This window comes from Mus caroli, unplaced genomic scaffold (assembly GCF_978045245.1).
Source record: "Mus caroli unplaced genomic scaffold, Mus_caroli_1 scaffold_4, whole genome shotgun sequence".
NCBI lineage: Eukaryota > Metazoa > Chordata > Mammalia > Rodentia > Muridae > Mus > Mus caroli.
Window position 1 is genome coordinate 54935329 of NW_028227259.1, and position 144179 is coordinate 55079507.

General features: G+C 45.7%; 1 protein-coding gene across 2 annotated transcripts; it reads right to left on the reverse strand.

The window, feature by feature from the left end:
- Positions 1-4309: 4309 nt before the first annotated feature.
- Ccdc149 (coiled-coil domain containing 149) lies at positions 4310-107300 on the reverse strand. Of its 2 annotated transcripts, XM_029477845.2 has the most exons (13): positions 106892-107300; positions 69088-69249; positions 64325-64363; positions 48961-49068; positions 34176-34292; positions 33227-33399; positions 32448-32520; positions 31040-31124; positions 28663-28807; positions 21720-21796; positions 20172-20204; positions 14828-14944; positions 4310-6365 (listed from the first exon to the last, which is right to left on the reverse strand). In XM_029477845.2, exons 1-13 carry the CDS (start codon positions 106937-106939, stop codon positions 5935-5937), a joined length of 1608 nt encoding a protein of 535 aa, XP_029333705.1. In that variant the 5' UTR covers positions 106940-107300; the 3' UTR covers positions 4310-5934. The 2 variants fall into 2 exon arrangements, with proteins under 2 accessions (XP_029333705.1, XP_021018766.1); XM_021163107.3 differs by lacking the exon at positions 20172-20204 and having other exon boundaries at positions 106892-107299.
- Between the last annotated feature and the right edge of the window lie 36879 nt (positions 107301-144179).

Below are 144179 nucleotides of genomic sequence, written 5' to 3' on the forward strand. Positions count from 1 at the left end.
CAGGAAGATCTGATTGAACCCCAGCTCTGCCACTTGCTTCCAAACTGTATGACCTGAACGACTCACAGAACCTATGTAGAGTATAGCCATTCCGCAGGGTTTTTTTTTTTTTTTTTTTTTTGAGGCCTAAATTGGGTGTTGTTTGTGAGAGCTGCTTAGCAGAACAGGCATATTTAATACAAATCCAATTAGTCTAATAATAACTACAGCTAAAGTCAGACGACGAGTCTGACTATCCCTAACAGTGGCTCTGGACACCTTGTAAGTTAGTGAGCGTCATGCAACTAGAGGGGATTCAACCAAGGAGAGCTTGCCACAGAGAGACCAAATTTCTCTGGGTAGCCCTGGCTGTGCTAGAACTTGCTCTGTACACCAGGCTGGCATCAAACTCAAAGATCTGCCTGCCTCTGCCTCCCAAGTGCTGGGATTGGCAATAGGAACCACCACCACCTGGCTTTCACTCCGAGGTTTCTAAGAAGCATTTCTACAGTCAACCAACCAGAGTCCATAGGAGACAACTCTGTCTTTGCAGCTTGGGAGGTGGCGAGAGGCAGAAAGAGAAGAGAAGTTTGGGAGCTATAAGGCGGACATCTGGTTCTTGGCACAAAACCTTAGGTGCCACCAAGACCGCCCACTGGACTCCACTTGATCCCTGGCTTCTATTTTTACTTCCCTCATCTTATAGATCTGGCTTGTGGATCTCTTTATATTTGCTGTTTTGACTTCCTGGCCTGCTTGCTAATCAGTTTGCCGGTTTGACTCACAGGGTTTGCGTTCATTGCTGGGACTTAAACCCACACTTGTTTTGATTTCTTCCTGTAAAATTAGAAGCATTTGATGTAATGGCTGCACCTTCCCACAGCTGGTAAAGCAAGAATAATGCTCGATCCCGTGTAGCTTACACACAATGTAGACAATAATTAGGGATGCTATCTTTAGATGTTAGGATAAGCTGTTTCTCAGAATGGCAGGGATGTTTTTAATTTTTTTTTCCTGAGTGGGGCTTATTAGTGCACATACACAAAAAAAAAAATACTAAAAAACTTAAGAAAATCGAGCAAACCAGTGAGTGCTTTGGCCAACTTAAAAGCCTGCAGGAAATGAGCCGACGGAGTTTAGATTCGCTGTTTGGACAAAATGCATGCAAGCTTTACATCCTCCATAGTTTTCACTATTGCCATATGACCAGAGAATTTCAGGTGACACATGGCAAAGGAATGAGTTGCTACCATAGGCTGGAGTAACGCCCAGCCTGGGCTTGATCTTGGTGAAGGTTGGGGGAGGGGTGGCATAGATAATGTAGACTGTTAATCCCCTAGTCACGAAACTTAACACTTAAAAAAAATCATTTTGTGTATGTGAATGATGTGGGGGTGGGATGGGAGCATGTAGTTGCCATGGTACACGTGTGGAGGTCAGAGAAGAACTTGTGGACTCCCTTACACAGGTTCTGGGCACTGAACTCAAGTTGCTAGCTTTGTGCAGCAAATGCCTTTATTCACTGAATAATAGAGCCTGCCCTCTTTTCCTTCTTCTCCTTCTATACCTCCTCCTTCTCTTCCTCCATCTCCTTCTTTTGTATGAGCGTCTCTTTCTCTCTCTCTCTGTGTGTGTGTGTGTGTGTGTGTGTGTGTTGTATGTTTTGTGTGTACATGGGCACACTCCTTCATGATCTCATGTTTGTTTTCAAGCAAGCGTGTGCATGCATGTACACATGGACCCAAGTTCATTGGCAGGTGACTTGTTTGACCCCTCTCCATTTTTACATATTGAAGCAAGGTCTTTTGCTAACTTTGGAGTTGTCTTGGCTAGTCTAGATCTCTAACTCCCGAAGGCTTGTGTTATAGGAAGGCTGTCACAAGGACCAAGATTTTCCATGGATGCTGGGATCTGAATTCCACTCCTCAGCCTGCACAGCCAGCTCTTTACACGCTAAGCCCTCTCCCCGGCCTCCAGGCCTTTCTATCTGAGGTCACAATGGCCCGAGATTTGGTTATGCATGATGCATGACAATGAAGGAACCAGTACTCTATGTACAAACGGGGAAAAGTTATCATCATCATCATTTTTAGAGATGCTACAATGTACTTAAGGTGATTTAATGTTGCATGTGTACAGTGTCTACCCATGTGTGTGTGGATGTCAGAGGACAATTGGAGGTTGTCAATTATGTAGAGGCACAGTCCATTACTTTTGTTCTTTTGAGATAGGGTCTCTCATTGGCCTGAAACTTACCAAATAACTAACCTGGTTGTCCAGTGAGCTCCAGGGACCCGCCCATCCATTTTGTCTCCACACACTGGGATTACAAGTGTGTGCCACCACACCTGGATTTTTGTGTCATTTCCCCCTCCCCAACCCCCAACCCCTGCCAGATCCCCACTTCCATTCTGGAGCACAAACCCAACTCCTGTTTAGCAGGCAACCCAGTATCAAAGGGGTGTCTTGAGCTCAGTTCCTTCCTCACCCCATGCATTCCGGGCCTCACACAGATTTGCCAAAGTGAAACTTCTCAGTGTTGTGTGGACTTGCCCTACACAGCCAAAGAGAACATTGTCATTTAGTGAGAGGTGTAAATTGCTGCCATGCTGAGTCATGGTGTTTTGTTTTTGTGTACGTACTCCAGAGAGACCAAGAGTTCTTACTTTCCTTGCTTTTCCCTCTAATTAGAGCCTCTCCTGAACTCCTGCCTTCTGCTCTGATCTTACTCAGCTCTCTGTTTAGTCGCCTAGGGGAAAGGACTGCATTAAAGTGTGATCTTATGGCCACCCTTCTGCTTTTAGAAAGCCTACCTGCTGCCTCCTGAGGGAGTACTCAGAATCAGGAAAGTTGCTTCCAAACACATCTTCCAGAATATTCCAGCAGAGACTTCTAAAGAGGAGGTTGGAACCCAGGCATTCTTAGGCCTACACAATGATGGCAGAAAAGCACCTGGATTTGAGTGTGTGTGTGTGTGTGTGTGTGTGTGTATTGGGGGGGGGGTATAGAAAATCCAAGAAGGACAAAAACAAATTGTCATTGTTAAGTGACAGGGAAGAATCATATTAATGAGCAAGTAAAATGACCTTGTCATGCCAGATAGTGACACAGGTGCGGGTTCTCTCGGGGCAGGAGTGTAGTATGAATCCACTATGTGGAATGCCACCACCAGGGCCCTTTCTAGAACCTGGCATTGTGATGGATGATGCAAGTGTGTTAGGAAGCCATGCAGGAGCCTAAACTAATTCAGTTGATTCCAGTTAGCTGAGGGAAGGAGGGTCTACCAGAGACCTTCTGGCCAGTAGGGCTCAAAGGAATGATGAAGATGGTGGCAGAGGAGGACAACAGGACTTGGGAAGGGAGAGAGCAAGGGTGAGAAAAGAAAGGCTGGTTTCTCAAGCACCAATCCATTTCCACAAACACCCTGTGGACCATTCCTACCCAGGGTTCACAGCCACAGAAAATGTAAAATGCAGATGTCAAACAAGCTTTCTTCTTTAAGGACTATCAACTTATCTCTGTAGACTATTATCTGCATTCTGCTGGCCAACTACCTACCTAACCTACTAACCAGCTAACTAAGTAAGGTAGAAAACTAACAGGACACCTATGGGGGAAGCAAGGGTGGGAGGAAAGAAAGCTAGGAAACGGAGCAGACAATGATCAGGGAGGAGGGAGAGGACATGGCCTTTCCCTAGCCAACAACAGTTGCTTTCCAGACCCATCGGCAACATAATATTCTATACTATTAAGCAAGAACAGAAAAGATATGTAAGGGTCAAGTCTACATAATTGCTCATTCTGCTGCCTGAGACATGATTTTGTTTTGTCCGTGTCTCTTTTAGTGTCTTCTGTCCAGGAATAACCCAGAGAGTATACCTTGATGAACTTATACCCAGCACAACAATATCACTTCCTACCTAGGCATTTAGGCATAGGTGTGTAATAAACTGTGACTAGCAAAGTATGGCAGAAGCCCTTTTTTTCTTCCCCTTTGCCTCTTAAAAGATATGTATACATATGTGTGGGGAGACACTCTCGTGCTTTCAAATATATGTGATAATAGGGTGATGTCTGGAGGTGTTACAGCTAGGAACTCAACTAACCCCCAAACAAGCAAAGATGAGAAATGGATACCCAGATCCCTGGAAATTTTCCTGAAGTAGCTCCAAGATGCTCCACTTCAGACATTCTGGTCACACAACAGAATTCATGACCCTACTGTTTATATTTCCCTAAGTATGAGCGGTTGCTGGGAATACCAGGATAGATGCAGGTTATATGGCAGAACCTAGGAAAGGATACTGCAGCCAACTATTTAAAAAAGACCCAGGGAAACCATAAGTAGTGACTGGACTCTCTTTAATGTCTACAGAGTAGAAGAACCATGTTGGGTAGACACAGCAGAAGTGGGGATATTGTTGTCATAGTTACATATATATAACAACATCAGCTTAATAGCTCACTCCATCTGGATGTATACATTGAGCCCAAGCAACGGACCCCTATTATCCTGTCTCCCTAAAGCACAGACCCTGGGGCTCACTGCAGTTTCTTGCCCTACTAGACTGTGCTAGAGTTTACTACAAACCCCCTTTACCCGGAAGTGATGAATGGCCACAAAGAAGTGTACCTGTTGAACGTGTGTCCAAACCAGAGCTTCTGGGAGGTGAGTGTTTATTTTCTTTTTTTCTGAGTCACATCTGGCTGGGTTTCCCTTACCATTCTGATGTCCTATGCAGCAATACTGACCACAGGCACCTAAAAACTAGCTGTGGCTCCCATCCATCGAAAAAAGGCACCTTCGGGACTACTAGCCTGTGTAAACTTGCAGCCTCAGGGCCTCCTTCCCCAAAGGGCTGGCCTTCAGGGGCAGGGAACAGACTGAAATAGGGATAAATGGGACACTGGGGCTCCCATCACGTTTGTCCTTGTCCCGGAGAGTCTCAGGGCACAGACAGGGTTTACGATGAATGGGAATGCATTTCTCCTCTGCATTCTTTCTAGCTGGAGTTTCTGAAATCAATTCTGGCCCCTGGGGGCCTACCTAGATGCAAAATTCTGTTGGTGGAGTGAATGCTTTCTACTTCTTCAGTGCTGTAAGGAACTGGGGCAATATTAAGCTTTTCCCAAACCTCAGATAACCACACCATCCTATCCGCAGCTTTGGCTGGATAAAGATGGCTAGTATTTCTATCATCTAAGAAGCAAAAATGCAAAAATCAAAGTACCACTAAAAAGTCCCCTGCTCCTGGCAGTTGCTTGTTACCCATCCCTCCAGACCTAGGCTAGAACACTCAGATCTGTACTCAGTTAGCAAACAGCCTCTCCTACCTGTAGCTTACCTTTCCCAGCCTGCTCTCGTTTCTCCTGCCTGCCACTGTGAAACACTGAGTGCCAAGCCTTTCCATTGCTGGGGGATCCTCCGAGACCACTACATGACAAAGTGCACCCATGGCCTCATGAACACATTTCATTCAATTACATCATTCCTTCCAGCCACCTAGCTATTCCCAAGACTGAGACCCAGGGGAAAAAAAAAAACAAAAACTCTTGCTTTCCTAGCTTGTCCCATCATCTTGATGGACAACATTAAATGCTAATAGAAAAACATCTTCTCTCTAATAAAACAAATGCTGACAGGAGGAGGGATGCAGAAAGGCAGCCATATGGCAACCATGATTCCCGTGCCCGGCCATGTTCACAGCAGCATGTCTTCAGCAGACAGAGGTGACATCGAGAAGCTCACAGGCCAGCTTTAATAAATCAGACAGAACTGGCACCATTGGGTGTTCCCAGCTCATAGCAGGATCAGAGCATTCTCTCGTTTGCAGACAGGAATGGTAGGTGTTTAGTGGAAAGGGGCTTGGATGTGACTGTTCTGAGGCCTCAGCCTTTCCTTTCCTCGCTCTCCCTGGTGCCATCAGTGTGTCACCCTGTCAGTCTCTCTGCCCCTCATGTATGCACAGTGCTCCTTGTGTCTTCGCCCTCTGAGATGCCTCTGTTGCCTCCCACACTGGATGCTTTGACCTCTGGCTGGGTGGAAGGCAAGTGGTCCTGGAGAGTTGTGGTGCATTCCTCCTGGGAGGCCAGGCTAGATGGGGGCAGCCCCGGCTCACACCTCTGTTCCTCCATGGGAGCCTCCCTTGGGACCTCCTCCAGGTCTGCAGCCTGCTGCCCATCAGTCAGTTGACTGCTCTCCCTCCCCACCGTGTTTACTTCTTCTGAAGGTGGCTGGGGTACGGGAGGATGATGAAAGTCCAAGTGCTGCTGGTTCACGTTGCTCAGCGGGGCTGCGGAGCTGACAGCAGGCTTTCCAGCATCCTCAGGCTCTGTCAGTGCCTCAGCAGCTGCGTAGCTTTCATCTTCCTGCTTCTGAATCTCCCCTGAAAAAAGGCAGGGACAGCATTAAACCTGGGGCAGCATATTGGTCTCACCTTCCTCTCCTGATAACTCCCACCTAGTCACCTGCCCAAGGCCTTTAAGAACCAATGACTTAGTGCTAATAGGCCTCCTGTGACCCTGGAAGACTAAATCTGAGGACCAAGGTTGTCCTTTGGAAGCTGAGGGTCTTTATGGATGGACAGAGTTCTGGCTGCCTTCAGAGAAGGAGGATAGCTTAGGGAGGTTTAGTGTCACCCCATCTCTCAATCTCCATCAGCACCTTACTCTCTGAGGGGATCCCTGATGTTTGCCTAGCTTCAGATATAAGGCTATGTGCAAACAGCTTCGAGCTCCCTCCCGAGGCACCAGACTCTTGGCCTTAAACCCCTCTATCAATGAGAAATTCTAGATGTACAAGAAGCAGGAGTCAGAAGACAAGGGACAGGTCCCGGGAGCTGGCCCCTTGTGCCCATTTCCCCACTCACTTGTTCTGTGATCACAGCTCATCTGGCCTCAGTTTCTCAGGTAAGTAAAAGAGAGGACTCTGATGTCCCTCTCTGACCTAATAAGTCATAGTGGGAAATATGACTAGGGAAGAACAAACAGCTCTGAATACTAGGACATGTGCGTTCAGTACTAGGCTGTGAATTTCCCACAAGACAGTGTGTTCTGAGACCCCAGGAGCAACTATGAGGAAGGATATGGAAGATGCACATCTGGGTGAGTTTAGCCTGAGCAAAGGTCTTGGTTCAAACACCAAAGGTCCTGGGAATACTTCCTGGTACTCCTTACTAGAACCACAGTAGACCAACAGTACAGTCAGGCCTGCCATGGGACATGTAGAGGGAGGTTCTCAGGCTGACAGATGGCTAGTGGGGCCAGACTGTGGAAGATTGGCAGAAGGTGGGACGCATGTTCCTGTCAGTTTCCCACATCACACCTGTGGAGGGAGCCTCACTGATTCCATATTAGCTTTGGCACCGTTCACTTTCTTTGGAAGGTCCTACTGGTCCACTCGGGATGACCTGCAGCCTGTTTCCAAGGTTGAATATACACATAGATACAAGGATACTTATATATATCCTTCCAGCCAACTAACATACCTGTGATAGGTTTACAGTCAACTTGTCTGGCTGAAGAGATATCTAGGACTTGTGGGAGAGTGATTGGAAAGGGAAGACCTGGCTAGAATGTGGGCTGGCAGCTCCAATAAGAACAGAGGCAGAGGAAGGCGGCATGGTGGAGGGCTGATATCAGCTAATATCAGACACCAGCCTCTTTTGCTTTCAAGAGTAGAAACTCTTGAAACTCCAGCAACTCTCTGAAAAGTCTCTCTGAGGCATTTCAGCTCCAGCCAGGAACAGCTGAGGAAGCATCCTGCCTTCTGTCCCAAGGACCTGGTCCTCTGCCTGTCTGCTGTTGGACTACCAGTTCCTATGGTGAAGCCACACTGATGAGCCCTTTATCGCTTATGTATGGACCTTTTCTGAGTTCAGCTCCTCTAGAAAGCAGGGCCTGACATAAGACCCCTTAGGTCTCTGCATGAACTTGTTTCCTCCAGCTCTAGAGTGCTTTGGGCCAGCTAGGCCTTAACGGCATGACCCTCTCTGCTAGGAGCTGCTCTGCACGTGTGACATGTTTTATCTTATTGTCCAACTTAGGTTGCTGAGGTTGGAAGCCTCAGCTGATGTGATTGATATCATCTGAACATTTAAGACCACTTTAAAAATAGAATTTTACTTTTTTTTTTTTTTTTGAGTAGAAATATAACAAAGGTGGGGAGAACTGGAGAGACCTGACATTATGGTAACAAAATGGAGATAGTCAACATGGAAAAAGAAAAAGGCATCGTGTGTGTGTGTGTGTGTGTGTGTTGGGGGTGTTAGTGGGAATTGAGCCTAGGGCCTTGTACAAGCTAGACAATCTCTCTACCACTGAGCTCCATCCCTAGCTCTTAGATTTTGGCTTACAGTTGTAGGGGTGCTAGCCCATAATAAGCTCTTTTGTTTGGCCTATTGCTATGGACTGTAAGGCCTAGGCTTATGTTTATGTGTTTTTGGTGTGCAAACCTTGGCCCTTGACTTAAAACTATTGGTTTAAATAAAATTGGCTACAGCCAGTTACTGGGAGGATTAGAGGTAGGTGGGTTTGGAGTGATCTGGTTAGAGGAGGAGAAGTGGGGGCAGTATGAGAGAGAGAGAGAGAGAGAGAGACAGAGACAGAGACAGAGACAGAGACAGAGAGAGACAGACAGAGAGAGAGAGAGACAGAGAGAGACAGAGGAAGCTGCCATGAGGGAAAAGGAGCCATAAGCACACGGGCAGGAGAAACAGCAAGTACCTGGGGCACACTGCACAGCACACGGCTGGGGAGGTAGCCAGGCCTGCAGTTAGAACACTAGATTAGGGGTGACCCCTCCCCAGCAATTGTCAAAGCCAAATAAAATAACCATAGTCCGAGTCTCACTTATTTGTAAACTAGTCAGGATAAGCCCAAATTGGTTCTACTCCACTCCCTGTTGCTTTGTGCTGGGCGGCATGTTATGCGGGAAGCAAAAGGGAAACTGAGCAAGTCCACCTGGGACAGGGAAGGATGAGGAAAACAGAGGGGAATGGGGCCCCGCTAGCCTCTTTGAGAGTGTGCCCCAGCACCTGACGACCTTGCTCTGACCCTCGTTGTAATTGTTCCACCACTTTCCTTTCTTAATTTTGATTAATGACTTGGGTCTGTGTCCAGCCCCTCCCTTGTGAGGTCTGTAGCATCAGATCCATATCCTCCGCTCAGTCCCTCTGTCCCCTCTGTGCCTCATGTTTCCACCAGCCACTGCCTCCTCCCTCTCTGGCTGTCTGTGGTTTCTGCATCAGCACAGTTTTCTTGTTTCAAGTCGACTACTGGGTGCCCACAGGCTGATGTTTGGGGGCTTGTAACAGATGACCATCAACTTAGCACACACACATCTGTTTTCTTATAGCTCTGGAACCCAGAAGTCCTAAGTAGGTCTCCCTGGGCAGAATGGGAGCACAGTCCCCAGATGGCACAGTCCCTAGATAACTAAGGGTACGATCCATTCCTCATTTCTCCCAGGTTTTGGTGGCTTCTTGGCTTGTGGCAGGATTCTTCTAGTGCCCATCACCATAGCTATATCACCCTGGCTTATCTACGGAGGCCACGTCCTCCCTTGCCTCCATCTTGTAAGACGATCCAGACCGGACTGTATAATCTAGGATCATCTTCTCACCTCAAGACCCATAGATGAATCCAATCTGCAAAGGGCTTTCATCCTGGGAGATGTGATTAATCGGTTCCATTGGAGAACTCGGTTTAGATCTCCATATACGCATGCCCCTCCTCATTTCCTCTGATGATGATCTGATGTCTGCTCCTTGTGGGTCACACAGTGTGGGCACCGTGGGTGGTAAACACACCAGAGCCACTGGAAGGAGTCAACGGGCTTCACCTGGGAAAAGCAAGTCTTGCCTCTTGTCGACAAACCTCTTCCATCTAGTTTTCCTGATTCGAATGTATTTGTTTTTGTTTTTGTTTTCTCCGCACTTAAAAGGAGCCATTTCATTTTTCTCAGCCTTTTGGATAACCACAGAAGAACCCCGGGGACAGACTTTTGACCAGTTTTTCTCCTCTCATTTTCAAGTCTGTATTCAGTTATGAATACCATGTGTCACTGTTCCCTACATCCTGGAAGCTGATCTTGGTACTTACTCCTTACAATGAAATACATGAATACATATATGATACAAGCAATCCTTGAACGCATAGATAGATGATAGATAGATAGATAGATAGATAGATGATAACCAGAATCTGCTGTGATTTGTTCAGCCAAGATAACAATGTGTACAGTTCCCAATAGGGTCATGCTCCAAGCCAAGCAAGGGCCTCCCCACAACTTTGCCATTCTGATCCGGTCTATGGACTTGCTTAGAGCAGCAGAGTGTCAGGCCCCACCCCTCATCTACTGGTCTCAGAATGTTCACTTTCATAAGGTCCCAGGGGATGGGGGTTCCCACTGTAGTGTGGGAAGCACTGTGACCTTAAAGCACACATCTCAGCACATCTTCCTCCATGGAGAAAACCTTCAAAGGCTGCAGATTCTGGGGAACAGAGCTCGAGCCTGTTCCTGCCTCCACACCCATCTCTCTCTGTATCCCACATCCCAGCTCCTCTCCTTGCATCCCTCCATCCAGCTACTTTAGCCAGTCCCTCATGGTACCGCACCTCTTCTGGGGCCTTTGTTGATTCCCCTTCTCCCAGGAGTGCTCTTTATCTTGTCCATTCTAAAGGGAACCTTTGAGTTGCAGCCCAGCCCCCACCTCCTCCATGAAGATTAGATCTGGCCAAAAGCCCTATTCCTAGGGGCAGGCTTCCCACAGGGGAAGTCCGGACCTCCTGGAACTTACCACCCCACCTCCACCCCTCTCTCTTACCTCAAATTGTTACTTATAACTAACTACCTTAAGTACAAAGTCTTGCCTGAATAATTTTTTAACTTCACCAGTGTTCTATGGCAAAGACTCAATAAATATCTTACTAAGTGCTTGAATATATGGGCTTATACATGTATTCATGAAAAAGTGAATCTATTAGCATACATCCTAAATATCATGCATCACTTTATGAAAGCAACTTAAATTTATAGTATTCATTTTAAGGCATATTCAGGTAACTACCCTAAAACTTCTCAAAATGGTACTTTCTGAAAGGAGATGTCTAACTCCTACAAACGCTTAGCTGCCGACATCCAAGGCGGCTCAGGGAAGCAAATGCATCAATTCCCAACTAGCAGATGAAAATCTCATCGAGGCTATAGAGGAGCCCGAGAACCCCTGAGTCAGAACCATCCTGCTCCCAGCAGAGTGGGGAGCGTGATTCAAAAGGAGCGAGTTCTGGGGTTTCCTGTGGCTGCACCTCTCACCCGTGCGAGATGAATAAACTCCTTCTGGAAATTACTCTCATGAAATTACTTCTCCTGAGACAGTTAATAGTATATTCTGGCGCCCCTGAAAAATTAATTAACCTTCCTCAGTACAGCCTCACCCCTAAACCATTGGCAGTGTGTTTTTACTGTGGCTCAGGTGAGACCTCTGCCACCCTCATTTACATCTAAGGGAAGCTGGGATGAATTATGCCGGGGCCTTTTGGTTGCTGCTGCTTCGCCCCATGCTATTTCCTTCTCTGATATTCCAATCCTGTCTAGATGTGTGAATCTTGCCACCACTATCTCCTCTCCCTCCCTTCTCCCCCTCCTCTTTCTTCTCCCTCTCTTCCCCCCTCCTTTGAGGTTACCTGGGAAACATTTTTATTTTAAACGTTTGTTCATGGAATGAGGAAGATAGTCCCACTGTTATCATCATAGGCTAGACACAACCACAGGAAGGGGATGCTGGGTGTCTAAGGGTTGATGGACACCAGGACAGATGGTAGAGTCCTGAAGGGATGGTGGACACTGCCTGTGATTCTGTTGTCTGCTCCCATTTGCTTTGCTGTTCCTGAGAGAGGCTGGATAGCACGTCTTGGGACTAGAACAATACAGGCTAGGAAATTGGAATTATGGGTACAGCAAAGTTCACCACCCTCCTTTTCCCTGTGCTTATCTAGAAGGCAGCAAAAAACAGCATACTTAAGTCAATTATTAATACACACAGAAAGTTCTTAAACACGAGACAGCCGTCATGCCTTCACTAAGACCTCTGCTGCTTTGCTGTGGGAACCAGCTCTCTTTGAATGCTAAGATTCTGGGGTGTTAACTCTTAAGCCAGCCGTGGGAAGCCTTACTTTTGCTTTAATTACAGACTCATAACATTGACGTTTCCATAAAAGACTTATGAATGAGCCCGAAGTTGGAAAATATTACTGCAAATAATAGTAATTATTCTGGGCTGCTGTCACAAACAGAATTAATATCATTAATACTTATTAGTCACAAAACACACATCAATAAGGATGAGGCAAATGCTTCATGACAGAGTGGAAAAAAATATTGTTTTTTTCTCTCTAAAAGATGAAGAAGAAATAGTGTTGAGAGTGTTAGTCCCCTAAATATGTGCCCCCCCCCCCCAGCTCATAGGCCTGTAGGAGACATTTGTCATCTTTTGTTGGCTGTCTGTCTTGGGCTTTGTTTGTCTTCCTGCATGTGGCAGTTTTCAGTTGGAATTAATCAGGCCACAGCAGTGAGGAGGCCATTGGGACACTGACAGCCTCTCAGAGAACGCATCCTCGTTTCCACCAAGAGCTGGCTCAGGACAGGCGAGAACAATGCACATTGATGATGGGACCCTGGAAGCTATCATTTGAATCACTCGTGCTGTTCTTGTGAAGATAGAGACAGCCAGAGTCCATTTCCATGCCACAGACCTAGGCTACCCAGAGGCTCAGCAGAGAGAGGCTTTGGCATTCCATGAGGCCATAGGCTGCCAGCATGCCATGACCACCAGCCACAATACAAGACCACACATGGTGGACCAGAGGCCAGTATTACAAGCAGCCCAGGCTGCAGGCTCCAAAGACCCAGTTTTGCTTTCTGGTCAGTGCTGATTCACCAGGGTAAGGATCTGTATCCAGGGATTCTTCCATGGGTTCCTGAGAATGTTTCTGTTGAAAAGCTAGAAATGTCTTCTACGTTTACCATTCTGGCACTGTGTTGAGTGATCTGAACAGTCAGAAGAGACTGGGTGAACCTTGCTGGCCCCAAATCTGGTGTATATCCAAATGAGTCCTATATCTTCCCGCTGATGCTCCAAGCTCTAAGCTATATGTGAGTTGGTTCATTTCACAGTACGAGTTAAATGAAAGAGCTGGTCAGTCCATCTCGCTAAAAGGTCATCCAGTCATCAGGGGAGGAGGGCAGACCAGATAAGTCTGACAAGCTGAGGATTCTAAGATGTGACAGCTAAGGGTAACTTGGAAACTCTAAGCAGGGTGAAACAGGATGGCAAGGTATTTCCATGGGTTGAGTGTACAGCTGAAGGATGAAACTGGGAACAGAACAAGGATTGGTTGGAACTGGGGAATCCAGGAGTGGAGTCTCTGATGACACAACCAGACTGAACCACCCAGTGGAAGGTCCAAGAAACCCCACAGAAAGACTTTGGTTACAGGCCAGATGTGAAGGGGGAAGAGATACTGACAGGCGTTGAGGACTATAAGGTTCCAAGTCTGAGGAACCAAGAAGCTGAAGAAAAAAAAAAAAAAAGGAAGCAGGAAGAGTTGGAGAGCTGATGATGTCATACTGAAAAATGACCCAGGCTGCTGGGGAAGTTCAGACCCTAAGCATTAGGAGATTGTAACAGCAGTGTGCGCATGCATGTGTGTGTGTGTGTGTGGGGGGGGGGGGCAATGGGCTATGCACAGACAGCTTGGTCTCCAGTAGAGCTTAGGTCTTGAACCCCGGTGGGACCCGGTGGGTGGCAATTTCCACCTACATGGGGTGGAAGGCGTCTGATCATGTCTCCTGGACCCCTGGCCCCTGTCGAAGTTACTGCCCCCACAGGAGAGGTCTGTGGCTACCAGTCACGCAGACAATGTCCCAAACTTCTGGCATTCTGGCTAGACTCCACTTCCATAGTTACCTGACTATCAGCAGGTATGCTCCTCCCCATAGTTACCTGGCAACAGCAAGATAACCCAGCCCACTATAAGAGGGGCTGCTTGGCCCCTTCTTGCTCTCTTTAGCCCTCACCTCTCTTACTCTCTAGCCCTCCTTCTCTTTCTCCCTTCCTCCCTCTTTCCACATGGCCACGGCCAGCCTCTCCCTCTCTCTTTCTCCCTTCTCTCCTTTCTCCCTGCCTTTCTACAATAAAGCTCTAAAACCATAGACTGTCTCTGATCATGAAGGCCCTCCGTGCTTGAACAATGGGATAGGCTTTCTCCTAACGAGCTGCGTCTAACATCCCGCCAGAATGCCACCCTGTGCTCCAGCCACGGACCTGACCAAGGACTCTTGCCCACATGGGAAACATCCAGCGCAGCTTCTCCCCCCGCCCTTTCCCCCTTTCATCCCAGGGCCCAGTGCCGCCCTGGGGCCAAGTACCACCCTGGAGCCCCTATTCTGTTCTCAGCTCCTCCACCATATCCAGCATGGGATGCCAGAGGCTGAGAACCTGGTACCTGGGGCTGCCCCTTGTACACCACCCACCGTGTGGGGTCAGTGGCTTAACACAGCCAGATGCCCACCCGGGGCACGTGGAAAGTCCTCTCATGTTTGCCCACCCAGAACACCGGAATTCTAGTGGGACATAGGTTCTCTCCCACTTCCCTCTTTCCCCCATACCCATGGCCCCGTGTGTGTGTGTGTGTGTGTGTGTGTGTGTGTGTGTGTGTGTGTAGGTATGGAGTGAGGATGTTGTCATGGAGTCTCACAGTAGCTGTAGGATAAGGTCCTGCTGGCACTGACATATGCTCTGTAGAGATCACAGACCAGGAAGAGGCAATAAACCTGAGATACACTTACCATCTCTGGCACTCTCCTTGTTGTCAGTGGACTGTTCCACAAACTTCAACAGGGGGGACTTTGACCTCTGTATGGTGGAGAGAGTCTGGTCACTGAGCAGTATGGTGTCCTTGCCCCCTATGAGGAAGATGAGAAGGTTGGCTTGTCATGTCACTGGTTTAGCTGGGTGACATTACAACCTGTAAGACTTAGTTTGAATTGTCAACTTGACAGACTGTAGAATCACCTGGGAAGAAGGGCTGCCTAGATCAGGTTGGACTCTCAGGTATTATTTAACAATACTGATTGAGGTGGAAAGACCAGCCCACTGTGGGTGGCACCATTCCCTAGGCAGGTGATTTGGACTGTATAAAAGTAAAGAAAATTAGCCGAGGACAAGCATGCACATAGTCTCTCTCTGCCCTTAATTGGAAATGTGACTAGATGCTTCAAGTTCCTGCCACCTTGGCTTCCTTGCGATCTAGAATTGTAAGTTAAACACACCCTTTCTCTCCAAAGTTGCTTTGGTCAGAGTATTTTTTTTTTTTTTTTGTCACAGCATCAGAAACAAAACTAAGACACTCCCATACAATGAGCTAGCTATTCGGTTGGGAAATCCCTTCGGCTGTGGTCAGTATGAGTAATGTAGTCAGCGGGTCAGTAGTGTGAGGATGGAGCAGGGCTATATCCATGCCCATTCCCCTTGACTCATTTCACCTCCTCAGGAGCAGCTGCCCACGGGTGCCTCCAATAAAGGGCAGGTTGTCCGGCTGAGAGGAACTGAGCATCTGGGTGGGCCAGCAGCAGCAGAAGCAGCAGCAGGGAGCTGGGGAGGGACATTAGCTGTGGTCTGGACAGAGTCATCTGCTAACTGGATGACAGCAAGAGTGTCAATTTCCCTCTCTACGCCTCAGCTTTCTCATTATGGGTGGTTGTGAAGACAAAATGAACTGGTCAGGAGGAGATCTTGAGGTTTAAGCAATCATTCCACAAATATCAACCCCCTGCCCCCTCCGCTGACATCATCGGCAAGGACTCCCACACACCTGATACTGTCCTGATTGCATCTGGTCATGTCAACTAGGCATCTCTGTCACAAGGCCTCTACCTTATCCCAGCTGTATTCCCACTAGGAACATACACTCAGCATAACCTTGCTGCCTGTTGGTGTGAACGCCCCAAGGAGGGTGAAGGTTGTGAGGGAACCAGAGAGCAGGGGGAAATGCAGTTCTTCTATTATGGAGGGCAGAGCAGGCCACACAGTTGGACAGCAGGGAAGAACAACTTCGAAGATGGGAATGACAAACAGACGCATTGGCACCAAATGTATGGACAAACAGCAATGCCACCTACAAGGTCAGGAGAGCCCATAGGCATGGTATACTGCCAACTGTTGGCTTGGAAGGCTATAGGATTTTCTGGGTGGAAACCAATGGGCCCAAAATAAGAGCTCCAGCTTGGGCTCCAGTCTGGCTTAGAGTAAAATTTTTCCAGAAGCTCTACGATTTTATTTGTTTTCCCATTCATCAGAGCCCAGAAGGCCACTAGGGTAAAAACAGATGTCTACACCTCCTTTGGAAAATCAGAAACCAACTCCATTTCCTCCCTGTGTTCCTTGGTTCCTCCTGCTTTTTAGAAACTTGAGTTAGAAAGTTCTCCACACAGTAGGCACTTACTAAATGCCTGATAATGTCTGTGTCGCTGACTGAAGAGTCTAATTGGTCCTAGCATCTGGCATGCTTGGTACTTGCTGCTGTCTTGGGCAAATGGCAACAGCCTTTGGGTTCTGAGGAGAAGCTACTTGGAGCTGACCCTGAAGTTCTGACAGGCACTTCCACTGTCTTTGATGGAATAAATCTAGAAACTTCAGAGCTACCATCTGGAAAGGTTTCCCAAAGCGCACTATAGATTTATGGTTCAGGGTGACATGGGAAGTCCCCAGAATGACATTCACTCCTAGAGCACAAAGACACCATCTAGAAATGCCTTCATGGGTTCTTGGTGACTGGCTGCAGGGACCATAACAGGCAACAGGTGCCTCATGGCAGATTCTCCATCACAGCAACACAGTATGTCCACAAGTCAAGGTCAGGACGGTACTTCATGGCCATATGACTATGACAGCTTGCCAGCCTCCTAGGGAGGCTCCATCCTCTCTGTACCAAAAGAGTGTTCAACCCTCTTCTGCCCTGGTGGCCAAAGCAGAGACAGGAGTGGGAACTGGCAGGGGTCAGGATAGCCTGGGGGCTCCTCTTATGGGAATTCTTTAGGGTAGAATGTCTGCTTGACCCCACAAATCCCAGGACATCTTCCACCCTAGGAAGCCAGTTTGTGAGTGGCTCCTCACAAGCACGAGACACTTAGGGAAAACTTGAGCAGAGGGCATGTAGGGAAGGCAAACAAACCAGCCTTTGTCTACGGCAGCCACAGTGGGGTGAGAAGACAAGCCTCCCCAGACTTGTGCCTGGAGATGGTACCCCCACATCTGCACCATGCCTGGATCTGGTCACTCTTGCCATGTTTGAAAAACCCAAAGCCTTTCTTAGGAGGCTCTCGGTTCCACTCTCTCTCCAAAGGTGTGGAGGCAGCTGTGGCCACTGAACTGTGCTCTCATTGGATAACCTGGCCGTGTAAACTCTCATCTGCTTTTTCCACTTAAAGGAGAGGGTACTGGGGCTTCTCACTGAGCTGGGGTTTGAGTGGCTGGGAGCTCTGCTGACTCCATATGGCACCAAAGCTCTCGTCCCTGCCTCTAAAAATGAACCAAGTACTTTCAACCCCCACATTTTCCTCCTCAGCCTGATGCCTGGAGAGAAAGAGAGAATGAAAATGAAAATCCCCAAAAGCCAGACTATCGCCTCTAGCCAGATTGTTCCCCTGGCTTTTGGTATTTCTGTGGATTGTTTCTGTGCCCTCCACCCAGTGTGTGTGTGTGTGTTGGGGCGTGGGGAGAATGTGTCAAAGAGAGAGGAGAAGGATGGGGGGGGGTGAGGGAGAGGGGGAGGGAGTGTGTCCTAGCCCTTACATGGGAGTTAGAGGACAATCTTAGATGTTGGTCCTTGCCTCCCACCTTGTTTTGAGACTGGGTGGCTTTGGCCATAGATGCACTGTGATTTCAGAATTATGCTAACATGCTAGCTTTGTATGGATTCTGGAGATGCACACTCAAGTCTCATGCTTATGCAGCAATGTTTACCCAAGAGCCGTCTCCCAGGTCCCAGTGCTGTTGCATGTGAACACACCCAGTACAACACTCCTCACAGCTACTGATCTAGGTTTGAGAATACCTGAGGGAAGGATCCCAGGAGGTGGGAGCAAAGGGATGGACCCTGGCTAGGGAGCACGGCCTACAACTCCTACCAAGTGACCCCCAAGTCTAGCAAACACCATCAAGAACTCTGTGAAGAGGCTGGGGAATATAACTTATTAGTAGCGCGATTGTCTAGCAAGCCTGTGTCCCTGGGTTCAGTTCGCAGCACTGATGAACAGGGAGTGATAGTGGGTGCCTATGAGGTCAATAGATGAGGATCAGAAGTTCAAGCCTATCCGTAGCTACCGTAGCAAGTTCAAAGCTAGACTGGGATCCATGAGGCTGTCTCATAAAACAAAACAAAACTTGATGGTGTTGGTCAGAAGTGAAGGGGGGGGCAGGAAGCAGAGACACAAGAAGGCTTCTGCCCTGCAGACTCTTAGACAGCCCACTACAGTGTGGAAGAGGTTTTTCCACCCCCAGGACCCCTCCTCTCTGGTCTGGCATCCAGTCTCCACTTATATCATTTGCCTGTGTATCTTGGCTCAGAACTTCAGTCGTCCGGCACCCATAGAAGATATCTTGTGAAACTTAAAACGTATGACCTTATGTGTCATCTAACTCCCTCCCTGTTTCCTGTGCTAAAATAAGCATATCAGATTAGATTAGGAAAAATGAAAGTGTTCTTCCACATCAGCTCTGACTAGAAGCTGGCCAATATGGAAGACTGATGCCGCATCAGTTGGGGACAATGCTGTGATAGATTATTGTGGTGGTTTGCATATGCTTGGCCCAGGAAGTGACACTATTTGGAGGTGTGACCTTGTTGGGGTAGGTGTGGTTTTGTTAGAAAAAAAAAATGTGTCCCTGTGGGTGTGGGCTTTAAGACCCTCATCCTAGCTGCCTGAAAGCAGTCTTCTCCTCCTTGCCTTCGGAACAAGCTGTTGGGCTCTCAGTTCCTCCTGTGCCATGCCTGCCTGGATGTTGTCATGCTCCCACCTTGATGATAAAGGACTGAACCTCCAAACCTGTAAGCCAGCCCCAATTAAATGTTGTCCTTGTTAAGATTTGCCTGGGTCATGGTGTCTGTTCACAGCAGTAAAGCCCTAACTAAAACAATTAGCCATGTCTGTCATGGGTGTGAGAATGGTTGTACCTAATGCACACCAAGTATTTGTCACCCTGAATCTTCTTGCCTTTAACTGCTCTTCACAGAGGAGCATCAGGTGACTCTTCACATCATCTCACTAGTCTTTCTATTTTGGGCACTCAGCCAACACTAAGCGTGGAATCCTTTCTGTTTTCCTCATCACTGCTTGATGGAGATTCATCTTGCTTCTTTGGAGAGACTAGAGATTGAGGGGAACAGGGGCCAGGTTGCCTGGCATGGCACTGTATGCATAGAGCTGAAACTCAATCTGGATGCCAGCCCATGGATTGCCCAGTCCATGGATGGGCTGACTTTCTGGAGAGGACACTTCCCTTTGAGATGCTTGTAAATAAGACAGTTCTCCCAAACTCCTGGGACTCAGAAACTTCGACTGTGATTCAGCTGCTGCTTGGGGAGTCGATGAGAAAGAAGAGACGGGAGAGGCAGAGGAGGTGTGGGGAGGAGAGAACACGTTGCTTTTCGCTCTGCCCTCCAGTACGGAGACACACAAAAGCAGGAGTCAGGCAGCCAAAATGTGATTCACACAGGAAGAAATACCCCACTCCCTGTCCTTACTCTCCAGGACCGCAGACTCTCTAACAAGGCTACCTCCACACATCCTTCATGTGTGCTCCAAAGTGAGGCTGTATCCAAGGGGCAAAGTACTTCTCCCTCCTTCTCCCTCTTCCTCTTCTGTGCCCTCTTTGTATCTGTGTGGTAGCCAGAGACTGGAACCCCTATGCCTATAGCCTAAAACCCGCTGAGGCTGGTCCTTCAAGCTAACTGTACTCACAAATGGTTGCTTTGCACTAATTGAATCCCCTATTTCAATAAGTTATTCTATCTAGAATATTCACCAAAAGGTGGATAACAAATTTCTACCTTCTACCATTTATACACATGGAGGACAGCATGCAACCCCATATTAGCTACAAGAAACCGTGAATATTTCAAAATGAACATACTCCCGAATCCGACTGAAACATTGTAGCTCAGGCCTTCCGCAGCAAAAAGAAGGGAAAAAGAGTCATTATTGTAGAACAGCCATTGAAGTCCCACCTGAACAAACAAACACCAGACACAGGAAATTCCCAGCATTGATTCACGCATTCAACATCCATCTTTTTACATAAATCACACAAACGAAACAGTGAGAAAATTCACCAAGTCATTTTGAGAGGGGTGAAAAAAAAAATCAAAGCTTTGGTACATGTACAAAAACAGCAATTTGACTGCACAAATAAATGACAAATTTGTCTGTCTGTGTTGAAATTCAATGCAGTAAAAGAAAGGCCTTCACAGAAGATGCAGTTTGAACATCATCAAAAGCACCAGGTACAAAGTGGACCATTCAAACCCCCAGGACGGCACTCGCCACTAATTAGTTCTGTGAGGTCTTTTGACATCCAGTTCAAGAAATCGCTGCAAAAAAATTCCAATTTATGAAACACACTTGCAGGCAACCTAAGGCAGCTATTCAGATTTCCACTGAGGAAAACGTCATGTTGTCCACCTCCTCTCCTGTGGCAATTTTCATTTCTCATCCCTCGTACAGGAACGCAGCCCACGGGAGCCGCGTGGAGAGGAGACCGCTTTGCGCTGAAAGGGTAAGACACTAAAAATACCCGGACAATGTTCCTTCCAGGGAACCAGGAGGCGGCAGAAAATGATAAATATAAGTTTCCAAACAGCGTAAAGAGGAAAGTGAAGAACTGACGGGGTCTCCTGAGAGGGGTATTTTACTGGGATAAACGGGATAAGTATAGCTCATTAGAGAGAAGCACTACGGCTCCTCACACATTGGACAAATGTGGGGAGAAAAATCTCAAGAAATTTTTGTTTTCAAGCTCCATAAAACTGTTGGGAGGGGCTAGGCAGGGGAAGGAGGCTATGAAGTACATCCGGATTGGAGAAACGGTTGGCTCTTCATTTTTAGTACTGGTGATTAAACTGAACAAATCTTTGTGCGGTTTTACATTCCACTTTAGGACTGATGATTAAATTGCACAAATCTTTGTAAGATCTTATATTCGTTTTTAGGGCCGGTGATTAAATTGAACAAATCTTTGTATATTCTCCCATTCGTTTTAGGAGGGAAGGTTACATGGAACAAATCTTTATAAGATGACTACTGATAAGAAATGAAACAACTCACGGGCATTCCAAAGGTTAACACAGAGACACAGAGACACAAAGACATACACACACACACACACACACACACACACACACACACGCTAACAGTTTGAGAAGTTAGGCTACCTGAACTTCAGTGCCCCACTGATGAGAATTTGAAAATACATTGTATATTTCTGACTTTGTCCCTTTCTTGGTCTTGCCATGGGATGGGTTTCTCACTTGGAAACACTTGTGAGCTGTTTCTCAGCAGCCTCCAATTCAAAGGGCCTCAAACAGGCAGAATTTTCTTGGCAAGTTATACAAGAAAGTTCTTTTAAAAGGAGAACAAAACCCTAAACTAGACAAAAAGCCACTGCTCAGAAGTTTCTGCTTACCTGGAAGACTCCACAAGCCAGAAACTTCCAGAGTTCTCAGTTTCTTCTCCAGCTCTGCCACTCGATTCCCTAGGATCCTAGAAAAGGTACGAAAATAATAAGAGGAGATGAGGTCACTTGTCAGTGCTTGCACCAAGGTGGTGGGTAATAGGAAAGTCAATAGACTTAGGATCTAAAAAGAGCACGCAGGTACACATGTGCACACACCACACACTTCATGGGAAGTCCATGTGGGAATAAAAAGTACCACAAAGCGCGCACACACACATTATTCAGTTGCGTTCTGTTCTGCAAGGCAATTCCCTGGAGGGTAAACAATTACTCCAACACTGCCCAAAACATCATAAGGAACTTCCATTCGAGAAGTGCTCACTGCCAAAGATGCCAATTGATTCTGAATGCCCTTAGGAGCATCAGATCATCTTTGAGAGAATGTTTGATTTTTGGAACCAATAGGTAAGATAATGATGGACACACTTGGAAATGTTTCTTCTGAGGCAGTGAAATAATAAGATCAGCTTTCGCAGCCCCACACTAGGTCTTACTGATGTGCATGCCCTGGATATCAAGAACAATGCCTGGCACAGTGTAGGTGACCAATAAGTGTGTGTACTTAAACATGTGCTTTTTCTTTCTTCATAATCTGTAATCATCTATGGAAAAGGTAAAGAATAAGAATTTCACAAGAGTTTTCTCCCCCCCCCCACATAATGTTTTCGTTAATTATTTGGGAATTTCGTACAGTGCACGTCATTACACATGCTTTTCATGTGCTCCCAGTGGGACTGTGTCACGGTTCTGCAGGCGAAGGCATTTGATGGCAAGCTCAGCAATCCGAGTTCGATTCTTAGCACCCACGTGGTGGAAGGAGAGAACTGACTCTGGCAAGTCTTCTCTGACCTCCATACACCACTCTGACTCGCTGAGATATCGAAGTTCTGAAATGCGCACTGGAAAAGATCAGACTGTGTGCGTGGAAGGCAGGCTTTGTACACACGCATAGGTAAACATCTGCTCCTTTGCTCCAGACTTTAAACATAGCCAAGAAGTGATTGACAGCCATCCAAAACTTTGCTTTCCAGTGGTCTGCAAATGGAAACCAGCATTTATTTTTATTTGGGAGATTTTCTTGGCACTGCTGTGCTGAAAGAGACATGAAAATCTCCTTAATAGCAAATTCTCCATTCCTTTCAGTGGGATAAATTAGAGCAGCAGAATTATTCTCCTACGTCTCTTTCTATTCCAGAGATAGCTGCGCACACCCACATATATTCAGGGCCATGAATATGCATATATAGACACACATATATACAGTTCAGTTCATCCTGATTTTACCTGAATCGACCTGCAGTATCTTAATCATCCCTTGGAGTTCACAGGGAAACTCTGCTGTTGCTCCCCATGGTTTGGTTCATCTAGTTACGAGAGCTCATCTTTTCCTCATTTCCATAGGTCTCACAGTCTGCAGGGTGCTCACTAACTACTTCAGATCTCGCTCCATCTGTTGGGTCTGTTTTGCTTTCACTCCCGTGACCCTTCCATAGACACCACTGTTAACCAGCCTTTCAGTATTTTGCCCAGGCCTTCTGATGCCAGCTCCCCTCCTCACAGCTGATGGGTCTGACGTGCAGTCACCACAGGGCTCACGCTCATGAGGTCAGATCACATGTCTGCAGCTGCCTCTTAGGACCACCTCCCACATTCTACTTGCAAGGATCCTGTTTGAGTTCATCTGTAGAAGCTCTGTTCATTGCTCTGATACCAGCACCTGAGGCAGGGCTGGAGGTAATAAAGGGATCCAGAAGTTGCAGGTGTGGCAAGAGCAGTGACAGAACCATCAATAATAGTGACTGGACTGTGGTGGACACAAATGACAACTGATTTTCCCTGAGTCCTCAGTATGAGGCACCAGAGATGCTAAACAGTCACCCAATACAGAAGTTAGTTAGCTTGGCCAAAACTACATACAGGGTTCAGTGATGAGTGTGGATCTGATCCCAAGCCTGTCTTGGCCTCTGAACTTCATGTTCTTAACACACACACCCCCCTTGGTGGCACTTTAAAATAACCCTCTTTACATTCTTTCTCATATGTACAATAAGTGCCCCTTAAAAACTGTGCTCATCGAAATACGGATATAGGCATAGGTGATATCAAAAATACAACCCAAGATGCTTTTCCCAGAATCGTAACATATACCCCCTTAGTGGCACTTTAAGACAAACCCTCTTAGATCTTTTTTTCATGAGCATAACAAGTACAGGATCCTTAAAACTGTGCTCATAGAAATATCGATATAGCCATAGGTGATGTAAAATTCAACCCAAGTTGCTTTGCATGACTGGAAGGGATTTCCTGCCTGCCTCACGCAGAGTCTTGGGCAGGGGTTATGTGAGCTGGTGTAAGAGGCTGTGACAGTCACTGTGGCTGGCAGCTCTCAGGATGTAGAGAGAGAGAAGAACAAATCTAGCTCAAGAAGTTTGAGCAAGTCTCACCCAGTTCCTGGGACCCACCTCTGTGCTACAGGTTGAAGGGGAAATTAAAAGGACAAACCCCTTTCCCTATTCCTAGAGAACAATAGTCTACTGGTGGACACACAAGCATCATATGATAGGAAAGCCAAGGACAGCTGATATGTATCCAGCGTTTGTCCCAAGCCAGGTGTTATGCCCCTGAACAACACATACGGTGTCTGGCATTTTGTTTTGCTTTTTTTGTGTGTGTGTGTGTGTGTTTTTTTTTTTTTCTTTTCAGCACCTGACTAGGCAGTCCTTGATTTGTAGATGAGGAACTTGAAGCTCACAGAGGGCAATGCCTCACTCAGGCTCACACAGCTGGCAATCAGGCAAAAACTAAGCCTAAAAACACCTAAGTCTAATAAAAGCTGAGAGCAAAATTGACAAGCAACGAGAAATGCATAACCAGAGAGGCTGGTGGGCCCTCTGATGAAGACGGAGCTTGTGGCCAAGCTGAGAACACTCTGACTTTTAATCACAGGTTCTGGGGAGCTATTGAGGTGTTTATTGAGGTGAGAGAAGTTTAAGAAGTGGTCTTCATATGAAGTTGAGGATGGACAAGAACGGGGAGTAGAGGCAGAAAAACTACTTAATGGGCAGTCCTCCAGGAAGATGAAAATGTGCCCAACAGTCCAGTTGGGGATGCAGGGAAGCCAAAGAAACAGGACCACAAGGAGGAAATGGAGGAGCTGAGGCTGCATGAGAGACATGTGGACACAGGGCAACTCAAGGAAGAGATGAGCATCTAAGCAGGGATAAAGGACATCTACTCACCAGCAGAGTGAGGTAAGAAAGGGCTGGGATGAGGAAAGGAGCAGGGACAAGATAGAGCCTGGGAGGCACAGGGAGAGAAGTGCTGATGGGAAGGGTCCACATCTTCCAGGAAGTGGTCATAGACAGAAGTGCATGGGAGGTGTGACCTACCCCGGGTGGGGGTGTCAGAGGATAAAGGGAACCCCAGTTCCCAAGGGAGAAGCTAAGGCACATTAGCATGTAGGAAGGGAGATGGGTCTGCAGGGAAGACAGCCAGTACGGAGGGCAGCAGCTGCAGGCACACCTAGGCTTGGAGAGGAGGCCCTTTTGGTTGGGTAGGATGGTGGATTTCATTTGTTTGTTTGCATGGCTGTTTGTTGTTGGCTTGTATGTAAGGTAATTACAGGTTGTTTTAGAATAGTAGAGATTTCAGTACGTGTCCTCCCTTCATGTGCCCCTTAGTCAAAGAAAATCCTCCAGATGTCCGGCCTCCTTACTGACTTTACATCAAGGCTTCTAATGACATTACTTGGTCTGAGGTTAGAAATCAGCAAAAGATGGCCAGTCTGGTGAGATTTCTGAGGGAGGGAACAAATAAAGGCCTGAAGGGGAAGCCGCACCTGTCATGAAGTATCCAGAGCCCTTGGAAACTCTACTGTGAAACTCACTGTTACAGGAGACTTAGAAGACTCCCCAGCTCAGTTGCCATCAGCTAGGGAAGTAGGAAAGGTCTGTGGTTGAATTAGCCACCACCTCACTACTGGCAAGGGCATATAGCACTTAGCAATCATATCTTCATGCTTGTGGCATTAGTTTGTTAGATAAGGGAGCCATCTCCCTTTAGTGAACACCAGGTAATGGCTAATGTGTCAGCAAGAGGCACAGCAAATGAATGGCCATTGAGCAACACTCAAACATAAATCCCATGATACTTTAGCAGTCATCAAGATGGTTTCCCCACAGGAGGCCCAGCCTGAAGGAGGCCATTATCAAACAGTAGAAAGCTAGTAGGCAGACCATGAGCTTCCAGAAGGGAAGGTCTGAAGTTCTGAGGCACTACCCCACCCTAACAAAGTTTGTTTTTCCTCCCTTGGTTCTAAGGCTAAATTATGAGGGCCACCAGTGAGCTGACCAAATTCTCATTCTCTTGTCAGCCCCTTTACTTATAGTACAGTTAACTTCTTCATACACCCCCAGGAAGTATGAAACAGAAGGCCTCCAAGGTACCAAAAGGGCACACTCGACACTTGCTGTACCTCCACAATCTATTGCTACAGGGCCAGAAAGCAAGCAAGAACAAAGGAACAAAGGGTGCCCCTCCCTTCTCTGTGATAATGAAGAGCTGCTTTTTTTGTTATTTAAAAAATCCATAAGTATATGGATACTTGGGTATGGTTTTATACACTATGCTTTTGTTTGTATGACTCGAAGGACCCATGAAGACAAGAAATGGTGACTTCTCCCAAGAAGGGGTTTGGGACAGGTGAGATATGTGGTAACCCACAGTTCCACAACCATGGCTCAAAGAACTGTTTGAACATGGCTAAATATGCAAAGGTATGCTCAAATAAAAATAACATGGTGAATGGAAATGCCAGCCTCTATACAGGGAGAAAGTGGTTTGCATCTGGGCCTGTTGCTGTGGATATGGTAAGGTTCAAAGGAGCCCAGAGTCCCTGGCCAGGGGTTGCTCAGGAATGAGAAGCATCCTCACTGCCTGCTTCAGGAGACCCTCGGGGACAGGCCCCTCCCCAGCCAGATTCCCACCCCTGCTTCCTGAGAGTGGCTGCAGTTGGGCATGGCTGTTTCATTTTGCAAGGCTGTTGCAAACTTCTCCTGTCAATAAATTACCCTGTCATCCGGGGAGATTGCCGGCCTCCCTTTGATGCTCTCGCTTTCTCCCACATACATCTTCATCTCTGGTGCGGTCCTCTCTTCACTCCATCATTTCCCTTTTCTCTTTTGTTTTTATAACACTTTCAATCATCTTCCAGTGGCCTCCTTCCGTGGGTGTCCCTGCCTTTTGCAGCCCCAATTCTCAGGTCACTCCCCTCTAAGCCTAACATCTGTTCTTGAGCAAATCTTCAGCAATGTCATTGTGGCTCTGAATGTGGGTCTTGGGAGCAGGGTTCTGTGCAAGATAAAAATGTGAGCCCCATCCACCCCACCCCTACCCCTGTGAGAAGATGGTGGTAGCAGTATCTGTCCAAATGCCAAATCCTTCTAGGTGTAGACTGCACACCACAAAGCTGGCCCTGCCCTGTTAGAAGCTACATATTCAAACTCATAGGTCAGTGCTAGTCACCGTTGGGGGTGTTAGAGTGAGGCAGTGTCAGGAAGGTGAGGCCCCCAGCATGGCATCTCTGGGGTCCAGAGTTAGCACGCTTGCTATGTTTGAACACATGGAATCTGGGTCATGTTCAGATGTGGCATGGATAGCATCACGAGACACAGTAGTGTGCTTTTGAAGCCAGCCCCCTGGAGTGTGAGAAGTGAACTTCTTGCTTTAAAAAAAAAATCTTCATAAATTCCCTAGACTGGTTTCTAGGAACAGAAAATGGACTGATGTATGCAGTACAGGTACTGCTTTAATTACTGTTCTTAGCTTTTATTCTCAGGATATTTTCAACTCCGTTCTGACCACTGTTTCAACCTGCCTGGGTCAGTTAGGGTTTTACTGCTGTGAACAGACATCATGACCAAAGCAACTCTTAGAAGGACAACATTTAATTCGGGCTGACTTACAGGTTCAGAAATCTAGTCTATTACCATCAAGGTGGGAACATGGCAGAGTCCAGGCAGGCATGGTGCAGGGAGAGCTGAGAATCCTACATCTTCACCTGAAGGCTGCTAGCAGGATACAGACCCCCAGACAGCTAAGACAAGGATATTAAAACCCACACCTACCAGGTGTGGTGGCGCACGCCTTTAATCCCAGCACTCGGGAGGCAGAGGCAGGCGGATTTCTGAGTTCAAGGCCAGCCTGGTCTACAAAGTGAGTTCCAGGACAACCATGGCTACACAAAGAAACCCTGTCTCCGGAAAAATCAAACAAACAAACAAACAAACAAAAAATAACCACACCTACAGGGCTACACCTACCTCAACAAGGCTATATCTCTCAACAGTGCCACTCCCTGGACCAAGCATATACAAACCATCACACTACCGTAACTTGCTCAGTTTGATACAATGTAACCAAACACTCATTACAAAGCAAACAGGATACTTAGTTACTTTGCCTTTTCTTGATTATGAGAACGCATGCCAGGAGGCTCTCTCACACCCACAACAGCCCATAAAAAGTTGATGATTGTTTTCCTGGTCATCAGAGACCCTCAGAGTCAAGTTGAGGGGCTGAGGGGCAAAGAAGATCTAAGAAAGAGGCAAAGCAGTAGCACTGTCCTATGGGAGCCACCATGAAACTGGTGTTGCCTAGAGCAGAGCTCATAGGACAGGCTCTCTAAGAAATCAGGATTCCTGCTTCATTGACTCTGATGGATAAGCAGGATGCCAAAGCAATGTAGAAGCATGGTTCTGGTTTCATGCTTGTTGTTCCCACCCCCCCAACCCACACCCACCCCTGCCCCCAGATGTCAGGGATGTTACCTTCTTTCCAGAAGGCTTGTGGTTTATTTCTGGAAGCCCACTCTCTTCCCACCCAGACGACCCACCTGTTGGTTTGCCTCTGATGCTGAATGACCATATTTTTCTCATGGATCGTCTCCAGCAGGGCAGTGGCCAGAGACTTCAGGTCAGCGATGGACTGAGGAGTAGCTGGGAGGCTGCAGCCATGGTCTTCAGAGAGCAGATCCTGAACTAGGGAAGATATAGCTGACAGCTCAGTTGTGGACTCAGAAACATGAGACGGCAAACCCATGTTGGTTAGTCCCAGATAATGGGAGTCCCAAGCTCTGACGGGACACTTGTGTTTTACTGAGGGCCTTCCTCAACTACCACAAGAAAAACAATAGAAAACCCAGTGTGAGAATTAAGTGGAGAAGCCTTAGAGAGGTTTGACGCTCCCCACCCCCGTTCTTATTTTCTTGTTTTTATCAAACTGGGATAGAATCCAGCAGGGCTCACGTCCAGCCACTTGCAAGCTGGTCAGAGACTAATAGTATTCTCACTTGCCCGTGGGTGAAGACTTTTTTATGCTAACTCACTGAGATTTTGAACTAGAAAAAAAAATAACCTAGCAAGTATTATTTATTTCCATTCTGTAAATAATAAAGCAAGCCTCAGATGGGTTAAAAAAAAAAAAAAGCACTCATTCAAGGTCACACTACCCTGCAGATGACAATCCTTAATCTTCAGGCTCTCTGATTATTGCAAAAGTAATATAGCACGTTAAAGGGGTAAATCAGTGGAGAGAAAAAAACACAAGTTACAGTCACCCTGGTACTTCTTCTGACTATGACAAAACACTGTGACTTTCTCGACTATCATTTCCTATGTGACTATGTGTATGTATACAGATTCGTTCAATATTCTTCTATAATGGGGGAAACACTACCTCTTTACTTAACAACATTCCAATCTCATTTACATCCCCTACATCATAAAGGTGAATGCCTACTTCAATAGCCCATCTAGATTTGTAACTACTAATTTAGCTATGTATTTATGCCATTTCCAGCTGAAATACAGAATGTATGAGGAGATTTCTTACAGTTAAAAGTTCATATGTGTCTAACCTATTTCTTGCTAGTTCTTGTTAATGGATCTGGTTAGGTTTGTCATAATGGGTTGCTATGTTCACACATTTTTATTACCTCTCCAGTAGTCCATGGTAATAAGGTTTTCCCATAGGTTTTTCTAGAAGCCTTGGGTCAGGGCATATCTCTGTATGGTCTTTGAGTATGGCTGGTACTTGTGACATAAGAATCAGTACAAGGGTGCATACTCTAAGATGGTAGCTAGGTATGGTATCCAGGGCTAACCATGTTCATGCATGTGTACATGTTCGTGTGTGTAAATGCATGCGTGGGTATATGTAGAAGAAACAGGTTGGCATCAGTCCTTTCCTTACTCTCTCTCTCCACTTTTTACTATTGAGTCAAGATCTCACTCTACAGCCCTGGCTAGCCTAGAGCTTGACAGGTAGACCAGATGGCCTCAGACTCCACTACAACAAAAATTTTACATAGGCATTAGTGATCTGAACTCAGGGCGATATGTTTACACAGCAGACACTTTACTGATGAGCCACAAAGATGGGATTTTCCACACTTTTATAGAGTTATAGCTGCCCATTCAGGAATAATTCTAGGATGTTCTCTTCTAGATCAGTGGGAAAAAGAAGCTGCTTGAAAAAGAACCTGGATGCTTTGGTCCACTGAAGATGCTATGATTTTTAAAGCCAGTTCTGATTAAGACTGGGCCATGATAGCTGCTGGTCCGTACTGTCAACACCTGAGGAGCAGGCCTGTGCATCCTAGGTTTACGCCGAGAACTGACTGCAGAATATGAAATACTGGACTCAAGCTTCCTTCTATTTATTCCCTACTGGACTACTCCCAGAAGAACATGATTTCTCATTGGAATCGACAGGAAGGAGGAACAAAGCTGCAATCAATAAAAGCTCCTTGGAAAACGGTACACATTCCCATGACCCGTGGTGCCCTGACCTGTGCCATGGCTGTGAAGCAGTAAGAGCTTTTCCATCCTGCCTGCAGAGGCCCGGAGAAACACACTCAGGGAAGCTGAGCCTCTAGAGGCTCTCAGGTGGTGATGGGAAAGGGAAACATCCTCAGGAGGACACAGATCCCATCACTGGTGAAGCTGGAAGATGGTGATTCTTAAACTGGGGTCTCCCACTGCAGCACCCTGTCCTGGCAACCCTGCAGGCATGGAAATTCTCAGGCCCCTGTCCTCAAGTCCTGTCAAATCAGGATCCTAGGTAGGGGTTTGTCTGGGTTGGAAGGACTCAGGCAATCCTGAGGCAAGTGACAGTTAGAAGCCGCAGTTTTCTGTCTCAGAGGCTTGGGTGAGACATAAGACTACAGCTCTGTGCTCAGAAGTTGGTCCCATCTGGATATTAACGCCTACCTTGCTTTGCAGACAAGACCCCAGTCAGAGCACTACTGCTGGATTTGCCTTGGCTCTTGGAGTTTTTCCGTCTCTCGAGAGCATTCTGCAGCAGCAATGGAAGAAACAAAAGCCTTTGTCAGAAATGGCAGGGACAGAAAATTTCCTTGTTAAGGATACAGCCTGTGTACTCATAAGAACCCTGGCAGACTCCAAATGCAGCTTAAAACATAGGAATTTCGGTCCTTGGAGTTTTAAAAGGCTCCATATAAAGGGTTGGTTTGGCTTTTAAGTTACTGCAAAGGAGAAAGGCAGTAATTGTAGTCCCTTGTATTCAAAGGTATTTAATTCACATTCTTTGAATCAAATCTGAGGCAAGAACCCAGTCTAACATGTGGACAGACTTGCTATGGAAATCATTTTAGAATAGCCATGAGATGAACACTACATTTGCTTTTATGTACCAGAGGTAGTATCTGGAAAGATATGATGGTTGGATTGGAAAGGGATCATGGTCAATTAGTGATGTCTGCCTTGGACACAGCATTGAGTGGCCATGCTGCTGTGGCCACTCTTAGAATGGCATTCACACCAATATGCAGTAGTAAGCCAGGGTTTGGAACATGAGCAGGGTACATAATACATGAAAGGATAGATATGGCTGTAAATTTAAATACTAAAAAGCACAGACTTCCTTGGCTCCTGTTTATCTATACATTGATATAAATGGAAGTGTGGCTCCCACCAAATGGAAAGCCATGGTGATCTCCGAGAACAAAAGCCAATGTCAACAACCAGGAGAATGTGCCAGCTCTTCCTAGCACTCAGTTGGCTGTGAAACATTACCCTCAGGAAGAGACGTCAATCTGTTTTCAAAGCAGAGAGACCCAGGAGAGTCTTCCAATTATAACACTACAACTAACATCTGCAGAAATAGATATTATCAAACCAATGCAGCTGGGGTTAGACTAAAGAACAGTGCAGCAAATTCTAACATTCTGTCCTTTCAGGGTGCCTCCAACCTTAGTGCTTGGGTTGTGGTGTTCGTCTTTGTTTCTTCTCCCACAGAAACCATTTTCTTGGGGATAATTATGAGACAGATAGCATCTGACAACTGCAACATTTCATAGAGGAAGTGAAGAGGACCCCTGAGTTCACAGGGCTGAGGCTCCAAGGTGGAAGCACACAAGTTTTGGCGGTCTCAGAGTACCTTGTCCAGACTATAGACATAGATGTAGATGCCAGGGGAAAATGATGTTGGGAGTCCATTGGTTTGTGGCTGGTTTTCCTGGCTACTCCAATTAGGGGTCCTATTGGGTTCCGTTTGGGAGGACAGGAGAGTGATGAAACGTCTTTGAAGTATTAAAGAGAGTCATAATAGGCTGACACTCAGATGCTGAGTGGAAAATCACAGACTTGGTTAGGTTACCTTGTACTTGGCAATGTTCGATTTCAGAAGGCTGACCTCCTCGTGGAGTTGCTTCAGTCTCTCCTGGAGATACCTAGAAACAAAACAAAACAAGCACATACCCATAACCGGAACGGGCATGGGGGCAAAATGAAGCCCACTGAATGACATGAGCGAAACCTGAAGGCCCACCGTCATTTGTATGTAACGACTTCTTTCTCATCCTGGAGAGGAGGAGGCAGGAAAATGTGACCTTTTATTAAATAGATGTGATCAAGGTCAGACATGCCCAAATCACAGACACCCCATTTTAAAACAGCCCTCTTGGAGATGCCCTAAGGGACGACAGCATCATTTTCACATAATTCTCATTAAGATGATTCCACAGGGGAACAAACCAAGAAGAGAAGACGGCAGCCATAACACGAGTCAGACACATCTACACGCTGAAATGTGCCTGGGGGCAAAGACGCAGCCAAGGGAATTTCTCAATTTATTTTCTTATTCTTTCCCCTCTCCTTGACAGCAGTCACAAACAACTTTCCCTGGCTCTTCACCCCTGTGGCCCAATCAGAGAAGGTAAACGGAGAGTGAGGGAGGCTAGAGGTGTGGGTATCTCCCCCTTCTTTTCTTATTTTTATAACCAGTACATGCCAGTGTTTGCATTTTGGGGTTGTGACATGCTTTTTATCCCAAATGCAAATATTCCAATTGTAGGCAGGGTTTCAGGGATACCCCCCCCCCCACACACACACACACATACATACACATACAGTCTCCCTGGGATGCTTGGCACTTGCCTGTTCTCCATGCACAGTGCATCCACATCGATAATTCGGTTCTCATGACCACCCAGGATGTGGTTGAGCTCCTGGTTCAGTCTGTCCACTTTGTCCTGGTAGGAAGCCCGCTCTTCCTTAACATCCTGGAGTTCATCCACTGAGGCCTGTAGGTCATGCTCTAACGACTCTATCTGAAATCCAAGGAATGTCACAGAGCTTCTCAGACGTAGGCTTTTGGACTAGGGATGCAACTTCCACATGATTGGCCGGCTTGGAGGCTTATGGGTACTATTCAAGTGCTAACGTATATTGCACACCACACTACATTGTATTGCAGGCTAGGTAAGGGTGGAACGAGGGGACACTTTCCAGCCAGACACTTATCATGGATGGGTGGAAGAGCCTGGCCTCTAACCCTTGCACATTGCCCTTGTTCACAGGCATGGAAAGGGCAAGCTGATCCTAGAGTCTTACAAATTCACATAGTTCCAAGCCACTCCAACCTGGGCATCCGGTGGCCAGTTAGCAAGAGAAAAGAAAGGAAGTCTCTATTCTTATAGCTGCTCTCCAGGCAGGGGGCGGGGGGGGGGGTCTGCCCTCTCTGAAATCCTGCCTAAAAGCATCACTCAGCATCTTAGTGGAAACTCATAAGTGAAAGGCCAGTTTGTCACATTCCCTCTCTGCTGTCAGTGTGACTGAATGGTTAGCATGTCTCTTGGTGGGCTCAGAATAACAACAGTCACTACTGGATACCACCCAGCTAGGGGTCAGTCACTCATCACGAACCTAGGAAGAACTGAGGAAGTCAAGCCCTCTCTTGTGCCCCTCTGGCCTCCTTTTGGACAAGGACACAGTAGCACATGTGCCCTACCTCCTGCTATGAAGGGCTACAGGAACATGTGTCCCCTGCTTCCTGTTGTGAGACCACATGCAGGCATCCCTATCTAAAACAGAGCTCAGCAGTCACCTGTTCCTTAGCCCGCTCCAGCTGCTCAACCAAGTCTTCCCGCTCGTGGGCTGCAAAGTGCCTCATGCCGATTTCTTCATCTCCAAGCCTTTGTTTGGCAATCGTCATCCTCAACAGCTGCGGTTTCCATTATCAGAAAAAGGCAAAGGAAGAGAGAAAGAATATGAATGAGTACATTCCCCCCATATCTCAAGGTCCTGTTTCTAGAAAGAAATTTCTGGAAGAACTCTTGCAAGAACTACTTGAAAGTACAGGACAAGCTACCTGCCAACATCATGAAGTTTGAAGGAAGAGCAACTTTTATTATAACTTGTGCATGGTGACACGTACGTGCACACATTCCGTGTAAGGGGTACCCGGGCTTGATCCTGGAAGTTGGATGTGCTATAGGGCACTACAACAGTGAGGACTTAGCAAAGATCCTAAATGATCCCCTAGTACTGATAAGGATCTGCCAAAATAGGCATATCCCACACTAAACCACTAGGCAATACTATCGGGAACCTTAAAAATTCTGTTCAATGTCCAGTAAGTATTCCTGTCTGTCTGTGAATGGCCCCCGATGTGGGGGAGCTTCTTGAGAAACAGATAAGTAGATTGCACTGGATAGCACCAGTCTTGTATGCACTGTGATAAAGTGTGTACCAAAAACTTATGCATGAGACAATAAGTGACCAATTACATGAAGTACTCAAACATGTGTGGGGATGACAACACCACACACACACCAAGCTCCAATCTCCCAGGTAAGACCACAGCAGGAAATATAGGAGAGATCCCAGGATGAACCCACGGTCTCCAAATGTCCATGCTGGCCCATCACAATATGCTTATCCTAAAAAGGTTCACCCACTTCTCCTGATGGATGCACGTGGATGGGCTCGCATGCACATGAAGCCCTGGGGGCAGCTTGTCCCTCTCATGTGGGTTAAGACACTCCAGCACAGCTCACTATGAGCATGTTCTTTCTTGCTCTTGCATGACCCTTAGGAGAATAGTGACCAGTAGAGACAAGAAGTTTAAAGTTCAGCACTTCTGACAGATTTGAGTTAGGTGAGAGATAGAAACTTTATTTAAGCTAAGGCAGAATTACCTCATTGAAATTATGATGGCAATGAACTGGAAAGAAGTGGTAACTGCAGAAAAGCAGAGAGCATGAAACGACCCTTCACTGCTCTGGTGAATCCCAGGAGGCTTACTGAGTGTCCCAGGTCAAGACCTGCCAAATGGGGGAGGATCCTCATATGCAAAACTGACTCAATGGAATCTGCTAAGTTCATCCCCAGGGTTCACAGCTTGTGTATTTATGGATGTTTCTACTCAGTGCAACTTATTTTCACCCCAAATCCATCTTCGAGGTCTTCTAGTGTCATGGCTGGAGGTTCGGCTCAGATGAGGTCAACAATGCCAACTTCAGCCTCTCTGCTTCAGCCTCACGCAGTGGATGGTCTGCTTAGGGCCGGCTTAGTGTCATTATTCTTTGATGGTTTTATAGAATTCCTATATGGGTGGGACTCGATGTGGTATTTCTACGCATATATGTACACTGTATGGTGGTCACAGTAGGGTAATTAATATACAATAAATACACACTTCACCTTCCACACTGATCATTTATCATGAAAATCTTTGAAATCTAATTGTTCTGGAATGCACAATGCATGGTGCTAGCCATAGTCACCTACTATGCAGAAAGCATGGAGCTTAATCCTGCCCTCTGGCTGAAACTCTGTGCAGGATGATAATTCCTATCTTTTTATGCCCCCCACCCCCCCAGTCCCAGACAAGCACCATTCTGTTTCCTATTTCTGTCCTAGTTTGCTTTTCTGTTTCTCTGATAAAACTCTAGCCAAAAGCAACTTGGGGAGGAAAGAGTTTGTTTTGGTTTACACTCCCAGGTCACAGCCCATCATTGAGGGAAATCAGGACAGAAACTCAAGCAAGGCCTGAAGAAAGGCCTCTGATTGACTCACTCCTGGACCAGGCTGAGCTAGCTATTTTATGCAGCACAGACCCACATGCCCAGGGATGGTGCCCTCTTCTGCCTCCACCACAGTGGGTTGACCCTTCTCGCATCAGTCAAGGCAGTCTCTCACAGACATGGCCACTGGCCAATCTGATCAAGGCAATTCTCCAGGTGAGCTTCCCTCTTTCCAGGTGATTTATGGATGTGTCAAGGTGACAAAAAAAAAAAAAACAAAACAAAAAAAAAAAAAAACTAGCCAGTACAACATATCTGTGAAAACCCTTTTTAAGATTCTGGATATAAATGTCATGATGTAGTGATTGTCTTCTTGCGCTTTTTGTTTTGTTTTGCTAACATAACATCTTCTAGATTTCATCCATTATGAAGGCAGAGTGGTATCCCATGGGATACATATGCCATATCTTCCTTATTCAGTCCATAGAGGGACACTTAGGTTGTCACTGTACTGTGGCTAGCCTGAACAGCATATCAATGAACATGGTCATGCAGGCATCTTTTTGACATACTGATTTCATTCCCTTGACTATATACCCAGGAGTGCAACTGTAGTAGTTTGGTGCACATATGTTTCATTTCATTTATTTATAATTTGAAGTGCTGCGGCATTTCCTCCTGTGGCCGTAGTAATCTGTACTCCCACTGGCAGTGTGGGAAAGGTCTCCTGAGGACGACACATGTGTTGGTGTGATGTCTATTGTCCCTGAGTTCAAGAAGGAGGTGCAGTGAGCATTGCAGCAAAAACTCTGTGAGTTAATCCAGCTTCCGCTGACTCTAAGTTAAAGAATGAATGAACCTGTTAATTCAGTGCTGACGAATTTACTACCTCTGGTAAGAAAAAATTTCTATTAAATAGAAGCATACAGAAAACACAGTCGGAGCGAGCCTTGGCACAGCAGCTGTGGCAGAGGCTGGCAGGCACCTCCCCACTTCCCCTGGGACCAATGGTCCAGTATGCTCACACTCAGCACTGCAGTGACCCCCATGGAACACAGGGACAGCAGAAGTGGTTGGTTCAAACGAGAGCTCAGATGTCAAACATCTTTCATGTCACCTGGTCCTTGGCTTGGGACAACAGGACTCTGAAAAGCACATCCCAAAGACACAGTAAAGCCAAGAAACAACATTGGTCAAACCCCAGAGGCTGGATCACAGGCACACAGGCTTTTGGCAGGAAGCCACAGGAGATTCAGGCTGCGTCTTGGAAACCAGAGCCTTTCTCTGACATGTAACGTGTTAGAGAGACAGCCTGAACTTGATGTCACAGCCAGCTTCACTGCACTCTTCATTTAGAGTCATACGATTACGTTTGTTAGTGCCAATTAATTATTGCACATGCCTAGTGAGGCCCGACTCCATAAGAAAAAAAAAAGCCATCTTCACACTGGATGCTGGTTAAATGTCAATCAACACGTCAGCTATCATTTAGTGTTTAATGTGCAGATAATATTGCTCCCACATTGCAGGGCTGTACTGGTTGAAATACTTTTAAATTGAGGCTCAAGTTGGATTGTTGGGTCTGAAATTTAAATGCAGTCAGCAGAAGGGGCTTGATGGGGTTGTTGCTGTGGCAACCTAGAGCCCAGGGGCATCAAGCTTGTCTTCTACAAAGACAGCTTCTAAGTTCTGGGGTCACTCCCCAAGGATGAGCTTGGACCTCTCCAGGCCTCTCTGTAACTTCCCTCTGAGAGCACAGCATGGAACGGGAGAGTGGAGGCATAGCCAAGAGACACTGGGTTAGGGGCCACATAGGCAAATAGGATGAGGGATGCAAAGAAGTCATCCTAAAAATTGGGTGATTCACCTCACCCCTGTGTGGAGAGTAACTGCAATTATGTACTCAACGTACACAAATACACTACATTTTCCCAGCTATCGATTCGCAGTTGTAATGTTTGCAGTCATCAACAATGCTACCATTTGGAAGCGTGCATGCAACTCTTTGGCCAGGACTGCTTGTACAATTTAAAGATCATCCAGGTAATCTGAGCTTGCCCCCCATACTAATGAGAGACAGACATGGCCCTGAAGAACAGAGGGTGGTCCTTCTTTATGACATTAACTCAGTCCAGGAGCAGAGAGTGTGTGTTTAGCTAGCATCATCTGCTTGTGCAATGATTACCATCATCACCATCATTGCTGCCATTGTTATTATGATTGTTGTCATCATCGCCACCACCATTACTGCATCATCATTATCATCATCATCATCATCACCTTCATCATCCATTCAAGAGGTCCTAACAAACCCCCAGGGAAACTGCTGTCTTCAGAGATGCCTGAAGCTGAGCTCCAGACCCAAGCTTACTAAAGCACGTGAAGATGCGACTTCCCACCCTGGGCAGTGACACTAAGCAAGTGACACTAAGTGCTTCCCCCCACATTTGCTATCCTCACACAAGACACCACAGATAGTCTCCCAGTGCCAAGAGGACTTGTGCTCTGTGAACACCCGCTGTCAGCGATGGACACCGCCATGTGCTGATTTAGAGAGAAATAAATGTTTATGAATGAGTCGCAGACACGAGTCCTTGGCTGGTTCACGAGGCCCAGCTGCAGCTTAGATGTCGCCGAGGGACAGGGAACAAAACAGTGAAACAGGAAGGGTCCAGGTTTTTTTTTTCAGCTGCCCAGGCTCTACCAGGCTTAGCCCTGTGTGAGGCCTCTCTAGCCCCTGAGTCAGAGAGGTTCCGTCCTTCTTTGACCTCTCCCCAGGCTGCCCCTGTCATGGCCTTCCACGGTCTCTAACTCAAATTCTTTTATTTGCTGGAGCCACTGTGTCCACTGGGTGCTGGGAGGCAGCCAGGGTGGACCCACTGTGCTCTGAGTATTACCTGTGTTCAGATTCTAACACTAAGCCTAGCTGTGCATCTGAGCAAGTCACCTAACCTTGCCAAGCCACACGTCGTGGCTTGTGAATTTAAAACACAAGAAGATAAACACGATCTTATAGACACAACAGTGCCCATGCAGAAGGATTTGTCAGCTAGGTGCACTAGTGCATGCATTTAACCCCAGAACTTGGGAGGCAGAGGCAGATGGATCTCTGAGTTCAAGGCCAGCCAATCGACAGAGTGAGTTCCAGGCCACCCAGGGCTACATAGAGAAACCCTGTCTCAAAAAAGCCAAAAATGATGGCTCCACTCTCCCATCTTAGAAACAAAATGATGGGGCCTGTGCTCCACTCTAGGGTCTCAAGAAACTGTCATCCACGCACTAGTGTGCCTATTAGCTAATGAGTGCCTTACTGGGGCTGGGAAAGCAATGTGCTCAGAGTGTCTTGCCCACAACAGGTACTCGAAGTGACTTTCTCCTGCACTGAGATGGGTGCAGAGCCCTTGCTGAGGCTAAGAGACCCACATGACCCTCCTTATCTGCCCCAATACCATCACTGCTACCTTGTATCTGTTCTTGCCCCATCCTGCCTGCTCCTGATATCCATCCCAGCCCCTGGGCGTTTGTATTGTTTCTGCCCCTGGCACAGTGAGTTATAGAACTGTCCACAGTCACTCCTGTCATCCTATTCAAGGCCCAGATTAAAGACTTCCTTAGACATCTCATCTCAGCTGATGCTATTCCTCCCTAGGCCTCCTGCCTACTAATGCCTGCCTCTCTGCACACATCCACTTGGCACCTGATATCAGCTCTCCAGTAGCTCAGTGTCCACACCCAGTGTCAGGCTCTCCATAGGGATCTCCAAATGCTTGTCAGATCAGGGATGTCCCTCTTCCATGCTCCTCACAGCCCAGAGGCAGATCCTGATGTCCTCTTTTTACAAGAGAGCAAGATCAGCCTGGGGCCAGGTCTATGTGACCCCTGTGTGTGGTCTGATGCTGTCCAGGGTGCTGAAACATGTTCAACCCGGGAAAACCCACTCTGTATCCAGCTGGTCATGACAGTGCCCAGTCAGGTGAGGACACAAACCAGGACAGACAAGGTCATTAGCTTAAGTCACAAATCCTAGGAATGACTGAGGTGAGGTTGGTCCTGGCTGTCAAAGGCTTGTCCTCTACTGTAATAGTACTGTTCGACACAACCCTTGCTCAGGCAAAACACACTCCCTTCTGTAGAGCATGTTCTGAGCTGGCATGCAATACTCAAAAATATAATATAATACTCAAATATAATACTCAAAAATACTCTATGCTTATGCCTACCTCATGACATCTGTACTGCATCCCCCAGATATCTGTCTGCTTTCCTCCAGGTCTCTGTGCCCTGGGCATGTGCATTCAGGACTTCCCTAAGTCCCATAGCAACAACCTAGCCTTCCTGACTAGCATCACTGACATATCTAGACGGTGCTCTGGCCAATATACCTTCAACTCTCAGACCCTTTGTACAGAGCACAGGCACACGATCCTACTGATATGTCATAGATGCAATGATGAAACTCCATTCCCCAGATCCTAGAAAAGGGACTTGTTTGTTCACTGGATGGCTGGCTCTGCCACAATTGAAATCCCATGAGAGTAGGGACTCAAATGTTTCCTGTGCCATCCCCAGAGTGTATGTGTGGAATAAACCAAACCCATGGGCTACCCAAGACCCTGCTTCAAACCAAAGCCAAGGGTCTGCTATGCTCCAAGTGCAAATGGGTCATTAGTGTATCCTCCTTCTGGAGGTCACTCAAACAGGACTCCTCTGTGAAGCATTTAGAAACAGCTTTCCCAGCTCTCATCCAGGGCCATGATAAACAACCACAGCTGAACACACTTCCCTTTTTTTTTTTTTTTTTTTAATAAACAACGTATACTTTAATTGGTCAGCTGCTTGCTCATTGGCCTGTCTTTATTGGTTGATGGCTTGGACCTCACTGTTTCGCAGGATCCATCCAACCACACCCCACAACCGGCAGTCACAGAAGGGCTCTGCAATTTTATGGGGCCAATGCCAGAACAAACAGAGGCACTTAGGACCGCCAGTTGGTGAAATATAAAGCTTATTACTAAAGGCAGAGCCTGTGTTTCTCATGGACAGCTAAAAATGCAAGCATTCTCGCCTCTGCCCATGCCATGCTGGTTTGGGGTCTGCTACCAGCCAAGTGCTATAATCTCCAACATGAAACAGAATGAAAAGTACGTGGGAGCCAGCTCCATTGTCACTGTCCCAGAGGGCCTGGAAGGGCGTGGCTGCTGCGGGTGCTTCTTATAGGTGCTCCTTTTATAGGATGCATGGCTCCTTTTATAGCGTGCATTCCGGAAACCAGCATAAAAATGATGCTTGCTGCTAGCCACACCTGGCTGAGCTCAGAGGTCCAGGTGTCACGTGACACACTTCTCACTTGGACCGTGGGCTCTCCTGGGGCATATACTAAGGTCCTGGGAAACAGTGGGCCCAGAAGAGGGAAGTCTGTGACTGCTGGTGGCGTGCTCAGGCAACACTGGCTCCTGACATGTTAAAGGTTAAAGCAGCAGCATGCTCCCATCCAGAGAACTCACAGCACAGTGAGAAGGACTGAGCATACAGTCATTAAATCTTGTTACCCCGCTTCCTCATCTTCTCATACCAGACACTGTCTGATGACTTTATGCGTTTTATTCTCTGTCTGTCTCTCCAATCAGTATTGAAGCTCCCTAGTGGGGAACCTTGTGCTTCTCACCCTCTAACATAACTTCAGCTGCTAGAACTCAGGCAGTCACCAGGTATGTGCTGGTAAACACAGAAAAAGCCTGGTCTCCACTGATTGCCATCTTACAGATGAGAACATGGAGATCCCAGAAAATGGCCAAATTTCCTAAGATCACTCACACACTGGCAGGCAGAGCAGGAATACACACTTGGGCCTGGGCATGCCTGAAGAACAGGACCTCCTGGGTTGCCTCCATTGCTGCTCTTCAGCCAGATCTTCTGGAAGGCAATTTTTTTTCCTAGACTGCAGATATCATTTCTGCAGTGTGTTAGTTATATGTCAACTTGACACAAACTACTGTCATACAAAAGAAGAGAACTTGGATTGAGAAACTGCCTCCATAGGACCAGGCTGTCAGCAAACCTGTACAAGGTTCACTTAATGATTGATGGGGGAGGACCCAGGTCAGTGTGAGTTGTATCACCCCTAGGCTGGCGGTCCTGGGTTCTATAAGAAAACAGGCTTAGCAAGCTGTAAGGAGCAAGCCAGTAAGCAACACTCCTCCATAGCCTCTGAACCAGTTCCTGCCTGCAAGTTCCTGTCCTCTGTCCTGCTTGAGTTCCTGTTCTGACTCTCTTTGATGATGAACCGTGATGTGGAAGTGTGAGCCAAATGAACCCTTCCTCGCATTGGCCATGGTGTTTCATCACAGCAATAAGAACCCTGACTAAGACAGGGGTTTGATGTTTGTGGTGACATCATTCCTGATGCCAAGAAAGCTGGCCAAGTTCCACAGTAAGCTTTCTCTGTCAGGGAGGGGATGCCAGCTCCTATCTTAAGACTCAGGTAGCCTCTACAAGTTTACTATTCGATTTTTAGATACAAAGAGATCCTCTTCTACTGCCCTTACCCTTCTCTCTACTATAAGAGAAGTCAGACAGAGATCAGGTATGTTGAGACTATTCAGAGCAAGCTCGGTACAGATGGGGGTCTTCCCACATAACTGGTTCTTACAGTCATCCTTATAGCTGACAGCAAAGGTGACTATCAATCTACAAGGATTTCCCAAGGTGATGGGTGGTGTTTTCTCCCACCAGAGTCCTCATTGACCTTTAAACACTGAAATTTTAATCCCAACACTGAGGAGGTAGAGACAGGGGGATCCCTGGGGCTTGCTAGCTAGCCAATTAGTCAGCAAGTTCCAAATTCAGTAAGAGATCCTGTCTTCAAAAATTAGAAGGAAAGTGACTGAGGAAACACATGACATGGACCCCTAGCCTCCAAATGTACCTGCAAGGTACACATGTACCTGCAAGTACCCACACACCTGCATACACACACACACACACACACACACACACACACACACACTGAAATTTTGAGGAAGGGGCAGCTTCTGGTGGGTCTCAGTGGTCATGCCTCCCATCTAGTTTGGGCTGTGGGTTGGTATTTATCTAGGGGCATTCTTGGTCCCTTGGCCACCAGTCAGGGGGATGTCAGATGGTGATAGAATCCAAGCATCCCCCCTAAACACACACATGTTACAAGACACCTGCCCCTTAGCTTATGGAAATACTAAGCTGTCAGAGCTGCTGTAGCTGCAAACCCTCTGGAAGCCATTTGGAAGCGCTTTATGGAGCGTGGGGTGCCAAGGCTCTAGCTAAACAAATAGAAAAATGAGTCTCTCTGAAAATATCCAAGGCAGGTCATTTCCTGTCACCTCAGTGCTCACAAGTGCTTAATACCCACAGTCTGCCTTCCTATGGTTTGGGGAAGGGCCACTGTTGAAATGATGACTTGGAGATAAGGGCACAGGGGTTCATTCAGCAAATACTGCCCTTGGCCCCTGCTTGGTCTCCAAGCAGCAAATATCCAGTCAGTAAGTATGCTGAGCAGAATGGGACTGGCCATGAGCAGGGTTGTCATGGATACCCTCTGGCCACTGAGTTTGTCCTCTGCCCTTGCACCTATCAGGCCTTCCCAAGGGATCCCAGGTGGAGATGCTATTTGTCCCTTGTTGGGACATTTTGCTTTTCTAGAACTTTTGTTCCAATTTCTGAGTTCCTTGCAGCACATGTGATGTGGAAGGGGAGTTCTGTGCTCTGATCTCTTCTTCCTCTCTTATTTTCACTCCTTCGTCCCACCCTCATCTTGCCATCTTGCCTAGGATCCCTAGTCCCTCCACCTCTGACTCCCAAGTGCTGGGATTCTGAGCCACCACACCAGCACCTTGGCTGTTCCTTTGGTTCCCTTTATCCCTTCCCAGCATCGTTCAGTCAATACATTCCATGTTTTTATGGATGTAGGGAACTAAGTATGGAGGGCTGAAGCCTGGACCAAGCACTCATCTTCTGAGCATTGCCCCCCGGAGTTACGGGGTGACACAAGTGTCAGGACAAGGAACAGAGCCAAATACGGAGACCGAAGACGACACCTAACATATGATCCGATAACACCTGATCTGCCTAGATTGGGAACGGGTAGAAAGGGGAGTGAAGGAGAAGGCCTGGGTGCCTCATAGGTGCAAAGATTCCATGGCACAAGGCAGCATGGCAGACAGGCTGAAACCAGAATGAGAAGACAATATTAGCCAGATGGTAGCTGGAAAATTCTGCAGGGGGCAGACCGTGGACACCTGGCACATGATGACAAGGATGTGGCCTGCATTCGGAAGCCACACGTGGTGTAATGAATCAAAACAGGAAAAGTGAACAACGACCATCAAAAACACACCACCAACACACACACACACACACACACACCTCAAAGATTTAACCCAGTCTCTATCACACAACAACAGCCACCTCTGAACAGGGCCTTCAGTTTCAAGAAATCTAGTGCTGCTATGAAATGAACTGTCTTATCAAGGCCTGGAGGTGGGCTGAGGGGAGGGTGGTCATGGGCCTGAAAATAACTTGAGAGACCATGCCAGCCTCAAACATTCAGATGCAAAGAACAGGGTAGTGATTCTCGGGGTTTGCTGGCATGTTTTGTTTTGTTTTGTTTTGTTTATTTTTTTAAGAGGATGAGCCAGATACTGAGAAGTGACCTGGTCTACCTTTCAGCAGACAGATTACTCCACAAGCCATGAATTAGTCACTAACCAAAACCTTAGATACATGCTCACATACATGCAAATCATAATACTTAGATAATGACTAGGACAAAGGAGCCAAGGGCAGAACACTGGCATGCACACACACACACACACACACACACACACACACACACAGCAGTCACCTTTGCTTTACCCTGAATTATCCATTGCCATCATTGCTTCCTGAAATTTCTAATGCTTAAAAAGCAAAAGAAGGCTGGGGGGATTGCTCAGGGTTAAATCCTTGCTGCTCAAACAGGAGGACTGGGCCTTGGAGTCTCCAAATCCACAGAAACGCCAGGTGAGCAGAATGGCTTGCCTCTAATTCTAGCTTCAGAAGGTGGAGGCAGGCCATCTCTAGAGCAAGCTAGCCAGTGAGACTGGACACATCAGCATTCCCAGGGTTTGACTGATCCTGCCTCAAAGGATAAGGTCAAGAGTGGTGGAGGAAGATTCCTGAGAGCAACCTTGGACTGCGTGTGCATACACTCACATATACATGTGTACACACACACACAGTGCCGCGGGGGGGGGGGGGGACAGAAAAAAGCAAAAGATCAAGAGGTGACCAGCTGATGAAGCAGAAAGGTCGTCAGAAAAGTTAAAGTTTGGCGTAGCTCAGAATAACAAAAGGAAATAGGGAAATAGTATAATACTAAAAAAGAAGCATGAATCAAAAATAATCACATTTCAAACTATTTCACTGGGCTTATGGGGTCTCCCAAATCTACCCTGTGTTTTTATGAGCTGAAAGAAAACAGTCTCACATTTTATTAGAAAGACCATGCTCCTGTTACTGCTGGAGGACGGGACTACCAGACTGACCTTTAACCTCTAACCTGGGTGATACATCAGCCACATGGGAGCTTGCTGGGCTTCTGAGGAGTTATTGAGAAGCCTCTCTGGGCTTTCTTTCTCATCCACAAACAATAAAGCTGAGCTTTTCAAATTTATGTTAAGCACAGAGATTGTTTACTTATCTTGCAGTAGGCAGGAAGGAAAAGGTGGTCGTGTACACCTTTAATCTTAGCAGAGGAAAGCAGATCTCTGTGAAGGCAAGGGTAGTATAAACTGATCCAAATTTCTGGCCAGCCAGAACTGCATAGTGAAATCCTGTCCCCAAAATGAATAAATGAAGATTTAGCCCATTTAAAAAAATATTTTTATTTATCTATTTAATTACTTACCTGACGGTGTGCATGTATGTACTATATGCCCTGGGATTATGAGCTAAAATAGACATCTATGTGCACTCTTAGAGAACAGAAGAGAGCACTGGGTGTTCCCCTCTGTCCTGCTTCACCTCTTCCTTCGACACAGGGTCTCCCCAGGAACCTAGAGCTCTAGTTGTCTTCACAAGGCTGAAAAACATCAAGCCAAGGGACTTTTCTGTCCCTGCCACCAACTCAGAGCTGGGGTTACAGACACATTCAGGACACCTGGCTTGTTAAGTGGAAGCCAGATTCTGCACGCTAGTTCTCAAGTGTGGGCGACAAGTACCCTTAACTGCTAAGCCATTTCTCCAACCCTATCTTCCATTGCAATAACAAAATACCTGTGGCCAGGTACTTTATAACGTAAAGAGCTTTTCCTGACCCACATCTTTAGAAGATTTCTAGTGAAGGTCTCTACTGGCTGGTTTTGTGTGTCAATTTAACACAAGTTAGAGCCATCAGAGAGGAAGGAGCCTCCGCTGAAGAAATGCCTCTATGAGATCCAGCTGTAAGGTATTTTCTCAATTAGTGGTCAATGGGGGAGGACCTAGACCATTGTGGGTGGTGCCATCCCTGGGCTGGTGGTCCTGGGTTCTATAAGAAAGCAAGTTGAGCAAGGCAGGGGAAGCAAGGCAGTAAGTAGCACCCTCCATGGTCTCTGCATCAGCTCCTGCCTCTGGGTTCTGGGTTCCAGGCCTGCCTGAGTCCTTATCCTGACTTTCTTCAATGATGGATTGTGATCTGAAAGCATAAGCCAAATAAACCCTTTCCTCCCCAACTTGTTTTTTTTTTTTTTTTTTTCAGTCAAGATGTTTCATCATAGCAATAAAACCCTAATAGAGACAGGGCCTCATGGCTGCAATACAATGGTGGATGCAGAAGATGTCAGGTGGAGGGACAGGAAGTGAGACAGCTGAGAGGGGTCAGCTGCTCCTGTGATACTGTCTTTTGTGAACAACTAGAAACCCAATTTACTCCAGTAAACAGGTAAGTAGTCCCTTGTTAAGGGCACTCATGACCCAATCTGCTGGAGCCCATTTCTGGTCCTTTTTTTTTTTTTTTAATGCTTCTTTTTTGTTTATTCTTCTCTCATATATTACATCCCATCCACAGTTTCCCCTTTCTCCTCTCCTCCCAACTCTCTCCACCCCCTTCTCTCTCCCCCAGATGCACTCCTCCTCTGTTTTCCTTCAGAAATGAGCAGACCTCCCGGGGATATCAATGGAACACAACACAGCAAGGTACTGTAAGACCAGGCACAAACCCTCATGTCAAGGCTGGAAAAGGTAACCCAGTAGGAGGAAAAGGGTTCCAAGAAGCAGACCAAAGAGTCAGAGATACTCTACTCCTGCTGTTATGAGCTGTTATGAGTCCCACAAGAACCCCAAGCTATGTAACTATAACATATGTGCAAAGGACCTGGGTCAACCCATGCAGGCTATGAGCCCTGCTTAGTTGATCTGTGAGCTCTTTTCTCGTGATGCCCTCTGCTCCTCTGGCTCCTACAATCCTTCCTCCTCGTCTTCTGTTGAGTTCCCTCAGCCATGCCTAAGGATTGACTACATAGACCCCACTTCTTGAACGTCCTTCCTCTTTCCAGAGCTGTCACTGGGGACTGCAGTGGGCAGTCTTAATTATCAACTTGACATTTCACAATAGAAACATGACTGAGAGAGGCTATGAGGAATTTCCTGGGTTAGATTAAGTGAAGTGTGAAGACCCAACCTAAGCATAGGCCATGGGAGCGAGGCGATGGGCTGGAGCCAGGACTGAATAAAAGGAGAAAACAGCACAGCATCATCCTTTCCTGCCACCGTACCGACACTTCCTCAAGTTGTTCTTGTCACGAGACTAACATAGCAGCCAAATTTCAGGTGCAGGAATGATACCATACTCAAATCCTCCTGCTTTCCCATCTTCCAATCAGCCAGGCCTCTCTGATCTCTTACTGGGGAAGTGTTCCCTTTAGGTAATTGTCTCCCTGAAAGCACTAAGCATGTTTTGGGTTGGGTTTGGTTTATTTGTTTGTTTCAAATGAATGTCTTCAGCAATGGTGCCTCCCGCTAAGGAACAACAACTCCCTACAGGAGCAAAAGTCACCATCATTTGTCAAGGAATTTGACTCCATCCAGAAAACATCTCCCCAAGAAAGCACCCCTAAACATGCAGCAACATAATATAGCTTTTCTGCGTCAAAATTCGCCCTTCCTGTGGCGAATGCTGCCTCTGGTGAGGGGCTGAAAATTAATGTACCCGGGCCAGGCAAAACAGAAAATTATTTGGGGGGTGGGCATGGGAGGGGCAGAATTTAACTTCAGTACTTTTTCTTCTGTTTTTCCATTGGACTTTTGTTCGTAGCTTCAGCTGGGAGAGAGCGAGTGCACACATTTAGTTTGGAGTTTATGAGTTCATATTTTATAATTAACGTTGCCAACAGGGGAGTTTGATTAATGCCGAGCAGTGGATTTTGAGCAATGTTCCATACAAATTGCCAAATTTAGCAATAAAGTAAATTGGTGATGTGAACATCATTAGTAGAATGACTACTTAAAATTCAAATCATCTGAGCCACAAATCCATTATTTGTGTAGAAGGGAGGAAGTATCACATTTGGTTTTATTTCGCTCTCAACCACATGTTGTCTACCACCAAGCTGAATATAACAAAACTTCTACAGTGGGCTGGCACAATATTTCAGAGCAGCCCAGATACTCACACATATGCATGCACGTGCACACACAAAGGGGCTGTGATAAAGACAAACGCTAAACGGTGAGTTCTCATTATTGCAAATATAAAAGTCTATAACAATCTCTTTCAACCAATGGTTGTGGTGTGTTTCCTAATGTGCTATGCACACAGACACTTCCCGTGCAAACTCATGTGGGTGAGCTCTTTCCTGTCACCACTCACAGTACCTTATTGTCACCCTGGACCTCGCCAAGCCTCTGCCGAAGTTCTTTAATCTCTTCTCCCAGATGCTTAGTCCTGTCCTGCGATTCTCTCAGCAGCTGCGCAAGATTAGCCTGGAAATATCAACACAGCACAACAGCAATCAGTATGGAGGTATGAACCAATGTGTGCTTTCCTGATGGACGGATGCGACATCCATCTCAGCTGCATCCTATAGAGCCCAGTGTGAGTTAACGTGTGTGTGAAAGCAACAAGCATTCAAGCCGCACTGTGATGGCTCAAGGAGACTGGGGTGACGTGGGCAGCAAACCTCCATTATTTAGGGAGGCTCTTTGTTTCTCAAATGGCTTACAAGAGCAGACAGGTTGCAGAGGAATCAGTCGTATTGGACTATTTCAAACTTTTCCTAAGAGCTTGTCACTAAGATGTCTATCCTGGGGGGGGGGGGGTTGCTGGGCAAGCATGAGGACATGAGTTCAAATCCCTAACACCCACATTAAAAGCCAGGTGTGGCTGTGTACACAGATGTCATCCTAGGGCTGAGGGGGAGGAGACAGGAAAGGCTCTGGGGCTTGCTGGCTGCCAGCCTAGCTCTAAGCTCAGTGAGAGACCCTGTCTTGAGGGAATAAGTTATGAGTAGATCAGGACACATGATGTCCTCCCCTGACCTTTTCACCCTCACAAGCATACACTTGCACATATATACCCCACACATACATGCAAGTAATAGAACATCCACTTTCAAATTGGATAGTGTTCAGTTCTCCAGGTAGGGCCAGCAATGTATTTTCTCACTTCTGTCATTTCTTCTGCTCCTCCAGATGTGTCTTGTTAAATGAGCTCTTCTTTGCTCTTTCAGTGCCCAGACTTTGTGTGTGCACTTGTGTTGTGTGTGTGTGTGTGTATGCATGCATGTTTGCACATGCAGCAGGCAGAGGTTGATATCAAATGTTTTCCTCAATTGTTCTCCGCCCTTTTTTTTTTTTTTTGAGACTCTCCCACTGAACCTAGAGCACACCAAGACCACTAGGCCAGTGGTTCTCAGCCTGCGGGGCATGACCCCTTTTGAGGGCTACATATCAGATAGCCTGAATATCAGATATTTAAATTGCAATTCATAACGCTTACTTCATCAGTGCAGTTATGAAGTAGCAATGAAATAAGTTCATGGTCGGGGGTCAGCACAACATGAGGAACTTTATTAAAGGGTCGCAGCATGGGGAAGGCTGAGAACCAGTGCTTTGGGCTATCTGGCCAGTGAGGCCCAAGGATCCTGCTTTCTGTGCCTCCTCAACAATGGGATCACAGTTGTACACTGCTGTGTCTTCCTTTTACCTGTGTGCTGGTGATCACACTCAGGTTTGTTTGCAGCAAACACATTACCCAGGATGCCATCTTCCCAGGCTAAATGCCCAGAATTTTGGTTGCCATTCTAAACGGCAGCCATCTCCAACATCGGGATCCAGTTGTGGCTCTTTAGAATCCAGGGCTGTCTCCCATCTCATTGTTTCCTTATGGTGGTTCACGTAATGCCAAAGAGCCCAGGTTCCTGCTTTCTCTTCCAGTCTTCAGAACAGAACCACGCCCACAACCACCTCAAGCTTCCTCTCCCACAAGCATCACCCATCTCTTGTCCATACCTTGTGTGTGTGTGTGTGTGTGTGTGTGTGTGTGTGTGTGTTGGGAGGAGGAAGGCTTACCTAGCCAGTCAGCTCCATTCCTTTCCCCAGAGCAGCACAGCTGATGCCTGATGTGCACTCAACCTCTTTTAGAATTCTCCTGAACTTCTGACAGCCCCTATTCAGCTTCATGCTTCCCCCCCACTCAGCCTTCAGCTGGCCCCCAATCTCTGTTCTGCAGAAAACAACCCTGATTATACAACCCATCATTGTTCTGATGTCCACCCCACTGGCCGTGTTCTTGTCTACCTTTAGCAAAGACAACCACTGAGCAAGATGACCATTCATGCCAGGCTTGTGCATGGGTGAGTGTCTAAAAACCTCAGAGTGAGGATGAAGGAAGGAGAAAGCTGGCCTCTCGCAGAAATCACTCAAAGAGGCATACAGGGAGATACGTCCCAGATTCCTTCATGCTGAAGCTGAGGGAACCCAAAGGTATAAATGGACAACCCATCTCTAGTGGCTGCATCTCCAAGGCTTTCAATGTTACACACTTCAGGGAACAATTCCGTTGGGTAGCAAAGGAAAGAATATACAGATAAAATTCTCACCCATTCTTGACTCCCCCTCCTTCAGGCCTCCACAGCCCATTGGCTGGGATGACATTCTGCCTCTTCCTCCATGGTATCCAACTTCCATGCTTGCTTCTTTGCTTCCACATGCCAGGCCTGATTCCATCTTGGTGCCCACACCCTCTGTCAACTCCTTCAGGCTTTTGTATAGAGGTCACCAGTCCCCACAGGACACCCCCTTGGACCATTTGATTTATCATGGCCCCCCTCCGTGGGCTCCTGTGCCTTTTGTCTGAGGTGCGTGCCGTCTCCTAACATACCATATAATTTACTTCATGGTTTATTGCTCGCTGTTTATTTCCTAACTCCCTCTCCCTGCTAAAGCATAAGTTCCATGAAGGGCGAGAAACTTAGTTCTCTCTCCTCCCCTCTCCCAAAATGCTCCATAGCACAGATAAAAGAGGAAATGAGAAGCTGAGTTGGATATTCTGGCCTCAGCATCAGGGTTAAAAAGCAATGACGACTGAATCCAGTCTCTAATAACCCAGACCCTTGCCTGGGACCAGCCCTCAGCCCCTGTGTTCCAGGATCCTTTCTGTTTCTCCATTCTACAGTGCATTCTAAATTTTAAACCCCACATTTGCATGGCTCAGAGCTTCCCATTTCCCCAGAATTCTGCTCTCATGAAATAAAATGTTGATGGTAGATGAGGAAGGCTAGATTTCCCCTTGGTTGACAGAGAAACGAGGAACCATTGCTGCCAATGGACTGGAAAGTCCTCTGTGGGGAGTGGAAGTTACTTCCCTGTTTTGTCCCTAGCTGCATGGGAAATTTCTCCATCTGCAGAAGGGAACTAATCCTGCACCTTCCATTGGTAACCTGAAGTGTCCACAGTAAACACAGAACGTTGAAGCCCAGGCTGGGCATCCAGTGGGTGCTGCTTAAAGCCCTCCTCCGTGACTCTAACTCAGGCACCCAGAAGACAAGAGTTATGGGAACATGAAAGATCCCTCCTTGGCCACATTTGACTCTTTATGATTCTGTACCTGCACTGTTCATTCTTCCTTCCTTCATTTACACAAATGTTCATTCGGCGTCTGCTTTGTGCTAGGCACCATCTTAGCAACAAACAAAAGAGGCAAAACTCTGTGGTCTTGTGACCTCGCGTGTAGCTGATTACACGTCACATTACACAGCACAGGATGAGAGTAGCTCACTAGGTTGGGTATTAAGCTTCTAGAGAAACAGGAAGCAAGTACAGGAAGCAGAGAGTGCTGAGGAGACCACACTGAAAAGGAGATTGTGGACCTTGTGTCCATCCTTGGGGAAGGATCCAGGCAGGGAAGGGGCATTCCTTTGCCTTACATCTCAAGTTCTTTGGGGGGGGAAAACAGTTCAAAGACACAAGACAGGCTGGATACAGGGACCCAGGTGAAAGTAAGAGGTGTTCTTACATTTTCTTCTTCTTTCTCTTTGCCTCACTTCCACTGAACCCGAGAAAGTTCCCAGGCCTTAGCTCACGGATGCTCTCAGTGAGTCAGCAGCAGCACCCTCCAAAATGGAAGGGCAGGCACCAAGTGGGAAGGATGGTCTCCAGGGAGAAGCTATAGCCACCTGTGCTGCCACCTGTACTCCCCCACCTGTGCTGCCACCTGTACTACCACCTGTACTGCCACCTATGCTGCCACCTGTACGGCCACCTGTGCTGCCACCTGTAGTGCCACCTGTACCTTTCCGTGAACAGCAAACAAAACTCAAAAGCAAACCAAAGCATAAAGCCTGCCACACCCCTAGAGTCCCCCTTTTCAATCAGTAATGGCTTGATCCCCTTTGGGGCAGGAAAAACCTGACATTCAGGAACCACTGCCATTGAATTAGTAAGCCCAGGATAACTCAATCTCATGTAGCAAAAGAGCAGCACTCCAGTCTATCCCTGATCAATGCTTTTGTGCAATGCAGCCATCATGAGTTATTAGGAAAATAAATTTAAGAAAACCCCAGGTGTTTTTTGTGCCCGAAAGATGTTCTAAAAAGCCTCTGAAAATTTGTTCCTAGTTTCCCTGTCTATCTTGCCTAGAACCAGAAACAATTAGGTTGTGTCAAGGCTCTGGACCTAGGGGCCTCACTCTGAGAAGTGATGACCCTGGTGATCCTGGACATTTTGGCATAGAGCAGGGCAGATACTCAGGATAAATACCCCAGATCCCAGAAAATGCTGGAGTAGAGGCCAGGGCTACAACAGGGAAGGCATTCGGAAAACCAGAACCACATTATGAAACCTTATTTAGTCTGCATCCCAACTGAAAGCCATGCAAGCAAAATATAGCCAGGTACTGCCATCACCCACAACACAGTGCAGATGGTCAGTTGGAATCACAATACATTTGGGGCTGTGAGTTCAAGGTAAATCTACCCCAGCCTTGAACTTGACCTCAGGAGAGAAGGAGCACCCTTGCCTTAAAGCTAGTGACTGTAAATCTTTTTATACTCATCAGGCAGAGTTGTCAACACACAGTCTTTCTCTATTCAAGCCCTCCACCTTCTCAACTCCGAAACAGTAACTGAAAGCCAGAAAATGACTATTCTGCTAAGGAACCCAATTCCTTGAGATACACCTTAAAGGTGGCAGGAGGCGGGTGGCACATTTCAAAGAGCTTGGGATAGAGGAGGAAAAGTTCACACAATCCTTCGACCAAAAATAACACCCGTGACTCACACACTCGCTCTAACAATCCATCAAGCGAGCAGGTGGTGGCTGCTTATAATTTATCAGCTATGCAGAGCGCACTGTTCTGCCTGTTATTGAGAAGGACTCTGTGGCCATCAGTTTGGAATAGCACTTCTTGAAGGAAATGTCAGGGAGGATGTGACAAGGCACGATGGCTTCAGAGGGAAGGGAGACAGGCCCAGGAGAACACTTCCTTTCCATCCCCAGGGCAGGTGGTGACATACAGAGGAGCCTCTTTTAAATATTCAGGTCAAGCTAGAAAAGGTTGACATGGTCTGCTTGATAGTACAGAATACAGTGTGCACACTATGGACTCCTCGCCCTTAAGTCCTTCTGTCTGAGAGTTAGCCTACTGAAGTTGTAACAGAAGACCAATGAGGGGGTCCAGCCACTGATGACTGAGTTCAATCCCTGGAATCCATCTGGTGGAAGGAGGTAACGAACTCCCACAGCTTGTCCTCTGACCTCCACACATGTGCTCTGGCACATGTGAACATCCACAAATAAATAAGTAAAATATACTAAAACATTTTCATTGTGACGGAGGAGGGAAGAGAGATCTGATAGAATTAAGATGGGGAAGAGAGGATACCCAGAAGACTTGATGCTCTACCGAAGGACCAGAGCTTTCAACTGCCTATGACACCAGGTCCAGAGGCTCATACACACTCTCACACACATGCACATACACATGTAGACATGAACTTATGTGAGGAGCAGGTGTGGCAGCAGTCCCAAGATGGCGCCCGGGACTGCAGCTAAGTCTTATGACTTGTACCTGACTTCCTCATACACCTGAAAATAAGCCACGACCATCGTGAGAGCTGCGCAGGTGCACCATGATGCTGGCGGTGTAAACAAGTCCATATTTGGTGGAGACATGCCCCTGCTGCCCTGATTGGCTGAAGCTGTGTGCCTGGTGAGGTGACATGACCTGCTGTGAGTGGATGGGAACTGAGAGTATATAAGCAGACCTCCCTGGGTTCCCGGGGTCCCCATAGCAGCATCGAGGCATTCCTGCAATAAAGGCTGTTGAGAAGAATCCGACCGTGTTGTGTCTTCCTTGCCGGCCAAGGTGGGCACAGCAAACATACAGTCAGCATCTAACCTTAGTAGCAAGCAGGTAGAGATGAGGCTTAATGGCTATTGGCACAATCTACTCTGGAGAGCCTTTCCTTTAAGAAGGGGAAGCTTGGGTCCCAGGACAGGGTGGATGGATGATGTATGCTGGGCTGGCTAGTTTTTCGTATCAACCTGACACAAGCTAGAGTCATCTGGGAAGAAGGGATCTTAATTGAGAAAATGCCTCTGTGGGCAAGTCTGTGGTGCATTTCATTGATTGATGAATGATATGGGAGGGCCCAACTTACTGTGGACAGTGGCACCCCTGGGCTGGTGGTCCTGGGTGCTATAAGAGGGCAGGCTATGCAAGCTGGTAAGTAGCATTCCTCTATGGCCTCTGCATCGGTTACTACCTCCAGGTTCCTTCCCTGGCTTCCCTGAATGATGAACTTACAAGCCGGAATGTGAAATAAAACCTTTACCCCCCAAAGTTGCTTTTGGTCATGGTACTTTATATCACAGCAATAGAAACCCAAAGACAGATGTGTGCCTGCTTAGGTACATCTCCCCAGGCCAACTCTATTGTGACAATAGTGTGCCCTGGGGATGTTCTGCACAGGGTCATTGTCACAACCTCTTGATAGCTCATATGAATGCATCAGGGAGCCAGCACTTCTCACCTAAACCTCTTAGCCACCTTCCGGTAGGAAATCTCACTAGAGAGGCTCGGCCTCCCTGCTGCAAGTCCTCTGAAATCTATTAGATACACATGATCTTAATCACTGAGCCATGGAAAGGTCAGTCTACATCATAATATAAATAGTGTTTGGGCTGGAGAGATGGCTCAGTCTCAGCAGTTAAGGATGTGCACTGTCCTTCCAGAGGACCCAAGTTCAAATCCTGGTACCCATACCCATAACTGCCTGCCACTCTAGCTCCAGGAGGAAACAATACCTCTGACCTCCACAGATAACCACACTCACATGCACATAACACACACACACACACACACACACTTAACAAATAATAATTTTGTAAAAATGTATTCTTCTCTCAAATAGTGCATCCTTAACGCATCCTCCCCTCCCTCCCCACTTTCTCTTCCTTCCCCTCCTCCCAGTCTTCCCACACCTCCCTTCTGCCCCAGATCCACTGCTCTTCTGTTTCCCTTCAGAAACAAATGAATATCTATAACGTAGATTTTAAATGACAGAGATGAGAAGATAAGTCAATGGGAAAAGCTGTACAAGCACGGGAACCTGAATTCCAGCTCCCACATAAAACGCCAGTATGGTAAGGATGTTTGTAATCCCAGTGTTGGGGAGGCTGAAATAGAGACATCCTGCAGCTCTCTGGCCAGTCAATCAAGACAATGAGAGAGTGCCAGGTCCCAGGAGAGACCCAGTCTAAGGACAAGAACGGCTCCCAAGGCACACACCCAAGATTGACCTCTGAGCTCCACATGCACATATGAACACACACACACACACATTCTCTCTCTCTCTCTCTCCCTCCTCTCTCTCCTCCCCCCCTCTCTCTCTCATACACACACTATATGAATAAATAAATGATGTATACAAGGAAGCCCTATAACATACCTCTCAATATGCAGACCCATCAGAATAGGAAGTCAAAAGTAAAACGAAAATAAAATGAGACAGGAAAGAAAAGCAAATCCCTGACTTCATCAGGAAAGAGAGGAGGAAATGCAGAGCAGATTCCGAAAGCACGGCCGAGCTGTATCACACTAGGAAGTTTAATCCCTGGGCCCCAGGAATTCATAGCTTCCATAGGGCAGAGTACTAGAAAAAGCAAAACTACATTTAAACAATATATTCCCACCCCACATTTGATGAGGCGTCAGTGTTCTTAAGGCCTATGATTGATGGCAAATTTAATTGCAGTTCTTACAGTGTTGCTTTGGTCTAGTGGCAATGCCTATGTTCACAGTAATTGAGGGAAACTTGATTAGCGAGGGCCCCCGTTCAGAGAGACTGCCAAAGCTTTAGCCTCCGTTACATTGGCAGGCTTCTTATTTCCAAACACCAGCCACTGAGAGCATGTTCTGCGCATAGTCTGGGGCAGCACAAGAACTCAGCAGCCTCCTCCTACCCCAGTTTCCCCTGTACTCAAAGAGGAATGCCTCTCCAGGCAAACCTATTGATTGGCTTTGGGGAAGGTGCAGTTCAAACAAAGATTTGCCTGAGTTAGGACATTATAGTTTTGCTTCTGCTTGCTAGAGGTCCCCAGACTATTGCCCAAGTGTTTTAGACTTGGGGAGTCGGGATGGCTAGCTGAGGAGACTGCCCCCAGCAAAGAGACTGGGAGTCTTAAACTATACATAAGTCTCCATGTTGTTATTAAACACCAAGCAGGACCCCCAAAAGCTCCTGAAACATTGTGGAGCCTATGAGTCATGGGCACTCCCACACTCCATGCCAAATTGCTGTGAGGATTTGTAGATCATGAGAGGGAAGATGGAGCCACAGTCATGAGGGGGAGGGCTGGAAACAGCTGGACCTCGCCTGCCTCCCTAGCTTCCCTGGTGCGACAGTTAAGTCACTGCCTTCAAAGTGGTTATAAAAGAACACCTCAAAGCACTTGGAGTCTTTGAAGGAAGTTTTAGGTTCTCTGCATCAAACTAGGATTAGTGTACAAAGTCATTCTGATTTGTGGGCCCTGGGGACTAAAATAAGCTTGACCAAGACGACTTTGCTACCAGAATAAAAGGCTCCCTCCTTTCCTGAACAGGGCCACTCTACACTCCATGTCCCCAGAGTTGTCATCTTGTGCATGTCACTGTATAAATAAGCCATTCCTTTTTAGAGGCAAGAAAGCAAAGGCTCCCTAGTGAGCCAGGAGAGACGCCTCCCAGGGTACTTGTGCTTGAAATCAAACAACCAAAGACAAAGATATTAAAGATATGTTTGACTGTCTGTTCTAGAAGGAGTTGTCGGGGAGGACGGGTGTGCTGATGTGACCCAAAAGAATCTCTCATCACCTAAAAAGATTAACCCAAGAGCATCTTGATTCCCCTTTGTCTCCTTCACGGAAAGTGCTTGTTTAGCAAAAGAAAAATATTTAAAGGGCCGTTGGAGATCTTCTCATGATCTCTCCGCACAGTGCAAAGGGGCGCACTGTGTACAGTTCTGCCTGGAGTAACGGGAAGACGTTTTCATTTCAATATCCCACGAGAAGCTATTAGTGCAATCGCTGTTGTCTGGGTTTTTTTTTTTTTCCTCAGCTTCTTTAACGGGTGATTTGCCACTGGAAATTGAGTTGTTTGAAAAAGAATTCCAAGGGCCAAAAGGGAGGCATGACAACTATATTCCTAGGACTTACAAGCGTGAAGTTCAAGTCTGTCTTTTTAAGGAGATTAAGAAGGAAGGGGGAAAAAAAAGCCAGACAAAATTACGGTCAGAGGCTAGTAGCCACCAGAAACCAGGGTAACTTATATAACAGGCACCCCGACCTTGGCACAATTGGCACCATGATGGAAGTGCTGTTCAGGCCATAAATCTTAACACTTAGACAGAACCACCTAGCAAAACAAAAACAAAGACCTAAAGACCTAATCCATTGACGTCCATAGTTCTGGAAGCCCCCAAAAGCACTATCCTTGCTTTTTGGCTTCTGACGTCTTATTTCTCCTACCTGAAGCTTGTCAACCCAGGTTCAACTCCGGTGCTTATAAACTTCACTCTGAAGAAGGTTCAGAGAGCCTCGACACCAGTGTTGTCATAGTCAGCTGCTGAAGACTTTCTATTAACTCACACCAGTATCAGAGTAGTCTTCTGTGGTGGATACTCTACAACAGTACAGTGTAAAAACCCTGCCTCCATCTCTGTTTCTCTACCACTGCTTAGCTCTGAACAGGACTCTTGAAATGGGCTAAGACTAACAGTGGTGTCCACGGTTTGTCCCTGCTAATGTTTTAGCAATCTAAAACTCAAAGCTAGAACCAAAACCCTGAACTAAACTGCCACATCACACAGTCTTCCAGAGTCTAGTCTTGTTCTGTGAGCCTGCTGTGTGGCCTGGGAGTATCCCAAGAAAACTGCAAAAGACCTGGTATTCAGTACCTATTCACCGGCTACCAGGCAAAGCCTGTGGGGTGTTTATTCTTGGTTGTCAGCTTGACGACATCTGGAATTAACTAAAACTCAAGTAGCTGGGGAAACTGATAAGGGATTTTTCTTAATTAAATCATTCCAAGTGAGAAGACCCACCTTTAATTAGGCTCCTTTGACGGGGGAAAGGTCTACCTTTAATCTGGGCCACATTTTTTGCAGTCATTAGACAGCCTTTGTTGAATTAACCAGACCATAACCTGTAAACCACTCTAATAAATTGCATATATTTGATTGATCTTGGACATTATAATTTTGCTGCTTCTTGGTAGTGGCTCCCAGAATAACTCCCAAGTGTTTTGATTATAAATTATTGATATGTAGGATCATTCTATGAGTTCTGTTCCTCTGAAGAGCCCTGACCGATTCAGCACAGTAGAGGCCTTCCTGCAGAAGTCGCTCAAAGGAACTTTATGACTATGTCTCATTATTATCTTCCTTTTGACGAGGAGGCAATGGAGGCTCAGAAGGGTTACTCAGCTACTCGGCTTTCCACAGGTCAGCCAGCCAGGAGCAGAATATTAACTTGAATTCATTGGACTGGAAGATGCCATCAAAGCTCATGGCACTACCTTCTTGTAAGGTACATCTTAGGTGAAAGCAGGGCTCACACACGTGGGCATGAACACTTTTATGTCCTCTTAGAAAGCACACGGTGCTCCAAGGGCTAAGAATGTGTTGTTTTCTATCGAAATATGTGACTGACGAACCCTTAATCCTTTACAGATGCTAACATACAGCCTGTGAAATGAATGCCAAGGATACACGGGGAGGCCACAGAGGCACCATGACTCTATGAAATGGTAGGCAAGTTTTGGTGACAAGCCCATGAGCTTCTTCTAGAGTGAGGACCTGTGGCTTTGGACTGGTTTGCAGAGACATCTCTGATTCCTGAGAGGATGAGATAATGGAGAAGGTGGGACAAGGGATGGTCACAGCATCTCTCTTCCAAGAAATGAACAGGGAAGATCCTAGTAAGGTCAGAAATGGCTACTGCTGACTCAAGGACGATGAGGCAGCAAGAAGCCAAGTGGGCATCTTCTTTCCAGTGTGCACATCTTGTGATCTCCACGCTGCCTCCGTTAACTTGGCAGTTCAGTCTGGCTCAGTGCCATCGGTTCATGCCAGGTGCGTTCATTTTGCAGCTGGAGGGATAAACACTGCTCCTTCTGCCTCATATCTGGGATCAATACACAATATAGGCTAGGAGGCACTGGGTCAGGAGCGTGCCTAACCTACTTCCTGCTCATGAAGCAGTTCAGGAAATGAGTGTGGCTCCTTCCCTTACAAACACATGTACTGTCTGGTTTGGGCTAAATGAGGAGGGAAGTTTCCAAGGGAAGTCACCTTAGAATCAGTGTGTAAAAAAAAAAAAAAAAAAAAAAGGCAGCTGATGTTCTTCCCCATTCTGAATAGCCTGGTGTAAAGTGACTTAAACACCACCAGTCAAAACCATTCACCTGCCCATTAACTAACATGAAACAAAATTTTAAAATATTTTAAAGGGGAAAAGACCTCTTTTTTTCTGATACCAAGACTATGCTCCACTATTACTTATTCCCCCAGTACTCAGGCAGAACATAGGGGCCACAGTTTTCTCTCCTTTGTATTGTCGACCATCCTGCATTTAATGATGCATTTTCCTGACATAACCACAGTATCTCCATTAGACTTAACAATGACTATATTCTTGGTCATTTATACCAAGATACCTTGGGAAGGGAGGGGGCTGACACCAGGACAAGGTGAGAAAAAGGGGTGGTGACTTTGACAATACAAGTTCAACAGGTCAAGGGTTTTGCTCTGGCTTTCCCACTCCCAGATCCTTCCTATCAAAATAAGCACTAGGCCCATGCAAGGTGCTCAATAAGATTTTCCTGAGACCCAGCAGTCACCACTAGCAGCTGGGGTGCATGGCGGAGTTCACACTCCATTTCTGCACCAGCTAGTCGCATGCCTTCTACTTCCTGTGTATATATGACTTCTTTGATCTCCATAAGCTTCCAGTTCCACCCTGCTCGGATAGCACGGACTATAACCATAACCTGCCACACTTGGAGTTCAACAAGGTCACCCACAGCAGCCGTAACATAGTGAGAATGGATGAACAATAAAGTTACTATACTTAGTGTATGTTACTCAAAGATCACTTCAAAGGGAACATAAAGCAGGTGACCGTGGCACTATCTACCAGTACCCAGGCCGTGGGCACAGTGAGAGCCACCTCAGCTCTGTGGAAAGCCTTATCCAGCCTGTCTAAGCCTAAAGTGAGTCCTAGCACAATCCTGGCCTATACTCTCCCCCTGAGACCCAGGGAACTGCCTTTTTTCTCAAGGCTAAATGCATGATGTCCATATTCAATGTGGTTAGTGGCCACATTGCCTACTCTGAGGAGAAAGGAGGCCACTAAGAGAAAAGAGGGTAAACAAGAGAGTTGACATGGAGGACAGACCTAGGCGCAGTCACCCTGGTCTTCCTACTCTCCAGGCCAAGGGTCACTCACACTGGTCTTCCTATATCCAAATCCAGATATATATGTTTGCCTCTTGTGAGCACTAGACAAACAATTCTGGGGAGGATCCTATGACCTAGGAACCATCGCTTTGGCCCAAGCTACTTTGAACTCCAAATGCAACCATGAGGCTCCCAAGAACAGCATGTTCTTTAGAAGGCTAGGAGCCATAGTGGACAGTTAACATCCTAGGATAGAATGAGTTTTATTTAAAGGGAGGAGGTAGAGGGATACCCAGAGGTACCTTCTTGAGGCTACTCAGTCTGGAGCACATAATTGCTGACCCCTAGCAACCCTTCCATCCTCAATGTCTAATCTAAGCCTATGATCATAATAACACCTTGGGGTTAGACAAAGAATGGGAGTATGGCCATGGTGGGCCAACCTAGAGAGTAGGGCTTGAATGCTGGGCATCTTACCATTCCTGCTCAGGGGATACAGCAATAGAAGGAAGCTGATGCTGACCACAAGGGGAAGTGGTCCCCATAGTTGCCACAAGAGCAGAGTTCTTAGGTAAGGTGAGTTTGAACTTCAGGTAAATGCCTACTTACATTTCGTCCCCATCACTGGGGATGTGTCTCCCCGTCATTGCATGGAATGCACTTTTATCCTAAAAGAGTATTCATTGGTTATCTGATTTCGAGTCTACCTGGGCACCTGACATTTTTTTATTTGCTAAACATGCCCCAGAAGAGAGAAAAGTACTAACAACCCCAGGAGACTACTGACCACATAGCCCTTGGCCCACATCATCTCAGAGCATCTGGTTCCACAAGCCCATCACAGTTCAGAGTTCTGTTACTCTGTATCTCATGGGGCTAGCGAGTGATTTCCAAGCCAGGCAGGAAGGATGCCCAGCTCCAGCTCCAGCTCCATATTAATTCCCAGAGAGATGGGAACTGAGCACCATATTAAAAGCCACAGTGCTCATGTTTGGCACCTTGAACTTGTATTTTTAGAACCGTAAGGATGCGGCTTGACAGACTTACTGGAATTCATCAGATTCTCCTCAGTAAATGTAAATGTGTCATTATAAAGTCACAGAATGTGAATGCACTTAAAACTGGAAAACTCCTTCATGAATACTAACAAACTCTGAAATCACAGGGAAGATGACTGCCTACAGCTATTGAAAACACCCAGCAAGCCAAGATTAAGGATTTCAGTTTTTTAAACGGTAATGATAAACTCCCATGTAATTTTGTTTAGAAAAAAACATCAATTAGCCACACAGAAAAATTAGACTTCAGATCAAACATGGAGCATTATAAACTAGTCACACAGAGCAGGAAGGAGTTTAGGAGTGAGTAGCATTGGACAGGTGGATGTGGATGTGGACTGCGCTGCTATTTAGGGATGAGAGTCTCATATGTGTGTGTGTGTGTGTGTGTGTGTGTGTGTGTCTGTCTGTCTGTCTGTCTGTCTGTCTGTGTCTGTGTATCTGTGTGTGTCTGTGTGTGTGCCTATGTGTGTCTGTGTGTGTATATGTGAGAGAGAGACAGAGAAAGACAAAGAGACAGAGAGTCAGAGAGACAGAGAGAGTGAGGCTGTTTACCAGCATCAGAAATTTCAAACTAATGAACCTAAGAACTGTACATTCAATACCTTGTACATTAACAATCAACTGTGTTTGCTGACACCCATCAGTTATAAACACAGGATGCTAGGGTAACCATAACAGCTGGTTTTTGTGTTCTGGGTTACACCCTCCAGTTCTGAAGTCCTGCTCAAGTGAAGAGGCCTGCCATCCCAGAATGTACCACCAGGAACATTACCGCCATCTGAGCATACAAAAACCTCTAACACATAGTACAAGGCAACATTAAAAACTGAAAATTAAAAGGTCTAAGAAAGCTGTCTTGGGGGAAAGGTCACTCTTTCACACACACATAAGAGTGAGTTCAAATTCATCCAGGAATTAACCTACTTAATACATTTACTATTAACCAGCAGTTAAAACGGAATTTTAAAAGGAATTAAATTGAGATACCCTCTTTATCATCTATCCAATTTAGACGTTCACTTTTATCAATTTAATAAAACAATTTTCACAAAAATTTCAATAGGATCTCTGTGGGAGAAACAAAGGAAGGTGTGATAAAAACATTGCTTAACTATTTGGAAAAACAGGAACAAAGAGGAAACATTGAACAAACAGAAATGAGGCAAAAGGACTGAAAAAAATCAGCCATGAAAATCAAGGCAAAGCCAAATATTTAGAGTCACAGAGGACGGCCGCAGGCTGTGTAGGAAGGTCAGCGGAGTAATCCAGAACTCAGGAATAGCCGTGTACACTTGGGGAAGTAAGAAATGGGGTTGATCGATGAACAGGGTTGGCTACCATGCAGAGAAATGTAAGAAACCACATGAGAGTGTTGATAGAAGATGTGTTTAAAAGTCTGAAGTGGGAAGGTCTTAACTGCAGAACAGCAGTTCTCCTGCCCAGCAGTAAGGAGCTGCCACTTGTGAACCCTCGAATCCCAGCTTCCCAAAGGAATCCCCCAGAGTCTGGGAATCCAGTCAGCTGGCATCTCCCCACACCTTGTCGGGCTGTGCTCAGGATCCCTTCTGCCTCACCTGATCCCTTGGACAACCACATCCTCCACAGCTTGAAAAGTTCCAGGAAAACGTAAAAAGGCGGTTTACTCCATACACATACAGTTGAGGATTCCCGACTCTTCAAACGGTGTCAAGGGACCAGTCACACCAGATCTAAGAGTTGTCAGATACCAGGACGAACCCTTACCTGCTTCCTCTTTTCAGGGGGAAGTGATGGATCTCCATCCTACAAGGAAACAAAGACCGTGTTTCACTTCCTAAGAATAAACATACGCCCAGATTCCCAACCCTCAGTTGGACCAACTGTGAGTCTAAATTCAGACCAAGCCCCATCAGCCATTCAGCTAGTAAGGTGAGGAAGCAAGCCCAACAACTCCTTAGAAATAGCTACCACTTAAGAGGGGACCCCAGAGAATCAGCTCCAGTCAAGACCAAACATGTATTTTCCAAAATGCTGTTTCTAAAAGAGAAATCTAGATGGGTCCAAATTACTATAAGGCAGAGCCTAAGTTGAAATAGTATTTCACTTGGTTAAAGTTCTTTGAAATAGAATAAAAGAAATAGTGACTGACATGCACAAAGACATAAATACATACACACACATGCACACACATGCGTATATATACATGCACATGTGCACACACAAACATGCATGTACACACACATATACAGACATACACATGCACACACATGCATACATATCCACATCCACACAGGCACACACCTGCACATGTGCACATGCACACACACACACACACACACAAGTTGCATGTGCACAAACATGTGCATGCACACATATCTACAAACACACTTATTCACATAAGCATGCACACACATTAACACAGCCACACATGTGAAAACATATAACCACATATGTGACCACACAAGCACAGGAACACACAAGTACATGTGAAAAACACACACACTCATACAACGCATGTGCACATACAGAAACACACATGCCCTAAACCTGTAGCCTTACTATGGTATCTGTCCCAAACAGGGCTGCCTTGTCTAGCTTCAGTGAGAGAGGATGCCCCTACCCTGGCAGAGACTTGATGCACCAGGGTGGGGGGATATCCAGCGGGGCCCCACCCACTCAGAGAAGGGGAGGGGGAGGGGTGAATGTCTCTGCGATAGGAGGAATGGGAGGAAGGGCAGCATTTGATATAAACAACCTATTTAATTTTAAAAAAACACACATCATACACATAAAAACACAGGGGCACACATGCATTATATGCACATATGTGCACAACTGTATATTATTTATGGTCAGAATAATCAAGCAAAGGAAGTCCAATTTGCTCAGATAAATAACACTGAGAAATTTTAGTTCTATTAGGCATTTTGACTTAGAAAAGTTGAATTCTTCTCCCATTTGTGTCTTTGGGAACATAAATATCTCAGGAGAACAAATGTCCATTAACTGAGAGCTAATTAAGAAATTATTATTATTATTATTATAGTTTTAATAAGACAGGCTCTCTCTATGTAGCCCAAGTTGGCCACAAACTCTCCATTCTCCAGTTCTAGCCTACCATGTACTGGGATTTCAGAAGTGTCCCACCACACCACACTAAATAAATACTCTGATATAGGTATCTAGGTTACTTCCATTCTAGGAATATTCTTATTTTTACTCCAGGACAGCTCAGTGATCCCAGGAAAATGATAAAATATTAACAATAGTGCCTGCACTTGGTAGAAACTGCAGTCCCAGGACTTGGGACGTGAACCCAGGAGAAGCCCAAGTTGAAGACCAGTATGAATCACGTTCCTGACCAGCCTGGGACACATAACAACAGCATGCTGACAGAGGAGAGGGCTCACATCAACAGGGGAAAGGGAAGCCAGGGTGAGAGGCCTCACTGCTTCCTCAACTTCTGTCTACCTTACATCCTTAAAAAAAAAAAACAAAAACCATAAGAAACCCAAAAGAAGCTCAAGTCACCCAGAATATGGTCACAACTGTAACAGATGTACCCTAACCATGGGGACTATGCAAAAAGCTTCAGGGGTGTTGTGGTGGATACTCTTGATTGTCAACTTGACTACATCTGGAATTAACTAAAACCCAAATGGCTAAGCACACTATGAGGGACCTTTTTTTTTTTTTTTTTTAAATTATTTGAAGAAGGAAGATCCACTTCTGATCTGGATCCTTGAGGTAAGAAGATACACCTTTAATTCAGATTTGTTTGCTTGATTGGTTGAATTGGTTTTTCAAGAGGATGTTCCTTTTGCTGCTCTGGCTGTTCTGAAACTCTCTCTGTAAACCAGGCTGGCCTTATATACAGAAATCCACCTATCTCTGGCTCCCAAGTGCTGGGATTAAAGACTTGTACTACCACCACCCAGCTTAATTCAGCTCTTTTGAGGTGGGAAGATCCACCTTTAATCTGGGCCACACCTTCTGCTGGCTGCCTATATTAAAGCCATGAAAGGAGCTTGCTCTCTTTGCCTGTTTGCTCACACTCTCACCTGCAAGTCCATTCCTTTAATGGCATTAGATTAAACTTCCCTGGGATTCTGACACATACTGAAGATCAGCTGAGACATCCAGCCTCATGGACTGAACATTTACTGGATTCTTGAACCTTCCCTTGGTAGACCGCCATGGTTGGATTAGCTAGACCACAGCCTGTAAGCCATTCTAGTAAATCCCCGATAGATAGATGATAGATAGATAGATGATAGATAGATAGATGATAGATAGATGATAGATAGATAGATAGATATTCGTTCTATAAATTCTGTCCCTCTAGAGAAATCTGACTAATATAGGTGACTTCAGCCTGTGTACAGGACCTAGGAAGCCATCACGGGATAAAGAAAGCATGGTTTAGACAGCATGGTCACATCCTGTCCAGCAGAACTCTCTGCTGTGGCAAAGCAGAACAGCAGCCACAATGGACACTCTCAACCCTTATCACCCGGCTGCCATCAGCCATCTGTGGGGTCTGAGCTCATGGAACATAAAAAAGCAAAGAGGAACTGAGTTTGTTTGTTTGTTTTTTTCCTTTATTGACAATTAACTCAGTTAAGTTGGGCCGCCGCCATGCACACCTGGCAGCCTCTGTATTAGCAGATTTAAGGTATGAATATTCTTTAAAATGAAAAGCAAAAAGTTTCTGCAAGGCAAAAGACACCGTCAATAAGACAAAAAGACCACCAACAGATTGGGAAAGGATCTTTACCTATCCTATATCAGATAGGGGACTAATATCCAATATATATAAAGAACTCAAGAAGGTGGACTCCAGAAAATCAAATAACCCCATTAAAAATGGGGCTCAGAACTGAACAAAGAATTCTCACCTGAGGAATACTGAATGGCAGAGAAGCACCTGAAAAAAATGTTCAACATCCTTAATCATCAGGGAAATGCAAACCAAAACAACCCTGAGATTCCACCTCACACCAGTCAGAATGGCTAAGATCAAAAATTCAGGTGACAGCAGATGCTGGCGAGGATGTGGAGAAAGAGGAACACTCCTTCATTGTTGGTGGGATTGCAAGCTTGTACAACCACTCTGGAAATCAGTCTGGCAGTTCCTTAGAAAATTGGACATAGTACTACCAGAGGATCCAGCAATACCTCTCCTGGGCATATATCCAGAAGATGTCCCAACAGGTAAGAAGGACACATGCTCCACTATGTTCATAGCAGCCTTATTTATAATAGCCAGAAGCTGGAAAGAACCCAGATGCCCCCAACAGAGGAATGGATACAGAAAATGTGGTACATTTACACAATGAAGTACTACTCAGCTATTAAAAAGAATGAATTTATGAAATTCCTAGGCAAATGGATGGACCTGGAGGGCATCATCCTGAGTGAGGTAACACAATCACAAAGGAACTCACACAATATGTACTCACTGATAAGTGGATATTAGCCCAAAACTTAGGATACCCAAGATAGAAGATACAATTTGCTAAACGCATGAAACTCAAGAAGAATGGAGATCAAAGTGTGGACACTGTGTCCCTTCTTAGAATTGGGAACAAAACACCCATGGTAGGAGTTACAGAGACAAAGTTTGGAGCTGTGACAAAAGGATGGACCATCTAGAGACTGCCATATCCAGGGATCCACCCCATAATCAGCTTCCAAACGCTGACACCATTGCATACACTAGCAAGATTTTGCTGAAAGGACCCAGATATAGCTGTCTCTTGTGAGACTATGCCGGGGCCTAGCAAACACAGAAGTGGATGCTCACAGTCAGCTATTGGATGGATCACAGGGCTCCCAATGGAGGGGCTAGAGAAAGTACCCAAGGAGCTAAAGGGATCTGCAACCCTATAGGTGGAACAACATTATGAACTAACCAGTACCCCAGAGCTCTTGACTCTAGCTGCATATGTATCAAAAGATGGCCTAGTCGGCCATCACTGGAAAGAAAGGCCCATTGGACACACAAACTTTATATGCCCCAGTACAGGGGAACGCCAGGGCCAAAAAATTGGGAATGGGTGGGTAGAGAAGTGGGGGGGGGTATGGGAGACTTTTGGGATAGCATTGGAAATGTAATTGAGGAAAAGACATAATAAAAAATATTAAAAATTAAAAAAAAGAAAAGCAAAAGTCCATATCAATAAGTTAATAAGAAAAGAACCACAGTAAACATACATGGTCATGAGCACCTCCGTAGGTGCCAGATCCAGCATCCTGGAAGTACATACATGCAGAACAAACAGGTGGCAAATGCATTTCTACTTTTAACTTTCTTTCATGCTTTTTGGCTTGTTCACATGTCTGAGACAAGTTCTTAGGCTTCTTACCCACTACATAGCCAAAGAAGGCCTTGAAGTCCTGATCCCCTGCCTCTACATCCCTAATGCTAGGGTTACAAGCATAGACTTAGCTACTGGCAAACTGTTTGTCGGGAAAGGCTTACTTTCTAAGAGAGCATGTCCAGACGCTCCCATAGTGTCACTTACAATCAGCTCTCGATACTTCTTCTTCAGGGACTGATGCCGTTCTCGCAGCTGATTGGCCATGAGCTTGTACTGGTCCCTCTCCTGCTGGCAGGTGTCCAGCTCCTTGGAGAGGATCAGCAGAGCCTCCTTCTTGCTCTCCAGCTTCCGTTTACACACCAGGTACTACAGAACAAATGGCCACTGGTTAGAAATGACAGGCGGGCTCCTACACCCCCACGTGCACCGAGCTCCACGCTCTCTCCTTAGTCATGGTTAGGGATCACACACTATACTAAGGAGAAACCCTAGGCTTGCCTGGCACACGGTTCTCGAGAGACAAAACCAAACCTTACCTGTCCATGAGCTTCCACAACCTGGGACAGATACGATAATTCATTTGCGAGGGAGTTCAAAAGTAGAACTGTAAGCCAGCAAGACGCCTCAGTAGGTTAAAGCACTTGCCTTAAAACCTTGGTGACCTGAGTCACCTAAGCCCATAATGCAATGAGCGAACCAATTCCCAACTTCATCCTCTGACTTCTACACATAAGCTGTGGCAGACACACACCATACACATGTACACACATACATGATAATAATAAAGTAGAACTATATTTTAAAATTACATCTATGGATAAATACATCTCTAGATCCCAGACTTATCTAATATGGCATCTATATCTGGATAAGATCACATAAAATTTTAATAAAATTTTACAAAGTGATACACATAAAGGTGTTTAATGAAAAATTTATAAATATTGATAGGGATGATCTCTCCTTAGTAATTTCTTTTCCTCGAGTTTTAAAATTTTTCCTATGCTCTTCTGGTTTTGGTTTTTTTTTTTTTCCTAAATTTTTGAGGATAGGTCCATATGCTATTGATCACAAAAGTGCCCCCCAAATATTGTGAAAATCATTTAATGGAACCATAAATTACTTCGCTCAATCATTGCCACCCATGAAACCCAGCAGCCATTTCCCCTGGAGAATTTCTTCACTGACTGTACTGCAAAACCTCTGCTCTGTTCTGATCTGTGAAACCTCTTCTAGGATCAAACACAGACACCCATCCATCACCAAAGACCAATTCCAGGCGCGAAGTATTTTTGCCATACTCTGTATTCTCCCCGGAACAGCCAGGTCCCTGGCTGGGACTCCCACCTTCAAGCAATGGTATCTCTGAGTCTCTACGTCTCCCTCCTGCCCCGCCCCAGGAATGAAGCTCCGCCACAGTCCCACCGCAGTGGCCCGTTTAAGCCCGGGGAAGAGTCTCCTTTTGCAGGATACATCACACTGCCTAGCGCTCTTCACGTATGTGAAATGTGGCACTAAATACCTTTTGAATTTTCCCCATAAAAGACCAAATTCAGAGCATTCATGAAAACAATTTATAGTTTCATTATACACCCTGACACGGGCGCTTTGTCATTGTGGACGTTCACACAAAGCAGAGCGAGAACCGACTCTCCCATACCGTTTGAGCCAATGCTCTTTATAGACAAAAAGCATTACTCATATATAGTGCTTGCTCAGAACTGACTTTGTTACGTTCAATTTCAAATAAATGAAGGGGGGGGGGGAGTCTTGCACATTAGCACATTTTTTTTTCCAAAAAAGAAAAGTAATTGCTTAGTTTCAAAAACAAAGAGGGAAGAAAAGCCGTTCTGAGGCAGATTTGCGTTGTGAGCGAGGACACTTCGCCTCGGTGGAATTCTATTCCCCACAGTAACAAGATTGGAATCCTGCCTTAAAACACTCTGGATTTTGAGACTGACATTGTCTGCAAGATGGCAAAATGGTTCTGTTGCCACAGTGATTTCTTGAGAGTCAAGTCCCCCACAAGTAAATACCAGAGGTGAGTGGCTTAAAGCACTGAGCGGCCGTCTCCTGAGGGAGGCATTGAGATTTCACAGGGGAAAGCATCATTACACACCACTTAACCCATCCGCCCTCCTCTCGTCTTTCCCCACAGTCAGCAGTCCCCATCACCGGGGCTTTGGGTGTGGATGGCAGTAAGACTGCATTTATGGGATTCATACCTGAGGACCCGAAGATGTCCAGTGGGGAAGAAAATCTCAATTGTGTCAAGATATTCACTAAGTTAGTTTGTATAAAACACCTGAAGAGGACCCTAAAGGCTAACCTTCAACTGGGAACACAGGAATTCAGGTTCCCTGCCCTTGAATGATCCAAAACAAATGGCATTTCTCTCCCAAGGCATGGTCCAGCTTAGAGGAGATGAAAGGCAGTAGAAAACTCCAGCGTCAGGCTCTATGGAACCTGGGAGACACCAGACACGGAAGCCTTGATAAGCCACAGTGGCTCAGAGTTTGAGAAGCAGAGATCTACAGTTTGCCCCTTAGCACACAGGAGAGATGACAGTTATAAACTCCATCACTAAGCGCTAGGCTCAGAGGACATCACAGAAGAGGGGCAGGAGGAGCTGGGTGATGGGGGGGAGCATTGTAAGTGCTGAGGTGGCCACCACATTGTGAACTCCCCCCTGTGAAGGTTTTCTGCATGAGCTCTGACCAACAAGATCCATCAACGTTCCAGCAGGCAACACTAACTGGACTCAATGGTTTACAAAAAAGAAAATGAACATGAAGACCTAAAGGTGAGAAGAGGACATGTTGGAGAGAGTCTGGGGGGCAGGTGACAGAGGAGTTGGGGGTAGATGGAATTACATTACAAAATAAATATATTTTATAATATTTCTAATATATGACTATATGCCATATATATTGTATACACTATAGTATAGTATCTATTTTATAATAATTATATTAATTATAATTATTTATCACTAATACATTAATTATAATATGGAGATTTATATGTAATATATAATATATGTACTTAGAGAAAGCAGAGGCAGTCTGTACAGAAAGTGAAGCCACACTAAGAAAAGGTTGGGCCTAGAAAGTGACCACTCAGCTGCCTGTCCTTTCTTATGCTCACTCTAGTCTAGAGAACTGGTTGCCAAGAACTTTAGCTCATGTTATTTGTTTTTATCAGCAGGATAATCCTTAGGCTGAAGTCTCACTTATAAAGCAGCCCAAAGTTGATCTGAGCACAGAGCTAACAGAGTGAAGATTTGTCTTAGCATTTGCATCCACAGGTAGCACTGAAGATCCAGAAACAAAATGTCGGTGGTTCTAAGGTGTACAGGTTTAATTGATATGGGAAGACCCAGGGGATTCTGGTGCCTCTGCGTGGAAAGTGGAGACCTAATAGAAATGGGCAAGCATTCATTGTTCTCTTTTCCTGACTGTAGATACAAAGTGAGCGGCAAGCTCCTGCTGCCTTGATTTCCCCGCTATGATGGACTATGCCTTGAACTGCAAGCTAAAATTGGCCCTTTCTCCCCTAAGTTGCTTTTGTCTGAGCACTTTATTGCAGCAACAGAAGAGAAACTAAGCCAGTCGCCTTGTCTGATCTTCCTGTCCCTTCTGTATTGGTCTTAAAGACTGGCGACTTTTCAGCATCTCCCCTGTGACGTCAGAAACTTCATCTTATTTATTCCAGATTTCCAGTGCTGTAAAACAAATGCATGGTACACAGCAGATATTCAATACATGCATTTAGAAGTGTGTATGTACATACACATGTATAAAGTAGAATACTGTATTGAGATAATGTATTGATGTTTCTCCTTTGTTCTATTATGTGCACATACATAACACATATAGAATGGGAAGATGAGAATGTATGTACATAGACATTACTCACATGGATGAAGAGGGAACCTTCACATGTTATCTGGAGCTTCTTCAGATTTTGTGGCATATGCAGTACTGCTCCCATGTTACAGGGTCCCTGACTCTTTTGAGGACAGACTTTAGGCATCTCCTAGAGTAGGCTCCTTGTTGTACAAATATAGAATCTGAGGCTCAGCCTAATGACTAGTTAAAGCTAGGGTGTATTCTGTGAATTTGTCTCACTCAAAGTACAGGACTCTTTCTGGCCACCAAATGACTTCAAGTTCTTGGCAAGTAAGGAAAAATATGAATTCAGAATAATTCCTGAGAGTCTTGTTATGATCACAGATAGTGATGATTGTGATAAATCATGTGAGAATACTCACGACTAGTCACTACTGTGCCCTGGCCATTACTAGTGGGGGATAGAAACTTCCCACTAAGGGACAATGCAGGATGCAGTCATGGTGGAAATCCTGACAGAGGGGCCAGCATGCCAGAGCTCATGTTTTAGCTTTGCTACTTCCTAGCTATATGGTCAGACAGTTAACCACTCTGTACTCTAAGCCTCCCTGTTTATCAAATGCAGATGAGACGGGTCTTCACAGGGTTGGGATGAGAGTGTAAAAAGCTAGCATTTGTAAGACATCTAACGTATTAGTTGTAATTGCCATGACTTCCACTCAGATCACCCAGGCTGAGACAAGTGGAGAAAGCTTGGAAGTAAAGGAGCTCACTGGAGGAGGGAGTGACACGTGACATGGAGCCTGTGGGTCCAGGAGAGGGGCACACATTCCTGCCTCAGGGTGGAGGATACTGTGATAGGCAACAGGAAGCACACAGAACTCACGGTAGAAGAGTAAAGGTATGGGGGCTTCCTATCTGGGGTTGAACGATGAGTGCCCTGGAAGGGGCTGGCAAGGGATAGTGTTTGGGGTGAAGATGGAGAGATAAATGAGGCCTAAGGAGTGCACATTTGGCTGAGCAGTTCAGACTCTCTACTCCCAGGAGTGAGGAGCCCAGGGTCTCTAACTAGGGGAAGAGTCTTCTCATGGGGAAAAATGTTATCCCACCATCAGAGGTGGTAAGTCACATCAGCATGGGCACAATTTGCCATGCATCCCACAATGGGAGGAAAAGGCACTGGGGCTTAGGACATTAACGTCATTGCTCTCTGCAGTGTGAGCTGCCCCAGCAGGCCTCTGGAAAACACACTGGCTCTGCCATTTCTTAACGTGGCCTGTCCTCATCTCGTCTAAGAGAATATGGTTAGCCAGGGCACTCCCCAGACCCCCAGACACAAGACACACATCAATTTAGCTTCAGCCACAGAATCTGAGATGGAGGATCATATTAGTGGGTCCGTGAGTCATGTGACTGCTCCACCACACTGCAAAGGCTGTGAGCAGGACAAACTCCACTCTCTGGCCACGTGGATGAAGCCAAGGAATACACCTTTATTCTCTTATTCCTTCACTGTTGATCTTCGGTAAAGTAATAACTCTGTTAGCCAAGTTCCCAGCCGGGATAGGGACAGTGGGTTTTTCACTTTCTTTCGGATTTCAGCAAAGGAGGGATTCAAGTTATTTTCAAGAAAAAAAGAGGAACAAATGCATTGTTTGGTTTTTTTGTTTGTCTGTTTATTTTTTGTTTTGTTTTTGTTTTTAATGTTTGCCATGTGTCTAGCAATGCTAGAGGTAATAAGGACTTTATCTGATTGTAATAGTATCAGCAGCCACCACTGTGGTGAGCTCACTGTCTTACATTCTGTGACGAGTGCCATATTAGAAGGACCCTACTTGTTCTCTATGATGGGTCTCTCTAACAGACAGTGAGATTAGCCCCTTTTCCAGAGATGAGGACTTGGAGTCCAAAGAGGTCAGTTATCTAATGATCTCAAAGGCAGGAGGCAGCAGAATTGCACTGTTATCTGCACACAGAAATCAGGATGCTTTGGTGGGAAGCAAGAGTGAGCATTCTGACATAGGAATATACCAGAAGAGTATTGGCTCTACAGACTTGACTAGTGGAGAGACTTAGACTAGGGGGAGAGGAAGAGGGAGAGATCTGCAGACACTAAGGGCAAGGCCCAGAACACCCACTGCCAGATACCACTGCAGCAGAACTTAGGTTGGAAACTGCCAAAGAGATGAGCTGAGTTCCATTGTTTCAATCTTTGTGGTTCGGTGATACTTTCAGGGCCTTTGTCTACAGTCCTGTGGTCGACAGATAGGTCAGTGACCATTATCTTGAAGTAAAGGAGCTATGAGAAATAGAAATGAGTGCTGGGAATTGAGAAAATGGCCAACTCGGAGGATCCATTTTACTTACTCTTTCCAAACCTTGCAAAGGTTCTGGAACCTTCTTGTGTGGCTCATGAAGAGAGTTTGAAAAATAAATGGCGGGTATTTGCTAACAATCCCTTTTGTTGCCATTGACTCTTGAGCTGCTGTCGATCGGGGGCAGAAGCACGTGTCCCCCGATGACAGTTGTGAACTGTCAGGACTCCCACAGCTGCAGGTAGTCCCATGCCTACCAGCTGGAAAAAAGGAAAATGCCACACACCAAGTAGTCCAGGCAATTCAGGAAATGTACATGGAATGAACTCCATAAAATATGCCCTGTTTCTGGCATGTATACTAGATATCGTGAAATATTTTTATTATCCACTCAAAAATAGATTTCTTGTGAATTGCATTTCAATTACTTTTTTGAAGCTGAGCTTGTAACTCATGTGTGATGTTAATTCCCACCCACAAGTGAAGGTAGCCCGGTACTCATCACCTTAAGAACCCAATCCCACAGTTTGGGCCGTTGAGCGCCTTTTATCTACCCATTTCCTGTTATCTGCAATAAAGCAAATCATAATTGCTACAAGGAAGACCATAATAATTAAACGACTATCTGACATACTACATTAGGATTTAGACAGCTTTACAACTGGCTAACTGCTGCCGAGAGAGGAGGTAGCTCAGTGTCAGGGGAGTATGTCTGCCAAGTGACCCTTTCTACTGAATAGGGACTCCTGGTCCTTAGTGATTTTTAGTGAAGAAATCAAGCTGGCTTTCCTCTGCTGTGCAAGGGCATACCTGCTACCCTAAGAAGGCATCCCAGAGAGAGAATAGCACACATAGCTAAGGGTCATGAGCAGGAACAGTCCAGAAGTTTGTTATCTGCAAACTCACTCTGCTTAGAGGTACTTTCTCACCTAGACCTGTAGCTGGATATTAAATATCCCTCAAGGGCCGAAGGCTTTCTTCCTAGTATAGCAATATTAGCAGGCGGTGGATCCTTTAAGAGGCAGGGCCTCTTTAAGAGAGGTCTTGAGTCATGGGAGCATGATGTTTGAAGGGGGATCATAGGGGACAAGACTCTGTCCTCTCTCTTTTGAGTCCTGGCCATGAGGTATGTAGCTCCGTTCCAACACACACTCCTTACCATCATGGACCGCCTCGTCCTAAAGCTCAAAAGCGATGGGGCCAACTGCCCACAGACGTAAGTCTTCAAAATGCCAAGAAAACCCTTTCTCTTCATAATTCTCTCAGGTATTTACGACAGCGATAGAAAGCTGGCAACACTCGGGTACCCTCTACCTTCCATTCTGTTGTTAGTGCCCTCTTTCTCCCCTGCCCCCAACCCCTTCAGTAACCCCTCCTTCCTACCCAACTAGAAGCACCCAGTACACAGCACTCAATAATCAACACACCTTCTTCAACTCCAATTAAACCACCTCTTTGTTCTGAAACCACTGCTTGCCTCTGCCCTATGCTGTCTGGGCAGACTCGTACCATAGCCTCTTCTGCATTCCCAACCTGCCTAGTTCAATCCTAGATCCTTCTCCTTCCACCACGTGGGACCCAGGGATCTACATCAGATCCTCAGGCTTCATGGCACCTTTACCCACAGAGCATCTTGATGGCTCTCCTACCATTCCCCAAAGCCCTTCTAAATGCTTAAGCAACTGTCAAACCACAGCCCCTCAGTATTTGGCCATAGTCTGCTTCTGACTTGACTGCAGCTGCTCTTTCAACTGCTTTCCTTATTCCCATCCAAGCCTCCTGCTATTACCCACCCCCACCCAAAACACACACACACACACACACACTTTTCTAAGTTTATCCAGTGCTGGGGAAGGCATCCTGATCTGAAAGCCTCTTAAGCCCCAAGTAGAGGAAGAGTGGCTCCTGGTTGGCTGTACAGCATTCTGAATGCGCCTCAATAAGAGAGAAAAGTGTGTGTGCACACGTGCACGTATGCGTGTATGCGTGCGTGCGTGCACATGCATGTATGTGTATGTCACACATATGCACCCTGTGACACAATGCCTGCCCACTTCCCTACTCTATGTCTTTGAAACTGATATGCAGGTACATCTCGTTATTCACCACTCCAGTTAAGCAAAACTGTCAGGGAATTTTACATTCCGCCCCACCCCCACCCCCAGCTACTGCAGTTCAACCAGGCCTTCCACATACAATACTGCATCCCAGAAGGCAAGCACAGCCTCTAGTTCAGAACATACTAAGTGAGATATAACTTACAGAGATGTAACTCTGGTCCCCAGTAAGTCAATGTGCACACACATTGATATATAGATCTATGCATTTAGTGTTAGTTTACATATTTTAGTAATACAGCCATCAATTTGATATTCTGCCTAAGTCTCTACCAGGCATGTCCAACCCACGACTCACAGGCCACATGCAGCCAAACGTGACTATGAATGTTGCCCAGTACAAAATCATAAACTTATGATTTTATGGGAATGTTTTGTGATTTTTATTTTATATTTTATTTTTTGCTTGTAACACAATTGTTCAGTTCTGAAAGGTGAGCTTTGTAGATGACAACATCATATTTATTGCAAGGTCAAAAGGCCACTCAGTCATGAAGATTTTTTTATGTTCCAGGGGGACATGTACAGTTCTACAAGCAAGAGTGTATGTGTGGAGAGAGTGTGGGAGGATCCATCCCTACAGTCATCGAAATGGGATTGGTGCTCTGAACTTTGAGCATGTAACACAAGTGCTTCTGCTTATTTGGGGCATACTGTCCCTTCCCCATTCTAATCCTGCAGATTTGCCACATGGGCACACGTGACCCTCCCTTAAGAGACACAAATGTGTCCTTAACTTCTTAAAGATATGATTGGACATCTAGTGTAAAACCATGTTGGGCAGCCTCAGTGTCCTGCACTTAGCTCAAATCTCTCCCTGCAGAATCCCAGCCTCCCATGTTCCCGCCTCAAACCGTATGTGCAAGCTTTTCCTTCCCACTGTGCCCATTCTCCATGGCTGTACCTCTCAGAGTATGAACCCTCTACTATGATGGTGTTCTCCTCTGTAACTTTTAGCTAACAATGATCCAGCATTCCTACGTCAGTGGCTTAATGATTCTAATGGCATCCTGGAAGATGACTTTTTTTATGATCCGTCTTCTTCAGGCTCGCCATCCCGTTTCCCCCTCCTTGGGATTACTTTCGACAGGCAAACTTTGATTATTTGAATCCCGCAGGGGATGTGCTGGAATTTAAGTTAAGTGAGATTTCAGGTAATTGGAAGAGTTTATAACGTGAACCGCAGTAGCTGGGGGGTATGTAAAATTCGCCGACAGTCTTGCTTAACTGGAGTGGTGAATAACGAGATGTGCCTGCCTATCTGTTCCAACCCTTCTCTTGCTGCTTCTCTTCGCTCCCACCATCTAAGGCACCACGCCTCCACTCACGCTCCCCCACTCCCTGCTTCCTTTGGGCCTGGAAAAGCTGAGTAGGGACACCAGGGAGGAAGGCTGCTCTCTTCAGCTGCTGGCCACAGTGCACCAGGACATCCCTCTTCCTTTGCTGAATATAGCACATTTTTGTCAAACTCACCGCTTCCCTAGACTAATGCTGCTGTCACCAGTGTAAGGATATTCCGACCTTGCCTGAGGCCAAGATGTCGCCTGCCAGTGGGGTGTACAGCTCCAGTTTATTACAGAGATCAGGCACTGCGATCACTCAGGCAGCCAGCAGAGGCTCTCCCATCCACATGCAGGTTGCTGAGTGGGGATCTAGAGCACTCTGGATTTAAGGGCAGCCTGTGCTCAGGTATGTGCTCACGTATCTCTTTACATACTATATTATACATCAGTCAGAGATTGGAAGACGGTATGTTCTGGCTATCTCCACCTAGGAAAAAGATTCAATTCTGCTCTTCAGGGCTGAGCAGCATAAAAAAGACAGCAGAATGTGTGACATGTGTTAGTCAAACTGACTTCAAAAGCTGGTGAACTACAGTGGCTCAGCTTCCCCTGGAATGACAAAGAGATCATAAAAATGACCCCGGGCCACTGGTGGTGGTGCGTGCCTGTAATGCCAGCACTTGGGAAGCCGAATAAGACAGCTTCTAAGTAAGAGCTTGGGCCATAGAAAAGGACTAGATCCAGACAGTGTTGGAGGGCTAGAGTGTAGCTCAGTGGTGAACTATATGCCTAGCAAATAAATAAATAAATAGAGACAGAGAGAGAGAGAGAGAGATGTAAAAGGCCTTAACACTTCTGCTGGCAGGGCTAAAATACCCCTTTAAAAACTCTAACACCTCCTAACTTCTCAGACATGCTCCCAACAGGACAAGCCAGAGGGGACCCAGGGCTATGTTTTCTACTTCAGAAAGGAAGTCTCTGCTTCCTGAGAGAGCTGAGCTACAGTCCCTTCAGGACTCTTTCTGCCTCCTAGGCAGCTGTTGACAAAAAGGAACCCAGGATGAACCACCATGAAGGCATCATTTTTGTTGCCAAGTTGTATTCTGGGGTTTGGGGAAAACCATGTGGGTTTCATGGCTATCAACACACACACACACACACACACACACACACACACACACACACACACACACGGAGCTACTCTCCAAACACAGTGCTTGAGTTTTTCCCTCCTGTACATAATGCATATGGTCTTTATCATTCTGGAGGCTGGTACTCACAAATAACATGCATCCATCATTGCATCCTTGCATGCATCCATCATTGATCAACATCCATCCCCTCTACAAAAGAAAGAGAATGGGGCACAAAGGGTTGGTGTTTTTTATTTGTTTTTTGGTTTTGTTTTTGTTTTTAGGAAGCCAGAACACCAGCAAAACATTACACTTTGTCGGAGCCAAAGTGAGATTTGAATGCAGGCTTGGCCCTGGCTCTTGGGCTACACCATCCCATCTCACTCACAGGATGGTCCCAACCACAAAACAGATCCCCTAAAATAAAGCATTGAAACTCTAACACCACCAGTCATCTTCCTTTGATAGTACTGGGGATCCAGCTGCCGATTTCCACGTGCTAAACAGGCAAAGGGCGCGTTGGCACCTGAGTCACATCCGCGACTCCCAACGTACACATTCTGTTATTACAGTAATCAAGAGAATTGCATCCGAGCCACCAAAAGAAAGAAACGGTCTCCCTCCTTAGGTTTGACAGCAAACTCCACCTTTCTGTATCTCCTGCTGGGCTGAACAGTCCCATGAGTGGACCAGAGCACTGGAGACAGATCCTGTGTGGAAGCCCCACCCCCACCCCCGGCTCTCATCCGCCCATACTGGTGCCAGGTGCATATCCTTTAAAGCAAGGAGGTGCTCCATCGCTGTCTGCCCTACATGCGGGCACCCGCAGCCTCCAGATCCTTCAAATCAACCATGCAAATCCTTACCGCTTTAATTACCCAAGTAAGTAGAGCTCTTGCCACCATCTGCCAGGATTCCAACCAATCGTGATCATTACAGTCGTTTTCTCTGGATGAGAACCTCATAGACATCCCTAAAGGGCCACTTGGGCCCTGAATTTCCGCCTGCAGGATGAAGGTGTCCCCAGCCGAGGCAGCCTGAGGCGGGGAGCTGTTTGCTCCCTCGCTCTGCGCTACACTCAGCTCTTCCAGAGCATTGCTAATTTGCTCTCGCCCCTCATCTTCACAGTGCTTATTTTCTTTCCACTATCTCCAGGCATGACTGATTAGGGAGAAATTTTCCTCAACAAGAGCTGTCAGTTCAGAACCAGCCCACAGCAAAAATTCAGGTGGAGACTCATTCTGGGACTCAGGGTGGGGATTCAAACCATGGGAGTTTTCGGAGGACAAGCTGAAGTATAAAGACCTATTACAGGGGAGTCCATCTATTTCTGTGGCTGCCTACCATGCATACGGATTCCTTATGTTAACAAAGGGTCCCTGTGGGCGGCCCAAGACTATGGCTTTTCAGGAAGATGGAAAATGCTCACTGGCAACAAATCACCAGTGGAACTCAAACCAATACTAGGCACAATTTTGTTTCCACCACAGTCTGTTTATCCCCCACCATCACCACCTCGGTCACTGCCATTAACCAAAATAGCATTTAGACGACAATGCCGCACGTATAGTCTGAAGACCTGACACTTGCCGAAAGCATTCCTGACACAGCGTTGGGATGTCATTGAGGCAGGTCACATCAAGATTGACACATTTCTCTATTAGTAGAGAGATTCAACATCATCAGGATATCAAATAGACTGCTGATCCAGTGACCAGACTGGCCATATCTAAAGGAGATGAAATGCACAGGTGGAAAGACCTCAACGGACACAGCAGTGGTAAATAATAGCAAGTAAGGCCCTAGACTTGAGAGTGAGAGTCATATGCCCCTGGAGACTAATCCCGACCCTTCAACCTTAGCCGAATGATCTCAGCAAGGAAATGCATCTCTTGCTGATCCTAAGGTCTTCCATCTATAAAATGGAGACCATGATTGCATAGGACTGTTAGAGATTAAATGAGATTATACAAACTGCTGCTTAGCCTGGTATCGGACATCTGACCATTTACTAAGAGGTGGCCCTCTTTTTCCTTCCTCCTCCCCCTCCTCCTCTTTCAAGAGATGTGTTTCCGTTTAACTTGCGTTTATGTGTAAGTGTCTGTGTGTTTCTACGTGCGTGTGTGTGTGTGTGTGCAAGTGCCCTCAGAGGCCAGAAGAGGATGGGTCCTCAGGAGCTGAAGTTACAGACTGCTGTAAGCCACCAGTGTGGGTGTGGTCCTCCGGAAGAGCAGTAAGTGCTCTTAACAGCTGAGCCAGTACTGCAGCCCCTCTCCTCAGGACCAGTGAAGAACCATCAGAACCGGTTGACTGTGGTAAGGTACAAAGACTGTTTGAAATGAGTGCTTGACCTACAACTATTACAGCCATGATAGACAGGGTTCTAGGTGCTATGCTCCTGGACACTCATGTGAGGACCTATGAACTAGCTATTGTGATTGTCCCATAAGTGTACAATGTAGCAGACAACACAATAGAAGCAGAATTGTTCTCTGGAATTTCCGAGGAAAACATGTTAAAGGGGGTGACACTTTTCTCTTCATGTAACTCCTCCTTCCTGCCGCACGTTGGTCCATCGAATAGACAGCCTGCAAGCCACCACACCAGTGCAGATTGCACTTGAGGGAGGAAGGCAGCAATGCCTTCCTGACTTATGCAGTGCAGCAGTGTGCACAGGTGACTGACATTGGCCTGGGTGGGCGTGTCAAGTGAGGAATTGAGTTCCCCCTAAAACTCTATGTCTCCGCTGACAGCTGACATTGGCTGTCCATGACACCAAAGTATGTGAGTATTCTAGTGAGTTATTAACAGAGTTTAAATGCAAGATCACTTCCCTTCTGCTACCATAAGGCAGAGGGTGATGAGATGGCTCAGCAGTTCCAAGTGCTTGCAGCTCTTCCAGGAGAGCCATGTTTAGTTCCCAGCACCCACACTGGGCAACTCCAAACCAGCTGCAACTCCGACTCCAGGGGCTCTGACATTCTATTTCTGGCATTTCTGCAAACACAAGAGGCATAGATAGAGACAGCTAGCCAAACATACACATAAATAAAAATGAAATAAAGTAAAAGTATATTTTCTAAACTTAAGGACTCAATATAGTAGACTACCTGGCTCACTCCCTCATCTTTTACTTTTCATTAATTAATTTATGTAATCAGATTACCCCCTGATCACAGCCACCCTTTCTCCTGGTCCCCTCCCCCTGCACAGCCCCTCATTCATCCCCTTCTCCTCTGAGAAGGGGGAGTCCTTCTCCCCCACCCCCAGGAGTATCAATCCACCCTGGCACATCAAGTCACTGCAGGACTAGGTACATCCTCTCCCACTGAGTCCCAGTGTGGGGACCAGGACATCTCATTTTCATTGGTGTATTTATTCACACATTTCCTGAGGCTAGACAGAGTTGGAAAAGCCTGGGGTTCAAATCCCAGCTCCTGCATTACACACACATTCCCGTCTTGGCCCTCAGTGATTGACAGTGGTGGATAAGTCACAGGCTGACAGCATCTGCAGCTTTCACTCAGGACTGCATGAGTGACAGCACATGGGCGGGGCATGGATCACCATGGATGCCTCTTCTCTCTCAGAGATTTCTCTTTTATGTTTTAAAAGGCATTCTTGTTTGTTTGGTTTTGTACACTTATTCTATATGTAAGAGTGGTTAGCTTCCTTGTATGTCTGTGTACCCCTTGGGTTCCTGGTGCTCATGGGGGCTAGAAGAGGGCTTTGAATTCCTTAGAACTGGAGTTATAGGTTGTTGTGAGCTACCATATGTGTACTGAAAACTGAACCCAGATCCTCTGGAAGAGCAGCAGGCACCCTTAACCTCTGAGCCATCATTCTAACCCCCTCTTCTAGAATTTTCTAAGAAAAGGTGAAAAATTGGGAGGCGCAAGTATCCTGGAACTCGCTGCCCTATAAACACCAGCATGTGGTTATTGTGCTAGAATATCAGTGGGGTTGCTCTGTGGAAAAAACGTGTTTGCCACACCCAGCTTATTCTTGTGACTGCACACTTTACTCAGGTGACTCTAAATAACCCTTGGCATATAAACTAACTGATGCTCTGAATAAAGTTGCATATTGCATGAGACTTTAGTCTGCCTCACTTTTTAGGCCTCTCTCTCCTAGGTTCATGCTGCCAAACAGAGTGGTTAACACATGGACGCATGCACATGTAAAACTGCATTCATCTGGCCACCTAAAATTTGTGCTTTCACTGCCTGCAGGTTAGGTTTCACATAGATACAAAAATAAGATGGCATACACTACTGACTCATTTTGTAGAAATGACAACATAAGAAATGAGAGATCACACATATATTAACACCAGTCAAGTCTAGGTAAATTAAAGATTTTTGCTCCCTACTTCTTAAACATATCCATATTTGCTAAATGTGAAATATACAGAAAATTTAAATTACTAAATATTAAAGTTAAAATCCATTATTACCTATACTATTTAGTATGCCTATATAATAGCTTTAGCTGCTCACTTTTCTTTTCAGTTTCTTCCTCATTCAAAAATCTAGGCCATCATGCTAAGCCTTCCCTATTGCCTGGGGACACCCTGCCTGACCAGGAAGAAGAGGCAAGCCCAAGGTGGAGACATAAACCCTAAGTATCATTGGGTCAACTGGTATACCTGTCTCCAGCCCATACCAGTAGAGAAGGCGTTTTGATGCCACCTTTAGGATATAGTCACAACTACAGGGCTTCTGACCTGATTGCTGCTATTTCTAGCCTATGTGGAGCTGAGGCAGGAATCTTGAGCCAAAAGCCAAAGTCTTGCTTTTTTAGCTCAGGTTTTTGGGGTTAGGCCTAAGTGAAATGGAAGCGAATATGAGGAATGATATTTTTCAGAGGTCTGAAAGTGAGGATAGAGGGCATTGAACCTAAGGCTTCTAGCACAAGCCTCTTGTTTCATGGGAAACCATGTGATTTGAAGTTGACATCTCTGCTCCCAGTTCTTGCTGAGTAACCACAAAACAGGTACTGAATAAACACTCAGAATTCCCATATCTTTCTCTGTAAAGTGATGCGTGCTCAGTCTAACCATCAAGGTGGCTACAGGAAGAATGCCCTTTGGGATTGTGCATCCTGACTTTTGGGAAAGTATGTAGAATATAGTCAATATCTTTAAATAACAGTTGATGAAAAATAGATGTAAGGAATTATCTTGTTAATATTTTGCAGGATGACATGATGACCACAGACACTAAAGAGACATCTCAGCAGTTAGGAGCACTTGGTGCTTTTCTAGAGGACCCAAGTTCAATCTCCCATACTCATAGAAGGTGCCCCATAAGCATCTGTAACTCCAGCTCCAGGGGATCTGAGACCCTCATCTAGCCTCCACGTGTGTGTCCCCAACCCTCCTCACCCCCGTACCCACAAATGAAAAAGAGAAAATAAAATGAATATTTTTCAAAAAAAGAAAAAAGAAGTTATGGAACTTCATCACAGATGAGTCAAGTCTAGGTGGTAAATGACCTCTGGGGCAAGCTAATTCTAGTCAAGAGCAGAAGAAAGCCTGGTAACCACTCAGGAGCAGGTCAGATCCCATTATAAAAATTGCTCTTTATAACCAAATGATTTCCCACCCACAGCCTCCGCCTGCCTTTGTCTAGCAATATCTCTATACAGTAAAATTCCAGCATGGAAAGAATGAAAGGGAAGAAATGGGGAGGAGGGGAGTGAGGTATAGTAACCTCACACATCCGAGAGCTTATTAAAAGGTGATTTTACTTACTGCCTCTGAGAGATCACAAATTATAGTTTGAAAGTCAGAAGCTCTGTGAGATAAAAATGGATAGAAGAAGACTTGGAGGGAAAAAAAAAACCCAGACCATCATGTTGTCCTTATAAAAAATATGATGTCTCTTCCGGTCAGAAAAGCACCTGAGCAGCTGGGGCGCAGGGTCTGCTGACACTCGCCAACCGCCCACAACACCCGCCACAGGATCTTAAGACTTCTGGTGAGTGGAGCACAGCTTCTGCTCCAATCCAATTGCGCGGGACCTGAGACTGCATTAGTTAGGGAAGCAGAAACTGGCCTGAGTAGGGCCACAGGCCTCACCCGGCCGGATCAGCGCCAGGGTAGCGGGAGCGCAGGGTTGCCTGACACCCGCCAGCTACCCACGACCCCCGCCGCAGGATTTTGGGACCGCTGGTGAGTGGAACACAGCTTCTGCTCCAGTCCAATCACGCGGGACCTGAGACTGCTCTGGTTGGGGAGAGAGAAATCCGGCCTACATAGGGCCACAACCCTCTTCCGGTCAGAAAAGCACCTGAGCAGCTGGGGCGCAGGGTCTGCTGACACTCGCCAACTGCCCACAACACCCGCCACAGGATCTTAAGACTTCTGGTGAGTGGAGCACAGCTTCTGCTCCAATCCAATTGCGCGGGACCTGAGACTGCATTAGTTAGGGAAGCAGAAACCGGCCTGAGTAGGACCACAGGCCTCATCCGGCTGGATCAGCGCCGGGGTAGCGGGAGCGCAGGGTTGCCTGACACCCGCCAGCTACCCACGACCCCCGCCGCAGGATTTTGGGACTGCTGGTGAGTGGAACACAGCTTCTGCTCCAATCCAATTGCGCGGGACCTGAGACTGCATTAGTTAGGGAAGCAGAAACTGGCCTGAGTAGGGCCACAGGCCTCACCCGGCCGGATCAGCACCAGGGTAGCGGGAGCGCAGGGTTGCCTGACACCCGCCAGCTACCCACGACCCCCGCCGCAGGATTTTGGGACTGCTGGTGAGTGGAACACAGCTTCTGCTCCAGTCCAATCACGCGGGACCTGAGACTGCTCTGGTTGGGGAGAGAGAAATCCGGCCTACATAGGGCCACAACCCTCTTCTGGTCAGAAAAGCACCGGGGCAGCTGGGGCGCAGGGTCGGCTGACACTCACCAGCTACCCACAACACCCACCACAGGATCTTAAGACTTCTGGTGAGTGGAACACAGCTTCTGCTCCAATCCAATTGCACGCGGGACCAGAGACTGCATTAGTTAGGGAAGCAGAAAAACGGCCTGAGTAGGACCACAGGCCTCTTCCGGCTGGACCAGCACCGGGGTACCGTCAGCTACCCACGACCCCCGCCGCAGGATTTAGAGACTGCTGGTGAGTGGAACACAGCTTCTGCTCCAATCTTTAAATAGTGACAACGATAACAACTAACCCCAGAGATTACCAGATGGCGAAAGGTAAACGTAATAATCTTACTAACAGAAACCAAGACCACTCACCATCATCAGAACCCAGCACCCCCACTTCACCCAGTCCAGGGCACCCCAACACACCGGAAAAGCTAGACACGGATTTAAAAGCATATCTCCTGATGATAATAGAGGACTTCAAGAAGGACGTTAATAACACACTTAAAGAAATGCAGGAGAACACTGCTAAAAAGGAAGAAGACAATAAAGAGGAAGCACAAAAATCCCTTAAAGAATTGCAGGAGAACACTGCTAAAGAGTTACAAATCCTTAAAGAAAAACATGATAACATAATCAAACAGGTAGAAGTCCTTACAGAAAAACAGGAAAACACATCCAAACAGATGATGGAAATGAACAAAACCATACTAGACCTAAAAAGGGAAGTAGACACAATAAAGAAAACCCAAAATGAGGCAACACTGGAGATAGAAACCCTAGGAAAGAAATCTGGAACCATAGATACCAGCATCAGCAACAGAATACAAGAGATGGAAGAGAGAATCTCAGGTGCAGAAGATTCCATAGAGAACATCGGCACAACAATCAAGGAAAATGTAAAATGCAAAAAGATCCTAACTCAAAACATCCAAGAAATACAGGACGCAATGAGAAGACCAAACCTACGGATAATAGGAGTGGATGAGAATGAAGATTTTCAACTCAAAGGACCAGCAAACATCTTCAACAAAATTATAGAAGAAAACTTCCCAAATCTAAAGAAAGAGATGCCCATGAACATACAAGAAGCCTACAGAACTCCAAATAGACTGGACCAGAAAAGAAATACCTCCCGACACATAATAATCAGAACAACAAATGCTCTAAATAAAGATAGAATACTAAAAGCAGTAAGAGAAAAAGGCCAAGTAACATATAAAGGCAAGCCTATCAGAATTACACCAGATTTTTCACCAGAGACTATGAAAGCCAGAAGATCCTGGACGGATATTATACAGACACTAAAAGAACACAAATTCCAGCCCAGGCTACTATACCCAGCCAAACTCTCAATTAACATAGATGGAGAAACCAAAGTATTCCACGACAAAACCAAATTCACACATTATCTCTCCACGAATCCAGCCCTTCAAAGGATAATAACAGAAAAAAACCAATACAAGGACAGGAACCACGCCCTAGAAACAACAAGAAGGTAATCCCTCAACAAACCTAAAAGAAGACAGACACAAGAACAAAATGCCAACTTTAACAACAAAAATAACAGGAAACAACAATTACTTTTCCTTAATATCTCTTAATATCAATGGACTCAACTCCCCGATAAAAAGACATAGACTAACAAACTGGCTACACAAACAAGACCCCACATTTTGCTGCTTACAGGAAACTCATCTCAGAGAAAAGGATAGACACTACCTCAGAATGAAAGGCTGGAAAACAATTTTCCAAGCAAATGGCATGAAGAAACAAGCTGGAGTAGCCATTCTAATATCTGATAAGATTGACTTCCAACCCAAAGTCATTAAAAAAGACAGGGAGGGACACTTCATACTCATCAAAGGTAAAATCCTCCAAGAGGAACTATCAATCCTGAATATCTATGCTCCAAATACAAAGGCAGCCACATTCATTAAAGAAACTTTAGTAAATCTCAAAGCACACATTGCACCTCATACAATAATAGTGGGAGACTTCAACACACCACTTTCACCAATGGACAGATCATGGAAACAGAAACTAAACAGGGACACAGTGAAACTAAGAGAAATTATGAATCAAATGGATCTGGCAGATATCTACAGAACATTCTATCCTAAAACAAAAGGATATACCTTCTTCTCAGCACCTCATGGTACCTTCTCCAAAATTGACCACATAATTGGTCACAAAACAGGCCTCAACAGATATAAAAATATTGAAATTGTCCCATGCATCCTATCAGATCACCATGGACTAAGGCTGATCTTCAATAACAAAATAAATAATAGAAAGCCAACCTTCATGTGGAAACTGAACAACACTCTTCTCAATGATACCTTGGTCAAGGAAGTAATAAAGAAAGAAATTAAGGACTTTTTAGAGTTCAATGAAAATGAAGCCACAACATACCCAAACTTATGGGACGCAATGAAAGCATTTTTAAGAGGAAAACTCATAGCTCTGAGTGCCTCCAAAAGGAAACTAGAGAGAGCACACATTAGCAGCTTGACAACACACCTAAAAGCACTAGAACAAAAGGAAGCAAATTCACCCAAGAGGAGTAGACGGCAGGAAATAATCAAACTCAGGGGTGAAATCAACCAAGTGGAAACAAGAAAAACTATTCAAAGAATCAACCAATCAAGGAGCTGGTTCTTTGAGAAAATCAACAAGATAGATAAACCCTTAGCCAGACTCACTAGAGGGCACAGGGAAAGCATCCTAATTAACAAAATCAGAAATGAAAAAGGAGACATAACAACAGATCCTGAAGACATCCAAAACACCATCAGATCCTTCTACCAAAGGCTATACTCAACAAAACTGGAGAACCTGGATGAAATGGAGAAGTTCCTAGACAGATACCAGGTACCAAAGTTGAATCAAGATCAGGTTAATGATCTAAACAGCCCTATATCCCCCAAAGAAATAGAAGCAGTCATTAATAGTCTCCCAACTAAAAAAAGCCCAGGACCAGATGGGTTTAGTGCAGAGTTCTATCAGACCTTCAAAGAAGATCTAATCCCAGTTCTTCACAAACTATTCCACAAAATAGAAACAGAAGGTACTCTACCCAACTCATTCTATGAAGCCACAATTACTCTGATACCTAAACCACAAAAAGACCCAACAAAGATAGAAAACTTCAGACCAATATCCCTTATGAATATTGATGCAAAAATCCTCAATAAAGTTCTTGCTAACCGAATCCAAGAACACATCAAAACAATCATCCATCCTGACCAAGTAGGTTTCATCCCAGGGATGCAGGGATGGTTCAATATACGGAAATCCATCAACGTAATCCAGTATATAAACAAACTCAAAGACAAAAACCACATGGTAATCTCGTTAGATGCGGAAAAAGCATTTGACAAGATCCAACACCCATTCATGATAAAAGTCTTGGAAAGATCAGGAATTCAAGGCCCATACCTAAACATGATAAAAGCAATCTACAGCAAACCAGTAGCCAACATCAAAGTAAATGGTGAGAAGCTTGAAGCAATCCCTCTAAAATCAGGGACTAGACAAGGCTGTCCACTTTCTCCATACCTATTCAACATTGTACTTGAAGTCCTAGCCAGAGCAATTCGACAACAAAAGGAGATCAAAGGGATACAAATTGGAAAAGATGAAGTCAAAATATCACTTTTTGCAGATGATATGATAGTATATATAAGTGACCCTAAAAATTCCACCAGAGAACTCCTAAGCCTGATAAACAGCTTCGGTGAAGTAGCTGGATATAAAATTAACTCAAACAAATCAATGGCCTTTCTCTACACAAAGAATAAACAGGCTGAGAAAGAAATTAGGGAAACAACACCCTTCTCAATAGTCACAAATAATATAAAATATCTTGGCGTGACTCTAACTAAGGAAGTGAAAGATCTGTATAATAAAAACTTCAAGTCTCTGAAGAAAGAAATTATAGAAGATCTCAGAAGATGGAAAGATCTCCCATGCTCATGGATTGGCAGGATCAACATTGTAAAAATGGCTATCTTGCCAAAAGCAATCTACAGATTCAATGCAATCCCCATCAAAATTCCAAATCAATTCTTCAACGAATTAGAAAGTGCAATCTGCAAATTCATCTGGAATAACAAAAAACCTAGGATAGCAAAAACTCTTCTCAAGGATAAAAGAACCTCTGGTGGAATCACCATGCCGGACCTAAAGCTCTACTACAGAGCAATTGTGATAAAAACTGCATGGTACTGGTATAGTGACAGACAAATAGACCAATGGAATAGAATTGAAGACCCAGAAATGAACCCACACACCTATGGTCACTTGATCTTCGACAAGGGAGCTAAAAACATCCAGTGGAAGAAAGACAGCATTTTCAACAAATGGTGCTGGCACAACTGGTTGTTAACATGTAGAAGAATGCGAATCGATCCATTCCTATCTCCTTGTACTAAGGTCAAGTCTAAGTGGATCAAGGAACTACACATAAAACCAGAGACACTGAAACTTATAGAGGAGAAAGTGGGGAAAAGCCTTGAAGATATGGGCACAGGGGAAAAATTCCTGAATAGAACAGTAATGGCTTGTGCTGTAAGATCGAGAATTGACAAGTGGGACCTCATGAAACTACAAAGCTTCTGCAAGGCTAAAGACACCATCAATAAGACAAAAAAACCACCAACAGATTGGGAAAGGATCTTCACCTATCCTAAATCAGATAAGGGACTAATATCCAATATATATAAAGAACTCAAGAAGGTGGACTCCAGAAAGTCAAATAACCCCATTAAAAAATGGGGCTCAGAACTGAACAAAGAATTCTCACCTGAGGAATACCGAATGGCAGAGAAGCACCTGAAAAAATGTTCAACATCCTTAATCATCAGGGAAATGCAAATCAAAACAACCCTGAGATTCCACCTCACACCAGTCAGAATGGCTAAGATCAAAAATTCAGGTGACAGCAGATGCTGGCGAGGATGTGGAGAAAGAGGAACACTCTTCCATTGTTGGTGGGATTGCAAGCTTGTACAACCACTCTGGAAATCAGTCTGGCGGTTCCTCAGAAAATTGGACATAGTACTACCGGAGGATCCAGCAATACCTCTCCTGGGCATATATCCAGAAGATGTCCCAACCGGTAAAAAGGACACATGCTCCACTATGTTCATAGCAGCCCTATTTATAATAGCCAGAAGCTGGAAAGAACCCAGATGTCCCTCAACAGAGGAATGGATACAGAAATTATGGTACATTTACACAATGGAGTACTACTCAGCTATTAAAAAGAATGAATTTATGAAATTCCTAGCCAAATGGATGGACCTGGAGGGCATCATCTTGAGTGAAGTAACACAATCACAAAAGAACTCACACAATATGTATTCATTGATAAGTGGATATTAGCCCAAAACTTAGGATACCCAAGATATAAGATACAATTTGCTAAACGCATGAAACTCAAGAAGAATGAAGACCAAAGTGTGGACACTGTGCACCTTCTTAGAATTGGGAACAAAACACCCAGGGAAGGAGCTACAGAGACAAAGTTCGTAGCTGTGATGAAAGGATGGACCATTTAGAGACTGCTGTATCCAGGGATCCGTCCCATAATCAGCTTCTAAACGCTGACACCATTGCATACACTAGCAAGATCTTGCTGAAAGGACCCAAATATAGCTGTCTCTTGTGAGACGATGCCGGGGCCTAGCAAACACAGGAGTGGATGTTCACAGTCAGCTATTGGATGTATCACAGGGCTCCCAATGGAGAAGCTAGAGAAAGTACCCATGGAGCTAAAGGGATCTGCAACCCTATTGTTGGAACAACATGATGTACTAACCGGAACCCTGGAGCTCTTGTCTCTAGCTGCATATGTATCGAAAGATGGCCTAGTCGGCCATCAATGGAAAGAGAGGCCCATTGGACTTGCAAACTTTATATGCCCCAATATAGGGGAATGCCAGGGCCAAAAGAATGGGAATGGGTGGGTAGGGAAGTGGGGGGCGCTATGGGGGACTTTTGGGATAGTATTGGAAATGTAATTGAGGAAATTATGTAATAAAAATATTAAAAAAAAAAAAAATATGATGTCCTTATTTTGATTCAGCGGTTTTTCAATTCAAGTGTTAACGACAAACCATTCAGATTGTCATCTCATCTAAATTTGTTCATTGTGGACCAGACACTTAGAGGGGCCCAGTGGAGAGTGAGCAATGAATCAGCCTTGTCCTCACCTGAAAAACTCCAGGCTGAAGGAAACTTAAGCCTCTGTGGGGAGAGGGGAAAACTGCCCCAGGGGCAGTAGACCAAGAGCAAGTTTGCCTAAATAGATACTTTGGGATAGCAGGCAGGAAGATACCTTTAGCAGTGGCACAAGGCACTGATGGCTGAACCTTGAAATGCAAATAATGGAAAAGCAGTGTATAAGAGTTCTGGACAGAATTCTTGGCCTGTGGAAAGGTCAGCTGTGGGGAACCAGGCTTTGCACAGAGTCAGAAGTGGCTCTGTTCACCAGAAGTGCTGGACTTGTGAAAAGAGAAACACACTATAGACTCGGTCCATTTTGGTTTTAGATAAAAGTAAGAACTGGGGGCTGGTGAGATGGCTCAGTGGGTAAGAGCACCCGACTGCTCTTCCGAAGGTCCAGAGTTCAAATCCCAGCAACCACATGGTGGCTCACAGCCATCTGTAACAAGACCTGGCACCCTCTTCTGGAGTGTCTGAAGACAGCTACAGTGTACTTACATATAATAAATAAATAAATCTTAAAAAAAAAAAAGTAAGAACTGCCTTAAATGGCAGCAGAGTTTGGGCCAAAGTGAGAGCCAATAAGGAGTTGTGGAGGCTCTCTGAGCAAGGGAAAGTTATGGTCAGAATTCTTATGAGTACTTGAGCTGGCAGTCATAGCTGAAATAGAAAAGGTGGAAGGGACTTGGATACAGGAAGGCTGACCACGTGTCTAAAACAGTCCTGGAAGGAGGTCACTGCTACTTCTCTGTGAACAAGCACCATGCACTAAGCACTAAACTTGACTTCGCTCAGCAATGCAGGAAGCCAGAGTGGTTAGCAGATGTACTCAAGACCAGAAGGGGGTTAGAGTGGAGTGGGGCAGAAGAGGGTGGGCCTGTGATGAGATCATGCTTGGGGACAATGAAGGGGGCGTGAGGCTGGAGGTTAAGAGGCTCTTAGAAGAGATCCAGACTAGACGTTGCCTGGAATCGACAGCAGACAGCAAGCACACTGCAAGATCTGGAAGAGCTGTAAAGGAAGAAAGAAAAGGTTACAGGCTGACCCCAGCATGCATATCAGGCTGGAGCCAATTAGAAAGCAAATTGAAGCTGGCTAAAAAAAGGGGAGCCCCCCACCCTACCCAACCACCTCCAATATTGCCTTCCTCATGGATTTACAGATGGCAGAGCAAGCAGGCACGTCAATCTGTGCCCTGTCAGCATGCATTTTCAATGGCATCGTGTTGACAGCTGCAGCTGACACATCACCTCCGTTTGCAGAGGCATCCCTGATGCCCTGGGGAAAGAGTTTTCCTACAACCTGACAACGGTAAGTGCTCTCGAAGGGAGTGGGGGCTTGAAAACACATTTTTATACACCCTTTCACTGGGTTTTCGTTTCTGAGAGGTACCAGGCAGGTACATTCTTCCTCTTTATAAAAGTCCAGAGAAAAGAATTTGTCCAAGACATGAGGAGATTTACCCAAGTCCAGGGAGCAACCAAGCGGCAGACCATGAGGACTTAGGTGAGCGTAACCATCTGAAATAGGAAACTGGCCAGGATGGTGGGTAGGCACTAGGGCCATTTGGACAGAGAACGGATGGAAGGCAGACTCAGATGGCCTGAAAGTACATGTAAGCAAGGCTCAGACACAGGAACAGATGGGCTCCTGTGTCTGTCTAGCCCTTGTCCCTGTCAGCCTTTGTCTCCCTCAGCCATGCCTGGCAGACAAATCATCTCCAAGGCAGTTTCTTCTGCTCAGTTGACAGATCACTCCCCTCTGTCATTCACTTCCAGAGTGAAGGCTACACTCACCATCCTGGTACCTTCTCTACCATCACCAGCCACCAGGGCACTTGAAGTCTGAGTGTCTCCACCTAAAGCCAGATGAACTGAGATCTCACCAACAAAGCCTTCTTCTGCTTGCTTACAGGTTCACAGGGTTAGTCCATTATCATCATGGCAGGTGGCATGGCAGCATGCAGGTAGGTGCTGGAGCAGTAGCTGAGCACTATATCCTGATCCACAGACACACACACACACACACACACACACACACACACACAAAGAGACTGAGTTTGACATGAGCTTTTGAAACTTCAAAGCCCACTCCTAGTAACACACTCCCTCCAACAAGGCCACACCTCTTAATCCTTTGCAAATAGTGCCAACCCCTGGCAGAGGCATTCAAATAAATGAACCCATGGGAGCAATTCTTATTCAAACCACCACAGGCAGGATGATCTTTTCAGCCTAATGTGAAGAACCAAGAAGGGCTCTGACCAGGGAGAACACAAGAGCCTTACCCCTGTGAGATCAGTCTGTAAGGAGGAGGGAGTCGGGATGTATGCAGAATCTATTTGGCTGTACCAGCCAATTTATGAAAGCAAGTATCAGAAAATGGGGGACCACTGAAGGTTTCCAAGTAAGATAAGATTAATAAAACCTACTTCTCATTTTGTTTTTAAAGAAACTTAGCTGGTGATTTGTATAGAATATAGACTGGATTGAAGAAGATCTGATATCCAAGCAAAATTCGGATGTTTATTGCAATAAAATAGATAACAAATAGTAGATTAAATGAGGTGACATGAAATAGGAAAAATCAACCAAACGTGTTGATCAGCCATTCATTACCATGACAAAATGCCGGACATAAACAACTTAAAAGGAAAAAAAGTTTTTCGTTTCAATGTAAGGTTGACTGGGCCCATTACTTTCAGGCCTATGTCCAGGCAGAAGCATCATGTGGCTCACCTCATAGCAGCAAGGAAACAGAGGAGAAAGAGGAAATTTCTGGGGCCAGGCACTGCCTTCCAATACATCCCTCAAACTGTTGACTTCCTCCAAGGGAGCCCCTCTTCTTAGTTTTCATCATTTGTCAATAACACATCAAGTTATAAATCTATCCATACATGCATTCATTCATTCATGCATGCATTCCTTCCTTCATTCATTCATTAGATCAGAACCTTCATGATCCAACCTCCTCTCTATGATGCAGTCCACCAGCTGGGGAATCAAACTTTTGACACATGAGTCTTGGGTAAGGGACACTTCTTATCCAAACCATTATAGTTTATGTTCCCTGGGAACCATTTAGATCCAACATGTGGGGCCATTTCGGCTGAGCCCCACCCACCCACCCCAGAATAGGAGCAGACCCTTTACTAGGCCAAGCATTGGCCATGAGGCATCCAGAGTGGCACTGTGTAGTGATTTCTTCCAAACTGAAACATCCCTTCCTAGAGAGAAGTAGGAAGCTGAGGAAAATTCACACGGCTTGGAGGACCTCAGAAAGTTTACAAGACCTCCAAAGTCTCGAGATCTCAGAAAATGGCAAAGCTCAAGAGGTTCCTGTATGCAGTTATGTAAGCAGTGAGCAGTTGCTAGGGAAGAGAAAACTCTTGAGTGGAGCTGCTTGCAAGACGGACAGGGAACCGGATGGGTAGGAAGCTTTATCAGTTGTCATCATGCTGGGTAAAACAGCTGATTTGAAGTTACCCACACTCCCATAAATAACCCCAGTATACTCATTGTATCACCAAGCTAGAGTAGAATCTTTTCCCTAGTCTATCAACAGTGCCCTATGTAGGTGAACAGAGTCATTCAACAGGCCCAGTTTGGTGTGATTGACGGGAAAGAGGCCGTGCGTAAGAAGCATCATTTACTCTGGTCATTTTCATTCAGAGACTAGCCACAGTCCTCTTCCAGTCTTCAGCCAGGGTATTTTATTTAGTGTGAAACTCAGTTAATTTCTCAACATAATAGGAGTAAGAAGTTGTCAAATTTAGAAGTACATATGTGAATTTCTCCACATAGGAGAGAACATGAATCCTATTAGTTAAAAATAGCAGATGCACTCAATCCCCCCTCTCCACGTGCTAATTTTAATAAACTTACTCTGAAATTAGCCTGCCACTACAAAGATAGCTGCTCATCAGAAGCATTCCCAGTGAGCTCTCTGCTCTCCTCACAAGAGTTCAAGCACTCCCAGCAAGCTGAACAATGCAGAGTTCAAAATAGAACACATGCTCTCTCCTTACCAAGCTCTTTTGCCCCTACCTCCTGCCAGTCCCAGTGCCACCAAGTTCAAGCTACCTATCAAGGCCATCATTCCACTCCACTGCCCCATCCAGCTTGCTGTGACTCCTGCAGGGGTCCCCCTACGGAATATTTCTCATTGCCATTGTGTTCAGTGCCCACTAATTCTATATTTCCTTTGACCATTGATGCGGTCATATAGTCTATACTTATGACTATACCTCCCCACAATAGACAAGTCTAGTACACAGTGTAAGATTACAGATTAAAGACTTTGAGTTACTTATTACCTAGAAATTCAAAGCTTTGGGGGTCCAGTAGAGAGATAGAGAAATTCAGAAGAGTTAGGACTCACTGTTATACAAATTATATTGGTAAATTGCTGTGTTCTGCTCAAACTCACTGAGAAGCTAAGGCTAGAAAAAGGTACACAGACACACAGACACACACACACACACACACACACACACACACTTTAGACCCAAGCATGTTTATATCAAGTGTGTTCTGAAACCCTCTGTCCTAGGTCAGACTTGCCCAAACCTCTATAGAAAAAGGATGTCATTAAGAAGCTAAAATATCATGTGCTTGCAAACAGCTAGAAAGTAAAACTATCTCCAAGTGTGGTTACCAGTCTCTATCCCATAGTATAAAATGGCCTGCTGTTCAGCTGTGGAAAGCTCATCTCTGGGGAGGATGAAGAGGACCTGAGACTCTTGATTGGGAATTCCAGCCGACTGCCCCAGCTCCCCCAGTCCACCCTCGTAGCTGTTTAATGACGTCATCTCCTCTGCTTCTATTTGATCTTTCACTTGGAGGCCTGATGGGACACTGCTTGGCCTGGGACTCTGGAGGGTGAACTGCATCTGAGTGCCTCAGTGAGATTTGCCCGTTTTATTTTCTGCTGCATATTCGTAAGATCCATACTTGATGGTGTCCCCCGTGTTTATTCTCTCAGCTGTACGACTCCAGTTGAGTCTGCTAATGGTGTAAACTCCTGACTTAATATTTCACTGTCTATCTGTAACTTCTCTCTAGCTGCTAATTGCTATTCGTTCTTTTACTTACTCTATACTTAATGAAGTCACTCATTCAAAACCAGAGCTCTCTGGCTATCGTAGCCCTTTCTCTAGACCACATAAAACAACTGAGAGGAGTGCTGTTGGCAGACAAGATCAGATCAGTGGTAGCTCACCCTCACCTGTCTCTCCCTGACTCCTAGGAGTTACTACATTGTTTACACCTTCCCACTGCCTGGCACTGTGCCCTGCAGATGATTGAAGCTCTGTGACACGTGGGTTCAGTGGAAACAAACCTACCCTAAGCCCTTTTCATCAGCTTGGACTCTAGCTGAACAAGCATTTGGTGCCTCTGCTCTGGCTACATCAGAGCATTTGTTGCTACCTCATGTACCACTGATCTGCCCTGTCTATCTCTCTACAGTGCATGCTATCTCCCAACCAAGTAGTTCCTGCCCCTTCTTGGAATGCTTCCTCTCAGAGGAAACACCAGCTCAGGCCCATCTCTGCTCATCTTAGTCTTTGCCCTCTTTAACTAAAAACAGTGGTTCATGATCCCTCTGGGGGTCATATGACCTTTTCATAGGGGTCACCTAAGACCATTAGAAAACACGGATATTACATTCACAACAGTAGCAAAATTAGTTATGAAGTAGCAACGAAAATAATTCTGTGGTTGGGAGTTCACCACAACATGAGGAACTGTATAAAAGGGTTGCAGCCTTAGGAAGGCTGAGAACCACTGAGCTAGAGGGAAGGGACCCGGTTCATATTCTACTTCCTCTATGTCTGCTCCTCTGCCCAGCTTATGTATTATTATTGTGCATGGTCCTTTTATTAAACAAAAAATATCAGCTAATGGGAGTGAATATATCAAGAGATTAACAGGATAGGCTGTCTTCCCTTGTCACCTCCATTTCCTGTACTCACTGCCCTGATTCTCCCTGCGTATTTCTGTCTCATTTTAAGAGGCCAGACATTTTGCCTTTCTGTCCCAGAGAAGGGAAGCCCAGCAAAACCCAGGGATAGCCATTTCCATTTTGAATGTCTTGCCTTCATGATGTCATATAGCATAAATGGCTTCCCAGTAGCTCCCTCTACCAAGATCTCCCAGAGATAAGAAAGAATATCCTATGTTAAGGGTAGGGCAGAATCAAGCTGCAAAGGAGGACTTGGTCCTTGGTCTCTTAGAAAGGATGCTGAGCTTGATGAGAGAGAGCGTGAGGGATAGGGAGGGAATATGCACGGCTCCTTCAGATACAAACCTGTTGAGTTGAAGAACTACAAAGATACAGAGTACAGCTGCCAATCGCAGTGGCTGAATATCCGCTGCCTCCTCTTTAAAATAAATATATGCACTGTCATATTTTCATGTAATTTGCATAGGTAAAAACCACCTTTCTAAAATCTGAAGTTCTATAAACTTATAGCCACCCCCATAATCGAGATAAAGGATTTTTCCATCAAACTAGAAAGTTCCCCCCAAGTTCCGCTTTCACATCACTATAAAGCTCTGGCAAACCACAAGAGTTTTCTATCTCTTTACTTTTGGCTATTCAAAGATTTCTTTATTCTTTGGTCTCAGTAATATCCATCACTGGGTGGATATTCATGCCCCAACTATCAACTGCACACACTAAACAAATGTGGGGTTTTATATATCAAAGAAACCTTAATAAAACTGTGTTTAGAGACTATATGAAGGGCTAGAGAGATGGCTCCGTGGATATGAGCACTTGCTGCACACACATGAGGGCCTGGTTTCAAATCCTCACTGTCCACATAAATAAGTAGCTGTTGGTGTGGCACATGCTTGTAACCCCAGCACTAATCTCAGCACAAGTGGGGAGAAGTCAGGAAGAGCTCTGTGGCTTGTTAGCTACCAGCCTAGTTCTAGGAAGAGTGAGAGCCCCTGTCTTAGAAGAATGTGGCAGATAGAGACAGAGTAAGACATTGAGTATCCACTACTGGCCTCTGTGCATGCACAGGTACACACACACCGAGACACACACACACTCAGACACCCACATGCATTCACTAGCACACAATGACATAGACAGACAGACATTCAGACACACTCACATCACACACACATACACTGACACAGAGACACTGACATAAACAGATAGACACACACTCATATCATACACACATACACTAACACAGAGACATTGACATAGACACACACACACTCATATCACACATACATACACTAACACAAAGACACTGACATAGACAGACACACACTCACATCACACATACATACACTGACACACAGACACTGACATAGACAGACACACACACATACACACTCACATCACACACACATACACTGACACACAGACACTGACATAGACAGACACACACACTAACACACAGACACTGACATAGACAGACAGACAGACACACTGCTTTCAGAAGTGACTACCAAGGTCTATTCCTTCCAGCAGTGGAGAATTCTGCTGGCTCCGCATCCTGCTAGTTCTTTATTAGTTTATTTGCTGTTTTCCATTCTAACAGGAGTGTTGTCGTCTCTCCCTGTGGTTCCAATTTCCATTTCCCTAGTGACTGATGATGCTGAACAGCTGTGCAGGTGCTTACTTGCCATCCCTATCTTTTCTTCAGAGCAGCATCTACTTAACTTTGCCCATTTGGAAAATTAAATTGCTTATTTTCTTATTTAGTCATAAGAATCGTTTATATATTCTGGATATGAGATATGTATTCTGCTCATACTATCTCCCAACCCATGGCTTGTTTTGCATTCATCAAGCAAGTCTTTCATAGGCAAGTAACTTCTAATCTTTATAAAATTCAGCTTAATCTACCTCTTTCTTTAATGACTTTTTCTTTCCATGTTCATAGATACTCTCTCTCTCTCTCTCTACCCTTTAGTAGGATCCTTCAAATACAAGTTGGGTATATCTAGCTAAAGATTATATTTTCTTTCTATCCTTTCAGTCAATATTGGTCATATGACAGCATTCCAAGCAATGGCTTGTGACCAGAAGTGATACAGAAAGCTCTCCATCCCTCCTTCAGACAAGAAAAGCCCCTGCTCTGGACTACCCCTGCCCTCTCCCTCCTACCCTTCCTATGGGCTAGGATATATAGCAGCATCTGGGTTCAACCACCCAGCTGATGGCCATGCCCTAAATTATAGTAGAGCAACAATATGGAAGGAGCCTGGGTTCTGAATGATCCACAGTGCAGAGTGTAGGCCCACCTGGACTGCAGCAGTGTACCAGGAAAGGCACATGGATGTCTATCTTGTTTAAAATAGTACATTTAGAGAGTGGGTAACTTGGATTTTAACAGATATACCCATTTTTCTTAGAAAGTGAAGTTCTTTAGACCCAAGTTTTACCTTCATCAAAGCTGGGGTCCTATAGCTTATGCTCATTTGTGCACATTCACCTGCCAAGCACAAGGTTCAGTACAAGCAGGCATTAGTGTGTTTTTATCTTCACAATACCTAAGGTAGCCAAGCACGGTGATGCAACCACTAATCCCAGCCCTCAGGAAGCAGAGTGGATCTCTATGAGTTTAAGATCAGCCTGGTACACATACAGAGTTCCAGAATAAACTCCAAAAACAGATGAGCATTTTTACTGTCCTCTCAAGGATTAGGGAAAGAAACAAGGAGGCTCACAGGAGCTGCATGGCAGCTCTTATTTGCTTTGCTTAGTCTCCCAGTTTTATTTGGGGATCTTTTTTATCCCTGTTCTCAGTCTATGGAGCCTTAACAGATTCATGTGCACAAATCCAGGCCTAAAACCATCAGATCACCACATTGCTAAGCAATCCCTATAGGAAAAGAGAGTGACCTCCAAAGGGGTTTGGCAGCCAGGCACAATGGCTCCTGTCTATAATCCCTACACTGCGGGGAAGGAAGAGGATCACCATGAGCTCAAGGTGGGGGGGAAGGAAGGAAGGAAGGAAGGAAGGAAGGAAGGAAGGAAGGAAGGAAGGAAGGAAGGAAGGGAGGGAGGGAGGGAGGAAGGGAGGAAGGGAGGGAGGGAGGGAGGGAGGGAGGAAGGAAGGGAGGAAGGAAGGGAGGAAGGGAGGAAGGAAGGGAGGAAGGGAGAAGGAGGAAGAGAGGGAAGGAGGGAGGGAGGGAGGGAGGGAGGGAGGGAGGGAGGGAGGGAGGGAGGGAGGAGACAGAGACAGAGACAGAAAGAGATAGACAGAGGAAATTAAAGGTGTTTGTAGTGTCCTATGATTTTATGGGACATTAGACAGGTGATTTCACTTTCTCTCTGGACTTGAACTTGATGGGATGAGAATACAGAAAATAAGCAGACCCAAATATGGGGGGGGGTAGAATTCCTTTGTGTGCCAAATCCAGAAATGCAAAAAGAAGCACACCCAGTCACAGTCACTGGACCTGTTAGGTAGGGCTTACCATAACACTACCATACACCAAATGTGGCAAACCAAAAGCAACCAACTCTCTCCTAGTCCTGGAGGATAGAAATCCAAACCAAAGTGTCAACAGATCTGTGTTCATTTGAAGTAAAGTTCCACTGCTGCCTTGACTAGCTTGCAGTGGCAGCTAACAAGCCTTGGTATTCCTTCACTGGATGCTAACTCCAAATTCTGCTTAGGTCACGAGTTGGCCATCTTTCTCCCTTGTCTTCAAGAGTCTGTGCAGTAAGAACACATCCTGACTTTCTCACGTTTCCACAGACACTACTTTAGAATAAAGTCACACTGATAGGTATAGAGGGGCACAGTTGACATATACTCTGAGCCACCATTTACTGTGTAGAATCAGTTGATAAAATGACTTCTAAGTTTTAGCCATTTTAGCTCAAGGTTTTGATCATTTGCACCAAGCAACAGGTAGAGCCAATGCTTGTCCTTAAGCATCTTAATATCTGTTCGCATTTCATCTAGGCTCCACCTCCACAATTACCTGGCAACAGCCAGGTGTGACTGACATACGATAAAGGGGGCTGCTTGCCCTCCCCCCTCTTGCTCTTGCTCCCTTACCCTCTTCCCTCCCTCTCCCCTTCCCCCGCTTCTCTCTCTACATGCTCATGGCTGGCCTCTCCCCCCACCCCTCTCTGCCTTTCTGTCAACTCCCATCCTCATGAATAAAGTCTATTCTATAGTATACCATTGTATGGCTGGCACCTCAGCAGGGAAGGGATGCCTCAGAATGAGCCCACAGAGGCACCCCTTTCCCCCACATCATGTGACACCTCCACCAAACATAACCCTTCTTCTTCCTTTCTTTTTATAAAACACAACAATGTCTTCAGAGTCTAAGTCAACACTAAAACTAAAAGCTGGGTCTTTGGATTAACTGACCACACATGAACTCCACACTGGCTTTGAGTTTTTCAAAACCAAAGAGCTGTGACTTGGAGCTGAGATAGAGGGTTAACTGTCTTTTGTCTGCCTTACAGTCAATGTATACAACATGCCCAAATGAACCAACCAAATTCCAGTCAGTGATTAGGCTAAGAGACAACTGTCAACTTGACTGCATTGAGAATCACTGAGAAGGTTGGTGGGGACACTGCCATGGGTATATCTGTTTGGGCATTTCCAGGAAGAATAATGGAAGGGAAAAGACCCACCCTGAATCTGGGCAGAACCATGCCATACCATGGGCCTAGACTAATGAATGAGGAAACAGGGGAGAAAGCCAGCGAGGGAACTGAACTCGCTGCTCTGTTTCACCACATCTTCCCTGACCTGATGGACTGAACTGTCTGAATGCATGCACCAGAATAAACCCTTCTTCCTTAAGTTATCTTTGTGGAGTTAACTGGCCACAGAGACAGAAAAGTAATTAATACAAGTCACAGATTATGTGTGTGGCTGCTTTTATGATTTCTCTAAGGCTGATCGCTCACCATGTGTGGCAACGAGATGCCATTTGCACCTCCTCAGGCATTGAATGTCACACTCAGAGCATTTACAGCAGGGCTGTCACCACTGGTTACCCTAAAAATGGGGAAATGGCCTGATCTCTGTAGGCTCATTTTAAATGAAAACCATGTCTGAACCAGTAGAGGAAACCAACTGAAAGACAGCCAGGGCTCCAGGCAGGAAGGGAAATGGTGTAGAGACCCAGGTGGGACTGAAATCCAGACTTTCTGCAGAAAGAGGTGCTATTCCTTTGCAAAGCTCATTTGGCCCTGGTACAAGTTGCTTCCTCTAGGTGCCCAAATCTCTTGGTAATGCTGCCAGCCATGGTTCATTGCATTCAACTTGGACAGATACCAGTCCACACACAGAGAGCCCCACTAGCTAGAAAAGTGGATAGGTACTTTTCTGGGCAGCTGGAATTTCAAGAAAGGCAGACTAGGGGGGGAATCTCTCAGCACATACTTCTCATCGCTTTCCAGCAGCAGGTGGATTTGTTCCCCATGGCTGATGTGTCAAATGAACACCAAGTAGGACTTAAAAGACTAAACACGTATTCCCTTGGTCAGGGAAAGCAGATGCCCAGAGTCAGTGTGCCAGTGGACACTCCTTGACTTGTGCGGCACTACTCTAATCTCTGGTAGTGTTCATAAGCTTTTTCTCTGCGTGTCTGTCTTCCTATAGCCTTCTCCCCATGTCTCGGTGTCTCTCTTTCTCCTTTCTGTAAAAAAGACACTAGACATTAGATTAAGGGCCCACCCTAAATGTAGGATGATCTCATTGCAAGATCCTCAACTTCACAATATCTAGAAAGACCCCACTTCCAAAGAAAACATATGACTAGTTACTAGGAGCTAAACTTCAGTCATATCTGTGGGTGTTTGGGAAGGAAAATTCCATTCACTATAAATAAATTGAAGACCCAAAAATCTGTCCTTTCATAAGCATCCAGAATGACTCCGATCTTCAGGCCTTGTTTTGAGAAAGCTGATCCATTTGCTTCAGATCCAAAGATGGATTAAATATGGCCCCCTGCCTTGGAAGGCTTACCATTTGATGAGAGATGTAGACAAATCATATGAAGCACTGCCTCATACTGCCAAGCAAGGTCCCAGGACCAGGCAGACCAGGGTTCAAGTCACTTACAGCAGTGAGGCTTAGAGCATGCTCCTTGGCCTTCACGAGCCCTGATTCCCATCCTGTTTGTGAGGTGATTCCTATATAAATTGTTTTTGAATGAGGAAAATATGGCTTTCTGTACAAAAACTGACATGAAGGGCACAAGACAAGAGACGGACATTCGGACCTAAGGCAGAAAGCAAATTCTGCTCCTGCTCACAGTGTAGGGGCCTTTGATATACAGCTATGAAACAACGAATTCCATTATTTTGTAGCATGTAGCCCATGATAGCTAGGAATGTCTGCAAAATTATGAACCTGAGGCATGAATTTTTTATACATGTTTATAGCACAATTGCATGTTTCTTATATGTTATGACATCAACAAGACTTTGGGATAGATGGGACAACTTTTAAAAGACCCATTTCAGGATCTGTGGGCTTACTTAGCCAACTTTTATCCATTATCTTCTGTATATGGAGCTCAAATTATAGGCTTTGGAGAGCCAATTAAAAAACAGTCTAGCTAGAATCCCACTACCATGCAACGTGGTCAGTCCAAATAAACACCTGGCACTGGGCGGCACCCTGAAGGGACACCTGGTACAATTTAGCTTTGATTGCAGTCCCTTTCTCAAGATGTTTTCATTGTTTATTGAGTGGCTTTCTTCCCAGTAAACATCATGTGTTTTCTGAAGGCAGGAGGTGCTGAAGTGTCCCCTGAGTCGGTGACCACTGCATTCTAAGAGCAGAATAGTGTAACTTCTTGTTTATTGTTTATTTGTTTGGAGGGAGAGAGGGTCTTAGGCAGAGCTTTGAACTCACTATGTAGCAGAGGATGGCTTTGGTTGGACTCCTGATCCTCCTGCCTCTACCTCTACCAAGTGCTGGGACCACAGGCGTGTATCCCCATGGCCAAGTAGTGTGCTTGATTTGGAATGACCATTCTCAACATAGATCTACCTGAACAAGAATACCGTATCTTCTAAGTCAGAGCCCACTACTGGACTTCCATGGAGAACCCACCCCCACCTTCATCATCTTTTACCCACCCCCACCTTCATCATCTTTTACCCACCCCCACCTTCATCATCTTTTACCCACCCCCACCTTCATCATCTTTTACCCACCCCCACCTTCATCATCTTTTACCCACCCCCACCTTCATCATCTTTTACTGCTATAGATGATTCTGGATGGGCCCAGAGATGAGATTCCCAGTGGATATATTCCTTGACACAAAGCCTGATAGAGAAGATAACCTGACAGAGAAGATAGAGATGGGCCATGGGCTGAGACATAATCCTTTCCAGTGCTAGACCAATGTTTGAAGGAACTAAACTAAGTGGCTCTAAGTGGTGGAGTTCATGACTCTACACACACTGGGTGTTAAGTGGCTAGATAATGGAGGAGCCTTCCATACAGGTGAGGGAGGTGAATTGGTAGCTTGCTAGGGGAAGGAAGACATCAGGATCCCTCTCACCTGGAGAAGCTAGCGGCCCGACCTGAGCCAACCAACTGGGTGGATCAGAGAGAAGGCAGCCTAAGAGTCTGAAAGCTTCCTTCTGGCCCGTTCACAGGGGAGGGCATGGAGTTGTCCATATCCACAGGTCACATCACCTCTGTACCTGTCTCATTTTCCTTTGAGAAGTGAATGGCTTCACTACCTCACAGCACATAGTAGGTGCGGGAAACAGGAGCTCAGAGAATGGAGTAAGTGAACGCATGAACCAACCATTGCAAGGATGCCAAACTCTTTCACTTAAGCCGCTGCTCCTAGTCATTGCACCTGCCCAGTTGTTACCCAAGGGCCCGGATGGTCCCTCAGGCGTCACCTTTTCAGCATCGGGAATCATCCAATCGCTTGCCTCCATAACAGTGGTGACTAGGCAGGCAGGTGGGGCTTGGCTCTTTCCCCTCCCGGATCCCAGGGCTTCTCAGCCTCTCCAATCCTAGGCCAAACACTGGCGAGCGAAAGGCCCCTCCCCAAAGCCTGGCACCAGATGGTGCGGGCGACAGCGGCGCCCCCGCAGGCCCGAACGTGCGGGGTGGACCATGCACCTGCAGGTCCTGCCGCGGCCACCTGCTACCCGGGCTCACACGGCTTGGGGACCCGCTGCAGCGGCTCCGGAGGCCGACCCGGAGCCCCGGCCTCACCTCGCTCACCAGCCCCTGCCAGTCGCTCTCGGTCCGATCGCCGTCCATGTCCCTTCCTGCGTGCGCGGGCGGGCTGCACAGCCGCCTCCCTTCTCCTCCTCCTGCTCCTGTCGCCGCCGCCGCCACCCCGGCCCCGAGCAGCCCAGAGAGGGCCAGGCACCTCCGAGCCTCCGCGCCGCCGCCTCCCGCGGCCGCCCGCGCCGCTGCCTCCACGTCAGCCTCCGCGGAGGAAGGGGAGGAGGAGCCGGGCCCCAACCACTGCCCTACAGTGGCTCGGGGCCAGTGCCAGCCGCGGCACCCCGGGGACCCCAGGCCACCAGCTGTGTCTCCTAGGGAAGGGAGCCTGCGTGTGAACCATCACATAACCCCAGACTCGAGCTTTCCCAGGCCTGTGGTGAGGGAGGGAGGCTGGCGAACAGGTGGGTGTCACCCCCAGGTCGAGAAGCCAAACTCCTCCATCCAGCCATCCCCTGCCAAGTCAGGCCTCTACCATTGAAACTGAAGCTCCACCAAGGAAGGGCCCTTCTTTCCCCTGAGTACACATTGGAACAACCTTGGCACGCAGTAGATGCTCTACATCTTTTGGTCGAGCGTATGAATGAAGCTCACCATACTGTACATACATTATACTGATTTTTAAAGCGACCAACATTTCTTTTTAAGTATCTGATGTCGTACTAGAATGCAAGTACAAAGTTTGAAAATAAAACTCTAAATTCTGAATAGGGCCAAAAAGCTTGGTGGTGGGATTTAGCATGAGTTAAGAGAGGAGCTGAAGATTGTGCTATTTCTGGGCTCTGTGTAGAAGAGGAGGTGGAAAGGCTGCAAAGAGTCAGAGATGGTGGGTGACTTCAAGGAAACAGTTTGCAAGCACAACAGGGCTCATATGGACTCTCAAAACCCACACAAGCCCAAGTCAGCCACAAAAATCCCACACTGAGAAGAGACATGGCCACAAAGTCTCACCCCTAACCAAGAAGCGATTTGCAACTGATAGCTTCTGGGAGAGGGAAAATCCGTTTTCTTAACAGAGTGACATTTCAAACACACTGCAAGGCAGGCCCCGAGTTAAGTCCTTGTCAGCCAACACAATAGAACGTCACGATTTTTTTTTAATGCTTTTGTTTGTTTTGGTTTTTATGAGAGAGAAAAAATAAGAAGTTGGGGGTGAAGGGAAGGAGCCTAGGAGATCTTGAAGAAGAGGAAAGAATATAAGAATATTTAAAATATATTGTATAAAATTTTCAAAAAAAAATCTTTCTAAAGATAATTCCATGAAGCTTTCATGGGAAAGGAAGACTAGAGACCTCCAGAGGGGAACTCAGATGAATGCTATGTGATTCCCGCCCCCACATAGTTGCCAACAGAAAGCTTTCCATACTTGGGGAAACTCCGCTTGTACAAAGGAGTAGGTGGCCTGAGAAGCTGGTAAATCCATTTGGCAGCTGTAAAAACCTCACGGCCACGGCCACCGTGGATTTACATGTCAGTCCCTGCTGAGAGTGGGTCAGTTCTGTGACATGGAAGCTGGGTGCTGAAAAGTGGAGAAGCGGCCTTGGCCCCAGCATGCTATATGATGAGAATGGGAAAGGCTGAGCTCTGTTCTTCCCTTCTCTTCTGTGTTTCCAAAATCTTTCCATTATCTCTCATCCTGGGCTCTTCATCATTTGATCTGCTTTGCCCAAGCAACGTTTACAAATGTATTATAATAATCAAGTCATTAATCGTCTTTGGGGGCAGGGTTTAAATCCGTGAAAGCAGTCCCAGAATGGCTTAATGGATGTCACTGACTCCCTAGACAGACAGACACCAACCACGCACCACATATGTGAGGTCCCATCTGACACGGTGCACGAGTAAGTCCAGCTAAGACAGCAGAAGAACTGGCCAGCTATCACTACCCAGTTTGATGCCCCACAGACTCAGCCAGTAAATAAGCAGTGCCTGAGGCTCTGTGTTTGGAGCTAGTTTGCTGTATTCCAGCAGTAACTGGTATCCACGGTAGTAACACTGTTGATAAAGAACTCTCTCTTCTCTACCCTTAAGGGAGCATCCGTGCCTGACACCATAGCCTGGTGGCTTCTTATGGTGGTTTGAATAGGAATGCTCCCCACAGACTCATTGGTTTGAATGCTTAGTCATCAAGGAATGACACTACTAGGAGGTGTGGCCTTGTTGGAGGGGGTGTGTCGCAGCTCCTTCTCTGGCACCACAGTCTGCTTACACACTGCCATGATTCACCGCCATGATGGAACTGAACTAAACCTCTGAGCTATAAGCCAGCCCCAATCAAATGTTTTTATAAGCATTGCCATGGTCGTAGTGTCTCTTCACAGCAATGGAAACCCTAACTAGGGCAGACCTCATCCACAAAAGCTTCTAGAATAGACTGACTGACTGGGAAGGGACTATGGAGAAGAAGCCAGCCTACCTGTGGCTGGGGAAGGGGCTTTGTGCCTCCTGAACTCATCCTAGAAAAGGGGACGAACACTGCAGCCCGCGATCCCAGTCCTGATGATGTTCAAACTAATGCGCTAAAGAATTGGGGGAGGGGCCGGAAGGATAAACTAGTAAGCTACTAAATCTTATGGCCTTCTCTCCATTCTAGCCCACCGAGGTCATTGTCTTTGCAATCCAAGAAGCTGGAAAGAGGTCATCCTGCAATAGAACCTCTAGGGTTAATTAACTCAATGCCAAGCATTTATTCCTAACAGCCTGTCTCTTACCTAAAAAGCAAGGTACTGTCTGCCAATATACTGCCCTCTGGCAAACCATCTGCTTCCATTCTGACCTGTCGATGAAATAGACGATAGGGAGAGTGGGCAGATCTGGGCCATCTGCCTTGCTCTCTGCTGGCCTTCAGGTGGGAAAGCCTCTTCTGGAGACCTGGGTTAGCTGACTCTTTAAGCTCACCTGCTGCATGCATGAAGCCATCGCTGATATTTTAAGCAGCAGGCTGGGGAAATCAATGAAGTGCTAAGAGTGGAGGAGGCTTCCTTTGGAAGCCGTGGACCTTTAAGACAACTCTCTGTGATTTGCTTTCTTTTCCCAGAAAATAACAGACAACGATCGAAGTAGTTCAAAGGAAAAAAAATAAAATAAAATGTGCAGGGAATCAAAGTGCATCCGGCCTCTACCCTACCCGCTCCCCAGCAGGCTGAGGGATCTTCCAGGGAAGTTGACACAGCATCCTGAGCTGCTGGGGTTTACTGGAGATTTCATGTGCCGGCTCTGCCGGGAAGATGTGATAGAATCACGGAGCAAGTCAGTGGAGCTGCAAGCCATTCTTTTTTATCTCTTTCCATTTATGTAGCCTGACATTGAGTAATAATAATAATTAGATCCAGTTTAAGCTTTTAGGCACCTATACCAGAAGGCCTCTAGACACCTCATCAACGGCAGCCCTGGCTGGTGTAAACAAAGCTAATTATATTGTGGTTAACCATTTTCAAAGAAAAATAAAATAAAACCGCTTACCAACTGCCTTCACCTCAGACAAAGCAATCTATTAAATGTCCTACCCGGTGCCCATGCACACAGGGCCAGTTTAAAGACAGTGACCTTCTGTTCAACTTGCCATCCTGGCACAAAATACAGAAAAGCTGGCTTTAGCTTTTTCTTTTTTTTCTTTTTTGGTTTTTCGAGACAGGGTTTCTCTGTGTAGCCCCAGCTGTCCTGGAACTCACTTTGTAGACCAGGCTGGCCTCGAACTCAGAAATCCTCCTGCCTCTGCCTCCTGAGTGTTGGGATTAAAGGTATGCACTGCCACCACGCCCGGTTCCCCTTTGCTTTCTTTAAAAAAAAAAAAAAAAAAAAAAAAAAACATCTCTGGTGACCCAATCTCTTCATAAGTACTCATAGTCCCAAGACCAATTTTAACTGTTTTATTTCTACACACCTGAAGTGACTGGATTACCTGGATGCCTTTGAGTGACACTTCTCACTTTTCAAAGTCTGAGAGGGCTTTAGATAGGAAACTCCAGAATAGTTCAACCTAAGAAATTAAACCAATACATACTAACGAAAATAAAACTAAACCAAAAAAAGTTTCTGCGAGATTGGGGAGAAAAAAAAAAGAAGAAGAAAGAAGAGTTCTCTGCTGTGCAAGATCATCTGGCCCCGTCCCAAGAGCTTCCGACAAGCAGAGAAACCCCCAGAGCTTTTGATTCTTCCACAATATTGTCTGTTTGAATTTTGGTCGCCCATGCAAAAAAAAAAAAAAAAAAAAAAAAAAAAAAAAAAAAAAAAGTCAGAGTTCTCATTAAATCAAAGGAGGTAGTTTTCCTGGAGAGATTCGCGGGCCCTCCCCTTCTGAGCTGTTGAGGCAATAGTCCAGGCGAGTTCTTTCCCTAATCACTGCCTTTCTCCTGCCTGAATTAAGAAACCCAACTTAGAAAGATAATGACTCTTAATGGTTGTGGTTTGCTGGAGGTGAGGTGCGCACACTTGTGTTTGTTGGCGTTACGAATTTAAAGATTGTGAATAGCTCTTTTTCCTAAAGAAAGGCTCAATCTGACCGCCTTACTAGAAGCCTTCACGGGCTGGCTGCTCCGGATTTTAGCTGAAGACAGAGAACTAGTAATCTTAAAGCCCTTGCAAGAGCTTCCTGAACAGCCTTGTATCCTGAGGTCTCCTGGACCATGGACCTCAATTCTTTGGAAAAACAAGGGTCCATCGCTTCCACTGCTGAGGGACACTCTGTGAGGGACCTCATTCATCATTTCCCTGCAGAGGGCCAGGCAGCGGAGGGGTAGATAAGGGATTCAGGCCGCTTCCTCATTCTCAGCACGCTGTGTGTGTTAGCCGCCGGAGTTCCTGGGGCCTCCCTGCCATTGCCACTAAGCCCTCCCTGTCCAGCAGCAATCATGCACGCTCACGATCCGCCTCCAGCTCGGCTGGCTGCCAATCAGCCGGGCAACAGGGGGTGGAAGGAAGTTCCACTTCCCGCTGAACCGCGCAGAGGTGCTCGGAGCCACTGAGTTGGGGCTGATGACCGCCTGGCAGGCTCCGGGACGCAATTGTCACCCTGAGCGAGAGCACGTCTGGGCGTGATTGGCTTGGGCGTTGCGGGAGGCTGTAGCGGGGAGAGGCGGAGGCGGAAGAAGGAGGTTGAAAGAAGGGGGCTGAGATGCCCGGAGGAAAAGGAAAAGCCGGGAAATGAGCTGGAGGGGGCGAGGGACCCAGGAAGAGGCTGGGCCTGCGCGCCTGATGAAGAAGCCAGAAAGTAAGGAACCTCAGAAGGAGACCTGAAAACCCCAGGCGCCAGGGAAATCTAGCCCCAAGCTCTGTAGGAAATGGAGTCCTGGCCACAGAAAGAGTTAAATGGAAAAGTCAGATAAAGTCAGTCGACGCTCAGATCACTCAAATTTGTTGTACTTATTGATAATGTTTCATCTCTTCTGCGGGGGTTGGGGGCCATGATTCAGCACAAAATTGATGTAAATTTATGGAAATGGAAATGCAGAGAGGCTGTGAGCTCCAAGCTGCTGGAGGGTTGGCTGTATGGCTCTCAGCGAGGGGAGGTGACTGCTCTCTGTACTAAGGGAGCTGAAAATAGAAACGTCTGACTTGGGGGCCACTGGCCTTTCCTGCAGGCCAGGAACAGACTGACCCTGTCGCTCTGGAAAACTTAGGGGGAAAAAAAAAAGTTTAAAAGCTGATGACTGTCCAAAATAAGATCACCTCCATTGGCCTCCTGTCTCACTTTTGTCTGAGGATCAGGGAGTGATTTTTACCCAGTGGTTATGGTCAGGCTTTTATGAATAGGAAGGGGGTGCGGTGGTGGGGAGGGGATTGTTCTCTAGAACCTACTGTGTGCAGAGACTTAGCTAATAAAGTGACAGGCTTTTTTTTCCTTCTGCACTGTGGGAGAATCTTTTGACAGAGAAGGTGAAAGGTGGTATCCCATAGAATTGTCCCGAGCTGGTAAAAGGTTTACTGCCCATTAGGCTGTCCTTCAGAACTGCAGATGGGAGATTTCTGTCCCCCCACCCTTCATACCAGGTCATGACATTTGTCTATTAATGTGGCTCTCCCAAGTCAATAGCAGTCTCTCTGGCCTGGCTGTGGCCAGACAGCACAGGGAAGCTTTCAAAGTCTAGGAATTGCTTCTCTGGGCCAGACCTTGCTTTGCAGTTTGCAATTGAATTGAAATAGGAGAGTCAACATGCCAAGGGCAGGAGAATATCTCGGTGACAGAATGCTCACCCAGCATATATGAACCTTCGGGTGTCATCCCCAGCACTGCCGAAAATAAAAAATGTCACCAATGCGGCCCCAGAACAAAGGGTATCACTTTCCCTTCATCCCTGTTGTTTAAAATATATATTTATTTTTTATTCTGTATGCCTGAATGTTTGCCTGCATGTATTTAAGTGCATTATGTGGTGCCTTGTGCCAGGGGAGGCCAGAGAAGATGTGAAATCCCCTGGAACTGGAGTCTGTAAGCCAGGATGTGGGTTCTGGGAGCCCTGGTCTTGTACTCCTAACCTCTAAGTAAGTGGTTCTCAACCTGTGGGTCACAACCATCAGAAATCATGTATTTCCTATGGTCTTAGGAACTGAGATACCAACATGGCTCATTAGCAAAATGAGAAGTAGCAACTAAGTAGTTTTATGCTGGGGGGGGGGGGTCACCATAACATAAAGAACTGTATTAAAGGGCAGCAGCATTAGGAAGGTTGAGAACCACTGCTCTAAGCTGTTCCTCCAGCCCCCGTTATTATTATTGGAGTGAAATATTCCCAGCACTGACCCTGCCTTTTGCCAAAGCTACATTCATGTTCTGAATGCATAAGGAAGGCCTCCTTCAAGCTCCTAGGGGTGCTTTGGTATGAATGTGGACAAAGAGGAATGTGGTGGTTTGAAAATGCTTGACCCATGAGAAGTGGCACTTTTAGGAGGTATGGCCTTGTTTAAGGAAGTGTGTCACTGTTGGGGTGGGCTTTGAGGTCTCCTATACTCAAGTTCTATCCAGTACAGAAGAGACTCCCCCCACCCCGGCTGCCTTTAGAAGATCAATGGGTCAAGATGTAAAACTCTCAGCTCTTCCCACCCCATGTCTGCCTGCACACTGCCATGTTTGCTGCCATGATAATAATGGACTAAGTCTCATTGCAAGCCAGTCCCAACTAAATGTTTTCCTTTGTAAGAGTTGCTTTGGTCACGGTGTCTCTTCACAGCACTGAAACCCTAACTAAGACAAGGAGATTATCTGAAACCCAAGGTCATGGCTTGTAGGGATGGTGAGGCTGGGTAAGATCTCATCGTTTTTAGAGCTTGTGTGAGGCAAAAACTGTCAGTCCTTGGTGACATTTCATACAGCACTTCAAGCTCATTGAGTCAAATCTCTTTTTGTTCTCCAACAGAACAAAAAGATTGCAAGCATGACTTCTACATGGAGAATGCCAGCAAGGATGATTGCCAGCTTGTAATTTCCTTATTAAATTTCTTTTTCATTCAATTAATTAAATTTTAATTTTAATTTTTAATTTTAATAAGAAATTTAATTGTAAATTTCTTAGTAAAACTAAGACCAAAATGTCTTATTTTTGAGGGAGAAAGCACACGTATTAACTATCTGTATTTTTCACAGAGCACAGCTGTTGCCACTTATTAAGCCCCTCTCTTTCCATGAGATAGAAAAAGCTCCGTTAAGATGATATGCTGCCTAGTGTTTATGTCAACCTGACACAGGCTACAGTCATTTGGGAAAGGGGAACCTCAATTGAAAAACTCCCTCTGCAGATTGCCCTGTGGATCGTTTTCTTGATTAGTGATTGAAGATGGTGGGCCCATCGCACAGCTGACAGTGCAGCATCTAGACGGTTGGTCCTGGATGGTATAAGAAAGCAGGCTAAGCAAACAAGTCAGTACAGTACACTCCTCCGAGGCCTCTGCATCAGTTCCTGCCTTGACTTCCTGCCCTGACTTCCCTGAACGATAGAGCAATCTCTAAGATGAAATGAACCCTTTCTACCCTGTAACCTTTCTTTTCTATGCCCATCCCAGTTCTCAAATAATGACACAGGGGCATAGTTATTTATGAATTCACGCCTTGGCCCTAATCTAGGCTTGTTTCCCACCTAGCTGGCAACTCACACATTTATACTATTCTATGTCCTTCACGTGGCTGGTTACCTCTCCTCATTTTCATACATCCAACTTTCTTCATGTATTGGTGGCAAATCTCCCACACTGGACTCCTTCCCAGAGAGTCCCCCTCTCTCTGCCAGATGTCCCAGCCATTCTCTCTCACCATTCAGCTCTTTATTAACAGGCGATACTTTTACACATTGCACAAGAGATTATCCCTACACCTCCCCAAGTTATTTTTTGGTCATGGTATTTCTCACAGAAATAGAATCCTAAGAGAGAGGCTGGAGAGATGGCTCAGTGGTTAAGAGCACTGACAGCTCTTCCAGAGGTCCTGAGTTCAATTCCCAGCAACCACATGGTGGCTCACACTGGGATCTGTGATGGGATCTGGTGCCCTCTTCTGATGTGTCTGAAGACAGCTACAGTGTACTCATAAACATTAATAAGTAAGTAAATCTTAAAAAAAAAGAGAGAGAAACATGAAAGAAGGAAAGGAAGAAAGAAAGAAAGCCTAACAAAGACATGTGAATAAGAACCTTAGTGGTTTCTCCTCTCACAAACAGAGCACTTAATTCATTCAGCTAGGGTTTCTTGAGCACGACTTAGGTGGTGAGCTAGGCTGCAAGCTAGAGCCAGGACTGCAACCTCAAACCTCTTGGAGCTTAACAGGCAGATCCCGAGCAACACTGGAGAACTGGGGGCACCTGAGGAATGGATGCTACAGCTACCATGTGAGATACAATCTGCCTGTTCAGCAACGGATTTGATATATGTAAAAGTGAAAGGGACATAGGGAGATGTCTCTGCAAACAAAGTGCTTGTTCTGTGAACAGAAGGTCATGCGTTGGATCACCAGAGCCTGTGTTGTTGTTTTGTTTTGGTTTTTTTAATGTTTTTAAATACATAATCTCCAAATTCTGGGGGCCTAAACAAATGGGTCAGCAGTTAAGAGCACACCCCTTTCTTCCAAAGGACCTGAGTTCAGTTCTCAGCACTCCCATCAGATAACTTAAAACTATTTGTTCCCCCTTGGATCCAATAGATCCAACTCCATCTTCTGGACTCTGTGTGTACCCCCCCACACACACACACACAGAGACAGACAGAGACAGAGAGACATAGACAGACATAGACAGAGACAGAGAGAGGAGATCTTAAAAACAAATAAAACACAGCCTGTTTGCTGGTGTAGACTTGTAATCCCAGTACTAAGGATCGGATACCCGGGGCTGGTCAAGAAGGCAGCCTAGTCTTTTTTTTTTTTTTTTTTTTTTTTTGGTTTTTCGAGACAGGGTTTCTCTGTGTAGCCCTGGCTGTCCTGGAACTCACTTTGTAGACCAGGCTGGCCTCGAACTCAGAAATCCACCTGCCTCTGCCTCCCAAGTGCTGGGATTAAAGGCGTGCGCCACCACGCCCGGCCTTTTTTTTTTTTTTTTTAAAGATTTATTTATTATATGTAAGTACACTGTAGCTGTCTTCAGACACTCCAGAAGAGGGCGCCAGATCTCGTTACAGATGGTTGTGAGCCACCATGTGGTTGCTGGGATTTGAACTCTGGACCTTCGGAAGAGCAGTCGGGTGCTCTTACCCACTGAGCCATCTCACCAGCCCCAGCCTAGTCTTCTTGACAAACATCAAACCAGTGGGAAACTCTGTCTTAGAGAAACAAAGTGGGTGGCACCTGAGGAACAACAGCTAAAGCATCCATCCTCTGCCCTCTGTGTATGTGCGCACTCTCCTGCATTTGCACACACACATTTGTAAGTGAGGAAATTTTATGCTTGTTGTATGTACATACTTTTAATACTCTTACTCTTTGGAGAAAAAAAATATTTACAAATGAAAAAAAAAACAGGTCCATTTAATATTAAAAGGAAGGTAAGATGGAAGCCTGAAGACACAGCAAACATGGCTGAGGAGACACTTTTCAGCAAATCCTGGAACATCTGTAAAGAGGGAGCAGATGTCTGAGTAAAGCTTAGGATGGCGCCTAACTCCTCCAAAGAAAGGCCATTGAACCTCCACTGTCTTCGTTACTTTTCTATTACTGTGATAAAAAGATGACTGAGGTGTCTTGGTCACTCTTCTATTGCTGTGAAGAGACACCATGACCATTGAGAATCTTACAAAGGAATGCATTTAATTGGGGAAGCTTGCTTACAACTGTAGAGGGTTAATTTAGTATCTTAATTGCGGGAAGCAGACAGCCATGGCACTGAAGCAGTAACTGAGCTTTACATCCTGATTTACAGGCATCAGACAAAGGAAATGAGACCGGGTCTAGTGTGGGCTTCTGAAACCTCAAAACTCCAATGGCACACCTCCTCCAACAAGGCCACACCTCTTAATCCTTCCCAAACAGCTCCACTTACTGGGGATCAAGCATTTAAACCTATGACCTTGTGGAAGGGGCTGGGGTGGCATTCCCCTTCAAACTACCATAGCAATTAATAGAAGGAAGATCTTATTTGGTCTTATAGTTCCAGAAAGAAGAGGCCACCATCACCACCATGGTGGAGAAGCAGTGTAGGAGCCTGCAGGCATGGCAGATGGATCAGGAGCTGAGAGTTCACATAGGAAACCATAATATGAAGTAGAGAGACTGAACTGGGATGGAACATGGCCTTGAAACCTCAAAACCCATCCCCATGAACTTTTACAAACACTCTACAGGTGTCACCTCATTGAACCTTCATCAAATGTGTCATTATCAATAGATAAAGCTCCCGGCTCATGTCAAAGGAATAAAGACCTACTTTGTCTCAGAGTTTGAGAATTTTCAATCCATATTCATCTGGCTCCACTGTTTCTAGACTGTGGCGAGGCAGAACATCCTGGCAGAAGGGTAAGAGTCTCTATTGCAAAGTTGCTTTCTCATCTGGGTCAGGAAGCAAAGAGAGTCAGAGGGAGAAAATAGGAATAAAATTTAGGTCACAAAAACAATTGCTCCCAAAAGGCCTACTACCTCCAACTAGGTCCCACCTCTAGATGTTTCTACCACTTCTTAATAACGTAATCAAGTTATAATCTACCCATGGATAAATCCATTGATGAGGATGTAGACATCATCCAGTTACCTGTTAATGATTGGAACCACCAGCTGGGACCTAAGCCTTCCTGATATGACCTATGCGTGACAGACACTTCCTATCCAAATTATAAAAGTAGGTCTCCTGGACTATGTCAACTTGACACAAGCTAGAGTCATCAGAGAAGAAGGAACCTCTATTGAGAAAATGTTTCCATAAGACCAGGCTATAGTCAAGCCTGTAGGGCATTTTTTTTTTAATTAATTATTGATGTGGATAGGCTCAACTCATTGTGGTTGGAGCCACCCTTGGACAGGTGGTCCTGAATTCTATAAAAGGGCAGGTTAAGCAAGACAGGGGGAGCAAGCCAGTAAGCAGCACCCCCTTCATGGCCTCTTCATCAACTCTACCTCCAGGTTCATGCCCTGTTTGAGTTCCTGCCCTGACTTATTTCAATAATGAACAGTGATATGGAAGCATAAGCCAAATAGACCCTTGTTTCCCCCTCCCCACCTCTTGATCACTCCAAATTGTTTTGTGGTGTTTTATCACAGCAATAGTAATCTCATGTAAGACAGTAGATTAAAGCCAGGAAGGCTCTGTTGGCTGAGAAATATCAAAGCACTTCCCTCGATATTAGTAAATAACAGCTGGTCCACTATCCTTCAGGAAGCCATTCCTCTCACTCTTGTCTCCAATGAGCACCTAGCCTAGGAAAGCCCCAGGTGGACACTCCCCAGGGCCTCCTTTCCTAAGAGATCTCTATGGTTGTTCCTCAGTTCTTCTCTCCCCATGGTCTCCATAGCCCAAGTTACCAAAGCCCTGAAGAAGGAGAAAGGCCCTGGTTCAATTGGTGTTATAACCTCAGCAAGTCAATGCTTGATGCAGTCTCACCATCCAGGACAGGTGCTGGTCCTTAGCAGCAATTGTGCCTACCGTTACTGGCCTGTGGCCCTATGGGAAGAGCAGGCACCTGTGGGCTGTTGAAAATCTGGTGTCGTGTCCTGCTTGCATTCAGAAGAGGAAAGTAAAGATTCTAAAGAGTTTTAAGTGACTGCACCAACACTACCTAACTATTGAGAAGAGGATCTATGCACCTCGCCATTGCGTTCGGCAAATGTGTTGATTTGCTAACGATGGTGTGACCCTAAGCTGGGTAGTTTTAACAGACAATTTGGTTGTCCTACAATTCTAGATGCATGAATTTCAAAGTTCAAAATAATTGGCAGGGTCGTTTCACTCAGAGATCTCTTTTCCTGGCTGGTCCAGCTCCACTCTTGGTCCCTTCACGTCATCCTGTGTCTACATTTCCCCTTTTAGTAGAGACCCCAGCCACATTGTGTTGGTACCCACCCTACTCTAGTGTAATGACATTAGCAATGACCTTATTGCCAAAGAAGGTCACATCTGGAGTACAGGGTCAGGACGATTCAACATATGAATTGGAAAGGGTGACACAACCTTACTCGTCATGCTTACTGCATCTTCAATGTGATGCCTCCCTGCCTCTCTATATAACATATCCACTGAGTCCTAATGAATGCTTCATGATTCCCAGGGCTCCCCCTGGCCTCATCCAGAAGTCCCAGTGAGTAACCTCACAGTATTTATCTGCCTTCACGCCACGCAACCCACTCTGATGTATGGTTGAAAGCTGTGAAATGGGCATTTTTGACTCATTTTTTTCCCTATGTTTCTTTGATATCCTCAAGCTTGCTGCTGGTCCTACAGTCAGTGAGTGGCCGGCGAGTTGGCCTCTGTTCCTATAGCAATTCACTGAACTGCAGCTTGCAAGACTCTGAGTTGCCACTCACATCTGATGAGTCCCTTCCTCACACTAAGGAGCTACTTCAAAGGCTCTCTCTGCAGAGTGCTGTGGAAAAGCTCTACCTGCAGAGCTTGTCTCTCACTAGGGCGCCATTCTGTGACTGTGAGATGACTGTCTGGCTTCCCCTCACACCTTTGAAATACAGTCACCTTGGTCTCAGATGCAGCGTCCTCAGACTTGGAAACTCATTGGACCAAAAATGTCTACAACTTATTTTTTTTCCCCTTAGATTTTCTTTTTGTATTGATTTTCCATTTTTAGCACAAGATTGATCACCAGCAAAATACCAATTTACATACAGATTCTGCTAAACTCAGCATCCTACATACCAGGAACTTTTTCGTCCATAAACCAATTTTTTAAAGAGAGCTTCTATTATCAGAAGCATCTCTGGTGACACCCGGGTCTCTTGGGAACAGACCCAGGAGGGACATAGCCAGGTCGGGGAGAAACCAGTTGACTTGTGTGCATGGCAAGTCAAGGAACCAGGGATGCATACGGACTGATAAGACATTGTTTAATTCAATGGATGTCATCATGAAACTGACAAGCCTTGGTCAGCTATCTTAGAAGGTCATGCGATGGCCTTCAACAAACACATTGTAAGCATCTTTTATGAGATAGGGCATTGTTTGGGTACTGGGGATAGGGCAGAGCCCAAAGATCCAGAGTGTGTCTGGGTGATGGCTACAGTACAGTAGGGAAGTACATGACAAACAACTGTGCAAACAATTGTTTAAGCTTCCAAGGAAGTTTAAATTTTACAAATCATATAGGGTTCTTAGGAAAGTGTATAATATAAAGAAAGATAAGTCATTGTAAGTAAGACCTGAGGATATATAAAAGTTAGCTAGCAAGAGGCTGGTCTGAAAGAGGCTCTGTCAGGATGAGGGAGAGAGTGGGGGAATAGAATGACTGGGTGAAAACACGTGTGACCTGAGAACAGAATAAGGAAGGACACGGCAACAGACCAGGTGACAGGGGATCCCGAGCCTGAGCCAGGATAAGGTCATTGGAATCTACCACACAAACCCCAGGAGTCTCTGAACAGTGGATTGGAATTGAAACCAGACTCTACTACAGAGAATCCAAATATACAGTGGCTCGGCCAAGAGAATTTGATTTGTATGCAAGGTTGCTTTCTGGGTATAAAGAGAGCCATGTGAATAGGTGGAGCTCAGCTCAACAGATTTAGGCTTTGTGTGCTTGCAGACCATGGGAAAGAAAGAGCCTGCCAATAATGCCAGCCCCAGTCACCAAATCTCCCCACCTGTGTCCCCAAGGATTCTGGAGACAAGCATGCCCAGTCTACTGGGCTCTTGGCAGATTCTTGATTATAGACTCTATGACTACAATGAGGTGCTCCCACACCATGGGGTCTGAGATGACTTGCACAGCACTGGAAACTGGAACCCTGCATCTGATTTTGACTTAATATTTAGTCAGAGCGAGCGTTTGGTCTAACAGGCTTCCAAGAGTCTTCATAACTACAAAGTCTTGGAAATCTGATCTCATTACCATGGGGCTCAAAACCCTTTAGATCAGCACAGGGTCCTCCTGGAGACCGCATTTCCCATGCCCCTTTGTGGTGGCTTAAATCCATGTGGCAGCGTCCACAAAGTGCCATGAAGGCTCAAGAACAACAATACTAGTAAAAACTGTAGAAACTATATTACCTCATGTGATGGCTCTAGCCCTGGAAATCATGGAGTTGTTACCACATTGGGGAATTACATGTAAATCAAAAATGTCTCTCGGCTCTAGCTTTTGGAGGAAAGAGTGGTAAGGATGTGTCTTGGTGGAGCTTGGGCCTGGGAGAGTTACTGTGGCCATCTTAGCAAAGCACATTCTGCCCAAGAGCCACACACACTGGCCACAATACCCATCACACATCCCCCCTTCGCTCCAAAGACACACATCTCATCCTACAATTATACCAGGCGCTAGTCCAAACCCCCATTCTTTAGATCTTGTCCAGATCTTGTCCAAGTGTAGATTAGGCTCCTTAAGGTTTTGGTATTTTTGTTGTTTTTTTTTTTTTAAGTTAGCATCCTTAATTTGCTCATTTTGCTCTTTACATTGGAAACTGGGAGAGATACATCATTTGTCCCTGGTCCTCTGAGCATCTTCTTGGCAGCTCTTGGCCCTGCCCTTCGAGCTATTGTTCTTTTTCCATAAATCCTGTCCAATACTACATTGGACTAGACTTTCCAGTCAGCCTTCCAAGTGTAGGGATGGTTCAAATGGCTTCTTTGAATATTTCCTTTTTTATTTTTATTTTTTATTTGTGTGTGTGAGTGTGTGTGTGTGTGTGTGTGTGTGTGTGTGTGTGTGTGTGTGTTTGAGACAGGGTTTCTCTGTGTAGCCCTGGCTGTCCTGGAACTCACTCTGGAGACCAGGCTGGCCTCGAACTCAGAAATCCACCTGCTTCTGCCTCTGCCTCCCAAGTGCTAGGATTAAAGGCGTGTGCCACTACAGCCCGGCCCACTATTTCCCTCTAAGTCAAAGTTGACATATTCCTTATAAAGATATTATTGCTTGTTGTTGCTGTTGTTTTAACTATGTATCAGTATAGAGTCAGCTCTTCCAACCACATCTGCCCATCATTTTAGGAGAGTCCCCACCTCTGTCATGGATCACTGAGGGACAAGGCCCACAAGACTTTCTGAAGAGTTATTCCATAATGAAGAAAATCAATAAGACACACTACAGATGGGCAGATTGAAGATAAAGATTGTCCTGGAAGATAGAGGGTAGAGCCCTGGATCTTGCTGAGAACCAAACATGGGATCTTACGGATTTTCCTGAGTATTATCCAGAGCCCATTTCTAAGCTTGGGAGTCTTTCTGCCTTGCTTGATACACTGTGGTGGAGGCTTGCTCTAGCCTCCAATGCCACCTGGAAACCCAAGAAGCAATGCTTTACCCCCTCCTCTAGCGCTGTTTCAAGCAAGGTGGGCAGTACCCTCAACCCTCTGCCTCAATGTCAGATTTGGTCGACACATTCTCTCTTATGCATTCTCACAGAAGCAGTTTCGCTGAGCTTCCTCTCTCTGTGTAAGAACGATGCCCCTTCCATCAGTTTCTGGCCCTGTTTCCATTAAACTTTCAACAATCTTCTTGAGGCATGCACACCTCCCCTTTCCTGCCCTCGCTCTGGTCTTGCAGAGCATGTCTGCCGTGTGGAGCCGAGCCCAGTGCTTCCTATTTCATTTATAATCCTCTCTTACTTCCAGATTCTGAATTTCTGTTCCACATTCTGTTTCTGTGGCTACCCAATCTATTCACATTATTTCTAACATTGGCACAAAGTAACCATTGTACAATATGCATAGATTATGTGGGTCAAGCTGGTCTCCGTCCTGGGTCTTGGCTGGAAACACTCAAAGGTTTGAAGTGACTTCAGACTGGGACCTTGGGTCGTTGCAAGACCTCTTCAATCAAATGTTGGGCACTTAAGAAAGGAGAACTCAAAAATTAGAACTAGAGTTCCAATGTGGGGTCACTCCAGCCACCCAGCTCTTAACAGCATGGCTGCCTCCAGACAGCCAAGCTTCTTACACAACAGCATGGCTCCAGTGTGAATATTCTAGTGGGCAGGCAGAAAAAGCATGGCCCCTAAGACTCAGTCAGACTTGGAAATCCTGCATGGTCTCTTATGCAAAGATTGCTTGGTTACAAGAAGCCCTAAGCCACTTAGACTCTAGAGGAAGGGAGAAAGAATACACCCCTTGCTAGACGAGTGTTAGTGACATTGTAGAGGAATCTGTGGGCTGTAAGAGTTTTGAAGCCATCTTTGGAAAACAGAATGAGCTACATCCTGGAAGGCCGTTACTGAGGAAACAGACCCCTGTCCTCGCCTGCTGCGGCACTGATGAGTCAGCAGAATTGTTTGCATGAATGAAGGACCTCATGTTATTAAAAAGGAAAGTTGAAACATAAGGCAAGAAGCCAAATTCAGCCCCAATTGAGCATTCTCTGTATTATAGATACAGCATAAATATATGTTTTCCATAGCTCTTGCAGAGCAAACAGCTGCATTTATTTGCGTCCAAAACCATGGAAAAGTTCCAAACTATAAGCAAAAAGGAAGGAACTCAAGAAAGCGCCTCCCGCTTCCGTAAGTGTGAATCTTCATAAAGATGCTCAGAAGTTTGATGGAAGCAGGTGTGGAAACCTTCTAGCCTGAAGTGTACCACTTATAGATAACACCTTACGACATAATGGTGTCGCTCTCAGGGAAATACTTGTACATTCAACTCAACAGTCACATACCTATTAAGCTTCTTCATGAGAACTTGAGCCACCAATCCTCTCTCTCATCTCCAACATATATATATATATATATGTGTGTGTGTGTGTGTGTATGTGCATATATATATATATATATATATATATATATATAATGTTCTCTCTCTCTCTCCCTACCCCGCTCCCTCCCCCTCCTCCTATCACTATCTCTCAGAGAAAAAAAAGAGAGACAGTCTCTGGTACTGCCCTTTAGAGTCCTTACCAAATGTACTGGCTGGTTTTATATGTCGACTTGAAACAAGTTAGGGTCATCAGAGAGGAAGAAGCCTCCATCAATAAAATACCCCCATGAGATCCAGCCGTAAGGCATTTTTCTTGATCAGTGATCAACGGGGAAGGGAGGGCCCATTGTGACTGGTGCTGTACATGGGCTGGTAGTCCTGGGTTCTATAAAAAAGCAAGCTGAACAAACCATAAGAAGCAACATTCTTCTGGTCTCTGTATCAGCTCCTGCTTCCAGGTTCCAGCCGTGCTTGAGTTCCTGTCTTGACTTCCTTTGGTGATGAACAGCAAATGTGGAAGTGTAAGCTCAATAAATCCTTTCCTCCCCAGCTTGCTTTTTGATCATGGTGTTCTGTTGCAGCAATAGAAACCCTAAGACACCTGATTCTCTCTCTCTCTCTCTCTCTCTCAATCTCAATCTGTGTGTCTGTGTGTCTGTGTGTCTGTGTGTGTGTGTATGAGTGTGTATATGACACACACACATACACTTTCCCTTGACTTAGCCAGAAAAACAAACAAACAAAAAAACCAAACAAACCCTCAGGACCCTGATAAACTGTTTGCATCATGAAATCTGTCCTTCCTATGTGATTTCATGTGTGAGTTCTTCCCCTGTCCCCACAAATAAAGATACAGTCTAGAAGAAGGATGAGACTGGAGAACCTTTATAAAACCACTCACGAATCCCCAACTCATCACATTCCAGCTCTGAGCTGGGAATCCGAAAGAGCCAGATAATGCATTCCTCCCTAAGATTTAGCATTAGCAAGAGAATGCTTTGAAGGGATTCTATTACCTCTTTATGTCCTTGCACATAAACTAGGCCTTCTCTGAAAAACTCAGTTCAGATCGGATTTTCAGTGAAAATTTCTAGTTGTTAGAGTTTTAAGGCATAAAGAAGGGAAACACCACATAGGGCTTCTTGTGTGCAAACACTATCCCTCGTGCTTCTCTAGAGACATACAAAGAGAGGTAAGACTTACTCAGATGCAGCTGGGGTGGGTAGTCAGAGAGGAGGAGGTGACAGAGAGAAAACTCTAGGAGGGCAGACCCAGGGAACTTGGAGGTCAGTTTTACAGCATCCCTTGGGAATCCAGCACAGTGGATAGTATGTGTAAAGGAAGAGTGAGTGACAGCCATCATTTATATTTCTAGTTTCCTCATAAATGTACTGACTCTATCACTGTCTTTAGGGTCACTTGACCAGATCGGGGTGATCAAAACCCTTCACCTCAGCTCCTTCAATATTCTTGCTTTCTCTCTTCCAGCCACACCAGCCAGGTCCTAGTCTTCCCCCACCTCAGGGCCCACTGTGGGTTAGAGATGAAGTGTCTACCCTCCCCAAAAGACTCATGTGTTGAAAACTTGGTACCCAGGTGGTAGTGCGACTAAGAGGTGATTGGCTCACAGGAATACTAACGCCACCTATGAGTTAATCCACTAGAGGGTTGACACTAAATGAGCTACCAGCAGGTCGGTCCAGCTGGAGGAAGCAGGTCCCTCATGATGATATGACTGATTGTTATTTTCTTCCTATTTCCTGGCGACCATGAATTGAGTAGCTTTCCTTCGCCATGCCTTTCTGCCACGGTGTTTCTGTCACAGCATAATTCTAAAAGCATTGGAACTAGCCTACCATGGACTGAAATCCCTGGAATCATGAGACAAAATTAGTATTTTCTCCCACAAGCTGTTTGTGTCTCCTTTCTCACCACATCCTGCCTGACGCAGGATGCCTGCATTCAGAATGCCTGAAACAATTCCAGTCTCGAGAGAAGAGATTCCAGTTGTTTCCAGCTACCAATTGTTTTGTTGACTTGTGGTGGTGTCCCAGGGAAAAAGATTCAGATGTTGCCCTGATCTTCATAGGACAGTGGTCTCTTCCTGCCTCTCTTCAGTGTGTCCAGGAATGAGAAACAAGAACCAGAGAATGGGGCTGGCTCCACACACGCCACACTGAGGTGGGATTTATGGTGAACAGAATGACCTTGTAGGACTACCAACTCCACCTGCCAGCTTGCTGAAGTGTTGCATGCTTGGGAGGCCAGTCTGCCTCATTTAAACAAGGAATTGGTACCTGTATTGTAATAACACTCCATCACTGATCCACAAGCAACTTAAGTCTCAATGCTAGCAAAAATCTGGTGAAGACTTTCAGTCCTATCCAGACCTTACCTAAATGTGGTGGTTCAGGACTGCTGTGTTCTCTACAGTGACTTCCAGGGTTCCTGATCTACTAATTCCCAAGACAGCTCATGATCTGTAGCACTTTTTATTCAGCAAATATCAGTCCACAGAGGCTCATGGGTGAGAGCCAACAATTCTTTCTCGAGCGAGATGGAGTTCTGAGAGATTAGGAAGTGTTACAAACCCTCTTCTCCCTTCACTTCATTAGCCCACCAACACCATCATTTCCATAATCCTCTTTATAATTATTTCAAGTGGGAAAGGAGCAATGTTCCTACCTAATGAAGAGGAGGTGGGGAAAAAATAGAAACGGTTGATAGATGATTGAATAGCCTCTCAGAGAAGTGCAAACAGCGTGTGATTAGGGAGTTTGAGAGACTGGACCTGACACACCTTTACAGCTCAGACTCCCCTCTCCAACCTTGTCGGCTTCTCTACATCAAGGCAGCTTTCTGACTTTCTGCCATAAGAATTCCGTGGTGTTCCCCTGTAGTGGAGCCGTTCAAAGGTCACCCAGAACACCACACCATCATGAAATCCCCTCCACACCATCTCCTCACTACTATCTATGTGCTGCATAGTCACGTGGTCCATGATAGACCACATCTACCACATACACGCTGCTGGTTCCCTAAGATAATAATGGACTTGAAAAATACGTATCACTCAGCGATGCTGTAGTCATAGTAACATCACAGCAGTTGTGAAGACGTGTGTATAACAAACTGACAGCTCTGCCAGTTGTATAAAGACACAGCAATACAATTACAGAGAGTAGGGAATACTCGGTAATAAACACTTGTGTTACCAGTTTATGTGTTTACCCCACTGCACTCTTTATCACTATTTCAGAGTGCACAGCTTCCTTATTTAAAACAGTGCTCTGTAAAACAGTATGCTGTATTACTTTGTTGGCACCCGTCTCAACATGTTTCATGTTTATGGCATCTCTTGGCTGCATCATTTTCTCTCACTTTTGATTTAATCATGAACTGTTCGTTCATCACAACTGTAAGAGCAACAGGCTATTCATCCATACACTATCCCTAGGCATGCAGAAAGCTATACCACCCAGATTTGTGTAAGCACGTTCCGTGTCAGTCTCACACTGACAAAATAGTAGGACAATACATTGCTTAGAACAATGCTTATCCTTGGACAATGCACTGCTGTCTGTCTTTCTGTCCACATTTAATACACAAGAAATACATATATACATACATAGTTTTCATATACACGCATGCACATGCGCATACAACACACACACACACACACATACATACATACATGTGTGTATGTGTGTTCTCTTGCTAGGTTATAAGCTTGAGACTTTATCACAGTCTTCTCCGTATCTCCAACTCTAGATACTGAAAAACACGCTTTTGACAGAATAAGACCTCAGGAGCTGGGAAAGGGGCTCCACAGTTAGGAGCTTGGTTCTTCCAGAGCCATCTTTCCCTGTGATGATCTGAGGGGCCAGGCCCTTTCTGCCTTAGGGATTTGTGAACTTTCATTCAGTTTCCAAGGTCGCCATACTGCCCACATCAAGGATGCTGCAGAGGAAAGAAAATGGAAAGTTAGATATAACTGGGTACTGGCCAAGAAAAAGTGATTGATTAGTGTCCCTTGTAGCTGAATGTTGTAGGTGAAATTTGTTCCTGGGAAGGAGATGCAAGGTGTTTGGAGCAACAGCGGCATCCCCTCCCTTCCCCCACCTAGCATTGTTCCACTAATACCTTTGTTCTCACCAAATCACAAAAGCTGGTGCTAAACTCTGGCTTCCTGTTCTTCTAACAGGTATCCATTGAATTCTTTTTTAAATATTTATTTTGTTTTTTATTTGTGTGTATGTGTCTCTGTATGTACAGACATGGGGCGGGGGGAGGGGGAGGCGGGTCCGTGTCCCAGGAGGCCAAAAGAGGATGTTTAGTGCTGTGGACCTAGAGCTACAGTTGATGCTGGCAAGAGAACTTGGGTTCTTCTTGCAAGAGCAATAAATGTTTTAACTGCTGACATATCTCCAGCCCCTAAAATGGATTTTAATATGCAAGAAATACACACACACACATATAGCATATATACATACATAGTTTTCACACACATGTGCACATACAACACACATACATATACATGCACATATACATACATATACATGCACACGCACACATACACACACACACACACATTATTCCTTAGACACCTAAGTCTTTTTCCACTGTGGGGCACTTTGGAGTTTTCTTCTTGCTTATGGAGGGGTGAGATTTTCCTTGCCAGAAACACATTTCCTTCTCAATGACGGAATGCATGAAAGATATGGGTCACTCTTTCTAGGATCTGTTGCCTGAGTCAGGATTCTGTTTTCAACAGGAAATTCAGTGTTCCTGCCGCTCTGGTCAAAGAGGGTCTGAGGAGAGAGGTTGAAAACCATGATAGTCAATCTCTGTCTTGAGATTTAAAAAGAAAAATCGCTTTCTGGGATTGTCTTACAAGACAAATGTCTTGTGTTCTGATGTGTGTTGGGAAAGGAAGGGAGCCTGTTGTGAGTCGGATGAAGAAAGGTCCCTCATAGGCTTCTATATGTGCATACTTGGTCCTCGTTGGTGACACTCTTTAGGAAGGTTATGAGGCCTGGAGGAAGGTGTAGCCTTGCTACAGAGAAGCGCATCACTGGGCAGGGGGTTTCATGGTTTGTAGCCTCCACCCTCTTCCTGTTTCCTATATGAGGATGAAGACTGTGATTGAACACCTTCCTGCTCTCCTTGCCATGCCATGGTAGAGGAACCACAAGCCAAAGGAAACTCTCTTTTTCTCGAGTTGCTTTTGGTCATTGTATTTTATTACAGCAATAGAAAAGCAACTAACACAGAGCCACTGGACCAAGTAGGCACCACTCAACACCAGGGAGCACCTTGCTCAGAACTGACTCTACTAGATTCTCTGTGTAGTTATTCCAGGAAACAGAAACATATTGTTTTCTATAGTGCCACATTTCATAAAATTAGATTCTCTCACTGACGTCCATAGGTGCTTTCGTAGCTGACGGACACTTGTCTCTCTAGTCAAGCTAGCATTCGTTCCGTGTTTATCCTGCCTTGTTCTTTAGGGTTGTTTTACTTTCACTGTCTTACACATACACATGGGTGGGATCTGTATATAGTGTGAAGTGTGTTATATATAATGTCAGACTGGACAGGCAAAGAAATACACCAGTGAGAAACTAAGGATAGACTCCCAGGGGTTCAGCAAGTATTGGGTTTGCATTTTGCTCACACAATGTACTCACTCATTGTGTGGTTGTCTGTATGCATTTTCACTAGGAGGTGTCTCTGATCCACACTCACAATGGGGTACTCACTCTCATAGCCTTCCCCACCCGTCCCCCAGTAGCCACAGCATCTGGGACAGGAGATCACTGCAGCAGGAGAGGGGAGACCATCAAGTACAGTGAGTTCTTACACACACACACACACACACACACACACACACACTGCATTGGCCAGAACGAGTCACATGACTCCATCTATTTGCGAAGCATTTAGAAAATAGGTGAAGAAAATATAATACTTGTGACCATTATCAACTTTTCCACTCATGAATCTTTTGAAAACTATTTGGTGAGACTCAAAGTTGTCCATGAGGCTAGCCTTGATCTCATTCTATTGCCCAGGTAGACTTTGACTCTTATAGCTATGTACAACCGAGGCAGCTTTTACATATTTAAAAAAAAAAAAAAAAGCTTCCAAGCCTTCCAGAATCCTTCCATCAACGTCTCCTGTCTCTGAATTCTGAAGACATTTTATATGGCATCCTTTGTAATAAACATTTCAGTCTCACATGGAAGCTATAGGAACATGTACACCCATAATTGCTATCCATATAAGACAGAAGTCACTCTCCATATGCCACACTTCCATCTGCATCTAGTAACACATTTCAATGCTCATAAGAACCCCTGGAAGGAACCACATGTCCAATTCACAGACAGGAAACCGCAGACACAGAAAGGTGAGAATTCTAAGAGGAGCCTAGGATTGGCAGTTTAGTTCCCCTGCACAAACTAGACCTGGCTCCCCATTTGAACGGCCTCATCAGCAAAGAACAAAATACAAAATTGGCTCAGCGCTTCATTTCTCGCGGAGCCAAGTGCAGTTCTAGACATTCTGCTGGTTTTCTGAAATGCTTTTTCACACAACTGGAACCTTTTCCAAGGAAGATCTTCAACGGGGTTGATCTTGTGTTAGTTTCCCTTCCAGAATTGCCAGACTGCTCCTGCAGCCCCAGAATTTGTTGTTATTTTGTCTCCTTAAAAACCTACAGGTCATCACAGAAGATAGAACGGGGTCTTTGGGGGCACTAGGGGCAGGCAGGCAGAAGCAAAAGTAAGGGTAAGACACTCAGGAAAGACCGGAGCCACTTTGTTTGTATTGTGTTTGATTTTGTGCTTAAGAGACTGTTAAATTGAAGCAGGAAAGTGTGCCTGCTAAGTCTATTTGGCCTTCTTTTGAGTCCCTAAACTCTGTAAATAAATCTAGGTCTCCCAGAGGACTTACCTTTGCTTAAGTGTGGGCTCCTGGTAAGCTATAATCCCCTTCCCCTGACTGTGAGCCTTCTACAGACTAAATTTAGAAAAATTAAATTACAACCCGGCACTGTGGCTCCCGAAATGAAATGTATAGGACAGAATACCTGAAAACACCAGAGAGAATGTTGCTCAAACAGAAGAGTCGGGGCCTGGTGATCAATCTCACACATCTACACAGAGAGGCAGAGGTCCTGATCGTTTAGAGAGAAAATGGGACCGCGCCAGCCAATTTGGAACCATCAGAGCAATGATCGGGGAGAGGAGCCCCCTTCTAATTATGCCTCTGCGTTCCAACCAGGCATGAAAGAAATCACAGTCAACCTGTGACTGAGAAAGGTGACTGCAGTGTGCGGCATCCAATGTCTGTCTCACACGCGGGGCAGCCGGGGCCAGTGAGTCAGGGGCGAAACTACCGGAAAACGGTCTTCTTTGATGACTAACAAGGAGGGGGCCGTTCTTGAATTTGTCCTGATGGAAAAATTGTTGGGATCTCAGGAATTAATAAGGAACTAGCAATCCCAGCTTGGATGTGCTATCCTAGATGTATGGACTTGTATGTACTTAAAGGGGAGGGGCTGCGTGGCACTGGAAATCTATCCTGGGGAGAGACGGGACTAAGTGGTACTTTGTCATTAACCTACCCACAGGATAGCTCTGTGCTACCCAGAGAATGGGAATAATGCCCATGTCATTTAAAAATGTGCTGCAGACTTTCAACCAAAGTATTTTCTGGTTTTTTTTTTTTTTTTTTTTTTTTTGCCTGTTTTCTTAGCAACCCAATACAGATCTCTATTTTAAAAGGGAAATGTTGGGCCAAGGGAATAGCTCAGTGGTAGCATGTGTGTTTGTAAGTCAGGCTCTAGGCTCAATTCCTAGCACTGACAAAAATACGAAGTCTTTTTAAAAGAATAAAAGGCAAATACAACTGGATCTTGGGACTTAAAGGACAGTATTTTGCATTTTAAGGGTGTGTGTGTGTGTTTTGTCTACATATCTGTATATGCATCATGTGCACGCCTGGTGCCCACAGAGGTCAGAAGAAAGCATCAGACCCCCTGGAGTTAGAGTTACTCATGACTGAGACACCATGTCAGTGCTGGAATTGAACCTGAATCTTCTGCAAAAACAACAAGTGTTAGCTGCTGAGCCATCACTCCAGCCCCAAAGAGAACACGTGAATATGATGTTTCTGTTTTGTCTTGCTGTGGCCACGTAAGCTTCATGCATCATTTAGCATTCCTACTATATTAACTTATTCAACAAGTATGTATGAGCTCCTAAAGTAGACTGAGTATTATCCTAAACTATTGAGATTAGTATCATGAGGAAATCAAGATCTCTTTCCCCATAGAGTTTATATGGAGAAGAGAGACTTAAATGATGATATGCTGTTGACAAACCAGTGATGATTCAATTTCTTGTTGAGAGAGGAACTATAACGGAAAGCAAATGCGGTGAAGAATCCAAGGGTATTTTACTGATCTCTTGTCATGTAACAAACTCTCCCCACGTTGAGTGACGTTAAACAACTACACTAGTTTCCATGATTCTGCTCACAACCATTGGTCAGAATTAGTCACATGACTCTCCCTAACTGTAAGAGAGCAGGCATGCATGGGAGAGAACATGGGATTTGGTGAGGAGTCGATATTTTCAGGCACAGGCCATTCTGGAGGAAGATGAAGACTGTCATCTATGTGAGGTTTTCAGGCACCAAATTCATCCTCTTCCTTAAATACCGAGTTGCCTCTTTAAGGATGTTTGCCTGGTGGGAGGGGAGTGCTAACCTTTTTTGCTGTTGTAACAAATTATCCCAGAGAAACAATTTGAGAGAGGAAGGATGTATTTTGGCTCCCGGTTTCAGATGTTATGGTCTATGGCCTCTATGTTTTTGGACCAAGGTGAGGCAGATCGTGGCAGAATAACACCCCGGTGTTAAGTTGTTCTTTCACAGTGGCCAGGAAGTAGAAAGTGCAAGAGAAAGCGTGCCTGCCTGGCAGACTTCCTCTGCGTTTCCCATTCAGCTTCCATCCTAGCAGACTGTGACGTCTACATTCAGTGTGATCTCCACATGCCCACTGCTTCTGTTAATGACCTCAGGTACAGCTAGTGCTGGGCTTTGCTATCCTTTTAGACATTTTCAGTCCAGTCAAACTGATAATCAATGTTAGCCATCATTGTTAGTATTTAGTATTTTTGTATGTGCCTTCCTATTCTTCTACAAAAATACTTACCATGAAATGGTGGACATGCTTGAAACCTCTTCATGGCTGATGGATTGATTGATACATAGCATGGAGTTCAATCATAGTGAAATCGTGTAGTTCACCTGAACCACAATCTCCAAGTAGCATCTATTCAGTTCACCCAGGCCCTAAGAATGCACTTATACCATATATCAGTCACTGGTGTTAGAGCGAAGTGATCCGCCAATCAGGAGGAATATGAGTTTGGAAATTCTATGGGGAAAAAAAAGGAACATATTCTTTTTCCTTTTGCCACTAAAATAAGCTGCAACTTCTCTGAAGGAAATGGCGTTAAGTGCTGGATGGGGGTGGGGTGGGGGGCTTTAAAGATTATAAATCTGTTGCCAAGGTAGAAGTATGTCCTTTAGTACAAGCAAATTCTGAGAGCTCCTGTGTGACGCCTTCCGTTGATGCTCTAAATGACTGGATCAGATGATGATAATGATGCTCGTGATAATGGCTATTTCAGGCAAGAAACGCTTGCGGCGTCATCAGAGCTCAAGGGCAGGTCCATTATTGGTCTTGGGTCCTGCCCCTGCTGCCATCTTTCCTCTCCCATCAAACTTCCTTTGTCCTTCAAGAGGTAGTTTTCCAGACAATTACAGTGAGAACTAGATGCTTGGTTGGGAGCCAAACATGAGCATCTGCTGGGACCCATTTCTCACATCTCAGCATGAGCTCCCATGCAGGTGCTTGCTGGGAGACTCTCTTAGACCATGATGCCATAGGGGCAGGGCAAACCCTGAGAATTTGTATTTGCTGGGTAAATAGCCCCCAACCCCTGCCAAATCCGTACCCATCACAACCCTCAGAATGTAGTCTTACTAGCTTCTGAATTCAGATAAGATAGAGCATATTCAGTGTGGTATGGCTGTTAGCAGAACGTGGCCTGACTGGAAGTAACAACTTTGCAGATTATTCAGTGAAGATGGGATTTGCTGACTTAGGTTGGGGTCTAAATTCAAATGACTGGAGTCTTTATAAGAAAAATAAATGCAGGTCACAGATCCAGAGAGAGACCCAGAGAGACATAGTAGAAATAGATGTGATGACCCAGGCAAAGTCCAGAGTGATGAGCCTGCAGACCAGGAGACACCAAACATTGTTAGGAACACCAGAAATGAAGGAGAGGCAAGAAAAAAATTCTTCCTCAGACCTCCAAGTGTGTGTGGCCCCGCTGACAACTCCATTATAGCCTTCTGGTCTCTGGCGCTGTGAGAGAAAGATTTCCAATGTGGTAAGCACTCTGGTAATGTGTTCAGCAACTCTAGGAAGCAGATGCATCGTGCAGTGCTGATACTGTTGGCATGGGAACCATAACTTGAAAACCATTGTTTCGGGGCCTTTCTATAGGAAAGAAAGCTTAAAGAATTCAGATGATGACTGTGTTAAAAGGGGCGTTCTAACATGATGTCATTCTCTTTTATATGGGGTCTGTGATGGACATATGTTATTTGGGGGTGGCCACAAAGCATCCTGGATTTTTTTTCCTAAGAAATGGTCATGAAGATGATTATTCTTTACACTACTGTGAAGTTGGATCTTTCTTTCTGTGATCTGGTACAAGCAGCAGCAGGCACATGACCCAACCTGGGCCACACTATACTCTCTCTTCTGGAACTTGGGATTCAAAGCCACGCCAATGCACACATCTGGCATTCGCTATTCCCACTGCTGTGCCCAGACACTATGATGATATGGGTGTTAAGGTTGGGGTGCCCTGCCTTAATCTTCCATATTCAGGTCAGTTCTCCAGCCTCCTGAAGATTCTGCAAGTCTCCAAAAAATCCTTCCAGTGAATCTTTTTGTGACATTACAGCCTGCTTTTGTTGCTTGCTATGCTTGCTATAAATAATCGAACATAGATTATCTCTCATCTTCACATGTCCCTGATGCGGTCTAGATGTAGTTAAGCTGAGTTTTCATTGTGCTTTGGCTTTAAAATCTGCCCCACTTCCCCACAAGCTTATGTTATGCACCGCATGCCCCATGCAGTGCAGCAGTGTTTGAGGGGGGGATATTTGGGACATTGATTAGATTGAGGGCTCTGCCTTCATAAATGGGTTCATCCATTTATGGATCTGTACTAGATCTTAGAGGAGAAACTTTGTCATAAGCGTGAGCCCTTTCCTTCTGCTTCCCAGCCACCAAGAAGAGAGCAGCTTTGCTCCATCGTGGGTATACACCCATGGCTATGCTCCTCAGCACAAGCACAAAAGCAATGGCTGGAACTATGAGCCCCAAATCAGTGTTTTCTCCACGAATCTGATTTCTCTGGGGCATCAGCAGTTGTCATACTGATGGAGTGCTAACACAAGCATCTGGGGGCTTTTCCTGGTTATAAATGCGATGAGACTGTTGTGAAAAAGAGAGGGTGCCCGCTAAATATTTATTTGTAAAGAGAGTCCTTTAGGGCTGAAGAGGTGGCTTGCAGTTTAGAGTGCTTGCTGCTCTTTCAGAGGTCCCAAGTTGAGGCAGAACTCTCATCAAGAGGCTCACAGCTGTGTATAACTCCAGCTCTGAAGTATTTGATGCCCTCTTCTGGCCTCTGTAAGCCATGCACGTTCGCGAGCGCGCGCGCGCGCGCGCACACACACACACACACACACACACACACACTAATCATTTTCCAATACAGTTATTTATTTAACTTTTGTTTGGTTAAGTGCCACTGCCCAACTAGCAAGAAGGAACAGATTGGTTCCCTAAAGGGTGATGCTCCAGGAAGGGTGTTTATCCTAATGACATCTAAGGAGGCCACAGAACTGATGAAACTATTAATCTTTATCTCAGCACCAGGCAAGGGTTTCCCAGCCATCAGCTTGTTGGGTAAGGTGATATTAGTGCAAACTTTGTGATTAGCCTAAAGGTTTTCCTCAAATTTGTGTTCATATGAACTCCAGATGCAGCTCTGAAAGAGAAGCCTCTGGGTATTAGAGTGTAGCCCCATGTTTTCTGTCCGAGCTGAACTATCCCCTCTTGCTGTCACCTGCCTTCCCCACCTGAGCCACTCTACAGAGATTTCAATTGTTGATATTAAGAGCTTCCTCACTGCCCTGGTCGGTTTCCCATGCAGGGCATTACAACTATGTGTTATAAGCATTGGGTAAATTAGGCTAACTTTCCCCCTTTGCTGGTGTAATAAATCGAAATGATCCCAACCCATACCTGCTCCTTCTTTGCCAAACTCCTCCCTCCTAAACCTGCTCACATATAGTCAGACCTGTTGAATGGAATTCCCGTGAGCTCCTTCTCCAAACCCCACCTCCCCTGCTATGAACCCCAAACTGCAGTTGCCTGCATCCCTTCGACGATCTTCCTCCAACATAGGAAACAAGCAACTTTTGCTGCCCCCCTCCTAAAGGTTCCACAGCACAGTGCGTCTCAAAATGCCCCTGTTTTAAAATTAAAGGAACAGCAAAGTGCCTTCCAAAGTTCAGTCTGAGTTTAGAAAATTCATTACACTGAGAAGAGAAAAAAGAATTTTTCTTTATTGCTGATAGTTAGTGGCATTGACGGATCACGGCAGAGCCATCCGCAATATGGCCAAATAACTTCACTGGAGAGGATTTTATATAGCTACAGCTAAAATTCAATGAACTGATTCAGAAGACTCAGTATAAAATATAACAGTGGCTTCCAGTGCCAAATCAATTTGGGGGCTTGAAGGGAGAGAGAGAGCCTTCGTTCCCTCCCCTTTCATGGATGTGACTTTAACTAGACTGTAAATTCCGAGGCAGAGGAGTGGCAGGCGGTCGGTTACAGCAGGTGATTTAAGAGACCTACCATGAAAACTCAGCAAGTGGTGGCCAGCACTGGCACTTCGAGCGTGTGACTCTGGGGGATGTCCTCAAGAAGAGTTGAAAAGCTCAAAGGATGTACTGGGAAAGGGGGTTGTGCATGCATGTAGAAGAGACAGGTGGATGCTCATCTTCCTGTCTCCATTCTCCACCTTATATTTTGAAATAGGGTCACACACTGAAGCTAAAGCTTACTGATGAGCTAGGCTCATCCTCGTGCCCCCACTTTCCAGCTCTGGGACTGTAGGTATGTGCCACCATGCCTGGCTTGTTACATGGGTGTTAGGAATCCAGATTCAGGCGCCATGCTTTAGAGATAAGCATTTCATCCATTGAGCCCTCTCCCCAGCCTTCCTCTCCTGACTTTGCTCTTCTTTTGGCTTCCACCATTCTCCCATCCTCTCTTCCACGATGTTCCCTGGATTTCAGAGTGAAGTTCCTTTTGGGTCCAAGCCCTCATCAGTCACACTCAGTACTTTGACCATCATTGGCTTCTGAAAAGGCTTCTCTGACCAAGGCTGGGAGCCACCCTAGTCCATGGGTATAAACAGAAATATTTAGAAGGAATTCTAACTATGTGTCCATTTGGCAAAGTATCAGTAGGTGATTTCCCCCATAGCACCTGTGATTTGCCTAGCCATAGACTTTTGAGCAGTTCTATAGTGCCATGTATGTATTTCCTACCATGGAATTAGGCTCAAATCCAATCAGATAGTGGTTGGTTAATCCCAGAACATTTGAGCCAGTATTGTATCCATGGGCAAATCATGCTAAGGCAGTTAAAAGTTGTAGAACATATAAGGTATAGCTGGGTGTGCTCATTGATGACCTTTCCCCCCACCCAAAAGCTTAGATACAACATCTTCTGCCACTATGAAAGTCAGTTATCATGGCAGAAGCTTCCAGCTCAGTTAGAGTGCTGTCTTGTATCCAGGGTCTTGCTGTTCGGTTCTGGTAGGCCTCCAAGAGCAATGGTAGTAACCTGTATTATTTGGGGCAGCCTCTGAGACTCTCTGGCCAACAACTCATAGGGAAACACCACACTCCTGGCATCATGATATGGGTTTGAAAACCTATGACTTTCTGGGAACAATATTAACTACCTATGCAGAGTACTTCTATTCAGTCTTTAGAAAGGAAGAAGGAAAGGATGGGAGAGAGGAGAGAGAAAGAGAGAGAGAGAGAGAGAGGAAGAAGAAGAAGGAGGAGGAGGGAGAGAGAGGAAGAAGGAGGAGGAGGGAGGGAGGGAGGGAGGGAGAGAGAGAGAGAGAGAGAGAGAGAGAGAGAGAGAGAGAGAGAGAGAGAGAGAGAGAGAGAACAGTTTTAGTTAGGTTATAAAGTAGTAAGTTTCTGTATAGCTTTTTCATGCATTCTTAGTTTTGGTTGACACCCCTTCCCCCGCACCTTCACCTTTCTTTAACCTCACCTCTGTTCTCCCTTAAGCAATCCCTCCTGTGGTGGTTTGTATATGCTTGGTCCATGGAAAGTGGCACTATTAGGAAGTATGGCCTTGTTAGAGGAAGTGTGTCACTGTGGAGGTGGGGCTTCAAGGCCTCATATCTGTTCAAGTGTGGCTAGACCCTCTTCCTGGCTGACCACAGAGGACAAGCTCTTCCTGGCTGCCTTTGGATCAAGACATAGAACTCTTGGTTCCTCCAGGGCTATGTCTTCCTGGATGCTGCCATAGTGGACTGAACCTCTGAAGCTGTAAGCCAGCCCCAACTAAATGTTTTCCTCTATCAGAGTTCCCTTGGTTATGGTGTCTCTTCACAGCAATGGAAACCCTAACTAAGACATCTACCTTAGTCTCCTCTTCTACATTCGTATTGCACGCGGTTTACTATCTGTCCCAGTTGGTTTTCTATCAACTTGACACAAACTGACATCATTTGGGAAAAGGGACTCTCAATTGAAAAAATGACTATAAGATTTACCTGTAGGCAAGTCTGTAACGATTGACATGGGATGACATGGGAGGGCCCACCCCACCCAGGCCCTCCCCACCCATCCCGGACCCTCCCCACCCATTTTGCATGGTACCATCACTGGGCAGGCATTCCTTGGGTGTATAGAAAGCAAGCTGAGCAACCCATTGGGGGAACAACTTAAGAAGCAGCACTCTCCCATGGTCTGTCATGGCCTCCCATCAGTTCCTGTCTTGAGTTCCTGCTGACTTCCCTGAATGATGAACTATGAGCTGTAAGATCAAATAAATCCTTTTTTTCTCCAGGTTGCTTTTGGTCATGGTGTTTTATCATAGCAACAGATAGCCAACTAAATACTGTCTTCCCCTCCGCCTTTAAATTTCTCCCACCCCACATACCTCTCTCTCATGCCTCCTTTCTTGCCACCCGGCCTTGACTTACTCCAACTTAAATACAGATACCAAAAAAATAAATCTGAGATCTATGTATAAGAGAGAACACGAGACATTTGTCCTTTCGGGCCTAGGTTACCTCACCCGGTATTATATTTGCAGATCCCATTCATCTTCCTGCAAATTTTCAAAATCCCACTTTCTTTTAGTTACAAACAGAATGCCATTGTGCACATGTTCCACATTTTCCTTGTCTGTTTCACACCTGATGGACATCTATGCTGACTTCAGTCCCTAACATCGTGAATAAAGCAGCAATGTGTAGGTCTGAGTAGGTATCTCTAGGTTGGGGCACAGAGTCCTTTGCATAGATTCCCAAGAGTGGTAGAGCTGGGTCACCTGGTATTTCTAACTTTCGCTTTTTGAGGAACCCCCACACTGGTTTCCATAGTGACTGTTTCAGTCTACACTGGCATCAGGCACTGTTGGCAATCAGGCACATTCACGGACAGCTGAAAGTGACTCGGCGACAATCAGGCATCTTTACAGCCAGCTATTGAAGGACCTCATGACAAGACGCGTCGTCACTAGCTGCCCAAGAGGCGGTACTTTGTCGTCCCTGTCCGGTCTCTCCTTGCACATGTGCGAGGGCCCCAATAAAAGTCACGTTCCCTGTTCCTCCACTCTCTTTCCTCTCTCTCGGAGGCCTCTGTGTCGCACGTGAGATCTGTCACATGGTGTGGTTTTGTAGGGACCGCCGCCTACTCCAATCAGACACCATCTGATATCACCCAGTACCACATCATCAAGGAATTACAGTTCTAATACATGACTTTAGAGACAATAGTAAGGCCTTTCCCCAAAAATGTCACCAGGGCCTATGTTTAAGACAAAGGAGCCGGAGCCAGGGCCTGGGAAGATGTGGAGGGCATTGGTCCCTGTGGTGGTTTATTCGCACACTTGTGGGTACCACTGATATCTAGCTGGTCCCTAGACCGCAAGCAGCAAGTGACAGATTACATGTGTGCCTCCCCATTTAATGTGCTCCTATCTTCCAGATCTGCTCGTTGCCAAGAGTTTCCAGGGCAAGCTGCCCCGGATGCTTCCATTCGGCGTGATTCATCCTCACTCAGTTTTGGAAGCTTTTAAACTTGGGCGGGGGTGTGGGGGTGGGGTCGGGGGTGGACAGCATGGCCCTTGGGAATGCGCTGTCACACATTAGCAGTTGATTTTAAACACCAAATATGCTGCCGTCAGTCACGGAGGGACATAATAATACGACTTCAAAAGTGCAGGGTCCAAAAGAAAGGGCATTATTAATGGGGAAAAATTTTTTTTTAAGTTATATTAAAGAGCCTCGAGTCTAGTGGAAAAAGCCAAGAAATGGGAACAAAATTAGCATGATTATAGCTTTTCATGGTAACTTACTCTGGGTTTTTATGGTGGCTTTATAAGAAGAGGGAAAGGGGGAATGTCGCTGATCATAATTCATCCAACCAAATACATTTCCCATCCACGGCACACCTGCTATCCAGGCTGTATTTAAAGTGTTTTCTTTTCAGGCCTTTTCCGTGTCCATTGGCACCTTGCAGTGTCCTTGGGGAGCAGTAAACAGAGGAGCTCTTGGAAGCCTTTCAGGAAAAGGTTCAACTTAAGGGCCAGGGATTGTGCCTATTAACTTACATCTTAATAATTCAAATCCCCACAAAGCTGGCAGTAGAAAGGCTCTCTAGGAGACCCTAAGTGACTGGCACAATAGCCCTGACCTCCGGTGTCAGGGGACAAGATGGTCTGAGAGGGTCAGGGCTCCCTCCCCCACTAATAAGCTAACGCTGGCTTGGATGCAAACGCACTGGTGTCCTAGGTCTGGAGGAAGTCTTCTCAATTTGGGTTTGGGTTTGTTGTTGATTTTTGTGTTTGTTTGTTTGTTTGTTTGTTTGTTTGTTTGTTTTTAAGACAGGGCCTCACTGTATAGACCTGGCTAGTCTGGAGTTCCCTATGTAGCTTCGAACTCAGGAAGATCTGCTTATAGTCTGAAACATGGCATCAACTTGGTTTGGAAGTTTAAATGGGAAGAGAGAAAGAAAGAAAGAAAGAAAGAAAGAAAGAAAGAAAGAAAGAAAGAAAGAAAGAAAGAAAGAAAGAAAGAAAGAAAGAAAGAAAGAAAGAAAGAAAGAAAGGGAGGGAGGGAGGGAGGGAGGGAGGGAGGGAGGGAGGGAGGGAGGGAGGGAGAGAGAGAAGACTTTTTTATGGTCAGAGATGCATGTATTATGGAATTTAACACCTTAACTAGTTTAACTGTGATATCCAGTGATATGGAGAGTATCTCTTTCACAAAGGCAGACCCTCACAGTCTAACCACTGCTCATAGCTCCGCCCCTTAACACTACTACACTGGCAACATCTGCATCGTAGAGGAGAGTGTTCACACCATAGCCACATAGATAACCCAAGAGATGAGTGGCTAAGGTAAGCGTAGACTATACACACTATAGAACTCTAGTCAGCTCTACGTATGCGGTGTGTGACATGGATGGACCTTGAAGACATTAGGTCAAGTGACACAGGCCATTCACAGAGAGACAAATACCATGCTGAGCTGAGTGGTCCACACCTGTAATCCTAGCACTTGGGAGATAGAGGCATTAGGATCAGGAATTTAAGGCCATCCTTTGCTATTTATGAGTTCAAGGCCAGCCCGGGATACCTAAAACTCTGTCTCAAAAACAAATACTATATGATTCCACCTATAGGAAAACCTGGAGACCTCAAAATGACAGAAATGAGAAGTAGACTAGTGGTCACCAGAGGCTGAGGCAGGAGGGATGCAGGGAATTTCTCCTAACAGGTAGAGAGTTTCAGAGTTTCAGGATGACAGTTTCTTGAGACCGGTGGAGTGAAAGCCATCCACTATTTTGAGTTGTACCCTCAAAAATGGCTCAGGCACTCTTTGCTTTTATATTCACCCAAAGGGATGGCAGGAACCTGAACTGCACATGTCAGAGTCTGAAGGAGCAGCTGCAGGAATAGAAGTACAGTAGCTAGAATAATGAGAGGCAACAACACGAGCTTTCTGTGGCGCGCACCAAGTTAACTGGATGCATGAGACGTTTTTTCCTCCCTCTGCTGCCCTGAGGATGAAGCTTCCATGGTGCCACAGAGATGACAGAAAACAGAGTTAATCTAACTCAACCAACAGCAAGGGTTTTCCAGAGCCGGCCCAGGGTGATGGCCCAAGCTCACTGCCTCACTGACACTCAATCAGCATAAGAAATGTCTTTCAAAGTGACTTCCAGGGCTGTGCTGTTCTGGTAAAGGCTGCTGCTGACAGCCTGAGCTTGCTCCAGCCTGAAGGTTGAGTTTGTTACATTGCCATACTGAGAGGTCTCATCCAGACCTGACCACTACAGCCTATTAAATAAGCTGTCTAGACCCAGTATTCCTGTCTTCTCCAGCATACTTACACTCACAGTTTACCCCAAGCTTCCAATGATGCCAAATCGACAGGACCCAATGAGTAAGTGACATTGCAGATGCCACCGTAGACTGCTCCGTGAATGAAAAATAAGCCCACAAAGAATGGGGGTGCTGCCGCACTGGAAAAATGGATGAGTAGGCCATAATATTCCCTCCAAAGTAAACAATACAACCCCCCCCCCCAAAAAAAAAACCTATGCATTGAAATTTAGACCAATGATTAAAAGGAGGTATAAACTTGGCAGGGCTTCAAGGGGTTCAGAGGGCACAGTAAATGATTGATAAAGTCGATGCAGTCAGTGGGAGACTGGAAGCTTCTATATTTGATTGGTTTGCAGAGCATGAGAAAGTTCTCCAGTGAGATGATAATTTCAGCACCCTGGCCGTTAGAACCATATGTTCATGTTACTAGACACGTATGTGACAGAGAAAGATACTACAGGGAACTTCTGGTCCAGTGGTAGAGATAGAGAACTCTGAGGGAAAGATCATGAGAACAGAACACCATCCAGACCTAACAGAGACATGGCATATGACTGGGCACTGAAAGAAACTGAAACCATGAGCACAGACATCACTTAACTGTGGAGCTAATACTTGTCATAAAAAAAAAAAAATAGGCAGACCCCAGTGATCTTCGATTGTAAGGCAGACAAGGCTTCTCTGGGATCAGAAGGTACAAGTTAGTCTGCACAGACCAGTAGCTCAGATCTTAATGCGGACCAGCGTTTGATTGACTTGTCTTCAGCCCACACCTACGATAACTCACGCAGCAACCTCTACAACTAGATGAAGGAGGTACGTGAGTTCAGACTCACCCCACTGATATACTGACTTAATATGCACATATAGGTCTAAAACCACCACCAGACTACAGCAATAGAAAAAGAAAATGGGCTTAGATTCCAAGTGGGCAAGCTCTGGTCTATGAGCCAAATCTCCCCCAGTACTTGTTTTTATAAATAAAGTTTTATTTAAACAGCCCGCCGCTTCACTTTCATTATTATTTGTGGCTTCATTTCCACTGTGATATCAGATCGGTGTGGTTGCCACAGAGACCAGATGGCAGACAAGAGGTAAAATACTTACTATCTAGGCCCTTTACAGTTTTCTGATTTCTTACTCAAATATTTAAGGCTCTATAATCAGACTGAGAACTGGAAGTTTGGGGGAAGTCAGATGTGGACACGCCT

Bases quoted from the DNA above. Each gene is read 5' to 3' on its own strand.
- Ccdc149 (XM_029477845.2), bottom strand. From the start codon at position 106,939: ATGGACGGCGATCGGACCGAGAGCGACTGGCAGGGGCTGGTGAGCGAG. The intron at 34,293-48,960 runs GTACTGTGAGTG...TGGAAACCGCAG, and splicing joins AGGTCCAGGGTGACAATAAG to CTGTTGAGGATGACGATTGC. The intron at 31,125-32,447 runs GTAACCTAACCA...TTGCTGCTGCAG, and splicing joins CGAACATTGCCAAGTACAAG to AATGCTCTCGAGAGACGGAA.